This window comes from Magnolia sinica, chromosome 1 (assembly GCF_029962835.1).
Source record: "Magnolia sinica isolate HGM2019 chromosome 1, MsV1, whole genome shotgun sequence".
Classification (NCBI taxonomy): domain Eukaryota; kingdom Viridiplantae; phylum Streptophyta; class Magnoliopsida; order Magnoliales; family Magnoliaceae; genus Magnolia; species Magnolia sinica.
In genome coordinates, this window is record NC_080573.1 from 20,003,808 (window position 1) to 20,147,986 (window position 144,179).

The following is a 144,179-nucleotide window of genomic DNA, read 5'->3' on the forward strand; positions in this document are numbered from 1 at the left end:
CTCGATGCATCTGCTAAACGGGACCTGCATGCCTAGGATTGTTTATGTTTATAAAAAACCACTTTGGTCAGACGATGCTGGCCACTCAATGTATGAATTTTGAAATGTACGGTATTATATATATATATATATATATATGGGAAAAGGTACTATGCGCTCGACCTCACGATAAGCTCCCGTGAGGTTGAGCTGTGTGGGCCCCACCGTGATGCTTTTCGACCATCAACACCGTGCATTTGATGGGTCCCCTCTAAATTATGGGATATCCCAAAAATCAGCCTTATACAGAACTCAGGTGGGCCATACCATCTAAAATCATGTGAAGACACCGTGAAAACATATAAAAGCACTTGATGGGGCCCACCTGAGTTTTGAATGCTGCTGAAACTTGGTCTGAACCCTCATCCAAGTAGGACACACATAATGAATGGGCTGGATTTTCCTATCCATTCAAAAATCATAATGGATGGGCTGGACACACATAATGCTGGCTTTATAGAGAGAGAGAGAGAGAGAGAGAGAGAGAGAGAGTGAGTGAGTGTGTGTGTGAGAGTCATGCTCCCCTGCGCACCTACGCACGTGCGTACCTTTGCACACGTATCATGGGTGTCTGATCTGAACGGTCCATGTGATGCGAAATCCCATGAAACCTCATGTGACAAAATTTTCATCCTGATCTAAAATTCTGGTGGGCCATAGCAAAGAGAAATGAAAATCAAGGGAGTAAACTGTTTTCATTTTTCATGGGCCAACAAAGTTTTAGATCAAAGTAAAAGTTGGGCCCGAGAGGTTTCACGAGGTGCTGCTTCATATGAACGGTTCAGATTTTGGATCCACATCACGTAGGATGGGTTCTCAAAAACGTTCGTACGTAGTACGTACGAACTGGTTCGCAGGTGAGCGTTTCCTTGTGTGTGTGTGTGTGTATATATTTATATATAATCTAGCATTTAAAGGGGTAGGATCCCTCTCCTTGTAAGTAATGATAAAGCGGTAGAAAGAAGCATACCAGAATGAATGGAGAGCTTGTAAAAAGAAAGCGAAGGAAGATGACTTTGCAATTAGATGGAAAAAGAGGCACTTTGGTGAGATGATGCTAGCAATCAATCACCAGTCCCTTATTAGTCATCATAAAGCTGGCCAGAAAGAAGCATACCAAAATGAATGAAGAGATTGTGAAAAGAGGAAGAAGGAAGATAACTTCTGCAATCAGTGGGAGAAAGAGCTCGGAAATGGCCAGGCCAGCATATAAAGCACTTTTTACTTTAACAAAAGAGGACATCTAAAGCATCTTTTGAAAACGGATTGGCTAACCCCTGCCACTAGCGTGGTCGGTGCTCTGCGGGCCCCACTATAAAGTATGTCTTTTATCCATGCCGTTCATCCATTTTTACGTATCATTTAAGGATTAAAATAAAAAATTAGATAGATATAAATCTCACGTGACCCACACCACAGGAATAAAATAATGATTGGATATCCACCATTAAAATCTCGAAAGGCCCACTGTACTGTTTATTTGACATCCAATTTGTTTATTAGGTCATACAGACCTAGATGAAGGGAAAAAACAAATATCATCTTGATCTAAAACTTTTATATCCACCAAAAAGATTTAAATGGTTGAAGTTCAATCAACAAGGTTTCCTGTAATGTGATCCACTTGAGATTGGGATATTTCTCACTTTTGATTTCATATCATAAAATGATCTAAAAAAATATATGAACAGCATGGATGAAACACGTACATCATGGTGGGGCTCACATAGCACGGACCACTAGCCATTGGCTAGTGGGAGGTGGAGTAGAAAGGAAGAGAAGCTCAGCTGTAAATTTATCGGAGGTGAACGCGGGTAATCCACCCATCTGCCGCGTACCCGCAAGGAATCTATCAATTTCCTATAAAATAATAATAAATTTTCAACCGTTCATCAGGTCCAGCACACATTTCATGGGCTATCATGCAATCTTCACACAAATGCGACAACTATTAGCCATTTGATCCATTGCCTTTAAACAATCTGATCCATCTATTTGTTAGGCCCATCATGAATTGTGTGTGTTTCTAAAGAATCACATTGGTTAGAAAATCTTAAAAAGCCCATCCATGACAGATGGATATTGAAAATAAGACCAAGTAAAGATGGATTGGACCATCCCATCAGCGCAATTTTTACATGGTTTCCTTAGGTTTTCGCCTCTGTGGCTGTGGACGGCTAAAACAAGAGTAATGAATGAGACCAATGGATGGCAAAAACCAAATAAATGGATGGCTACACCAGCTTGGTTGTATCTGCTTTTTTAGGGGGCTTATGGAGCTGACGCGGATTACATCTAACGGGGAAGTTCTTGTGCTGAGAAGGGAAGTGGATTGCGTAGTAACTCACTACGACTCAGCGCACTGAGTAAACTCAGTGAGATTCACCATAATTTATGTATTTTATCTGCTCCATCCATCCATTTTACCAGTTAATTTTAGGCTTTAACCAAAAAATGAGGCATATACAATGTTCAAATGGACCACACCACATGAAATAGTTGAATTAAACATCTACAATTGAAAATTTCTTTGGGGCCACAGAAGTTTTGGATCAAGCTTATATTTGTGTTTTCCCTTCATCCATGTCCGTTTGATCTCATGAAAAGGTTGGATGACAAATAAACATCAGTGTGGGGCCCAAAAAGGTTTCAACGGTGTAAATCATTATCCCCACTATTTCCAGTGTTATGATCTTTGTATATGCTTCAATTTTGGGCTCAACCATTTAAATTAGATGTAAAAACGGATGGACAGCCTGCATAGATCACATACATTCAAGGTGGGGCCAACTGAGTTAACTCAGTACTTCGCTGAGAAGCTAGGTTAGCACACCTATTGTGGTGCCTCAATAGTAAACTCACAAGAATTTTAATACAAGGTCATGGTTCTAGCACTCTTTCTCTGGCGGGAGTGTGTGAGTGTGAGGATATGATTGCGTGTGAAAATGAAAACCAAAAAAATCACAAAGGATGGTAGGCCTACCGTACTAAAAGAAGGCTAAAGGTCAAGGTGATAAAGGAGGAGTGGAGCCCAAATGAAAAGGGTAATGAAAGGACAACGCATACATGCCCGCGCGCTTTTGGACTGGACCCAAAAAAGGCCAAAAAGACAAGGTGATAATGGAAGAGTGGAGCCCCAAAGAAAAGGGTAATGAAAGGGCCTCACATGGTTGTTGGACCACAGGAATTATGAAAGCTTGAAATTGGGGCCACAAAAAAAACCTTTAATTGCATCACCCATGTGGCCGATTACCACCTTTAGAGAATTTGTTTACCACAAAAACTGTCAAGAATAGAGGATTGCGGCAGACACTTAGAGCCTATGCTGACACCTACCTGTTATTGGTGTAGCTAAGGACCTATTAGGAATTTAGGATTACTATATTAATGCAAGGAAAAGTGCAATGATTATAAATTTCTCTTAAAAACATATGATTTAACAGAGGATTGGAGTGTTTTATTAATTTATCGACAATAAGATTATTATGATAATGTTTTTTTATTAGTTTAATGTCAAATTATCATTCCATACAATGATATACCTATTTAGATTTGAGATTTTCGTATTATTGTAGTTTAAAACTACAATTTTTTTAAATTCATTTACCTATCTCCTATAAGCATTTGTATTTGAGCGATGATTGTTGTGTTTAGTTTCAATATGGTAAATTTGTAGTGATGGCACTTCTTAATGTAGAGTGGGTTGCGGACAGTTTCATGGCCAAGATGGATCAGAAAAGGCCTAGTCGACGACAGAAGTAATCCAGACCGTCAGACCTTAAATCGGACATATCTTGCAATTCAGTATGAGTTATTCAACGTACCATATATGATTTTGGGTAGGACGAGATACTTTAGCCACTTGCACAAGATGAATTTGTGAAATACCATCAAATCAACAGTCGTTTCCCTGTTTTAATTCCATTTTTACCATAAATAGTAAGCATTAGTTTGATTATGACTCTTCATCCATTGGGCTTTAGGAGTTGCGCCCAACGTGAAAAGTTCTTAGAATAATTAGGAGAACAGCGTGGTGAAGCTAAATAGGATACTTACAATTTTTGGTCGAAAACCTTACACACTAGTAGACATCACGACCGTCTATAAATCGTAAGTTTATTATTTATAATAAGTTGCGAATTCTAAGAGTTTTAGTTGTAGTTTGATTATGAAATTTCTTCAATTGCTTAGTATCCCTATTTAAAGGGTTGTGAACTCGTTTATTTCATTGATCAATCCAATTACCAATTTTATAGAATTTATTTTCTATTTTTCTTATTTTTTCCTTGTGGATTCGAAAAGTCTCTGTGCGGAATCCAAAGAAGTACTCCATGGATTAGGAGTACTTATCCATGAGAAAGACGGTGATCAATCTCATCATATTCATCCCTATGTCACTTCTCCATTGCATTATCATGGTAATTCCCAGTCCTAACAGACCCTACATCATATGGGTGAGGATTTGGGTATTAACTTGAGCACGATCAATGATAGTCTAGTGCCTCCTAAACTGCTTCAAAACCTAATTATACCAATATCATATATTTACATAATAGTAATTTTCTTAATTCTAGAAATTATTTCATAAAAAAAAAAATAATAATAATAATAATAATAATAAATGGAGACCTGTTTACATACAATATCATAGTGTAAGCAACCTGGTGTTGCATGATGCATGTATGATCTATGTAATGTGTGTGCCATCCAACTTGTTGGGGTGTGCAATTTGTATGATATCGACCTATTTAACAAGGTTACCTACCGTGAATTTGGGTTGCCCCATCATGAAAAGATGTTGCTTATAAATAAATAAATAAATAAATCTAAAATAGCATTTTACTAAGCTTTTTTTAAAAAAATATTTTTTAAGAAAAAATCATTGGTTTTTAGGCCAAGTTTGATAGTAGTCTAAAAACCGAAAGTACATATATGGATGGTTATTATATATATTTAAAAAATAAAAATAAAAATAAATTCCAGCATCCAAAGGAGTAGGAATATCCCTCTCCTTATAAGTAATGATAAAGCAGTAGAAAGAAGCATACCAGAATGAATGGAGAGCTTATAAAAAGAGAGGGAAGGAAGAATATGCCTTCTGCAAATCAGTTCGAAAAACAAGCACTTTGGTGAGACGATGCTAGCACTCAATCATCAGCTTCTTATAAGTCATGATAAAGCTGGTTGAAAGAAGCATACCAAAACGAATAGAGAGGTTGTGAAAAGAAGAAGAAGGAAGATGACTTATGCAATCAGTAGGAGAAAGAGACTAGAAATGGCCAAGCCAGCCAAGCCAGCATATAAAGCACTTTTTACTTTTAAAAAAGAAGTCAGGTAAAGCACCTGTTTTTTTAAAAGGAGAGATGCTCGGCTGTAAATTTATCTATCTGAGGTGAACGCAGGTAATCTACCTAGCTAGATCTGCGATGTACCCACAAGGGATCTATCAATTTCCCATGAAAGAATAATAAATTCTCAACTGTTCATTAGGTCCAGCACACATTTCATTAGTTATCATGCAATCGTCACACCAATTTGACAACTATTAGCCATTTGATGCATGGCCATTAAACAATCTGATCCATCTATTTGCTAGGGATGGTGTGTGGTTCTAAAGAATCACATTGGTTAGAAAATCTTAAAAAGCCCATCCATGACAGATGGATATTGAAAATTAAGGCCATGTAAAGATGGATTGGATCATCCCATCAATGCAATTTTTGCATGATTTCCTTAGGTTGTCGTGTCCCGTTGCTGTGGTGTATGAAACAAACCGAGAGTTTAGGGCATGATACAAAGAGTGAAGCATATCCAAAGCTAAAGTGGACCCCACCACAGAAAACAGTGGGGGATTAAATGCATACCATTAAAAACTTCTTGGGAGCTACAGAAGTTTTCGATCAAGCTGATATTTGAGTTTTTCCTTCGTTTATGTCTGTGTTAACTTATGAATAGGTTTATACTCGAATAAACATCATGGTGAGCCTAAGAAAATTTCAACGGTGGGCATCATTGTCCTCACTGATTTCTGTGAAAGGGTCCACTTGAGCTTTGGATCTGCCTCGGTCTTTGGCACATGTCCTAAAATGATCTCTCTAAATGCATGGACGGTGTGGATACAACACATGCATCATGGTAGGGTCCACAAAACTTAGTGACCTCACTTTAGTAGCAAATTGGGTACTGAATGTGTCAGTAGCTAGTCTGCATCCACGCCGGTTTGGTTGTATTTGTTTTCTCAGTAGGGGCAGTGAAAATCATGATTCCCATTGTTTCCTGTGGTGTGGTCTACTTGAGCTTTGAATATGCTTTAATTTTGGGTTCAATCGGTAAAATGAGCTCAAAAACGGATGAAAGGTGGGGATAAATCACATGCATTCACACTGGGCCGACAGAGTTTACGCAGAACGATAGAAGCGTACTCACTACATAGTCCATTTTTTATTTCTGTGACGGGAAGTTCTTCCGGTGAGAAGTTAGGTTGGCCTAGTGGTGAACTCACATGAGTTTTCACCGTGAGGTCAGATGTTCGAGCACCCATTGTAGTGTGAGTGCGTGTGAAAAACTAAAAATAAAAACAAAGCTTGGTCGCCCCGCGAATAGAGAGCTCATAAAAAGAGAGTGAGGGTGAAGGTGCACGGAGAATTATGTGGCCTTACATTGTACAGGAACACAACACCTGCTCTCTTTGAAAAGTCAAGGTGACAAAGGAGGAGTGGAGCCCTCAAGAAAAGGATAATGAAAAGGTTTCACGTGCTAGCTGGCTCATAGAAATTACAAAATCTTGAAATTAGGGCCACAGAGAAAACCTAATTGCATCGCCCATGTGGCTGCTCTCTTTGAAAAGTCAAGGTGACAAAGGAGGAGTGGAGCTCACAAGAAAAGGGTAATGAAAGGGTTTCACGTGCTAGCTGGCCCACAGAAATTACAAAATCTTGAAATTAGGGCCACAGAGAAAACCTAATTGCATCGCCCATGTGGCTGCTCTCTTTGAAAAGTCAAGGTGACAAAGGAGGAGTGGAGCCCACAAGAAAAGGGTAATGAAAGGGTTTCACGTGCTAGCTGGCCCACAGAAATTACAAAATCTTGAAATTAGGGCCACAGAGAAAACCTAATTGCATCGCCCATGTGGCTGCTCTCTTTGAAAAGTCAAGGTGACAAAGGAGGAGTGGAGCCCACAAGAAACGGGTAATGAAAGGGTTTCACATGCTAGCTGGCCCACAGAAATTACAAAATCTTGAAATTAGGGCCACAGAAAAACCTAATTGCATCGCCCATGTGGCTGATTACCACCTTTAGAGAATTTGTTTACCACATAAAACTGTCAAGAATATAGGAATAATGACATGCAAACATACAAACGATGGCACTTGGCTGTGACAGGCACTCAGAGCCTGGGCCGACAGCCACCCTTGTATGGCTGTAGATAATAACCTGTTAGGTCTATGGATTACTATATTAACATAAGGGAAAGTGCAATGATTATAAATTTCTCTCTTAAAAATATATGATTTAAAAGGGGATGGGGGTGTTTCATTTATCAGCGCTAAAGTTATAATATGATGCTTTTTAATTAATTTAATGTCAAATCATCATTCTATGTAATGATATATCTATTTGGATTTGAAATTTTCCCAAGATTGTGGTTGAAAACTATAACTTTTACAAATTTGTTTATCTATCTCTTGAAAGCATATGCATTTCACCAATGATTATTGTGCTTAATTTCAATGTGGTAAATTTAGAGTGATGGCACTTCTGTATTGCATTATCATGGATAATACACCGTCCAAACAGACCCTAAACCATATAGGGGAGATTTTGGTATTAACTTGTGTTGAGATGTAGAGTCACATCTGGGGGTCGCACGACCGGTCATGGGGTCCGCTCGACCAGTCGTGAGCAGTCGTGCACTGGCTCGACTCAAAGTCCAGCGAGCATCAATTTTTAGGGTCCGAGGTGCTCGATCGGTCGTGGGCCATGCTCGACCGGTCGTGGGGTCCTCTCGACCGGTCGTGCTGCCCGTACGACCAGTCGAGGTTACGCAGATTCGTTTCCGGATTTGATGCAAACTATAGAAATTTGAATCGGTTTTCGCAAGGGTGCAAAAGGGAAGTTGCCTAAACTATAAATAGGTGTTCCTATGGCTTTTTTAGGGATGAAAAATAATTCTAAGGTGTGGGCAAAGGGTTTTCTATGTACTTCCAAGGGAGAGGTTAGTATTTTGCCTTATAATCTTCGTTTTTCTTCATAGTGAAAGTTTACATCCGTGGTTTTTTACCCTAGTTTAGGGTTTTTCCACATATATCTTGTCTTGTGGTTTGTTTGGATTGCTTTGATCTATTTCTAGTTTATATTTCTTCTTGTTTATCGTTTGTAGGTGAGACTGGAAATTGGATCTCGGTTCACTGCGTTGTTGGCATGCTGTACAATAACTGGTATCAGAGCTATTAGTTTAGTTCTATTGAGAGCGATGACAGAAGGAGGGAAGACTAGAATTGAGAAGTTTGATGGTTCAAACTTTGCCTTATGGAAGATGCAGATGGAGGATTATCTGTATCAGAAAGACCTCTATATTCCTCTAAGAGGAAAAGAGAAGAAACCAGAAAAGATGACAGATGATGAATGATTTTTATTGGATCGGAAGGCTTTAGGAACAATCCGACTCTCTTTGTCTAAGAGCGTCGCCTTCAATATATTTAAGATGAAAACCACAAAAGAATTAATGGAAGCCCTAGCCACCATGTATGAAAAACCATCAGCATCCAACAAGGTTCATCTTATGAAACAGTTATTCAACATGAAGATGTCAAATGGTGGGAGTGTGGCTGAACATCTAAACGAGTTCAATACAGTCACGAGTCAGTTGGAATCCGTTGGCATTGTTTTTGAGGATGAGGTCAGGGCGTTATTGATCATGTCCAGTTTGTCAGATAGCTGTGATGGTTTGGTGATTGCTGTGAGCAATTCCTTAGGGTTGACAAAGCTGAAAGTTGATAATGTGGCCGGTTTAATTCTCAGCAAAGAATCTAGAAGAAAGGCATCAGGAGTTTTAGGGGATTCAGGAAATGCTTTAAACGTTGAAGGAAGAGAAAGATCGCTGAACAAATGAGGCAATAAACACGGGCATTCTAAGTCGAAGAAGAAGTCCAAGGGACCGAAAGACAAAAACAGGTGTTGGCATTGCAGCAAGAATGGGCACATGAAATGTGATTGCAGGGTGCTCAAGAAACAAGAAGGAAACTCTCAAGGCGGGAAGGATTTAGTAAATCTATCTGAGGAGAGTAACACAGAGGCGTTGATCTTATCTCTTGATGCAAGGAATGAGTCTTGGGTTATAGACTCAGATGTTTCATTTCATGCCACTTCGTGTAAGGAAGTTCTGTGTGATTATGTGTCAGGTGACTTTGGAAGAGTCTACTTGTGTGATGATGAACCGTGCAGTATCGTTGGAAAGGGAGACGTTCACATAAGTCAGAAAGATGGAATGGCTTTAAAACTGAAGGATGTCAGACATGTACCGAGTTTAAGAAGGAATCTGATCTCAGTAGGGCAGTTGGCCGATACCGGTTATGTGATGACATTCACCAGTGATTCCTGGAAGATCACAAAAGGTGCCTTGGTGATATCTCGAGGCAAGAAGGAAGGTACTTTGTACGTAACTTCAGGATCATATAGTTCACTCGCAGTCGCATCAAGTAGAGTGAATGGGCAGTTATGGCATCAGAGGTTGGGACATATGAGTGAGAAAAGGATGAAAGTGTTATTGTCAAAAGGAAAGCTACCAGTGCTGAAGTTTATTGACTTGGAATTAAAAATCCATCATATAGAGTATTAAAAGTAGTAACATGTCTAAGTGGCACCCACGGTGATGTTTTTGATAAATCTATCCCTGTCATCAGTTTTTTTTAAGATTATGTTATGACATGGACCTAACAATGATATTGATCCAAACCTCGAGTGGGCCACACGATAGGAAAAGGTGAGGATTCAACTTCCACCATTGAAACATTCAAGCAGCCACAAAAGTTTTGGCTTATGCTAATGTTTTTATCATTTTAGTTCATCCCTATAAAAATAACCTCATGAACCATATGGATGGCATATATACATCATGGTGGACCAGGGAGTTTTCAACAACAGGAATTCCCCCACTTACTATTTGTAGCCATACAGCCCACATGAGTTTTAGATCTGCCTCATTTTTGGGCCTACATTATAAGATGATATGGAAAAAAGGATGGACGGAGTAGATTTCTCACAAACATCATAGTGTGCCCCACCTAGCTTGCCATTGAAGGAAGTTCATGCGATGGCTTTGGCCACAATCCGCATCCATTGGAAACGGAAGCCGGTTGGCTACTTAACTAGACCATAGGGAGTCTGGATACTGATGTGACATCACTACATTCTTTAGGCCCATCATGATGTATGTGTTGTATCCACACCATCCATCCATTTGGAGAGATCATTTTAGAGAGCGAGCCAAAGAATTAGGCTGATCTAAAGTTCAAGTGGACCCCACCAGGGAAAAAAGTGGGACAGTGACAGCCACCGTTGAAACCTTCCTGGGCCAACCATGATGTTTATTTGAGATCTAACTTTTTTATAAGTTAAAAAAGACATGGAATAAGGTAAAGCATAAATATTAGCTTGACCGAAAGCTTCTGTGGCCCAAAGAGGTTTTAATGGTAAGTGTTCAATCCCCATTGTTTTCTGCAGTGGGGTGCACTTGAAATTTGAATCTTTCTCACTCTTTGGATTATGCCTTAAAATGATCTTGCGAAATGGATGGGCGGTATGGATACAATACAAACATCATGGTGGCACCCACGGAAAGTGGTGACGTCACTTCAGCAGGGGGAGCCAATAAAAGAAAATGACTTGAAAATGGCGTTTACCCTTACGTGGTCGAGTGTGTGCAACGCTAGCCAAATGGAGAGAGACGTTTATTTCACCACGTCACTTCAGTAGCCAATGGGCTAATGAAGCGTTCAGTATCTAATGCGCTCCCGTTTTTATCCATTTCAAGCGCAATCACGGATTAGCTACTGACAGGTCGAGTAGCGAGACTCGCTACTAAAGTGATGTTACCACGTTCTATAGGCCCCACCATGATGTATATTTTGTATCCACACCTTCCATCCATTTGGAGAGATCATTTGAGGGCAATATCCAAAGAATGAGTTAAATCTAAAGCTCCAGTGGACCCTAGCAAAGAAAACAATAGGGACAATGATGCCCACCATTAAAAACTTCTAAAGGCCACGAAAGTTTTAGATCAAGCTGATATTTGTGTTTTCTCTTATTTCATGTCTTTTTTTACTTTAGAACAGGTCGGATATCAAATAAACATTATTGAGGGCCTTGGGATAGTTTCAACGGTGGGAATCACTCTCCCCAGTGTTTTCTGTAGTGGGATCCACTACAAATTTTTATCTTCCTCGTTCTTTCACTCATGCCCTAATTTATATCCCAAAATGGATGGACGGTGTGGATACAACACATACATCATAGTGGGGAACTTCGGTAGCCGACTTGCACTCAACCTGTAGTATCTAACCGCGTACACACACTTCCATACTGAAAGGAACACGGACTGCGTCCTATTTGTCTGGGCAGGACTTTGTGGGGCCCAACGTGATTTAAGTGTTTTATCTACTCTGTTCAATGATTTTCTCAGATCATTTTAATATATGAACCAAAAAATGAAGCAGGTCCAAGGCTTAAGTGGACCACAAGGTGGGGATTGACCGAATGGTCCATGTGATGCGGAATCCCATGAAACCCTAAGGTATAGATTTTTACCCTGATCTCAAATTCTAGTGGACCATAGAAAAGAGAAATGCAAATCAAGGGAGGAAACTTTAAGGTTGTCATGGGTCGGAAGTGGGCTATATGAGGTTTAACTCAGGACTGACCCAATAATAGAAGAACTATACTCAAGCTCGCTTGAGCGCAAATGGGCCAATTTTAAAGGCCAAATCTAACTTTTTGCCTTATCTGGACCTAACATGCCTTTTCTAATTTTCTTACTTTATAATATGTTGTAACTTGCAATTATAAATGTAATTAATAACATTCTCATTATAATGGACGCGGATTAGCTACTGACAGGTTGAGTAGCAAGATGGCTACTGAAGTGATGTCACCAAGTTACGTGGGTCCCACCATGATGAATGTGTTATATCCACACGGTCCATCCATTTGGAGAGATCATTTTCGAAAACGAGTCAAATAATGAGGCAGATAAAAATTTGTAATGGACCCCACCACAGAAAACAGTGGAGAAAGTGATATCCACCGTTGAAACCTTCCTAAGGTCCACCGTAATGTTTATTTGAGATCCAACCCATTAATAAGTTAAAAAGACATTATAAAAGGGAAAAAAAAAAAATATCAGCTTGATCGAAAACTTTTGTAGCCCTTAGAAGTTTTTAATGGTGGGCGTCACTCTCTATACTGCTTTCTGTGGTGGGGTCCATTGGAGCTTTGAATCTTAGTCATTCTTTGGCTCATGCCATAAAATGTTCTCTCCAAATGGATGGATGGTGTGGATACAAAGCATACATCATGATGGGGCCCATGGAACTTGGTGACGTCACTTCGAGTCTGGCTACTCAACCTGTCAGTAGCTAATCCGCGCCCCATTAGGACGGTCCATGGATGTCCAGTCTACGGCCTGACAAATAGGCCAGCGTCTAAGCTAGGCTATCTATGCCGATTAAAGGTCAGAGTTGGGTTGTTCATTAGGTGTACCCAATCTGTTAGAGTTGGTGCCTGAAAAACCATCCATGCCCTAATCCATTGGCCAAGTGGATGTGGGCGGATCTCAACCATTGATCTTATTGACTATAGGTCCTAGTTGGACGAATGATGTAAGCCTTGGGATAAATTTAGTGTTACACTCTTATTATATATTCATTGCGTCATATGAGGTGCACGCCGTACATCCTTTGGTTCTTGGAAACTCAAGATTAAACTCAATGGTCACATACTTGTGAGAGTTGTGTTCCATGGATCCTAGTACCCAAATGTACTATGTTCATCATAGATGCTCAGGATACATTTGTGAACATCTACCATTGAGATATATGGTTATCTTGTATCATTATAGACAATATCCACCATCAGAAACCAACTTCGAGTTCGTCATGCCTTTTTCCCTTAACCTACACAATAGTGTGAGTGTGTTATGGATACGTGTTCCTAGTTTGAGCCCTTGACTACTCACATTGGTGGATCGAGCTCAAGTTAATAATCAGGGAGCTCATTAACTTGGACTGTGATCGTAAGATCAATGACTCAAATTACATACATTAAATGATTAATTCTTGAACCTGAGGAAGTATGAAAGGTCATGAATCTTGCTTGGACGGCTTTGGCTCACCTTATGAGGTCAATGCAAGCTCATTGATAGTGGATGATGTTGGGTATATCTAAGTTTCATTGGTTCTTACATGGGTGAATAAGGGATCCACTGGTTGTATCATAGGATATTTTTGGAGGCTACATCCGATTAGATCAAGAATCATCAAGTAGTTTTTTCATTGGGTCCAACACTTGAAAGACTTTAATCAGCTTTTAAACAGTTTTCAATCGTTAAATATTTCTTTTAACTGTTAAAACTACTTTGATCGCAATTAATGATGTTTTGATAGGTTGAATCTGATGGTCCATTTAATTATTGGCAAGAGATATAGATCATAGGTGGATGTACTTAATAGTGAAGGATTAGGTTATGACTATGTGTATGATAGAGGTGGATTGATAAACTTTCTTCATAATAATGTACACATAAGTCTATAAGAAAGAGGAGCATTATATTGAGTTCTCCTTTTTAAATCCTAACCACTCCATATAAATATGATCCATTGCAGTAAGGATGGGAGAAACATATCTCAAGAGAACCCTTGGACGTCCCCTCCCCTTTGGGATGCTCAACTATAAAGAGAGTAGCGAGTGTGGGAAGGAAAGGAGAATGTGGACATCCATAGCCTCCACCACTATACTTGTGCATGCCTATGCATAAGGCCGACTATTTGTACGGCTTTGGTCATTCCTTGGCCCTTATTACGGAAATTAATTGGTTTCTTATTATCTTAAACTTAAATTAGATCGAGAAAGACTCTAATTTAAGAGAGCGACATCGACACTTTATCACAAATGTTGAATTCATGAGCAATCGGCTCAGGTACATTCTCCACTTCTCACATTTATTCTAATCTAAAATTTTGATGGTATTACAAATAAAGATTCTTGAAACCTACAATTAAACTGCATTATATTTCAATACCACCATCATTATCATGCATCATATATCACAAAAATACCTTTAAAATCCAAAATGACTTGTGGTGGGTAGAGATGTGAACAAGTCAAGTTAGCCCGGTTAGCTTGCTCAACTTGACTTGGAAAACTTGACTCACCTCAGCTAGAAATTGGATTCAGACTGAGTTGAGATGGTTTTTAGAGCTTGAAAAATTTTCGAGCCGAGTTTGAGCTTGCCCGAACTCAACTCGACTCGGATCGAACATCAACTCGAATCGACTCGGATCGAATCAGCTCGGTGACTCGTTTATTTTGATATTAATGCTACCCGTCGAATGTTTGATGAAATAACTCAACAAGTATGACTACCCTCATATCTTAATTTTGATGTTGCTCACCAAGTGTTTGATGAAATACATGTAAAGTATTGTTATTGTTTTGCATATGATTAGAAATTGAAGACGCGTTGCACGTGCTTGAGAAATTGTCACGTAGGCTCGAACTCGACTTGATTTGGCCCGAGTGCTGACCGAACCAAACCAAATGGCCAGATAGGCTCGAGGACCGAGCCGAGCTGAGTTTGAGCTGGGGTTAGCTACTAGCTGAGTTGAGCCGAGTTGTGCCAAGCTCAACTTGGTTCAATTCGTGTACAGCTCTGGGACATGATCGGGTAGTTCCAGTGGTCTCTCAGCCACAGCCCTGCCTGATTTAATATATATATATATATATATATATATATATATATATATATATATAAAACAACAACAACAACAACACGCAAAGGGCTTAAACTTTAGGCCAAGACCAGGCCCTTGGCCATAGTATTCGAGTCCAAGCCCGGCCCGGAGCAGTTGAGACCCAAAATGTACAGCAGCCCTTCCGGGCCTGGTCCAGTGGCAGCCCTACTTTCAAAGGTGATCCACATGAGATTTGTAATTGCTTCATTCTTCAGATGATCCCCTAAAATAAGGTGGCAAAAAGGGTGGACGGCGCATATATCGAGGTGGACGCAACAGTCAGGGTCGGACCCACGTGGCTGGATCCAGGGTCGCAGCTAATCGGCGCCCCCATCATTTCCCTCCAATAAATCCTACGCATTTTGAACTTTCAGTTTGTTTGGCAATATCTTCATTTCCCTCAGGAGATCTCTCTCATGGCAATATCCTCAATGGCCCCCTCCCTGTCTTCTCTCAGCCGTCCATCATCTCCTCATCCATCTCCATTGCCGTTCATCTCTCCCAAAATCCCCCCCTTCTTCGGAACCTCCTTCCCTCTTCTGTCTCAATCCCCCGCCAGAAAGAGTCCCACCACAAGAGCTCTCAGAGGCTGGCGAGAATACGAGGAAGCCGTCAAAGACAAGGACCTCGCCCGAGCCCTCCGCTTCTTGAAATCCATCGAATCCCTTCCTCTCCAATCCTCTCCCCACGGCGGCAGCAGTGGCGGTCTATTGCAGCTGCAGCGGCCGGAGAGGGACTGGGAAGTGCTCGATGCTTGCTTGAATGCCGATGACATGAAGCTTGTCGGCAGCACCTACAAGTTCCTCCACGACCGGGGCTTCCTCCCTAATTTTGGGAAGTGCAAGAACATCGGTAATTCTGCGAATATGTTCGTTTTGGGATCTTGAAATCTGTTGGAATTGTTTGATTCTGGCGATTTGTATGGTAATTTGATGATTTTGTAGGGATTATTATATGAGTTTTGAGATGGGTATTCTGGTTTATGTTCTGATCATGTTTTTTTGGTTGTGGATCGAATTGAGTGATTGAAAAGGAAAAACTGGTGCTATTTTTGGATTCTTTATGTGAATGCTGTGGTGGGTTTCTGGGACTACTTTCTTTTGCATGTTTGAGGGCCTGTAATTCGACTAATTTGAACGAGAACTTGTTTATGTGATTGTAGAAATGTTGAAATGCAAATGATTTGAATAGAAGCTTGACATTTTATTAGTATCTGGATGATGATTTAGTTGGGTTTGGGGAAAATTTAAGGGGTTGTTTGGCTCCCTGGAATCAAAAGGGCCTAAGCGGTCCTTTGCCAACCTTGAGTAAGAGATTCTGTTACTCATGTTTGGGTACTGGGAATGTAATTCTGTGGAATTCAGAAACTGTGTTTGGATAGTGGGAAAGAAGGGGTGCTGTCATATTTATTTATTTTTTTTTTTTTTAAAAAAAAAACACTAAAAAAGTGACTGTTGGGAGAGAATCCATGTCCCTGGAATTTGCAAACCAGCTTTTTAATAGGGCCTCAAATATTGGAATTTGCCCCTACTTAAGGGTCTGTTTGCATCAAAAGTTAAGCCTGTATAGCCCGGCTAGTTCGGTCTGTCTTGGTCTTGTCTGGCTAGGCCAATGCTGTTCTAACCAGGCCAGTTTGCTGTTTGTTGGAACCTATCTAGTATAGCAAAAAAAAGAAGAAGCCTGCTTGTTGTTTGTTGAAGTCTATCCAGGTCTTATTTTCTCCTTCAAAACACTAGGAGCTCTGTGGGACCTATCAGGCTGTCAGAGTGGAATTCACTTTTTACATCAAGCTTCTCCCCTCATATCCCCTCTACAATAAAAAATAAAAAAATCAACTCAATTTAAAACTTAGTTAGGCCCATGGTGTGCCATAAAGGCCATTATGTAAAGGTAACAGTGACAACCGTTGCACGTTACGGGGTCATAATGGCCATAAAAGCCGTTATAGAAAAAAATGACGTAATCGCCGTTAACAGCCCATTACACCCCTTGTAAAGGCCGTAACAGTCCTACAATGGTTTATTACGGGGCAGATATGGGTTTTTTTATTTTTATTTCAATGTTATAGGGCAAATACAGGTTTTTTGTGTTTTTTCTATCAATAAAAAAAGCAACCATAATGGCAGTTACGGGGGCCATAACAGCCGTTACAACTCGTATCGTAAAGGTAACGGTGGTGGCCATTATGGCCACTGTTACCATTGCGGATAAAGTGCTGGATGGAACGTGATCCTAGTTATTGACCATATTGATAAACTAAGAAGGGGCTTTCTATGGCAAGGAGGGGCTTCCAAAGGCAGATTCCATCTTCTTAGTTGGAAAGAAGTGTGCCGGCCTTTCAATTGGGGGGATCAGATGCCTAGATTTTGTTAATGTGGCTCTGCTGGGTAAATGGGTTGGCCGTTCGAGGTGGAGTCCTCGGGTTTTTGGAGGCAAATTGTCGTGGTTAAATATGGCACCAACCCCTATGGTTGGCGGACCAAGGACTCTTCCCTTTAATGGACCTCGTTTTTGTGGAAGGAGAAAGCTTGGATTGCTCGAAAGGTCTTTTTAGGTTTTAGTTATGTTCTTGGGGAGGGGTCTAGGATGAGGTTTTGGGATAATATTTGGTGAGGCGAGTCGAGCTCAGATATTCTTTCCCTGATTTGGTTAGTCTTTGCCCTGTGGCAGACATTGCAGTTGCTAGTTGTTTCTCTCAGGATGATTCGGGAGGTGTTTGGGCTCCCCCTTATAGGAGGGATCTTTATGATAATGAGTATGAGGATCTGTCGTGTCTCTTTCTTGCTTGCAGAGGATCTTGGCTTCTCCGAGTGTTGAAGGCTCGCTTGTTTGGTGCACTGAAAGCTCTAGTAGATTCTTTACCTGGTCCTTGCATTAACTTCCTTCTCATCCTATCCAAAGGGATGACTGGCATTGCACTTCGTAGTTTGGCCGCATGGGTCTCCTCCCAAAGTTTTAGCATTTGCCTAGCTCATAAGAAGAAACATAATCCTTACTACGAACAACCTTCAGAAGCATTTGATGATTCTCCCTAATGTATGTTTATTATGTTTGAGTACCAAGGAATCTGTCGATCATCTTTATATCCACTACTCCTCTAGAGTGGTTTGATCGGTGTTCTTCGATCGACGGGAGTTAGTTGGTTGATGCCTAGTTCTATTAATTGTCTTTTTAGATCTTGGCATGATGGAGGAGGATGTTTGCTTGGCCGTAGCAAATGGAGGTTGGCTCTGCTTGCACTGTTGTGGGCTGGCTGGAAAGAAGCAATCGTTGCTTCCATAACCGGGGGTGTTCTTTAGGTAGGGTGCTCAATCAGGATCTTTTGTGTATTTTAAAATGGGCGGGTTGAATCCTTATTTTTGGGTTCTTGTGCAAGGTTTTGGTTGATTTCCTATTTCTTTCCTTTTGCTTCTTCCTTTTTTCTTTGTTTTCTTTATTGTTGTTATGTTTTCTTTTTGGCTGTTTGGCTCTAATAATATTGCTTCATCCTTTTAAAAAAGGGCAAACCCTTAAAATCAAGTGTTGTGGCCCACCCAAGTTTTTAATCATCAAAATATTTGGTATGTCACTTCATCTTGGTGGGAGGAACCTAATCGTGAGTTGGGTTCATTTTAGGCAATCTTATGGTCCCCACGCACAATGTTTGGTGTGTCTCCATCCCCATCGTTGCCTGTCATGTGTCCCTCTCAAGCTGTGAATCTGACTGATATTTGATTCGAGGGCCTAAAATCATGATTTGAATGTGATTGATGAATGAGATCTCACCACACATGGGTAGATAGGGGGAGGGAGATAGAGAAAGGGAGAGAATGTTGTCTAGGTTTGCTAGGAACCTAAATCCTTGTAAAGACAAGGAGGTCCTGGCTAATTCTCAAAAAGAGATACAAGTCCCTGATTTTCTCGAGATTCTAGCCATGATAATGTCTTCAACTTTTCTTGTTAGTGTGCTTTTCCCCTAAACGTCTCTCTGAGATTCATCACTGAGGTCATGGGTTCAAGTGCCCATTGTGGTGTGTGTGGGCATGTGCATGTGTAAAAAAAAGTCAGGGTTCAACACCAAAGAATTTGTTTCTAGGAAACGAAATTCTTGAGAAAGAGTTTTGTTTCTCATGGTTGGGTATTGGGAATGTAATTTTGTGGAATCCAGAAATTGTGTTTAGGTGCTAGGAAAGAATTGATATGAATTCTACTAGGTAGTTAATATTTATAAAAATAAAAAATGAAAAATGTGACTATTAGGAAGGAATCCATTTCCTTGGAATTTGCCGGCCAACCTCTGACAAGGAGCAAAAGTAAAACACAAAAGATGGGATTGTTTTCTGACTGGAAATTGTTTCTAAGTTTTCACAGGTCCCAAAGCAGGAATTTACCCCTACTTATGGATGCCATTTCTAGTTACTTTTCCAGGTAGCCCAGCAACCCCTAAACGACTATTGGGATGGGTTTTTCGTTGGGTTCCAAGGTTCACATTCTCAAAACTTTGAAATTCATTAACTTGAACGAAAATTTGGATGCTTCCGTGAGTATTACAAAATTGAAATTCAAAAAAAAAAATAATAATAATAATAATAATAAAAAAAAAAATAAGCGGTTGGAAACTCAGCAATTTTATGATTATTTGTGCGATCGATGAGTTGCACTTTGTGATTATTTTTACATGAATTTAGGAATACGTGTTAGTAATTACATGATAGGGATCGCTCGCTTGCTCATCTCATTTTCCTCCATTGTTTTGTCCTCTTTTTGTTTGTTCTGCGACCCAAGAATACATACAAAAAGGCAGTAGATTGGGGAACTTAAATGGGAATTCATAAAATAAAGAGAAGAACACGTTTCATAGATCATGGGATAAGATTCAAATAAACTAATGGTGGATTTTTCATGGAAGGATTTGCCCTTTCCTATATAAACCCAACAAATGGGCTGATAGAAGGCATCATGCCCCTTAGCATAAAATCAAGAGGATTAAGCAATCTCAATACAGATATGAAATCATTTCGTCAGGATCATGCCCCTTAGCATAAAATCATGTAAACTAAAAAAATGGAGGACCTAGGGATATGAGGATATCCTAGATCAAGCATAAGCCAGTCTACAATCAAGTTTGGATCCGATTCTCTTGACTAGCTATCCCTCTTTTCCGTTCAAACCAAAAGGAAATATCTAGAGAGGAACGAAAGAGATGAAGAAGAGATGGGTTCGAGATGAAAGAAAGTACGAATTCTAAGGCATCAAAGAAAAGAAGACGGTTGCTTCTTACCTTTTCTTACACCTCGAAGATTTAGAAAGAAGGAAAACCTGAAACCGGAGTGGAATCCTCAACACCCAAGGGTCAATCCTGAAACCCTAATCTCTTTGGTAAAAGAGGAAGAAAGCATATGAATTCTCATTCATTCAATAATAAAATAGGGTTTTTCACATTGTATATATAAGCCACGAAAAAAACAAAAAGTGCACTAAAGCCCCTAAAAATAAGAAAAAGAACAAAAAGATGCCTAAAACTAAAACACCCGTGCGACAGGGTGTGAAATCCGCCCCATGGGCCTTCGGTTAGGGTGTGGTCATGCTGCTCCTGCACCCGTAGTGCGTCAGAAAATGGGTCTGATGGACCCGGCGTCCATCAGCATCAACTCCTCCGCTTCGGTACTCTGTCGGCGATGCCTCCTCCTTTGTTACACTCTTAAGGGTGCACCACTGATGTCCGCATCAATGTGCACTAATAAAAGTAATCCATGTCATTATATTGGCAATTGAGAACTTTTATAAGGTATGTATATTGTGCCAATGTTAAAGGATTTTGTCTTTCCTTTATGTTTTGTGTTCAAGAACTTTACCTCAAAAAACATAAAAGAGTCCTTTAATAATTTTACCTTTTGACTGTACAATCACATTAGAAAAACTAGAATTCAATTCTATTGACCAAAGAAAAAGACATTGTCATGTCTTTGTTTTGTGTTTCTGAATATCAAATCCCCCAGATCTCACCTTCTCAAAGGACAACAAAGATAATTTTTAATGGGGGAGGATCTCTCTCTCTCTCTCTCTCTCTCTCTCTCTCTCTCTCTCTCTCTCTCTCTCAAAAGACAATAAGGAGGATTTTTAAGGGAGGGCCTTTTACATGTTTTAAAACCAAAAGGGTAAAAAACAAGAAGAAAAAATGTATAAAATTTGGAATAAATTGATTTTTTATCTAAAATTGGGCCCCATTATGCAGTCCATATTTATCTTACGATTTGTACAATTCAATACGGCAATCGTGTGATTTGATATTTGGGATTTGCAATTTGAACGTATGATTCATATCATTGGTGTGCAATATGATATAAATCATAAGATTCACCTCGCAAATAGCTCAATTTTGAAAACAACGAATGTAACAATATGATCCAAAATGGCAGTAAGCTATCCTTTCTACTCTCTCAAGGAATAGACATAAGACCCAATCTAGCTGCCATATTGGGGCTAGCTATGCTAGACGCAATTTTCCTAGGTGGCAGCTGTCTTGCTCAGATCTCATGTTTATGGCCTCCATACAGGCGTCGGATTCTTGTTCATGAAGCGGGGCACCTTCTTACTGGTAATTTCTGTTTCGTATAGAAATAGTTCAATGTCCACAGGTATGTCTTTTGTATTCTACATTTATAGTGGAAAGCAGGATGTTGGAGTAGCCACATATTGCATTTAACTTGTGATTTTTCACAGATGCATAGATAGCTCACGGTAGTATTTCTTGCAAATTTTTTTTTTTTTTTTACATATTTAAAATTAATCTTAAATGTTGAGCTTCATTATGTGGATGCGCTGTGAATACTTTGGAACCTATCCCTGATTTGTCTTGTGAGTGTTACTCTCACCATTGCCCGATATGTACCAGCATCGTCCATGAATGATACTGCTGTATCGGCCCAATACAGCCCGATATAGGGGCAACACGGGGTGGTAGGGACCTGTGACGGCCATGAACTAATTCCATATGCAAAAACCGATTTGCAAACCATGGATGCGATTGAATCAAATATGTAGTTAAATAAAGCAGAAATGACCATCTTGTAAATAGCTTACCTATATCCATGTTGACAGTAGCCCTCAATTTGCACTTGCATCTCCCAAGTTCATGTTGAAAGTAATGCAATTGCAATTTGAAGTATGTGAATGATAAGGAAGGGAAATGCAATTTGTAGATTTTCACTTTAATGAACTAGCTATTGCAATTCTCAATAGCACATATGAATGCAGTCTTGTAACTAAATGCATCCTTATTTGAAATTCTTGATGATATGGCATCTCAATGGTTTTGATTGCCAGGAGGATTCTTTTTTTTTTCTTCTTTTTTTCTTTTTCTTTTCAGTTTTTTGATGTTCTTGCATATGATTTTCTGCCTTTTTTTTTATTTTCCAGCATACCTTATGGGTTGCCCAGTTCGTGGAGTAATTTTAGACCCGATTGTAGCTATGCAAATGGGAATTCAGGGGCAGGTAATTCTATGAGCTCTCATAGTCTTCCCATAATATGTCTCCACGGAACCTTCTCTTTTATAATGTGTAGTACCAAATAGATCCAACTTTATAATTTCACTTGTTCAAAAATGGGTACTTCTAACCATTCAGAAAAAAAGGTAATTCACGAGCTCATGACTGGGGCTATCAATTGGCAAGGCCTGGCCCAAGCCAACTCAAAATTTTGAACAGGGCCAGCCTGAGAGGCCTGACCTGACCAGTTCAAATCCAGACTGAAGATAACTCCATGCCCGACCTGTTGACACCAGTACTCATGACATGCCTCTGTGGAACCTTTTCTTTCGTAGTTTGTACCGAATAGATCCGAATGTCATTTTCACTTTTTTAACTAGGTCTTTGTTTTCTTTTCTTTCCTGTGTGAAACCATAAGTATTGGGTACCATAAGAGAGGTGCTTCTACCCTCCCTTCAATAATGCTTATGACCTACTTGAAGGAATGAAAATGGGCACCTGAGGGTCTTCTACAGTTTCTGATGTACTAGTAATTTTCATGGAATACTTGTAATGAATTGTGTATGCTTCACAAAATTCATCATCATCATAGCCTGTCCCATCTATTTGGGTCCCGTTTTATGAATCTTGTTTGGCTATCTTCGGCAAGTTAACAAGCCTTCACATCCCCATTGTTCCTTTTCTATAATGCAAAACCATCCCCATCGTATTCCAAATCTGTTCCTTTTCTTCTGACAAGAAATCATCGACATTTCACTAACTTCAAAAAGGTTGGGACTAGGACTTGATTTTAGTTCTTTGCATATAATCTTGTACTTGAGAGAGTTCGCAATCAAATCCTTGCCCTGATCTGTACTGGAAGTCTAGATTGCAAGTTATTGATTGGGTTTTGATCCTCAAGGCTGCTACTAGCATTCCTGTTGTATGTTTTGATTCTTTTCAGTTTTTATTTTTTATAATTCTTGGAATGTAGATTGCTCATCTTTGCCTTTTTTTCTCATTTTTCTAATGAAGTTATGCTGTCTTTCCAAAAGAAAAAAATTATAATTGTACTCCGAAGGTTCATTGGCTCCACACACCATCTGTTTGAAGAGGAATTTTGGTCATGATGCACTTAGACACGAAGTGTGATGATGCATGCATTCCATACAAAACGGCTTCCATGGTTTGGTGATAGATGTTGCTAACCAAATGGGGCTACTGTGGATGTCCGGTTGGTAACAATCTTCAGATTGGAAAATCCAAACCCATTGATCAATGGCACAAATTGGCAATTAAGAAAGAAGTTAGGGTTGAGAAAAAGGCCAAAGATTGAATGGCTAGGGATTTCCAACTTCACATCTTTGGTGCAACCCTTATCCAGGCTAGATACCATCATATCAATGGTATGGATCATTGAACCATGGCCCTACTCGTATAGAGTAGGCACACAAGGACGCTATTCATGTCCTAGTGTGCAGGTTGTCAATAATTCTTCTTTATCGAACCCTGGTTTAAGTTAGCAAAACAATTTGCTTTAGGGAATCTCTCGACAAACAATTTAAACTAATGTCTAACCTTTATAATTTTTCCTACTATAGTTGCATTCCAAATGCTTCGTCTTGATTTTGCTAATTTTTAAGCCGGTAGAATCTAAAGCTGTCCTCCAAACCTCCAGTTTAGCATTTTCCCCCTCTGGTCCAATTGGCCAACCCCATGTCATCTGCAAACAACACACATCAAAGGGACCTAATTTTGGAGACCACAATTTAATATTCATCTATAACAAGTGCAAAGAGGTAGGGGTTTCCTGCTGACCCTGTTGAACATTCCGAAACATTTGGAACTCATTAGTCTCACTACAAGCTGTTCTCACTCTTATAACAACACCCTCATGCATGTCTTCAATGATGTTGACATATCCTTCCAGGACCCATTTCTCCTCATCACCCATACATAGCCCCCCTTAAGTACTTTATCTTATGCCATCTCCAAATCTATAAAAGCCATGTGCAGATTCTTCCTCTTCTCTCCATATTTTTCCTTTGTTTGTCTTACTAGAAAAATAGCTTAGATTGTTGACTTACTTGGCATGAAGCCAAACTATATTTTTTACAGTCATTTTTTAGCTTTGTTCCACCGCTCAAGGATATGTATAGTATTCTTGAGTTTTCACATTGTACATGCGGAACCTATTGTTAAATGATCCAAGTTGTTGATCTAGACATTCCATAGGGGTACCGCCAGGCGTAATGGCCACTGCTGTTACTGTTATCATACATGCCTTAATAGCTGTTAGGGCATCTTTTTTTAAAAAATAAAAAATAAACAATATGTTTTGGCCCCATTATGGGCTGTTACAGGACCATTATGAGGCTGTTACGGGCTATTTTCCTGTAACGGCCGTTACAGTCGTTTTGGCGCTGTAATGCGTAACAATTACCACTGTTACTGTTGCATAATCATTTTGGCTTACCTTGCTGTTGATATGATGGCTCCACATTTCATAGATAATACCTGTTAAATCTCCCATATTGATACATCCCATTCGTCCAATCTTTAGCCTTTTCTTTAGTCAGAATGTGAACCCATTTTTCTTCCCTTTCCTAACCAACCATCTATTTTCAAGCCACCAATGGAGGGTATGGATTTTCCTGCTGAGGAGACCTGCGGAAAGGTCATCCTTGTTGAGCTTGTTGAGCCCTAGTAAGCCTATGGTCTACCTCATTGAAAAGTGGGCCCCACTTGTACAAATTGAAAACCCAAGGTTACTATGCATATCCTTGGACTTGAAAGTCTCCTAACTTCAACCTCCAACAATGTTTCTAACTCATTGGGTCATCTGAGAACTTGGTATAGATCCTTCGGTTTTCTGCATATTGGAGTTACAAATTGTATTCAATTTTTAAAGTAGTCAAAACCTCTCCAATTTAAAAATTCAATGACTTCATCAACTCTGCTCTTTCCTTCTTTCTTTCTTTCTTCTTCTTCTTTTTCTTCTTTTTTAGAGTAAATGCATAACCAACAAAGTGCGGGAATGGAAATCCACTTAGTTGCTCTAAGTTATTTTCTTCACTCACTTGATTGCTCATCCTAAATGGATCATGGATCTAATGTATGCATGCAACTTTGGATGTTTTGGCCAATGGCTCTTGCTGAAAATAATTGGTGACCCATAAGGCTTCCTCTGCGGTAGAAGTTTCTCTTACAAATTGGAAAGTGATGAAAAATTGCATGACACCAGGTACAACAACAATTAGAGGAGAAGTCCTAACAGAACATCCTTCCCACACTTCCTGCAGCATCTTGGATAATTCCTCCAACCATGGGTGGCAACTGGCAACAGGCTGGCTGGCCCATTGAGTATTGGGTCCCAGCCCATTAGGGTTTTGGCTCGAGCCTGTACAAGTGGCCGTTGGCATTTGGAAGCCTGATCAATAAAAGGGTCGGGCCTGGGCTTGGCCTAGAATTTGCAAACTTTTCTATTGAGGGGTGCAGGCTTGGGCTTGAAATCAAAGGCCCAATTACTAAACCGGGCAATGCTGGGCTGTACCTTTTGGCCCTATTATAACCATGTCAGGCTTGAGTTGAACCCGACCTGGCCAGTTGCCAACCCACCTCTAACCTCCCAATGACCCCCATTCCAACACCCCGATTCATGAAATTGAGTTTCCACACCACCTCTAGGAAGAAAGGCAATTATTGGACATGTCTCAACTCTCTTAATGTGTCCTCCACTTCTAACCAGTCTCTCATCAACACAATGTAGTGTGTGTGAGTGATCCAGGGTTCAATCGCTAGTAGTGACTAGTGAGTAGTGTTTACCTTTCACAAAAAAAAAAAAAAAAAAAAAAAAACGTCTGTCATCAAGTGATCTTGCGCAATTAAAGAACTCCCAGTAGACCAAGGTATTTCATAATGGTAATAGTAGCCGCAACAGCCACCACCATTACCTTTACGATACAGGTTGTAACGGCCGTAACGGCAAAGCCCAAGATTTGACCCCGTGACGAATACAATTGTTAAACTTCTGGATACCTTCTTCCTTATTCCAGAATGTTCTATTCTTGTATTCCTTCTAGATAAGATAAAAGAACGGTTACTTGGCAAAGATACCAAAGGATACAAAATCAGTTTTTAAAAACTCATTTTGCTGCTGCTTCTTGTCATTATTTTGACAAACACTTGTATTGTTTTTAGCTCTTTACTGGATGTTTTGGCTCATTACTTTAAGACAGACCTTTTAATTTCATTGTTTTCTTAATTTTTTAAATGAATTCTGCAGGCAGGAACTCAGTTTTGGGATGAGAAGTTGGAAAATGAGCTTGCGGAGGGCCGGCTTTCCAGCGCTTCTTTTGATAGGTAGGTTTAGCTGCTACTGATGACATAAATAAAGGGAATGATTGGGTTTTTTGAAACACCCATAGGTGGATTAGCTACAGCTTAGTTCAGTCACTGGGTGACCCTTTCCATCTCCTTCTGATCAAGATCGCATGGCAATAAGAGTCGCCAATACTAGATCTTGGTATGGGCGTCATGGATTGATGACTTGATCGAACCAGACTTGCTCAAACCGAATCCGGTTTGACACCATGAGTCACCTATGACATGGGTGAGTTGGGACGATTTACCACTGACTCGTTCGAGTAGCAACTTGACTCAGGAAGTGCTGAGTCAGGCCAAGCCACTTAGACTTAAATCCATGATGGGCATTTCACACCAGTTGATTTCCAAACAACTAATAGCACACACAATCTTTTAAAATTTCCTCATCTTGTGCATTTCATTTAAATTGGGAGCTTTGCCCAATGGATCATCCATCAGGTTGGTTGAACCATGGAGGGACCACTTTCTGCAATTGCTAGATTGACGATCCTGCCCATCTGATTGGATCTTTTTCCATTGATTGCTGACTGTTGCCAATATTCCTTTACTACCATCAATTTATTGTCACCAATTGGATGGTCAAGATCATCCCGTCAGTGAGATTCCCATACTGCTCCCAAGTACATGGTGGGACCCCTCCGATGAATGGTCCTGGAATCCAGACCATGGACTCTTCTGCGCCGGATCCAATTTCTGTTGAAGCTCACATTAAGGAATGCCTTTTTGTGGCACACCCAATTCATAGCCTCTACCAATACTAGCAATTCCCAATCACACCATTCGAGCAATTGATTGATGCCCAAGCGCAATTGCATGCCCAGGTACTGCATGGTTCTTTTTGCTGGAATTGCAGCTGAAGCTCTTGTATACGGAGAAGCGGAGGGAGGAGAAAATGACGAGAATCTGTTTAGGAGCATCTCCGTTCTTCTACAACCTCCTCTATCCATTGCACAGGTCTCTCTAATCTCGTCTGCTAATTGCCGGATTATGAGGAACTCTAAGCAGTAGCTGATAAACTCAGTCCATTTTTCTCATGCAACAGATGTCAAATCAGGCACGCTGGTCAGTTTTACAGTCATACAATCTCCTCAAGTGGCACAAACACGCCCACAGAGCTGCTGTTAGAGCTCTAGAGAGTGGCAACAGTCTGAGTGTTGTCATCAGGACGATTGAAGAAGCGATTCTGTCCAAAGGAGTTGAAGAGTAGGAATGTGTTGAGGCACTAATTCATCTTTCACAGACTGGGTAGACTCAATGTCCTAGACCACATTGATAGTTGACCACCATTTCTCGAAGGGGTGTGCTTGAGTGGTAGGGTACCACTGTGAGCTTATGGTGGCACAGGGCAGATTTGGGGCCCATGAGATGTTTGAAGGCCATCCAACCCATCCATCAGATGCGTCACCTAATATTAACCCCAGATGCCAAAAATCAGCCTGACCAAACGCTCAAATGGTCCACAACACAGGGAACAATGTGATGGGTTATGCCTGATCAAGGGTGGGCTTACAAACCACCTCCCCCCACCCACCCCACCAACTTGTTCCCTGTGGTATGATCCACCTGATCTACTGATTAGCCTGGTTGTAGGGCCTTGGGGGTAAATACGCTTATGCATATCGTGGACAGGTTGGATTGTGTGATTACATCTATGGGCCCTACATTTGCCCAGTACCAACGTAGCTTAGGGTGGTACTGGTACCATCTGGAGTGTCCCTTTTTCAATTAGTGGCATCGGATCCACTACAAACTTTGCATGCATGTCCGGCAATCCTGACCATCCAAATCATTCGCCCCAGTGTGGTGGTGCATAGACTGAACTCATACTGATTGAACAATTGTAACCATCTGATTTTGCTCAATGAATTTGGGCTGCTGAAAGTTTTACTTTACCCGTCCTTTCAACAGCTACCAAATGGACGGTCAGGATCCGTTCAAGTAGTGTAGCATTTTGGCCAGTCTCATCCATTGGGTGCTATGATTTATCAATATGCATGTATTTCATATGTATGGTGGACGATAAACCATGACTCAAAAATGGTGGTGAAATATTGTACCTTTTTACAACTGTAATGGTGGCGAAATGTTCTTCTTTTTCAGCGTATGAATATGATCCTCCACATGAGGATATGTATAGCATCTTCAGGTCATCAATTTGTACAAGAGAGGCCATTACTTCTTTTATCTAGACAGTTAATTGGATGGGCCACACTGCAAATGAGTAATGCCATCAAATCTCCCTGATAGGACAATCTTCCAATCCAAGAGATTTTGGGGGAGTGGTCCATCCATGGCATGGCCAATCAGATCAATGGACTCAATCACCAAACCATGGCTCTAGGTGGATCTGATTGTACTAACATACACCCTTGTGTTGATGATCACATAGAACCACCTTTTTCAATGGACACGGTCCATTGGTTTATATTAAGTTGATGACCGTCTCTTTTGGTTCCAAACTCTCTCAGGTAAATGGCAGCATGAAAATGTAAGCACAAAGTAACCAGTCTTTTTCTGCACATGCACTGTGAAAAATGGGTTTGTGGATACGTATGGAGGCGAAGGTGAGAAAATGACATAAATGGAATGCAAATCACAGAAGTTGGGAAGTATATGATCATGATCTTTTCACCCCGAATTTGAACATTTATCTTACTCACTACCGCGAAATGGAACCCGTCCATAGAAGGGAGGGAAGAATATGATGTAGGCTGCCATTCCTTCTTTTCTATATTAGTATACAAGGATGCAGTCAAAGCTTCTGAAAGGGAGGTCCACTTCTGTCATCTAAAAATGATGCTTGAGAGCATGTAAACTTGCCTTCCTGATTTGAACAGAGAGTGGTGAACTTGGGCAGCACTGCTCATGGCGTTTTTCAGGTGACGGATGGGGGTTGACTCACACATGAACTTTTTGCTCAATGATGCCTGAGGATGAAATCTTAGGCCTTGATCACTGGAGAGCATATTTCCTCATACAACCTCATGCAGAATGTATGGAGATGGAACTTTCAATCCTTGGTCATTATCAGACAGTGGGGCTGAAGTTGCAGAGAGCAGATTTTCTTACAATCTATATTCCTGGTGAGGTAAGTGTGTCTCATTGTTGTTTTATGAATATTGTATTTAATCCAGAGAACTTGATTTTAGTTCAGATCACATGTTGGGTTTTGGTGAATTTCATTCTTTCTGTTGGCAAAGTGATTGCGTCTGAAACAATCGCAATGGAACTCCACTGTTCCCAAATGTCATCATCCGTTCCCTCAAGACAGGTTCTTCTCTCTCGACTGAATTCTGGTTAAATGGCCCAGTGCAATCATTCCAATGCATGTAGTGGTTGATTAATCTGAATGGACTGACCATCTGATCTGTCCAATCTACCCTTCATCTGGGATCCTAGCCATCCATCTGATCAATGTCTACAATAATGGACTAGATGTATTATTCATGGTGAAAAGAGCTCCAATAAGTAGTTCTATAACTCAGTGGCTCGACTTGAAGCTCAACCGAGTCAACTCAATTCAGTGAGATTTCGAGCTGAATCTCTTGGAAACTCACGATATGCTTGATTCAGTCAGGACTTAACGAGGCTCATCCTAATTGACTCGGAACTTGGTTGATCTGACATGACTCGGCATGATTTGGTCAACTGTTCTGAGCTACGAAAACAAATGGTAGACGGGAGGACAGTAGAACAGGGAACCCGCCGCCAGCTAGGCTCAATCAAGTCTTCAAGACCTGGTTAGACATCGAGTCCAGTTTTTTGAGTTTTTGAACAATGGTTTGAACCATCCTTTAACACTGGATTGCCAATGGTTCTCAAAAACCATAACAAATCATAACTAAGACTAACTGCATCTAGTTAATCTTTTTTATTTTTTATAAAGTAGGCTTAAACTTTGGAACTTGGTGATGATTTGTCATTAATTAGGCTGTGGTTGGATTGGATTCGATTTTCAGATGATTTGCATGCGGCAGCTGCATTGCATATGCTAGAAAGAGTTCCAACCATTCACGGTTTTTATAGGTCGAACAGCTCATGAATTTGGCTGATCATGGGTGGCCAGTTGATGGATGGCCCGGATTGACAGTCATATATGCATTAATTAGGCAGCAAGTCACTTTAGACCTGCGTTCTGCTGCTGTGAGGATGGACTCGGTCCAGGCAGGGGCTCTGTGCAGCCCACTGTGATGTTTGTGTTTCTGTCGATTTCGTTAGATTATCTTAAGGTATGAGCTCAAAAATGAGGTAGATACAAGGCTCAAAGTGGACAATGCAGTGGGTATTGAATGCACACTATTAAAAACTTCTTGGGAGTTGCAGAATCCTTGGTCAAGCTTATATTTATGTTTTCCCTTCGTCAGGGTTTATGTGACCTTATGAACAGGTTGGGAGGCAAATAAACATCACGGTGGGGCCTAGAAAGGTTTCAACGGTGTATGTCATTATCACCATTGCTTACTGTGGCATGGTCTACTTGAACTTCGGATCAGCCTCACTTTTGGGCTCATGTCCTAAAATGCTCTAAAAATTGGATGGACGAGAGCCCCTGTCTGGACCAAGTCTGTCCTGCCCGCCAGGACGTAATCTACATCTGTTGATTTATGCCAAGACTCCTACACCCATTAATGGCCATATGTTGATCCACAGCATGTTCTTATCAACCGTGAAATTTGAGTGTATGGAACAGCCAAAAGCACAATTTCAACATGAGAAATGGATTCTAAAAAATATCATGGTGTAGCCCAGGATTGAGTCTTACTTGGGTCTCGCCTTCTGCTGTCTTCAGCATGGGTTTTGAATTGTTTGATGGCTTGGCTTAGGTGGCAATGGGTCAGATGGCCCACAGGTGAATTGATCTGATCATTTCTGAAACTGGTCTGGGCCTAGATAAATGGGTGGTGGATCGGGCCCGTGTTAGAAATATGGTTATTTGAGTTAATGGGTAAGGGATGTGTTGAGCCCTACCCAATTAGATATTAGGCCCACATAACTTATCAATGGTTGGCCTGATGACCAATCTGACCTGGCCTAAAACTCAAAACAAATTAATAGACAAATGACATATGTATGCTTTTATATGTAGTCGGTCATTCTCTGTCAGGTGGGTCAAGTCTCACCCGATTATAGTTAAATGTGCCAAGTTGGATCAGGTCAGGCTAGAATTCAATGAATTATAGTGAAATGAGCCGTGTTAAGTTGGTTGCGCTTGAGCTCAATAAATTTTAAGTGGGTCAAGTTGAGCCACAGGGTAATGGGTTAATGGGTTGTGAGTCTAGCTTAGGCTACAATTCTACCCCAACCCTAGTCCCATATATGATAGCCGCATGGTAAATATTTAACCATTAAATACAATTTTTAACCATATATCCATCGCTTGGATCTAACTATTGAAGAACAACTTAGGGCCATAAATTTCCGGTCGGCCCATACGATGGTCTAACCCAATCTCAAGAGGATCCAAGCAAGGACTGAACCCAACACGAATTCTAAACTGAGGTGTCTAACCCAAACCTGACCCAACCCAACTGAACGGACCCAAACACATGTGGTTATTCCCAACCTAATCTAACCTAACCTGAATTTGCTACCTGAACCCAACCCGAATTCATATCAAGTTGCCGTTTTCCAACCCAAATTTATATCAGGCTGGCATTTTCCAACCCAAACCCAACCCCAAGACCTTGGCCTCCTGACCTGACCGTGTTGAACTTGGATGGGGTCAGTCGGGTTTGCGTTAGGGCTGAAAGTCGGGCAGGTTTAACCCAACTGACCGTAACCAACCTGATATTGAGTTGGTCTCAAGCAAGATGTATCTGAGTTCAATATTGTGCTTGAGTTATACAAACACTAATTCGAAAAAACTTAGGTTGGGCTTGGGTTGAGGTCTTGGGTTACCTGACCAAATTCAACCTAAACCCGATCGATATATAAGTATCTTATGAATTATAAATGAGTGTAGATTGTCTATGTTGAAGGCACAAGAAATTTCAAGGTTGCTACGTCTCATTGGTCCACGTCATTTTTGATGACTCGAGCTAATAAGATATGCCTAATTTCTTTCTCCCAAATAGATTGTGTGCTACACAACACAGCTTCTAAAGGAGTAGTTGTCCTATATTTTTACTTGTTTGTTTAAAAAAAATAAATTTCTTTATTATAAATAACCATATATACAATTAATAAAATAATAGATATAAAAAATAAGATACATATTGAAATATATTAGACTAATGTAATAATGACATATTAGCATGTATCCATCTGACCAACCCGACCATACCCGTATGGGTTGGGCTTGGGTTGAGAATTCCCAACCCGAGGTTGAGTTGGTTTGGGTTAGCATTGTGGTACAGGAACCTTGGGTTGGGCTAGGATCCGGCCCCGCCCGACTTTTCGGCCCTAGTTTGGGTTGATCGCAACCCAAGTTACTGGCGTGGGCCCATGCAAGCTACACCCGCGAACGAGAGAGAGCGAGAGAGAGAGGGAGAGGGCGCTAACAATCTCATATTCTTCCCGGAAAAGAGAGAAATCGAGAAATGGGAAGAAGCGAGGAGAAATCAAGGAAGCGGCACTCTCCTTCTATCCCCTCCGAAGGTTCTTCTCCCTCAATCTCTTCTTCAAAAACCCCAACAGAAGTTCGAATGCAATCTCATACCTCCTTTTTTCGTTCTCCTTCTCTGTTTCTGCAGATGAAAACAGAAGCAAGAAGCACAGAACGAGAGATGACAGAGAGAGGAAGGGAGAGAAGAAGACGGAGAAGAAGAAGGACGAGAGGAAAGAAAAAGATAAGAGCAAGAAATCCCACAGAAGCTCCACAAAACGCGAAGAGAGAGGTGAGTTTTGTTTGAATTCCTAACTCCTTTTGTTGGGAAATCAGAAACCCTAAAAAAATCCCTTCTCTTTATTCCATCTTTCTCCCAAAAAATTCTCAACCCGTTGGAGTTGTACGTTTCATGCATCGGTTCAGCTTCCTGATCTCCTTACATCACACTGATTGCAATGAACAATGGATGAGTGGTTGTGATAAACAGGGATATTGCAGTTTGTAAAGGTGGGCCCACCTTCCGTCAATCCAGACAGTTCATCTGGATGGTCCTGGCAGCCATCGGCAATGGGCCACAATGCGCCTTTGGTTGAGAATTCCAGTGCGCCAATCAGTAAAGTACTCCTCATTGTATATGGACCACTGGTGGTACATTAATTTTAGCCATCCATTTCTAGGCCTACAATCGCGTTGGAGCAAGTTATCTATAGCATCGCCCATCCATGGTGGTGGCTGGCAGGATCATGGATCACTGAAAGGTGGGCCCCAGCTGTAAGGGCACTGACCCAGTTAAGATGCCGCCAGTTTGGTTGTAAATACAAGCTATTTTCTTGCTGAGATGTAGTAAATTGCGTGCTAAACCATCACTAACATGTTATGATTTGTAGTTAACTCGTGTCCAAGGTTTTAATACTCGGTCTGGAAGAACTACAACTCGTCCCGGTATCAGACCAAGTCTTGTCACCGATGCTAACACACCAGTCCTTATAAGTCGAACATGGCATGACTCTGTCGACATCAGCCTGACTTGTCCTGATTCAGAACAAGTTGGACAGATTCGTGATCGAGTCATCCTATTTTGACATTTAGGTGTTCTGACTCGGACAAGTTCCCACCAAAACCGGCAAGACTCGGGCAATACTGTTCATATCGAATGATATTTAAAACCATGCTTGTGAATTGTGATTAGTCGTCAATTCAGATCTCCCCTTTGAGAAGTGATCACCTAAAACTACTTGCATGATGCAACCTTTCCTTGTTGAGTTTTAGAATTTGTTCCCAAATTTTCCCTTGAAATTATCAGTTCTGATCTTTAATTAAATTTTTTTTTTCAGGAATGAAGTCTGATGATAAGCGCAACCGCAAACATAGTAAAAGCAATCGTTACACGGTAAGTCCTGTTTTTTCCAATTACAATTATTGTAGGAATTGGAATTCTTCAACTCAATCAATACAATCAGGACATCCTGAATCAAAATCCCCTAAGGTTCACATGTTTCACCAGAGGAAAGAAAAAGGTACAACAACCATGACATGGGATTCTGTCTTATACACCTGCTACCCCTTGTAGATGTTTAAATCCAACCCAAATATCTTCTAAATCATGGCCACTGATTTGGGAAAATGTCAGCCCTATAACTCTTCTAAACTAACCCTAAAAGCTAAACAAACATGAGCCCTTATATTAAGCTAATTTCAAACGTGCAGCTTAATTTGGACTCCTAGTAAAACTTAAAAGAAAAACCCTAATATGCTGCTAGCTAAAACATGTGGAATCCAAGCAACAGACCAATTAGATTGCTTTCAGGCATTCTAAAATGCCAAACGGCCCATTATCATATTTCATAGCTGCCACAAAATCTTTTTTTAGTGAAAGGATGCTGACATAAGTACCTTGCTGTTGTCACCATGATATCATCATGACTTCACCCTTCTTTTTAACAGTCAAAATGCATTTCCCATCTTGCTCTTGGTGCGTGCTGATTTTGAACAAAATCCAACAGTCATACTGTGACCTAGTTCACTGCTGCAAGGTTGTTTTCAGGCCACGTCAGTCATGTCGTTCTTGGTTCTTCGCCTGCCCTCCTTGTGTCCGTCTCCTAGTCTTACGTTTTACTTTCACACCATCTAGTGGGAAAGCCATCCCCGCACATGTGTGCACACTAGTATCGCCTAGACACATGACAGTGGGTGCCCAATGTCAACTTGTCATCAAGCATTTAGCACAGCGATGTGGGAAAAAAAAAAAAAAAAGCCACTAGGACAAGTTTTGTAAAAAGGATATTAATATGTATCTGTTTTGTTCCAATAAATATAGATTTGTGAAAGGCAATCCTAATAGATAACCATATAAGAATATGATAAACATCACTCAAAAAAATTTTAAAACATGGTAGCCTATATGATTATGAACATCATGTAATCAACAAAAAATTCATGCTGTCCAAATTAAAAAAAATATATATGCAAAATTAATAGCTCGAATTGCCACTGATATTCAAACTATTATAAACATTTTTTTTTTTTTCTTTTTGGATAGATAACAATAATTTATTAAGAATCGCCGAAGCGAAAAGAATACAAACCCAACTCCAAACAAACTCAAAAATTGATGGGGGTCGAAGCTTCCTTAACATACGCTACCCATTTGGACACAAGCCTTTTGACCCTATCAATCACGATGTTCTCCCCTTCTAATATCTTGCAAAAACACCATCCATTCCTAGATCCCCAAATGACCCACAATTGCCATGAGGAGTAGCCGTCACACTACTTTCCGCTCCTTCCCTCCACCCCCACCATGGCACCATGCCAGGCCTAGAAGAGCTCCACCGACTTAGGCATTGCCCACGCCGTACCCATGCATGAAAGGAAGAATTTCCAGATGCTAGTGGCAAAAGGACAATGGATAAAAAAATTATCAATCGATTCCTCATTTCCCATGCACATAAGGCAAATGTTTGTCAGCATGAGCGCTCTTCTTTGAAGATTGTCTACCAATCAAACAAAAGCTGCAACTCTAGGGGGAGCACCGTAGAACCAATGATGAAATGGGTGATCCGGCAACACGGAGATGAACCAATATAAAGCTTTAACCGAGAACTTGCCTGAATTGCTACCTGCCCACGTCATGCTATCTTCTTGGGAGGGGCCAAGAACAACCAAATTAAGAATCTTCAAAAGTGCTATAAACCATACAAACTTCTCCCCAACCCTAGAGTAGCAATCCAACCACTCGCACATACCTATCCACTCTAGCCTGGCCAACTCAGGGAACAAGCCCTGAAACACCTAAGAGCCACACCAGATATCCACCTAGAATTTGATTCCAGACCCTGAACCTACTTGTAAGACATGCCCCTTCTCACCATGTGTTGTGTTCCCATGATTGCTTTCCACCACCACAAATAGGCATGACGATAAAGGATCACCCCGGCGGAGACCTCTAAAACTTTTGAAGTGACCTTTAGAAGATCCATTTCCTGAAATGGAAAAAGAGGTCAATTGCACGTAAGCTTTGATCCAACCCTTCCATTTGCTACCACATCCCATCCTCCTGAGCATGTAAACCAAAAAATTCCAATCAACATAGTCATAAGCCTTCTCAATATCTAATTTACAGACCAGGTCACTTTTCTTCTCCCTGTAAGTAGAATCGACACATTCGTGCCCAATAAAAAAATGTGTCCAAAATATGTATGCCCGAGACAAAGGCCCCTTGAGTTTCCGATATCACTTTGTGGATGCCCTCCTTAAATATGGAGGTGAGAATTTTGGCCAGCATCTTGTACAAGCTCTCGATAAGACTTATTGGTCTAAAATCCTTCAGATCTTTGGCTCCCTCTTTCTGTGGAATTAAGGCAATAAAGGTTGGCCCAAGCTTTGACGCCATGCTCCGAGAACTCCACCACAAATTCCGATACATCCTTCCCCACTTTGTGCCAAATTTTCTGAAAGAATGCCAAGGAACTGGCATCCAACCCGAGGGATTTGTCCCCGCTCAAAGATCCCACGGCCAATTTCGCCTCCTATTCCGATATCCTTCTTCTCAGCATTTCCTCATCAACAATAGATAGCTGCATAAACTGCAAGCCATCTACAATCGGTCTCCCCCATTTGTCTTTAGACAACAAATTCCGATAATAAGACACAATAGCATTGCTAATTAGCTCCTTATTGGAAGTGAGTTTTCTGTCAACTACTTGGCTAGAAATCCTGTTGGTGCGAGCTTTGGCACTAGCAACGTTGTGGAAGAAGCAGGTGTTTTTATGACCTTCTTTGAGCCAAACAGCCCGCGATCTCCATTACCATCTAATTTCCTCTTCTTTTGCCTTGTCCACATATCTATTTGATAGCCCATCTCTCTTCTTTCTATCCTCTTCTGACAAACCTGTAACCTCTTTCGAATCCAACTCATAAATCTCATCAACTATCTTATCAAACTCCACATTTCTTTTAGCAAGGACTTCTGTCTTCCATATTTTTATCTTCTTTTTCATCATCTTCAACTTTCTAGCTAATATGAACCCTATGAAGCCTTCAACAGAGAAGACTAACCACCAATCTGCTAGTAGTTCCTAAAGTCCTTGAACTTCCATCCAAGCCAATTCAAAACCTAAATGGTTTAGGACCCCAATCTTCTTCATCAATATTCAGCACGATAGGACGATGATCGGAGATGGTTCTTGGTAGCCCTTTCTACGAAACGAGAGGATATCTATCTAATCTAATTCGGCGAGATGAGAAACTTGTCCAAAGTCTAGACGTGACAGCCCCAGGGTCTCTTGACCGTTAAATCAAGTAAACCCAACACCTCCCAAAGGCAGGTCCACCAACTCTTTTGGTCGAATTCCCCAGACTGTGCACATTCTAGGATAAGATTTAAATGGATCACCTCCTTTGCCCGATCTCGCCCTCTTCCCTCCAATAGTCCTAGCCGCAAAATCATAAATTTATAGAGCATTCTAGGCCGATAAGCTCCCTCCACCCTCTAGGGGTTTTCTTGGCTTTGAGCTGATTCACTTCTTGAAAGTATTGAGATGCCTTTTCTTGTGCAAATTGGAAGAAGGTTTGCACGTCTTCATCTGTCACCCCAAAATACATCCCCTGCCATCCCCCTTACCCTATCTAGCACGTCTTTAGCCCACTTCGTTGCTCTGTTGAAATACTTCTGATAAGCTCCTGCAAAACCCAAAGCACCTGTTCCATGATAGAGCTCTGCCCAGATTTCTCCACGCACTCACATCCAGAGCTTCCTCGAATCTCTCCACCTCGGCTAGGTCTCCTACTAAGGCCATGCTACCGGATTGAGAGCTATCAACTCCTTCAAGAAGAGCTTGACTTGTCAGGCCTTCCTTTATGCACTCTCAACTCTTAGTAGCCGATCTTAGAAGGAGAATGTTGTTACTTCCCTAGACCCATGTCGATCCCTACTTTCCTACAGTATCTTTCTATTGGCAACCCCCAACTTCGAATGTGTTGAAATTCCCATTCAAGCTCTCTGGAATAACCGACTTAAAATATCCTTCTCCTAAATGTCCCCCCACATGCCAAGCTCTAAAGCAAGTGAAGAGGGGATGGACATCTGCATGTGTTGGACTATAGTCTCATACAGGCCAAAGTCACGTGCCGCTTTTAATAATGTTCGCGAGTCACATGTCGCTGCAACTAATTCAAGAGAGTCACGTGCCACTTCAATTGAAATCACATTTGGGTAGAAGTCACGTGACTCCTCTGCTATCCAACGTGAGTCCCATGCCGCTTCAACTAACGTGCAAGCTGGAAGGGAAACTTCCTCAGTAGGTCTGCATCAAGGCATGGAGCCTTCTAGACACATGGCACACTCTGGGCTCCCCTCCTGTTCAAAAATGAGGATCGGATTAGGCTCCCCATCTGAGCCTATCTGATCTAGAGCGACCTGGTGCAAGCAAATATTGCCCTGAACTCCCGTAGGAATAGCTTCTCCACGTGTCTCGACCGCATTAACCCTACCTCCACCACCCTTCCTTACACGACTGGCATCCAGACACATGTCGATTCCCTGCTTCGGTGCTTCAGCGGGGCATCTGATCGGTATAACTTCTTCCGCAACTGCAGGTCCCCCTTGTCTAGCACCGGTCAATTTTGCCACCTTAAGCCTCTAGAGATCTCCCCACTTGGGAGAGACAACATCCTTCTCCTCCCTTTGGATTGGCAAGAATACTTTCCTTTCCCCGATGAATGCTAAGATGAAGCTTGGGAGAACGTCCCCCTTCCTCCGTCTTATCCGAACCCTTCTCACTCCCGTCTCCTCTCCAAGCTTGATCTAAGGGTCCAACTCCACAAATTCTCCCAAGCATGAAGCTACTACAATAAAGAAATCTTCTAGCCATAGTTCTAATGGCACTACCCAAATAAGGACCCAGATATCCTCCATCCCAAATAGATAAAACTCTTCCCACCTCTGAATCTGAAGGATTGGGTTGTTCCTGTGCAAAACTCCAGCCATCAAAACCAAATCTCTTCAAAACCAAATCTCTATTAACCCTCAGGCACAATCGGATCCAGAGTTCATTATAGTCTATGGGTTTGATGATGTACATCTACGGCTTCAGACGACAACACTCATCAAGCCATCTCCTAAGTAGAGATATGGGATCTCCGTCTTTAATCAATGCCATGATCAAGATCTGTAGAGACTCAAAAGCATAGTTAATCACTCCTTGACTTAAACGTACGACCTTCTTGTCACCCATCTTCTTCGTTATCACCCCTCTTCCCGAAGCATCCTCAACCACCTCCTTTCTTTCTGCGTCCCCTGTAGCCGATTCAGGAGTGTCCTTCTCGCCTGTTAACACTTCCTTGAATGATTGACTCCCCTTATCAGAAGAAACCTTGCCTCTTTTGCTGCTCATGAAACCTCAAGCCGATACTTTTCCAGCAATGGGTATGTTCTTCTCCCAATTAGAACTCTCTTCCCCCTGTTTTTAACTCCGGTCTGAACCTTGCTTGCTACACAAAAAGCTTTACCCCACCGAAGCTTTCCCCATGTAACATTTGCATTGCCTGTCCTAACTCCTTTGAACTCATCCGCACAAAGGCGAAGCCTCTGGATGCATCGTTGTGTCTGTTTCTAGGCAAGACGACATCCATGACAGCACTGGCTCTACCGAAAGCTCTTGAGAAGTTAATCAAGAGCCAACCCTCTGGAAAACCTTGCATAAACAGTGTGGGGTAACCCGAGATGAGTGGTCGGGTTCTTCCTTCCTTCGAATGGTCCATTTGCCTCCACATCACCCTCTACCACCCTTCTTCGTTCTCATCCTAAGATGTCACCCGCCTGCTATCGTTACCATCCTTCCCTTCATGTTCTCCCGTCATCTTTTTTAACCTTATAAACATCATTGTCGTAGTCTCATCTTAGCCTTATAAACATCTTAGCCTCATCTTAACCTTGTAAACCTTATAAACATCATGGTCGTATTCTCATCTTAGCCTTTTTAACTCGTTGATTTTAACCAACCTATGTAATTGACTCTTAGATAGCGCGTGTGGGAGTTTTGTGCCCTCATTGCTGGTTGTGAGCCTAGATAGAGGAGGGTTGCATCAATTTGGCAGTGAGCATGAAACTTTTGCCACAACTTTTATCATGAATCATGACAAACGTAACAGGATTTCGTGTAGCTGACCCCAACTGGTTGGGATGAGGCTTTGATGATGATCATCATCATTGTCATCTTAGCCTTCTCCCAAAAATTTGAATTTGGCTTCTAAATGGTACACTGGTGAAACTTTGACGATCAGCTGCCCCCTAGGCATCAACTGTCCTCTTTTACCCCAACTATTTGAGCTAGGCATGGTAGAATCTCACATGGAAACCACCCACATGTTGGCACAATGCCACCTAGCATTTTACCCCCAACCTAGCTATTACTTACATGCTCGAAATGTAAAGCAAGCAACATTGGGTCATGGAGGAGCAATTGCTAGGCAAACCACTAAGCATGAAAGCACACAAATGTACCACCATTACCAAAAGTGGATAAAGACACGCTAAAGTAGTTGGCTACATGGAATTGCATTGAGTCTGCTGATACCTGTTTGCCAATACTTATAATCAAGGCTCCAAGCCTACACACCACACCAATATCTTCTCAAATTTCCAAAATTTGAAATTTCTTGAATTTGGTTCATTAATTGAGCTGGTAGAGACTGTAGTGTGTGCAAGTGATCGAGAGTTCAACCCTTGGTGTTACCTTGTAAACCTTACTAACATACCATATCTATATATATATATATATATATATATATATATATATATATATATATATATATATATATATATATATATATATATATATATATATATATATATAAAATAAATCCATCGTCTCCTTACAAATACAACCCTAAACCATACTCTCATCTCCCTCTAGGTATTTCTATTCCTATATTTGTTTGGATCATTGTTTCAAATAGCGCCCGTAGCGTACGCTACATAGCGCTACGTAGCGTTCCAAATAATGTAAATCCCCTGTAGTGTATGCTACAAGGGTTGTAGCGTACACTACAGCTACGTAGCGTCTGTAGCGTAAGCTACAATGTATATTTTTTACTATTTTAGTTTTTTATTATTTTTTCAGGTTTTCTTTGTTTATAATGTTGAGAAATGTGACACTTGTATTGTACTTAATACTTTTAACCTATGAGATTTTTATTTCTTTTCATAATTGTGACTTGTGGTTTCAATTAGACATTATTAATTAAAGTGGTTTGCTTATAAGGTTGTTGATATGATAATTATTTGATTTGGCCTATATATGTGGATTGGCTTTTGATAAATGATAACTAATAACTTTTTTGAACATGCTTATAATTGATAAAATGAATCATCTTTTAGGCATTTTTATATATTTTTTTCTTTTTTTATTCACTATTTATTATTTTTGTCCTATTTTTAAATTAAAAAATAGAACTATCGTGTAGCTTACACTACACGCTACATATTTATGCTACACGCTATAGATGGCTGAGCGCTACACATCACGCTACCGCTATTTAAAACACTGGTTTGGATCAACTTCCTCCATGACATATCTTGTTCTTCACTGCATCTCCGTAACCATCTATCTCAAAAGACCTTTCATTCTCTTTTTAACTTTAATGACCCTTGTCTTGTCAGGCTTCGCAGAGAACAACCTCCCAAAATTCAGGCTGAATTGTGGTCTGTGGGGCAGGCATCCCTAGTTATGAATTTTAGTGTGGTGGATTAGACTTCTTGTTTGTGACTACTAGTCTTCTACTTCCCATGTGACAAATCATGTTGCATCCTCTCAAATTAACATCAACGCCCCCTAGAATCTCATATGAAATGGAACTTTTGACTAGGCCTGCATCCTATTTAAAAGTCATGTTGAACACTCCCAGTTTTTGTCAACCACCATGGAATCTTGGATAAGGGCAAATTATATATGGGAAGTTTCGAGTCTCTGTGTCACTCTGGATTTCCAGTCTCTAGATTTCTCCTCCAAGTGCCAACAATTACTCAAGTGAAATCCCACTCCCAATGAAAGACCCAAGGCAGGACAAAACTTCTAATGACTCAATATTGTCTGTGCTATCTGATGGTCTTTCCTAATGACAACATTCAGTGTTCTCTCATGTGAATCCTAAGGCCTGCAGTAGGGGTCACAATAGGCCACGCGAGGGCCAGGCTACGGTTAGGCCTTGTCCTGGACTGAGTTCCCTACTTAGATCCAAAAGTGCTTTTGAACTACACGTGTATGGGGAATGGGACCACTCACAAGTGTCTTCAAATTGTCTATTCTTTTGTATCAACATTGGCAGTGAGCATGAAACTTTTGCCACAACTTTTATCATGAATCATGACAAACGTAACAGGATTTCGTGTAGCTGACCCCAACTGGTTGGGATGAGGCTTTGATGATGATCATCATCATTGTCATCTTAGCCTTCTCCCAAAAATTTGAATTTGGCTTCTAAATGGTACACTGGTGAAACTTTGACGATCAGCTGCCCCCTAGGCATCAACTGTCCTCTTTTACCCCAACTATTTGAGCTAGGCATGGTAGAATCTCACATGGAAACCACCCACATGTTGGCACAATGCCACCTAGCATTTTACCCCCAACCTAGCTATTACTTACATGCTCGAAATGTAAAGCAAGCAACATTGGGTCATGGAGGAGCAATTGCTAGGCAAACCACTAAGCATGAAAGCACACAAATGTACCACCATTACCAAAAGTGGATAAAGACACGCTAAAGTAGTTGGCTACATGGAATTGCATTGAGTCTGCTGATACCTGTTTGCCAATACTTATAATCAAGGCTCCAAGCCTACACACCACACCAATATCTTCTCAAATTTCCAAAATTTGAAATTTCTTGAATTTGGTTCATTAATTGAGCTGGTAGAGACTGTAGTGTGTGCAAGTGATCGAGAGTTCAACCCTTGGTGTTACCTTGTAAACCTTACTAACATACCATATCTAAATATATATATATATATATATAGATATATATATATATATATATATATATATATATATATATATATATATAAAATAAATCCATCGTCTCCTTACTGTGCTATCTGATGGTCTTTCCTAATGACAACATTCAGTGTTCTCTCATGTGAATCCTAAGGCCTGCAGTAGGGGTCACAATAGGCCACGCGAGGGCCAGGCTACGGTTAGGCCTTGTCCTGGACTGAGTTCCCTACTTAGATCCAAAAGTGCTTTTGAACTACACGTGTATGGGGAATGGGACCACTCACAAGTGTCTTCAAATTGTCTATTCTTTTGTATCAACATTGACCCACTTGATGATTGGACAGCTATGGGCCATTCATCATTGGCCTTGGCTCGAACACTCGGCCTAGATTTCATGCTTGGGCTCAGACCTCAAGCCAGCCCAGGCCATGGCTCTGCAAGGCCAAGCCGCTTAGTCTGCAGTGCTTCAAAACATCTTAAAATACGCCTGATACTCCTTGTGCTTTTGAAAAAACAAAAAACCAACAACATCAACACAAAAGTTTCTCATCCACAAATTGGAGGCAATAGATACCAGATCGCAGATAAACATTTAAGGCCTATATGGTAGATGCATAAAAATGACTTCATCACATTTTAGTTAATGGTAAGTATGTATTGGAGATCAAGATCTCTAATGCCCAATTACTGTTAACATGAACTCATTATGTATTAGAGATCAAGATCTCCAATACAAAATTATTGTTAACTAAAATGAGATGAACACATTTTTAGGCGTCTACCAAACAGGGCCTTAATGAACTTGTGAATTAATTTTTTTATCATCTATAGCTAATATTAGGCTTAGCCTTTAATTTATGGGATTTTGACCAAAGTAGCCTTGTGTTATTGCCAAACGCCCCAAAAATCAGAAGCTTTAAACAAATGCCCTAGCTAGCCCCTTGACACCTATTTCAAAAAATTTGGGACAAAATTACCCTTGCTTGCCAAGCTACTTCCACTCTCGCTCCGACGACCATGAACACTGAGACGGAGAAACGAAGCGTGCCCTAATTTCGAAGTAATGTAAGGAAACAAGATCTCCAATATACTTTCTGGCAAGCTACTTCCACTCTCGCTCCGACGACCATGAACAACTCCAACCACCATGAACAACTCCGACGAATATGAGCTGCTCTTACGACGACTATGAACGAGGACAGTTTTAAGGAAACAGGATCTCCAATGGATCCTCACCAGACCCTCCTTGCTAGAGATGAGCGAGAGTGGAATGTGGTCCCCTCTTCTCGACGCAATCGTAAGTTGGTTGGTGACAACCGGAACAAATAGTCTTTCTACCCCACGTTATTCGTGAAAGGATATCCCCATGGCTAGTATCCCTTAAACTTAGAGAAGAGTTTTGGCCGAGCAGGAGCTATCATGGACGTCGTTATGCCTAAGGATAGAGAATCAGGGGCTTATTGCGGCTTTACTATGGTTCGTATGAGCAGTGAAGCGGAACTGGCTAGGGCGGTTGCCATGCTTCACGACGTTAGCTATGATGGGAAAAAAATGTTAGTTCAGAGGGCACGGTTCGACCCAGAAACCCTGTTGTTTTCTTCACGTCAGAAACGTTCCTCTATCATAACATCTAAACCACCGTCCCATCGGCCCGCTCTAAGCCTGCCTCAGAGACAGTGTTCCGTCGGACTGTCTTTTGAAGATGCCCTTAAGGGACCAACTGGATCTAACCCGCCTAACCCACCGCTGGTAGATCCCCTGGCCAATCCCCTGCAGAAGACTCTCCCGGCCTCTCCGAACGCCCCGCCAACTCAAGCAACACAGATGAGCGACTTGACTTTTCCGTTTCTATTGATCAAGCAATTTTCGAGAAAAATTGTGCAGTCCTCGCCAAGTCAGTCTTCATCCTAACAGAAGGAGCGTCAATACCGGCAGTTAGATCATGGATCAGAGATTGCACTGGTTTTCATTACGGTAATTCCGACATCAAACCTTTGGGTTACAACGCCCTGTGGGTGCGAGTCTGTCCAGGGTTAAACCCAGATATGCTAACCATGGTAGGGCAACTGCACGCCTCTGGCCCGGTTAAGAACATCATTCCATGGGAGGAATTCTCTGCCGTTGGCAAGGAGAATATTTGGGTTCTCATTTGGGATGTTCCAATGGAGTGCTGGTATGATAAATTTCTCATTAAAGCTGCGTCTACTCTAGGCTTCCTCCTTGAAATTGATTCTAAAACTCAGCTAGGAGTCGAAGTGGTTGTTAGCAGGGCAAGAGTCAGAAGAGAAAAAGGCTCTTTCCTCCCATCTCACATCTGTGTTCACGTCGCCAACAGGGTCATTTCTCTTCCTGTTCAGAAGGAAATTCCTGGAATGATTCATCCGAGATGGGGTGACGTTTGGAGCTCACGGGTTCCGGCGGAGATGGAGCCAGTGCTCATGCGGGAGAACCTTAGAGAAGGAGTACCGACCCCATCCTCTCGCGGACCACCGGTGCTGACGGACTCTATCTCGACTGCAGCAAACGTCCATCTGGGCGGCGTCAGGCCTAATCAAAGAACACGGGGCACCCCCTCATTGCATCCGGAGTCTCGTTTGACTGCTAAAACCCCAGGTGCTGGCGAAAATATTCTTCTTATCTCCGAGAACGCAACACGCATCCGAGATAATCAGCTTGACTTAATGGCGGACGATCTTTCTTCGATTCGCTCTGCCATCATCGAGACACGTGGCCGCCTGTATAACCCCAGCTCGAGTAATATTTATGACGTTTCTATCTCAGGTAGGAGATCGCGGCATGTGCCTCCTAATCGCCTCATCGACCGCAGTAGCTCTGGCCACGTGGAAGCGCATACATCGGCTCCTTCTCTTACCTTGCTTGTCGATATCGGGTCTGCCGAAGTGGGTCCGCTCGCGACCCGTATCTACTTCTCTCCACGTAAACGGGGAACCCTCATCTTACCCGATCCAGTCCCTTCTAAACCCAGGCCCGTCCTCCTTCTGCACCCGATTCTAACCGACATTCAGATCCCAGATGGCTACCCACAGCTTTCTTCCTTCAACCCTTCCCCCTCTATCCAGCATGATGACATCTCCAGAGGCGATTTATCAGATGACGTGTTGTCTGACTCCGTCGACGCCTCTCCCTTTCCTTCAACCCAAAATCATTCGCACTCCAACTGCAGAGACTGGGCGGACCTGGGACCCATCACCTTATTCCAGGATGACACACCCGGGGATGTGATAGTTGCGGAACCCCTCCAGATGTGTTCAGAGATCCCTTACCAGCATGAGGAAGACAACTCATCCGTACGGATGGCAGGAAAGAGTAAGGAGGAAATTTACGAAGAAATCCACGACAAAAAGTGGATCCGTGATGCAGTGGGTTGTGTGGGTCGAGCGTTGGGGCTCTCCTTGGGAACCGTCCAGAAGATTACACAGGCCTCTTTCAATTCATCAAGAATAGGGGCAGGCCGTTACCCCCTGTTAAGCATCCTGCTAAACAGTTCTGCCGATCCGTTAGTAACAGAGAACTTCTCCGCCTCCAATCCTCTCCAGTTTCGTCTGCCACGTCCTCAGTTCGTCGAGGGTGAAAGGGTACTCGGGGAAGGTCGGTTCCCCAATGATCATTCTCTCTTGGAATGTTAGAGGGGTTGGCTCCAAGCAGAAGCGAAGCCTTATCAAACGCTCTATCAGGAGAAAAAAGCTGGATGTCATTTGTCTTCAAGAAACCAAAGTTCCCTCCTTTTCTGCAGCGCTTCTGGCCACCCTATGGGGTCCTGCGGATGCTCAATTCGTCTCCTTAGACGCAAAGGGGTCTTCGGGAGGCATTCTCATAGCCTGGCAATCCTCTAAGTGGGACTTACAGGCCTCTCTCTCTGGTTCCTTCTTCAAAGCGGTTATTCTTCGAGATAAGTCCTCCCCATTCTGTTGTATCATTATTTCAGTTTATGGTCCTAATGATGATTCTTTAAGGTCCATCTTCTGGGATGAACTAACTGCCGTTAGATAGTCCTTTTCAGGCCCCTGCTGCTTCGTGGGTGACTTCAATGTCATTCGTTTTGCCGACGAACACTCTCGGAAGAGGCGTTCTACCCCGTCCATGCATGCCTTTTCTAATTGGATTCAAGATCAGGAGCTCGTTGATCTCCCTTTGGTTGGTGCCAGATTCACCTAGTCAAATGGCAGAAGTTCCCATATTCAGTCCAGACTTGACAGATTCCTCCTCTCCTCGAATTGGATAGAGGAATTCCCCTCTCTCAATCGGCCCTGCCCAGGTCGACTTCGGACCACTGCCCCATTCTCCTCTCGGTCGTCGATGCTGATTGGGGCCCCAAGCCCTTCAGATTCAATTCGGCTTGGATTAACATCGCCAGCTTCAAACAGTTGATCACGGAATGGTGGGACTCGTTCCACGTTCCTGGTTTTGCGGGTCACTGCCTACCGTCGTATCCCGCATCGACAAGCTGAGAAGAGATTTCTTATAGTGCGGCAAAGATAATCAGCATAAGATCCATCTGCTGAGTTACACCAGATTGATTCCAGGGTCGAAGGTGATATCCCATCTTCAGAAATATTAGCCAAACAAATCCAGATTATCAAATCCTTATCTTCCAGAGCCCTCGAGGATGAAGTAACTTGGAAGATCAAATCGCGGGAGAGGTGGCTATCTGAAGGAGACAAGAATACTAAATACTTCCACAGTTTAGCTAACATGAAAGCCCGGGCAAAGGCCATCCACAGCATCATGGTTGATGGCAGACAAATTGGGGACAGAGAAGAAATCTCTAAGCTTGCTGTGGATCATTTCTCCTCTCCTTTCTTCTGAAGGATGGACAAGACCCCTATTGGATGGGACCCTTTTCTCTCTCTCCTCGACTCGGACGCCCTTTCTCTGGAAATTCCGTTCTCAAAAGAAGAGGTTAAATCGGCCCTTGACGCCTTGGAAGGAGACAAATCCCCTGGGCCTGATGGGTTCCCCATGTCTTTCTTTCAACATGTTCGTGACGATATTCTCCTATTTGTCCACGAATTTCATAAGAGAGGCAGGCTATTGAAAGGTTTGGGGGCTTCCTTCATTGCCCTCATTCCTAAAAGTTCTGGGGCAACGTCGTTTTCTGATTACAGGCCCATCAGTTTGATTGGCTGTACTGAGAACCTCTCAAAACCACTCTTTACCATATCTTGATGCATAGACAAGTGATCTCCAAATTCAAAATGCCTTCATAAGGGGTAGACAGATCACGGACGGAGCCCTGATAGCCAATGAAGTTCTTCACACTTGTCACAGGTCGGAATGAAGAGTGTGTTTTGTAAGCTCGACATTGAGAAGGCATACGATCATGTCGACTGGGATTTCCTGCATTACATGTCTCCGTATGGGCTTTGGCGATAAATGGAGAATGTGGATCAAGGCCCGCGTCGATTCTGTTGTATCATTATTTCAGTTTATGGTCCTAATGATGATTCTTTAAGGTCCATCTTCTGGGATGAACTAACTGCCGTTAGATAGTCCTTTTCAGGCCCCTGCTGCTTCGTGGGTGACTTCAATGTCATTCGTTTTGCCGACGAACACTCTCGGAAGAGGCGTTCTACCCCGTCCATGCATGCCTTTTCTAATTGGATTCAAGATCAGGAGCTCGTTGATCTCCCTTTGGTTGGTGCCAGATTCACCTAGTCAAATGGCAGAAGTTCCCATATTCAGTCCAGACTTGACAGATTCCTCCTCTCCTCGAATTGGATAGAGGAATTCCCCTCTCTCAATCGGCCCTGCCCAGGTCGACTTCGGACCACTGCCCCATTCTCCTCTCGGTCGTCGATGCTGATTGGGGCCCCAAGCCCTTCAGATTCAATTCGGCTTGGATTAACATCGCCAGCTTCAAACAGTTGATCACGGAATGGTGGGACTCGTTCCACGTTCCTGGTTTTGCGGGTCACTGCCTACCGTCGTATCCCGCATCGACAAGCTGAGAAGAGATTTCTTATAGTGCGGCAAAGATAATCAGCATAAGATCCATCTGCTGGATTGGCAGGACGTATGTAGGCATTTCCAGGATGGAGGGGCAAGTGTTAAAAACTTGAAGGCTATGAACAAGGCTTTATTGGGTAAGTGGACCTGGAGACTGGGCTCTGAGCTGACTGCCTTATGGAATTTAATTATAAAAAGTAAATACGCCACGTCTCATGGTGGGTGGTGGACCAAGGACTCCACCTCTTATAGAGCCTCCTGCATCTGGAAGGGAATTTTGCGGTCTAAATCTTCGGTTGTTCAAAAATCTACCTTCCACTTGGGGAATGGAACGGCTATCCGATTCTAGGACGACCTTTGGCTGGGGGACAGTAAGCTGAAGGATCGCTTCCCCTCTATTCATTGCTTTGCCGTTGACAAGGACACCGCTATCGCCGACTTATATTATCAGTCCACATCCGGGATAGTGTGGGATATTAGATGTTTCAGAAGCTTTCACGACTAGGAGGTCACTGATTATGCTGCCTTACTTGATCTGTTATCCAGGGTCTCTCCGATCCAATCTGAGCCGGACAAACTTCTATGGATAAGAAATAAATCATCCCGTTTCTCGGTCAAATCTCTATATGAAGCTCTCGCGCCCCCTCCCCCCCGCACTTCCGTTGTCAGCCCTTTTATCTGGAAGTATCCCGTCCCTCCTAAGCTCCTTTGCTTCGGTTGGTTGGCAGCTAAAAACCGGATCCTCACTATAGACAATCTCAAGAAGATAGGGATGCAGCTAGTAAACATCTGTTTGTGCTGCATGGCTAGCGACGAATCAGTGGATCATCTCTTTGTCCACTATCCCTTTGCTACTCAGATTCGTCAGGATTTTTTTTCTCGTTTTCATATCAATGGGTGCATCCCCGCTTTTGCCTCTTCTCTTCTGGCGTATTGGCATGGGTTCAAGTTGGGCAAGGCTAAATCAAAGGTGTGGAAGATGGCTATTCTGGCCATTTGGTGGGCAATTTGGAAAGAAAGGAACGATGGATGTTTCAACAACTCTCAGTCCTCTCCTCTTGTCGTCGGTTCAAGGGCTAAAAGTTTGATTATTGAGTGGGCGGCCAACGTTTCTTCTCTTAAGGACTTTAATTTTCTTTTTCTTGGCTTGTAATGTAGGCTTCTGCTATCTCAGCAGCTGCCCTTTGTTTTGTACTTCCCTTTCATTTTAATATATTCTCTCGTTACCTAAAAAAAAAACCCTTGCTTGGAGGTTAGTGCCCATACAGACCTTCTTCTTCTTCCTTTGTTGTTTTCATAGGACTTTTCTTCTTCCTTTTCAAGCATGTCTTCCAAGGACCCACCACCACTCCCTTCGACTATATGTTCTAGCATACAGTCACTGCCATTAACTTTTACGGTGTATGGGCACCACCAACAACTTCTACGGCCCTAAAAGCAAATATTGTTTTTGCTTCGATGACCACGTTTCTTAGAGATGGAAGCCATTGATAGGTGGAAGACATTTTGAATGGATTTTTTATTCTATTTTATTGCATAATAGCTTTTTTTTTTTTTTAAGAGATGGAAGCCACTTTTGGTTGGGAATAGAGAGGAATGGTCATGGTTGTTATCGTGGGGAGAAGTGGTTGTCGAATGTAATTTGAGGTGATGGATGGTTGTAGTTGTTATGTGAAAGACAATGAAGGACATAGAATTTGGATTTTATAATATATTGCCTTGGAAGACAATGAACGTATATCATTTGTTAAGGATCGTGGTTGTCATGTATTAAGGGTTGAGGTTGTCAAGGTCTTGGTCGTGGTTGTCATGTGTTAAGGGTTGAGGTTGTCATGTGCTAAGGGTCAAGTCCACTCCGTCCATTGGATTTAGAATTTAATTTAACGTCGTGGACCAAAGAAAGAGTTACATCCAAAAATTCTATGGCCCCCAAGAAGTTTTCAATGGTAGGTTTTCAGTTTCACTACTTTCTATGGTATGGTCCACTTGAGCCTTTGATATGCCTCATTTTTGGGCTCATGCGCTACAATGATCTTCCCAAATGTATGGACGACATGGATAAAATACATACATCACAGTGGGCCCCACAGGACCACCCATCTCTAGCTAGGTCCTACTATCCAATCCGCGTCACATCCCATCATGTTGATGCAGATTTTGAGTAAAAGCCTTTTACTGGAAGTTCCTGCCACCGGAAGCTATGCTGGGCGCACCATGATGTTTGTGGGAAATCCACTCCATCCATCTGTTTTGGAAGATCATGTAAAGACGCGAGACCAAAAATTAGACAAATTTGAAACTCAAATTGGCCACATAACTAGAAACAGTGGAAAAGGGTTGCCTAATGTTCAAACCTTTCTAGAGTCCACTATGATGTTTATATGCAATCCAAACTGTTCATAAAATGGCCCAAATGCTCATAAAGTCCTTACCACAGGGATGAACTACAAGAATAAAAATATTAGCCTAATCCAATGCTTCTACAGCCCCATGAATGTTTCAAACGTGGGCGTACGATCTCCACTGTTTTCTGTTGTGTGGCCCACTTAAGTTTTTGATCTATCTCATTTTTGGGCTCATGTCATAAAATGATTTGGCAAAACATGTGAACGGTGTGGATTTCTCACAAACAACATTGTGGGCCCCACAGTGTTTACCCCATCCGAATCCCTCCCGCCATCATGTATTGGGCTCAATGCAATTTGTAATAGGTGTCAGGGGGTAGCTAGGGCATTTGTTTAAACCTTCCATTTTTGGGGAGTTTGGCAATACCACAAGGTTACTTTGGTCAAAATCCCTTAACTATCTTAATATCAGCCTTTAGATTAAGTTAGAACAGTCCTATTGGCCAGTAAAACTCCTAAACCTAGGATAGCTTGCTAACCTACATATCAAATTTACATTACAAAAGTTTAGATCACAGGCTTTACTTTAGAAGTTTCAAGATCGCTTGAAGCCTATTACTAGACCTACATGTCCAGCCCAGTAAGGGTTTCAGTGGGCTTCATGATGTTGTTGATGCCCAAGTACTGACACATCCCTGTTCCCTGTTAACTCATTCAGAAATTCCTAGATTGTTTTCTGAATAAATCAATCTTGGGCACACTGGGAAGTTAGTCAGCACTCGATGCAATGATATTTGATTTCTTGTTGCATTTCGTCATTGCTTGTACTCTCATTCAGTGAAGAAAATCAGCTCCCTCCCCTCCTCCCCTCTGAAATGATTGAAATCTTTTTAAGGGAAAAATGCATCTGCCCCATATTGGCCCAGTATCAGCCTGTTATGTGCCAATATCAGTTTGTTATAGCCCTTTATTGGCCCATTACAGGTCCATAACAGCCGTTGCAGGCCTTTTTTCTTTTTTCTTCTTTTTTTTTTTTTCCCCAAATAGGGCGTTGTGGGGCCGTAACTGCCGTAACGGGACTTTTTTTCCTTTTAATCAGTTTACAGGCCCTTTTTTTAATTGGTCATTACAGCCTCATATCACGTAATGTGCACCACCATTGCCATTGCATAACAGCCATTACAGCTACGAAGTAATCGTTTTTTAATACCATGCTTAGGATTCATTGTGTCCTGTAATATCAAATTACAACTTGCGAAATCACAAATGAAGAAATTGGTGGAAACAGCAGTACTTTGATGCCTCGGAGTGAGATTTGCTGATACTTCGGGTTCTCTGCCAAACAGGATTTCAAAGAGCTGTCCAATGATGACTACTTCGCCAAGAACAATGAGTTCTCAACCTGGTTGAAGGAAGAGAAAGGGTTGTTTTTCTCTGACCTCTCATCTGAGGATGCACGCAAGCTGTTCTCGGGCTTTGTCAAGGATTGGAACAGCCAAAAGCTGCAATCCCATTACTATGAAGGTATCACAACTGGGCCTCGGTCAGCCCATAACTGGAAATTTAAGTAGTGTATATGATATAGGTGCAATAGTTTCCTTCAAAGCTTGGAAATGATGTTCCTTTTGTTGTTCATTCTGTGCACTTCCTTATGTACTAAGCATACCCCAAATGCAGTTACAATACAGAAATCTCTTTCCTTACTATTCGGATTAGGGGTTAAGTAGGGGAAGGCAAGGAAAGCAAACTTGTAACATAAGCATATGGTAAACTGACATTTGTGCTAGGGAAGGGATTTGCACCTCTCTTTTTTTCCTAGAGATTTTCCCTTTGCATTTTCAATTGCTTGGTTTGCAATTTTTAAAGGAAATCTCTCCTCCCTCTCAATGTTGTCATACAAACCTTTTATTTTCTCTGATGTTTGTCAAAATTGTTATCACAATGCAAATTGCAATAAGGGTTGAATTGTATCATAAATCATAAGTTTATATATATATATATATATATATATAATTTTCTTAAAATTTGAAAAATACGAAAAATACAAATAAATCAGGAAAAAAAAAACTCATCAATCATCTTTTTGTCATCAATATGCACCAAGTAAAACTATGTCCGATAGCGTTGAAGGATTCGTATCTTTCCTTTTTTGTCTATGAAGAAATTTTCTTGAAAAACATTCAAGGATTTTTAGTAATTTATATTCTTGTTGCCTTCTTGTATGTAGAATCATGTTGGAAAAGCCGCATTTGATTACTATAGACTGACAAAAAAAAAAGATTTTTTTTTTATTTCTAAACATCATTCCACAATACATTTAAGTCAGCATGATCAAAACCATCCATAGACATATTCCAGATAATTCATACATCGGTTTGGTGTTTCAACCAGTTTTAAAGTAAGAAATTTTTATTTTTTTTAAGCTTCATAATTTAATTTAATGTTGAAAAGAATATATATAATTTAATCTCATATAAAGAATAAATAAAATAATTTACATTTCTTAAAGCCCTCACCGGTTTAAAAACATAAAATAAAGCCAAGAGAAGCTTTTAAAATAGAAGAGAACAAGTATAACTTGAATGGTAAATCATAGAATCATAAGATTCATATAAAAAAGGGATTCAAGGTGAGATTTAAATCATTTTGCTTAAGATTCAACTCAAAATTATATTTGTAAATCGTAAGATATTGACAACACTGGTTTCACCATTTTGACTTTTTCAATAATAATAAAAAGTTAACGAGTACTTTGATGAGGAAAGCAAATGGGTTTTCTTTTTAATGTAATCAAATCAAAGGAAGTATCAAATCAATGAAATTTGGTTGCCTTCCCTCTCTTAGCTTAGTTTACCCCAATCCAAGCAGGCTGCCTATGACATTTGTCAAATCAAAGGTGCAAACCCCTTGCACCTCCTTTTCCCCACCCAAGGAGCCTGACCCGGCTTTCGACGTGTTATATCCCACAAATGTGTCATTCTGATTAATTAGTGGCCCTTTTGATCAACATGTAGAATAGGAACGTTCAAGTTGGAAGTAGGGATTTTACCACTTTTCAAGCTGGACCACATCAGGCCGCCCACCCAACTATTTCAGCCCATGTCATGCTCAGGCCTTGTGAACCTTCTAGATCAACCTACCATCTATTTTGACATGGACATGTGGTCCACCTAAGGTGTAAAAGGACTTTGGGTCTAGTGTCTATGTCTAGTACTCGTCTAGAATTTATATATCCAATCAAAAGTTTGCATCCAGAATTTACATTCCAAATCAAGAGTTCTAACAAAATTGGGGAATTATTTGATACGTGAGTTGTGTGTGTTCGTTATTACGCAGGCATACAAAAATTGTACAGATTGCAAACAATATCTAAAATTAGAAATCATTGTCCTAACTAATAGTCCCCTAATCAAATTGGTTCAACAATCCTAACCACTTATTTGTAGAACTTGTTTGTTGGCATTGGATCATTGGATGTTTTTCATGTAAGTGTCCAAAAATGGTTCACCAATCCAATAAGCAGATAAAAACCAATCAACCAATTTCAGCTTGATAGTTTTAGATTTTAATCATGTGATGGATTGAATACAGCATGAAGGATTTTATTTAATTTTTTCTCCCTTTGTGTCTAAACAAAAAAACTGTATCTTTATTTTTACTATAAAATTTAATATTTTGAATTAGTTGTTTATAATAATCTTAAATCATAAATGAGTACTCGAGGGTTGTATGGATACGAGTGCCATTTTGCCTATTTTAGGCTCGACATTGGTGCATTGGTAGATATGGTGTATGAATACCCATATTCCCAGCCCAAACCATGCCTATCGACATGCCTAATTGCCCACTAGGTTGGGCCGGGCCTTATGTGTGGCTCTTCTATTTGCCGGAAAAAATAATAATTTACATGAACCTTATTCATCTGTTTCTTTCTCTCTCTCTTAAAACCAAAAAAAAATATCTTCGAGGCATTTTTTTTGTGTTTGTTGCTTATGTTGGTGGAACGTTTTCAGTATATGAGGATCTGATCGAATGTTTGATTGAGCGATTCACTGGGCGCACTGAATTGTACATGAGGCCCTCCACCATGGGGTGATCTAAATTGTCTATAGTGGTGGGGTAGACCCCCAACCGTTGCATGACTTTTCTGAATTAATGTCACCCACGGTGTATGAGAGACCCAAAATGGCTCCGCCATCAGAGGATCTAACTTTCCCTATAATTTCCCCCGTTTATTGTTGATGGCCGAGCAACTTATTGGATGGGGAAATATTTGGATACCGGACTTTAGCCCATCCTATCATGCAAGAGGGTTTTTGAATCTGGATTCATCGGGCATTTTTGAGTCGACCAGGTCAAACAATGACTTGAGTCAAGTACTTGGGTTTAGGAACTGTGACTTTAAAATTATCGACCAAGATTGTTTGTGCAATTCAATCAAACATAGGGTCACACATGTTAATGCGGGCTGGTATTTAGTTAACATGTGCAATTATGATAGTATAGGTGTGCCAGAGTCATACTTGACTCAAGTTTGATTGAACATTGATGCATCTTGTGCTAAGATAGGCCAATTAAGATTGGATCCGAGGGATCAACCACCCTTTCAACCACTTATGGTTACAACAATCAGCAGATTTTAGAAAGATAGGAGTTAGTCCTTTAGAATAGATTCTTTTTGCCTTAACATTCAGAAATTTTCTTTTACCAATAATTGTAGCCTTTGTATTTCTCAATGCGACGAAAATGGACAAATTTAAAACTAAAAGGGTAAAAAATGCTGACTTTATTGATATGTATGTGAGGCTTAATACAATCAGTATATAAATAAATGTAGAGAAACAATCAAAAGATAAATACATGTGATTGTCTATTGGACAAACAATCGAAGCGGATCAATCAAGAGGATGTGATCAAGATTTGATCTTCCAAGGATTCGGTCGACTGGGATTCAGTGATGGAAGGTCGTGAATATTTATACTACTTTTAAGCGTAAAGCTAACCTAATTATCAAACATTTTGTAGTATAGTTGGACATAAGTGGAAGAACTAAAACTAAGATTAAAGTAGCATTGCATTGTGTAGATAGATTATGTTTAGCATAGGCTTGGAGCTCTTCATCGTGTTCTCCTTTTATATATTGGGAAGGCGGTAAAACTCTCATTAGGTTTCTTTCTTAATCCAGGATTTTTTACAATCACAGTATTTAATTGTTCTCTTATCATTTATACCTGCCTTAAGAGATCTTCGGAGGTCAAATATCGTTTTTAGATCTCTTACTAGCATGATCGTGGAGATTCGTAAATCTTAAAGGATAACTCTCAATAGACCTACCTCAACCTTGAATTCATTGGTTTCCATTAACTTCAATAATGATTCGATCCTTGAATCTTCATAATCGTCGAAGAGCACTGATCTTCTTTGGGAAGGTCTTCCATTTCAGAGGGATTGTAAGAGATGGCGTTGCTGAGCATAACCAAACTTGTGATCGGATCCTTGTCTTGATAGGTCTTTTATAGCCTTGTTGAGCACGTTATCTCAGTCACACGTGCCAAACAAATTAGGGTTACATGTCATTCATTGCTTCGCCATATTTGTAGACGTGCATATGGTTCTGCACTTATAAACATCTCATTCCAGGCCCAGGTCGATAAGCTGATTGAGTTTGAACCAATGGATTGTCAACCAAAACTCCAATCCTAAACCCCTAACCCTATAGGCCTAAACCCTAGGAACTCTAATCCTAAACCCTAAACTCAACCCGATTGATCTAATCCTAAACCTTAGGACCTTGAAACCCTAAAACCTTGAGTCAACTTGACGAGTCAACTCACCCAGTCAACTCATCTGATCAGCCTACCCAGTCCAAACAACCTAGTCAATTCACCTAGTTAAGCCCAAAACCAGGCTCGAATCAAAGCCTAAAATTAAGCCCAATTAGAGTACAATGTGCAATAATAATACAATGTTCTTCACAGCAAAACCTCCACACAAGTGTGGGAGAGTGTCTACCAAAGCAAGGAGTCCAAGTGTAGACCGGTGGCAACCAACTTGCCACCAGCCATGTGGCACTCCTCTTTGGGTTGGTGTCCCTCAAGCATGTAGAGTCTCTCTTTTGTAGCCTCTAAGTGTGTATCTGTTGTGTATTTACTTTGATGCCCATCTCTTTTCTAAATTTACCTTTTTACCACCCCCTCCAACCCATGAGATGATGCAATGCGACAATCTCCAATCTTAGCCCTTCAACCACTTTTTGCCCTTGGACTTTACGGGAATTATAAGAAAAAATAAGTTTGGGGATATAAATAGCCCCCTCCCCTTCTTATTTCAAGTATCCACTATATCCAACCATCCATTCTCATCAAGAAGCCTCATCATCCCCAAAGGCCTTAGTCAACTAGCCATCTCTCCATCAAGGAGAGAGAGAGAGAGAGAGAGAGAGAGAGAGAGAGAGAGAGTCAAGCCCTGGTCTATCTTAGCCCCGGTCAGAATCTGAGTCTCATGAACTACCCAAGTTCTAATCTGAGCCACTCGATCATGCCTTTACGATATTATCATCAATCCAACCATTCAAGTTTCAATCAGCTACATATAAGTCGAAGCACTAACATTGTGCAATACTTATTCCCTTATCAACCCCCCTGCTATTCAAATACATCTTCACTACATTGCATTTTATCATTTTCTCATATCTAATTGGCAGGTATATGCTTTGTGGCTTACCGATATAATCAGAGCATGTCCACCAGAAACCTAACTAGTTAGTTGTCGTTTTGTTATAAGCATTAACATAGCATCGAGCATCTCACACATCACATTTCTACATACTTTGCACCATACACTCAGTCGGTTCAAACGTATGCTCTGCAACTTGCCGATATAATCAGAGCATGTCCATCAGAAACTCAACTAGTTAGTTGTCGTTTTGTTATAAGCATTAACATAGCATCTCCCATACATCATATTTCTACATACTTTACACCATGCACTCAATCAGTTCAAACGTATGCTCTGCAACTTGTCGATATAATTGGATCCTGTCCATCAGAAATTCGAATCGATTAGCCATCATCATCATTGCTCATTCTTTTGTGCGTGAGAATTAATCTTATTCCTCATAAGTGAATCATATCTTATGAAGTAAATATCATACGCTCTTTCGGACAAAGTGGGTAGGGGTGTACATCAAGTCAAACCGAGTCGAGATGGCCTCAGCTTGACTCGGCTTGGCCACTAGGTGACCTCAGCTCGAACTCGGCTCGACTCGGCTTGGTCCTCGAGCCTGACCGACCAGCTTGGCTCGGTTCGGTCAGTAGCTCGGGCCAATTCGAGACGAGTTCGAGCCAAGTTCGCCATTGTAACATTTTCACAAACACCTGGACTACACCTTCAAAATCATACTGAATTTGAGACAACAGCAATGGATTTATAGGTATTTTATCAAATACCTTTTAAGCAACATAAAAATCAAGAAAAATAAGGTGTTAGTTTCATATATATACCTTCTTTGCCATCGGCCACACTTCTTTGAGTCATTTTATCAAACACTTGGTGAGCAATATCAATATCAAAGTAATCGAGTCACTGAATTGGTTCGATCTGAGTTTGATTCAAGCTGGGTTCGATTCGAGTCGAGTCGAGTCGAGCTGGGGCTAGCTCGAACTCTTTTTGGAGCTAAAAAAATCAACTCAACTCGGCTCAAACTCAGCTTCGAACTGATTCGAATCGAGCTTTTTCGAGTCGAGTCGAGCGAGCTAACCTAGCTAGCTCGGTTCGTGTACACCTCTAAGAGTGGGTGCCTAACACCTTCCCTTTCTATAACTGTTGTCCCTTACTCAGAATCTCTGTAACGCAAACTCAAAAGTCATCCGAGGGCTAAGGATTTTGGGATTCTCAATTCTAAGCACTTCTAAAAGGTCTAACCAGCTGTAGATTCGAAGTAATTGGTTAGTGGTGACTCTGGTCAAACATAATACTCTCTTAATTCTTAAAGCCTTCGAGAGAGGTACCCCACGGAAAGCAAGACGATTCCCTCACACAGGATCCACCATCCTAAGGGCTACTTTACTTTTGACATGTGATGTGCCTCCAAACAAGGTGGGGCAAAACGTATCCTCTGGCGTAATTAAGATTTTATCATTATTAAGCGCGTAATACCGACACATGACAGTATCTTATCGGTCCACACAAGTGTGCCAAAAATGGATGTAAACGAGGATTCTTCTTTTGAGATTGTTTTTTTCGTATTTGAGCTGAGATTATCCCAGAGCATTGATGTTGAATCCATGGTTTTAGGACTAGGATGATTCCTTCATGACTCATCCGAGTTGACTCAAACTCGTGCGGACCAATCTTGTTCGACACAACTAGTCAACCAGATAATTCACCCCAAATCAGGCAAATAACGTCTCAATTTGAGACTGGATGAGTCTGAACCGATCCCTGAGTCTTTTAACAATGGTTGAATCGGATGTTGCCATTCGGCTATGGGCTCGTGATGTCGTGATCTCACAAATGAGAAAAACTTGTATGCTTTGCACGTAAATAATTCAAATTTAAACCGTCCATATCGTGGGACCGGATTTAGATGTATAACAAAACAAAATTTACATTGATCCAGATCTCTTATTCACGGATGGTAGAGAACTGTCGAATGGTTATAACCAACCGCCTGAATTCAACGAAAAAATATTTGTAATCGGAGAGTTTAGGGACACCGATTTTGAGGTGATGACCTATCTTGGTATATCCCACAATTTGGACGGCCAGATTACTCCCTATCACAAATTGAAGCGAATTGGGAGAGTTTGGGGGGAATAGCCCATTTAAGGTAGGATACAAGAGGACAGTCGTTTGGATTATCGAACCATGGGCCCCACTTTCATAATTGAAGCCTAGACCATGAAATACCTTGGATCAACCATGATATGATCACTCTTCTTGAAAGACCACACCTTGTATTGGACTTTTTGGGCTGTTAATTGGCCGGTCCTGGGCCAAATAAATACAAATTTATGAATAGGCCTGGCCCGATCAATCTGAAATCCTGGCCGAACACAACCTTCAGCCCGGCCTGTTGACAGCTTCATTGAAATTTCAGAACCCCATGCATAAGGATGTCAATGGACCAGGCCCGATCACTTCGAAATCCTGGCCGAAGATGATCCCGGGCCTGTCTGTTGTTAGTTCATTGAAAATTCGGAACCCCATGCATAGGAATGTCAATGGGCCATGTTTCACCCTAGCAAATGAAAGAGTTTGAAGGGGCCATATTTAAAATCTGGGCCTACAACAAGCGCTAGGCCCAACGCGCTGATAGACCTGTCCATTCATGACACAATCTGTTTGGATATCCAATCAAGTGGCAACCTTGCACACGTATGAGAGATTAAAGACGTCCATCAGGTGGGTCCCTTGTATTTAGCTGCCCTGTATTCTGACCCAAGGTTTGGCTGGCCCACTTATCGTTGGACCATATATTAGAGAAATGGACAGCTGAACAAAAATAGGACTATTCCTCCAATCACAAATTGGTTTATAGTTGACATCCACATTATTTCGGCTAGAGATATAAGAGGTGGGCCCCCCTATGAGTACACAAGATCTGGGATGTGTGGATTGTTCTCATACGAGGTGATGCGTAGGGAGGCTGCCTTACACATGCACGAGGGTTCATCATTTCGGAATTTTATTTCGTAGAGTTGTATACAAACTGAGTTGGCTCAGTTAACTCGCTTAAATTGACTGGGATAAGCGCGACTTGACTCGGATCGAAATTGTATAAGTTGAGTCAAATTTTTTATCTTGAAAAATTTTCGAGCCGAGTTTTTAGCTAGCTCAAGCTTAACTCGACTCAGATAAGTCCATAAGTCAAACGTAGCTCGGATTGGTTCAACTTGTCTCACTCATTCAATTAATATAAATATCAACTTAAAAACAAAAATAAAAAAATCTCTACCTCATATTCACTTCTCTTAGTCCAATGAATGCTTCAACCCAACAACCCCTGAACCGTCTCTCTCTCCCTTTGCCCGAGCCACTAGTCCTCTTGCCCAATTGTCTTAGCATCTAGTCCGACTTTAGTCGGTTTATCACTACCCTACCGTGTTAATAACATCCATTTAGGAATTTACATAAAGTATAGAGTAACGTATGACATATTTGGACAATTCATGTAAGCACAAGTAACTGCAGCAAACAACTAAGTCCGATTTAACAACAACAATCAACTCATAGGTTATTTCCTGCCTCCAATTCAAATCAAACACACTGGTCAGACTCCACATAGGACCAGACACTAGCTAACACAACTCTTGACTATAGGACACTTTTTTCAATACCCCACGGCAGAGAGTTAATCTCAGAACAATCCCGCATTCGGAATTCTCAACCAATTCTAAAACAGCTTCAAAGGCGCTCTTCTAATCAATTTTCAGTGCAGTTTCAAATAGATCACCTGATCAGTGGTTACCTTGAACATTTAAATCTATTATTTAAGCCACGAAAAGGTACGTGCATCGGAACAATCAGAATCAAGCCAAACCAATGAGATGTACCTTGCACCGCTATGTACGTTAACAAGCGGCGAGCGTACGCCGTAAGCAGATTAGCTGGTGTACCACACACTAGCTATATAGCTGCTGTAGGTGCGTGTCGTGCGAAGAGGAGCACTGATGCTCCTCGAGCTCCGAGTTGTAGGAATGGTTCAAAGGAGATCAAAATTTTATGGTCCCCACAGTGATGTATTTATTATGTCTACACCGTTCATTTATTTTTAGAGATTAGTTTAGGCATTAACCAAAACACGAATCATATCCAACGATCATCTAGACCACACCATAAATAGCTGTGGAGATAATGATTTTCACCGTTAAAAAATTTGTAGGGCCCACCATAACGTTTATTTTCCATCCAATCTGTTCATAAGGTCACAAAGACCTGAACGAAGAGGAAAAATAAATTTCATATTGATCCAAAACTTTTGTGACCCCAAAAAGGGTTTCAATGGTAGACGTTCAATCCCACTGCTTTATTCAGTGTGGTCCACTTGATCATTAGATCTGTCTTATTTTTCATCTCAAGCATTAAGACGAGCTCGCCAAATGGATGGACGGTTTGGATATAACACATACCTCCTCGTGATCAGACCTATGGAACTTGCTGACGTCATTACTGCAGCTAGATAGCTGGTGTGAGGTACATCAGCATCCGCTTCCGCGAACGCCCAAGTGTCCCGACAGGAAACGGATTGGCTACTCCCCCTGACATCAGATCCGGGGTTGATGGTCGGTGCTCTGTGGGCCCCATCATAATGTATGTGTTTCATCCATTCCGTTCATCCATTTTTACAGATCATTTTATTGCTTGATCCCAAAAATGAGAGGTATATAAATCTCAGGTGGACCACACCACATGAAAACAATAGTGATTGGATATCAACCATTAAAATCTTCCTAAGGCCCACTATACTGTTTATTTGACATCAAATCTATTAATTAGGTCATACAGGCCCAGATGAATAGAAAAAACAAACATCAGCTTGATCCAAAACTTTCATGGCCCCAAAATGTTTTTAATGGTCAACCCTCATTCAACACTGTTTCCTGTAATGTGGTCCACTTGAGATTTTGATATACCTAATTTTTTGTTTCGTGTAATAAAATGATCGGTAAAAATATATGGATGGCATGGATGAAACACATACATCATGGTGGGGCCCACATAGCACCGACCACCGGCCATTGGCTGTTGTCAGGGGGAGTAGCCAATCCGTTCCCGTCGCGACACGGCTGAGCGATAAAAAAGCAATCCGGTGTAGTCCCATTCAGGCGACAATCTTGGGAGGCGAGGGAAGAGCGAGAGTGAGCTAAAAATCTCAATTTCGTCCCCGAAAAGAGGGAAACCAAGAAATGGGAAGAAGCGAGAAGAAATCAAGGAAGCGGCGCACTCTTTCTATCATCTCCGATGGTTCTTCTCCCTCCCCATTCTCTTCTTGAAAAACGCCAACAGAAGTTCGAATGCAATCTCATACATCCCTTTTTTTTGTTCTCCTTCTCTGTTTCTGCAGATGAAAGCAGAAGGAAGAAGCACAGAACGAGAGACGACAGAGAGAGAAAGAGAGACGAGAAGAAGGAGAAGAAGGAAAAGAAAAATGACGGGAGCAAAGAAAAAGATAAGAGCAAGAAATCCCACAGAAGCTCCACAAAACCCCAAGATAGAGGTGGGTTTTGCTTTAATTCCTAACTCCTTTTGTTAGAAAATCATAAACCCTAAAAAATCTCTTCTTGTTATTCCATCTTTCTCCCAAAAATTTCTCCACCCATTGGAGTCGGAGTTTCCTGTTTCACATTTTATGCGTCGGTTTGGCATCCCAATTGATTTAGGTCACACTGATTGCAATGAACAATGGATGAGTGGTTGAGATAAACAGGGATATTGCAGTTTGTAAAGGTGGGCCCACCTTCTGTCAATCCAGACAGTTCATCTGGATGGTCCCGGCAGCCATCGGCAATGGGCCACAATGCGCCTTTGGTTGAGAATTCCAGTACGCCAATCAGTGAAGTACTCCTCGTTGTATATGGACCACTGGTGGTACATTAATTTTAGCCATCCATTTCTAGGCCTACAATCGCGTTGGAGCAAGTTACCTATAGCATCACCCATCCATGGTGGTGGCTGGCAGGATCATGGATCACTGAAAGGTGGACCCCATCTGTATGGGTACTGGCCCAGTTAAGATGCCGCTAGTTCGGCTGTATACTTCCTCTGATACAAGCTACTTGCATGTGTGCCAAATCAGCTATTTTCTTGCTGATTTGTAGTTAACTCATGTTGAAGGTTTTAATAATCGGTCTGGAACTGCAACTCGTCCTGGTATCAGACCAAGTCTTAACATCGATACTGATACACCGGTCCTTATTAGTTGAATGTGGTCCATTATGGCATGACTCTGTCAATATCAGCTTGAGTTATCCTGATTCAGAACAAGTTGGACAGATTCGTGACCGGGTCATCCTATTCTGACGTTTTGGTGTTCTGACTCAGAATGTTCCCACCTAAACCGGCAAGACTCGGGCAATACCGATATTAAAGCCATGCATGTGAATTGTGAATTGTGATTAGTCGTCAATTCAGATATCCCCTATGAGAAGTGATCGCCTAAAAGAATATCTTTTTTTTCCAGGAATGAAGTCTGATGGTAAGTGTGACCGCAAGCATAGTAAAAGCAGTCGTCACATGGTGAGTCATGTTTTTCCAATTACTCAATTATTGTAGGAATTGGAATTCTTCAACTCAATCAATACAATCAGGGCTTCCGGAAACGAAATCACCTAAAGTTCACATGTTTTACTACAGGAAAGAAAAAAGTACAACGACCATGCTATGAGATTCCATCTCATACACCTGCTACCTCTCGTAAATGTTTAAAACAACCCAAATCTCTCCTAAATCATGGCCACTGATTTGGGCAAATGTCAGCCCTATAACTTCTCTAAACTAATCCTAAAAACTAAACAAACATCCGTCCTTAGATTAAGCTATTTTCAACCATACAGCTTAATTTTGGACTTAGTAAAACTTGTATTACAATAAAATAGCCCTAATATGCTGCTAGCTAAAACTCATGGAAGCCAAGCAATGGACCAATTAGATTGCTTTCAGGCCTTCCAGAACACCAAACAGCCCATCTGCATGTTGCATAGCTGCTACAGAGTCTTTTTTTTTTTTAGTGAAAGGGTGCTGACATAAGCACCTTGCTGATGTCACCGTGATATCATCGTGACTTCACCTTTCTTTTAAAAGTCAAAATGCATTTCCCATCTTGTCGTTGTTGGTGTGTGTGATTTTTTTGAACAAAATCTATCAGTCATTTTGCATCCTAGATCACTGCTGCGAGTTTGTTTTCGAACATCATGTAATCAACAAAAAAGTCATCCTGTCCAAGTAAACAAAATGCAAAAATAATAGCTTGAATTGCCACCGATATTCAAACTATTATAAATATCATTGTCATAGTCATCATCGTAGCCTTTCTAATTCGTTGATTTTAATCAACCTATGTAATTGACTCTTAGATAATGCTTGTGGGAGTTTTGTTCCCTCATTGCTCGCAAGCCTAGAGAAAGGAGGGTTGCGTCGGGTTGGCAACGGACTTGAAACTTTTTCCACAATTTTTATCATGAATCATAACTAGCATAATAGCATTCATGTAGCTGACCCCAATTAGTTGGGATAAGGCTTTGATGATGATGATAGCCTTTCTCCCAAAAATTTGTGTTTGGCTTCTAAACGGTACACTGGTGAAACTTTTACAATCAGTTGTGCCCTCACATGCTGGCACAGTCCCACCTAGCATTTTACCCCAAGCCCAACTAGAGTTGTGCACAAGTCGAACCGAGTCGAGCTTAGCACAGCTTGACTCGGCTCAACCACTAGCTGACCCCAGCTCGAACTTGGCTTGGCTCGGTCCTCGAGCCTGACTATCCAACTCAGCTCGGTTCGGTCATCTGCTTGGGCCAGTTTGAGCCAAATGTAAAACAACAACATCAATTTACAGGTATTTCATCAAACACTCAGTAGGCAATATAAAAATCAAGATACAAGGGTATTTGTTTCATATCCATACCTTACTTGCTACCAGCCGACACTTTTTTTAGTCATTTCATCAAACACTTGCTGAGCAATATCAATATCAAAATAACCGAGTCACCGAACTGGTTCGATCCGAGTTTGATTCGAGTTGGGGTTTGATCTGAGTCGAGTCGAGTCGAGCTCGGGCAAGCTTTTGAGCTCGAAAAATCAGCTCGACTCGACTCGAACTCAGTTTCGAACCAAGTCGAATCGAGCTTTTTCGAGTTGAGTCAAGCGAGCTAACCGAGCTAACTTGTTTCGTGTACAGCTTTAAGCCCAACTATTACATGCGCACTCGAAATGTAAAGCAAGCAACATTGTGTCATGGAGGGGTAGTTGCTAGGCCAACCACTAAGCAAGGAAGCACACAAATTTACCACCATCAGCAAAAGTGGATAAAGACACGGTAAAGTAGTTGGCTACATGGAATTGCATGAGTCCACTAATACATGTTTGCCAAATGCGACTTGCATGCCAACACAGTCATGCCCAACATTGCACTTTAGATTCAAGAAAGGAAATCTACAGATTTTTGTTTTTGTTGGTGGAATTTATGTAAAGTGACAGTCTCTAGCATGTTAAATCGAACAAGCTAGCTATTATACTAAGCATACAAAGGAAGAAGAAAAAATTGAAACTAAATTATGGTGTACAAGGGAATCTCCCATGAATAGTTTCCTTGATGACACCAATGTTTGGATGCAGATTTGAATGCAATGAAGGAACAAAAAAATCCACGACTTAGTAATAAAAGATCATTGAATAGAATAGAAAAAGGAAAGGGAAAATGAAAAGAAAATAATATGCTACGATAGGCATCCGGACACCTCATCTGAAGTATTTGACACATGAGACTTTTGCGAAATTATCAGGACACTTTGGTCCGTCGGTGCCCTGGTGTCATTATCATGGAGTTTCCTAGTTCTCCTTATTGTCAGGACAATGGAAGGCCAAAAAGTATGAGTGCCACATCAACATTATAAATTTAAGTACCGCTTTCATGCATGTGTTACCACAAGGTGAAGAAGAATCTTCGGAGAGGCAGAATTGTCTAAGAGTGCAGGACTGGGAAACATTTGTTTCAAACTATCATCAAATGCTGCCTGGAAGGAGCTTGAGCTCGGGTGGAAGGTTCTTGCAACTAGGTGCCGAGGGAAGAAAAAAAAATTCCATTGACCATCCCATTTATGAATCCTCATACCACTCAAACCAATCAACCAATTTCACCAATTGCTTAATTTCATCCTTGTCAAATTTCTTTTATAATTTAGACTCCAAGCCTTACACCACACCAATGTCTTCTCAAATTTTCAAACTTTGAAATTTCTTGTTATTCTCTTTTCCTCTAAAATAAATAAATAAATAAAATTTCATCTGATTTCCATCTCAGTCTGTCTCTGGTTCGTTAATTGAGCTGGTAGAGACAGTCTAGTATGTGTGAGTGATCAAGGGTTTTGATTAGAGATAATGTACTGTGTGTGAGTGATTGAGGGTTCAACCCTTGGTGTTACCTTGTAAGTTGTAAACCTTACCAATGTACCAAAAAAAAAAAAAATCATCGTCACCTTACAAATATAACCCTAAACCATGCTCTCATCTCCCTTTAGGTATTTCTATTCCTATGTTTGTTTGGATTATCTTCCTCCATGACATATCTTGTTTCTCATTGCATCTCTATAACCATCTATCTCAAAAGAACTTTAATGACACATCTCGTCAGGCTTCATAGAGAACAACCTCCCAAAATTTATGGATTTTAGTCTGGTGGATTAGTTTCTTGCTTGTGACTGCTAGTCTTCTACTACCCATGACAAATCATGTTGCATCCTCTCAAATTAACGTCAACATCCCCTGGAATCTTATATGAAATGGAACTTCGACTAGGCCTGGCCTGCATCTTATTTAAAAGTCATGTTGAACACTCCTAGTTGTTGTCAACCGCCATGGAATCTTGGAGAAGGGCAAAGTATATATGAGAAGATTTGAGCCCATATGTCACTCCACATTTCCAGCCTCCTTTCAGATTTCTTCCCCAAGTGCCAACAATTACTTGAGTGTGGCCATAACTGCCATTACAGGCCTTTAAAAGAAATCAGTTTACAGGCCTTCTAAAAAAAAATAAAAAAATAAAAATCGGTCATTAATCATTATGGCCCCATATCACCTAATGTGCACCATCATTACCATTGCATAACGCCCATTATGGCCATAAAGTAATCGTTTTTTAATACCATGCTTAGGATTCATCCTGTCCTGTGATATCGAATTGCAACTTGCGAAATCACAAATGAGGAAATTGGTGGAAATGGCACTACACTGATGCCCTCCAATTGAGATTTGCTGATACTTGGGGTTGTCTCCGCCTAATAGGATTTTGAAGAGTTGTCCAATGATTGACTACTTTGCCAAGAACAATGAGTTCTCAACCTGGTTGAAGGAAGAGAAAGGTTTGTTTTTCGCCAATCCACTACAAGAAATAGGGGAATTACCTGCGCATTTTTACCGGCGACCAACATATACCACTGGTTTAGATATGAATTAGCCGCGCTTTCGTGTGGCTGCCCCTAATGTAGGAAACGACTGCCCCTACCAGGTTTTTACCCGTGGACTTTTACGATGACTTTTATCGGCAATCACAAAACCGCCAGTAAAAGGTCCCAAGAACACCCCCCCCCCCCCCCCCCCCCCCGCGAAAAAAAAAACAAAAATAAAATAAAATGTCCTTTATCCTTTCTCATTTCCTCCTCCCCCTAAAAAACCCTAACTGTTTCTCTCGTCTTCTCCTCCCCTAACGCGACGGTAAGCTCTCTCTCTCTCTCTCTCTCTCTCTCTCTCTCTCTCTCTCTCTCTCTCTCTCTCTCAATCATCTCATTTCACTCTTTGAATCGCAACAAAGAAATTTCAAAGCCCTAGCACTTTCTCTCTCTTGCTCTCTCACCGGACTTCAAAGGTGAGTGATTTCTCCTTGTCTTTTCTCCGGACGCCAATTTCCAGTCGAAAATCTCAACTTCCTTTGAAGAAATGAGATCTTTCTGACGTGATTTTGAAATTTCTCGCCTCATTTGCTGCATTTCTTGCCTTTTTCCTCTCGTTTCTGCATGTTAATTAGAGGTTTAGGGTTTTGTTTATGTTTTGCGAATCATCTTTGATTCTCAATCGAAGATCTCTATTCTCAGTGAAGAAATGGGATCATGCTCGCGATTTTGAAATTTCTCTCCTCATTTGCTGCATTTGCTGTGTTTTTGCTCTCGTTTCAGCCTTTAGGGTTTTGTTTATGTTCTTAGAATCTTCTTTGATCCTTGATCAAAGATCTCAACTTTTTGTACTGTATTTTCATTTTTCTAGTATGATTATAGAATCTCTCTCTCTCTCTCTCTCTCTCTCTCTCTCTCTCTCTCTCTCTCTCTCTCTCCCCTTCCCAATTTTCTGCCCTTAGATGATTGATTGAGGGTTTCTTTTGTATTGTTGCTTTATTTGTTTGTAATTGCTTGAAATTTCTGGAAATCTTTAGTTTCGTTTGTCTTTGTGTAGTCTATACACTTTTTTGTTTTCCTATTTGCATTGTGTGGTAGTTCTCCAAAAGTTTGGTGTTTGTGTATTTTTTAAAACAAAGTTATATTCTTTTTCTTGCAATTTGAGTTTTCTTACATCGGAGTGATTTGAGTTTTCTTACATCGGTTGATGCATTTCCTACATTTATTATTGTGTCTCTGCGTCCTGATGTGAGATTCGGGGTTTGGTTCTACTTTTCATCTTATTTCTATTTAATCGCTTGGAATCCTTGCAAATCTTTTGTTTTCTTTGGGTTTTTGTTAATCGGGTCTATTTCTATCGTTTGTTTGACTTTTTCAAAAATTTGATGCATTAGGGTTTTGAACCACTGAAATTTGATCTTTCTGTTGTGTTTTTATAATTTACGACTCATGTTGCTTCATTCCTTGCATTTCTTGTACATTTTATATTTGTGTTTGATTGATGATTCCTCTTTTTAGTTGGAACTCTGTTTCTTATTAGTATTGTTTTTTTTTTGGTTTCATATGATATAACTACAATTGGGATTGGATTTTTTTAAATACAATCTTTTTGTCATCACTTTCAACTTTCTTGTGTGTCATTTGCTGCCTCTCTCTCATTTCCTTTTGCTGATGATTTTTGCTTGAGTAGTTTTGTTTCATGTTACTTTATTTGTCTGCAATTGCTTATTTGAAATCTTTGGTTTGCTTATTTGAAATCTTTGGTTATCTTTTGTTTTCAAAATTGTTTTCCATTTTTTGGTCACCTTTTGTCCTTTTGGGGTAGATGAGATTCAAATATCCAAAATTTGATCATTTTGTTTTGTGTTTGGAATGTTTTGTCCTGCTTGGCCATTTGGAGTGAGGTACAATGATGAAACATGCACGCCAGACTAGTGCATGCATATGTAGCATCATGCTAACCAAGAGTGCATATGGTGATTTGTTTTTTTATCTTCCTTTTCTTGGAACTAGTATGGAGTGAATTTACCATATCCTCATCTCATTTGATGCACATGATTGGACACGTGGCAGAATGATCCATAATCTGGCCTCTATTTATGTGGTGGGTCCCACCTTGGTTGGACCACTATCTGTAAAAGTTATGGATTGGGTATCATAAGGCCTTTTCTTCGTTGACCAATAGAATTGTTCTTTCTAGAATCCATTTATAGGTGGCTCATTTGATGGTTTTCTAAAAGACTGCTCAACCGGTTGTTCCTACCAGGGTGGGACTCTTGCATGGTCCAACGAGTGTGACTCGGCACCATGATGCACCCATATTGGAGTACACCTGGTCTATGGGTTCCCATCATAGAGGGTTGTGTCCAAACTATCTCGGAAGAATAACGCAAGCAAGAGAAGAAAGGTAAATAAGCAACCAAAGAAATGAAATCTCACTATATATATATATATATATATATATATAGGGAAAAGGTACTACGCGCTCGACCTCACGATAAGCTCCCGTGAGGTCGAGCTGTGTGGGCCCCACCGTGATGCGTGTCGACCATCAATACCGTGCATTTGATGGGTCCCCTCTAAATTATGGGATATCCCAAAAATCAGCTGTATACGGAACTCAGGTGGGCCATACCATCTAAAATCATGTGAAGACACCGTTAAAACATATAAAAGCACTTGGTGGGGCCCACCTGAGTTTTGAATGTTGCTGAAACTTGGTCTGAACCCTCATCCAAGTGGGACACACAAAGGATGAGCTGGATTTGAAACCACGTCACGGTGGGTCCAAAAAATGATTATGAATGTTTTAATGGTGCACGGCCCCTCCCCACTTCTGTATGTGGTGTGGCCCACACAAGTCACAGATTGACTTGATTTTTGAGACCAAGGCCCACGATGGAATGGTGCATCTGACTGATGGGGTAGATGTTCGAAACGCATCACGGTGGGGCCCACACAACTCGACCTCATGGGACGGACTCGTGAGGTCGAGCGCATAGTGCGCATAGTACCTTTTCCCATATATATATTTGTTTGTTTGTTTATATATTTATTTATAGGCACATACACATGAGGAGGTCAGAGTCCAACCAGTTGGACTACAAAGTACGGTCCACCCAACAACTAAATTTCAACCTGTTAAGTGCATGTGAGATCCAAACTTTTTAATGAGTTAGCCCCACCCCAAGGATTGCCTAGTGCAGAAATCAGCCCTATCTACTCATTAGATGGGTCAGGCCATAAATGCAATGTGCCGCCATTAATATAGCAAAATAAAAAGTGTGGTCCTATCAATGAGTTGATATAGTTGATATGACAAAATTTTGCACGAGTCCTTATTAGGGGGTTAACCCATTGGATTGGTTCGATGTTGTGTGCACATGAATGGTTGGAAGTCATCTATTAGGCGGAGTGCATAGTACCTTTTCCACACACATGAACACATAATTTGGTGGCACTACAAGAAATAGGGAAATTACTAGCGCATTTTTACCGGTGGCCAACATACACTGCCGGTGTAGGTATTAATTACCCGTGCTTTTGTATGACCACCTCTAATGTACAAGATACCGCCCCTAAATGTCTTTACCGACGGACTTCTACTAGCGGTAGGTAATAACCGCCAGAGAAGAAAAAGTAAAACCGACGTTCCCAAACCCTCGTTCCCTTTTCCTCTCCTAAAACCGACGGTCTCTTTCTCTCTCTCTATACTCATTCCCAACAAGAAACCCCATCTACACCTCCATCAACCGATTCCTTCCCCCCTTGCAACCCACGCCCCCCAAATCTTCTCCATCTCTTCTTCAAGACTTTCAGCCACTGGCTCTCATTCTTTATTCTTCATTCTCTCTAAGACTCTTGATCCTTGGCTGGTTCACCATAAAATGGGTTGTAACATGTGCACATGCACACAAACAAGAGGAATGTTTGAAATCCAGTATGTGCTTGCTTGCCTTCTTTTTATGCTAACATTGCGACATGCTACGCTCGGACTTCTATCTCGGGGCAGCCCTACACTCTGCTTTCCGACTTTTTGTCTGTCCAGCTAAACCCCCCCCCCCCCCCCCCCAGTTGTATCCGGGCAGTGCCCCCCTATTCACATCCGATGGAGGTGGACCAAAGCAGTGATGATGAATCTGGTATTTCTTCCTCCTCGAGCCAGAGCCCATCTGAGGATGATGAGGGTTGCTCGGTGGTTGTTTAGGGCACACAACATGCTAACTACTCACCATTGTCTCTTTTTCGTAATCTTCTTCCTAGAAATTTGTCAAACTATAATTCCGTTGTATTTCCACTAACTTGTTGGAGAACTTGTTGGAGTGGCCGAGGAACACAATGATTGATAAAAGTTGGATTCATCTATTAAGGTACCTCAATTAGTAACTTTTTCTTTCCAATTGTTGTAACCCAATGTCTAAGATGCATTGTTTTAACATGTCCTCCAATTTCATTGGATGATGTAAGGTGAGCAACACATACTTGAATGGAGCTACGAAATTCCTTTATTTTGAAATTCCAAATGCAATTAATAGGGGGAGGATCCTATGCCCATGTAGGAACTGTAACAACTGCTTCCGTGTGTCTCGACAACAAGCATACAATCATATCGTAAGTGATGGATTTAATACAAATTACATCCATTGACATTTCCATGGGGAAGCTATGTATTCTTCTATGCATGCTACTACAAATATTGTAGATGATAATTTGGATCCACATGATGATATGCACGGATTGTTACACGATGTGTTCAGTTTTTGGGACTCGGCTGGTGAAGAGGGTGATGCAACATATAAACCTACACATGGGGCTTAATACTGAAGCACAACAAAATTTCAAATTGGTAGAAGATGCTGATAAAGAATTGTACCCAGGCTGCAAGAAGTTCACTAAGCTCTCTTTCATTGTTCGACTATATCACATAAAGTGCCTTGATGGATGGAGCGACAAATCATTCACTATGTTGCTTGAATTGCTGAAGGAGGCACACCCGAGAGTGAAATGTTACCAAAGTCTTTTTATGAAACCAATATGATCATTTGAGACTTGGGCCTCAAATATAATAAAATTCATGCCTGTCCCAACGATTGTATGTTGTATTGGAAGGAGGTTGCCTACGAGCAATCATGTGCTATATGTTGTGTTTTTAGATGGAAAACGGCTAAACATCAGTCAGATAATGATGCAACTTCTTCATCTAGAAGAGGTCGGAAAATTCCGAATAAGAAATTGCATCATTTTCCATTGAAACCAAGGCTTTAGAGGTTGTTCATGTCATAAAAAATTTCATTTATAAGATGGCATGATGCAGGGTGCACCAAGATGGAATGCTAAGGCATCTTGCTAACTCCCCAACCTGGAAAACTTTTGACTACGACTACCCGACCTTTGTTTGGACAGTCGCAATGTTAGACTTGGGTTAACAGTAGACGATTTCAATTTATTCAGGACAATGAGTATCACACACAGCACATGTCCTGTTGTTAGAGCTGTACATGAACCGAGTTAGCTCGGTTAACTTGCTCGACTTGACTTGACTCGAAAAAGCTTGATTCGACTCGGGTCGAAACTGAGTTCGAGCCAAGTCGAGCTGATTTTTGGAGCTCGAAAAAATTTCGAGCCGAGTTTGAGCTTGTCCTAGCTTGAATCGACTTAGATCGAACCAATTCGATTACTCGGTTATTTTGATATTGATGTTACTCACCAAGTGTTTGATGAAATGACTTAATGAAGTGTTGATCGGTGACGAGGAAGGTATGGATATGAAACAATTACCCTTGTATCTTGATTTTGATGTTACCTACTAAGTATTTGATGAAATACTTGTAAATCGCTGCTGCTGTTTTATATACTGTGAGAAATTGAATGCGCACTTCATGTGTTTGAGAAATTGCCGCACAGGCTCGATCTTGGCTAGAACTGGCCTCAGCTGCTGGCCGAACCGAGCTGAGCTGGCCAGTCAAGCTCAAGGACCGAGCCGAGCCAAGTTCGAGCTGGGGTCAGCTAGTGACTGAGCCGAGTTGAGCTGTGCCAAGCTTGACTCGGTTCGACTCGTGTGCAATTCTACCTGTTGTTCTGATACCATATAACTTGCCACCATGGATGTGCATGAAGCAACATTATCTCATGTTGTCATTACTTATTCTTGGCCCCCTGGACCCAGTAATGACATCGACGTGTATTTACAACTTTTGATGGATGAGTTAAAGGAATTGTGAGAGGTTAGCACAAACACTTATGATGCTTCAAGCAACAAGCAATGAGATATTTCGAATGCGTGTGTCATTGTTGTGGACTATCAATGACTTTCCTGCATATGCGAACTTGTCTAGATGGAGCATTAAAGGATGCCTCGCTTGTCCTTGCTGCAATAATGATACTAAAACATGATCGAAAGTTTTGTTATATGGACTGTTGTCGATTCTTGGAACCTGATCATATGTTTAGAATTGATAGTGGATCTTTTGATGGTACGAAAGAATTTGACGATGTGCCAACTTTGCTATCTGGGTTTGATGTGTTGGCTTAGTTGCAGGGAATTAATGTCACATTTGGGAAGAAGACTCGTGGCAATCTTGGGCACAAAAGAAGACGGGAGGACAATGCGGGAGAGTGATATAATTGGAAGAAGTAGAGTATCCTCTTTGATTTGCAATATTGAGAGCATAATCATTGCGTCACAATCTGGCTATGCATCATATTGAAAAGAATGTGTGTGACAATGTGCTTGGGACACTATTGAATATCGGAGGAAAAAAGGACAATATTAAGGTATGTCTTAACATGCAAGATATGGGTATAAGACAAACACTGCACCCATACCAACTTACATTGAATAAAACACATTTGCACCCTATAGGCTTCACTATGTCATCGAGGGAGAAAGATAATTTTTGTGAAGTCTTGAAGCAGGTGAAAGTTTCAGATGGTTATGCATCAAATATTTCGTGATATGTGCATCTCAAAAAGTGCAAAATTTTAGGGCTCAAGAGGCATGACTATCATGTTATGATGCAACAAATACCTCCGTTAACTATATGAACAACATTGCGTAAGTGTGTGAGCTTAGTTTTGCTTGAATTAAGTAGTTTCTTTTGTGAATTATGTTTCAAAGTTGGCAAAGTAAAAGACTTCGACCGACTGGAATATCGAATTGCGCTAACACTTTGTCATCTAGAAAAGATTTTTTCGCTAGCTATTTTTGATATTTTGGTGCATTTTTCCATTCATTTGGTGGGCAAGGGAAAAATAGCTAGATTAGTATAATACCGTTGGATGTACCCCATTGACAGGTGCATGTTTATATTTATAAATTAGTTTGTATTGTCATGTTATACCAATCACGTTAATTGACCATGTGTGTCTATACTTCTAAATATTGCTGACCATACGTATCTGCTTACATTAAAATCATATGTGCGTAATAAAAGTCGGCTCGATGATTCAATTGTAGAAGGGTACCTGGTGGAAGAATGCTTAACATTCTGCTTAAGGTACTTGCATGGTGCAGAGACAAGGTTCAATCGATCAATACATAATGACAATTATGGTAACACTGTTATAGAAGAACAATCCTTTATGTTCCTACGAATAGGTCACGCATTAGGGAAGTCCGAGGATTGTGTACTAGATAAAGTTACAGGGGTGTCTTACTGAAACCAATTCATATGCAAAGAACACATAAATGTTGTTAAGCAAAAGAATTGTACCGTACAACTAAGGAAAATAGAACGCATTCAAAATGATGCATTTCATAAATGGTTTAGTAATTGTGTATGTATTTGATACGATAAGTTGACCGACATGTGCATGTTCATTTTCATTGTTTAGACATGTGCTTTTGAATTAACATTTTTCGTATCCGAATAGGTTGAACAGTTGCGTCAGGCAAGGAATGAGTAGGTCTCAGAAGACCTTAAATGGCTAGCTTGGGGTCCTAATATGGCAAGATGATATAACGGGTTTATCATGAACGACTTCAGGTTTCACACCAAAGACCAAGAGAAGAAAAGAAAAACTCAACATAGTGGAGTTGTCTTATGACTATAAAGATATCAAGCTTTGCGAGTGCCAGTAATAGAAACCCTATTGCAGGAGATGTAACTTACTATGGTGTCTTGATAGACACATTGAAATGAAATATTGTGGTCATCGGAAGGTTGCATTGTTTAGGTGTGATTGGATTGATGTTTTTATCTTAGGGCATGTGTCAAGAAAGGATGAATTGGGGTTGATGCTCATGAATTTGAAATGGTTATGCCATACTGGTCAACAATTGTTTGATGAACTATTTGTGTTCGCATCTTAAGCCGAGCATGTGTTCTGTGTGCACGACCTCGTTGACAAGGATTGACATGTTGTGGTGAGGACAAAACCTAGGGACTTGTTTAATATGCGTGAGGAAGAGTCTACAAGCGATGTTGATACATACTCAGGGAGCTCGCCGTGTGATGATCAAAATTTGGAGGACATGATATTCACTGGTAATGACACTGTTAATTGGGAAAGGACAAATGTCGATGGAACAACAATTGTCACACCTTTACCACTCACCCAAATGATGGTAAAGGACTAAACAAATGACACGAAGTTTTCTGATCTTGACGGGGATGCCATTATGTCAAATAATTGATTTCTTATATACCATATTGTCCCGATGTATGAAAAAGAAAGCTTTTACTCAATATGTGAAAGAATAGCTATTGTAAGCTTTATCCATTGCACTTTGATTTGAAAAGTTCACCATATTGTCCTGATGTAGCTTTATGCATGAACTCTTATGGCGGATGTGAAGTCATTCATCATATTCTGGTTCAATCTCATTCAAGCCATAAATAGTTGAATCGGCAAAAGGTTGGAGACATGGATACAACACAATGCACTTTGATTTGAAAACTTCAGCACAAAAAATTCAGATACACATGTATATTTCAGTTTTTTCATTGCATGTGTGGCCTTTCATATGGTAGACTTGATGTTTGACCTTTCAAATTTGGACCACTCATTATTTTGTTTTAGCCATCCATTTGATAGGCAATATATGGATGTTTAAATTTTCTTGATATGATGATTTTGGAGATATGTTCCATTGATAATGGGATCCACAATTTGTACGACCTGCATATTTCAACAAACAATTGCCCACAAATCAAAGATTAAGTTTTCTTAAACAATATGATTTTAGGACTTTGACTAAAATACAATGAGTTCTACAATCTAATTAGTTTCATTGAGTTATTGTATGCCACTTGTACAATTTTTAAGTGTTCGAGTATCTAGCTTCATACTTTGTCAGATGATTAAATAACCCACCCTTTTATTTCTTAAAAAAACTTTGATACTCTAGCAGAGTGTGACGGATGGTACACATGTACTTAGAAGTTATTTGCAAATTGCATATGGGGCTCCAATTTGCTCAAATTAAATTGTTCATTTTATGGACCTCCATTTAGATATATTATGAACTAAAAATGAGGAATAATTGATTATCATATTGTCATATTGTTGGACATATATAGGCGTTAGACATGAGGAGCACTAGAAGCATGACTCGACGACTAAGAGGCACTATGACTGGCAGCACCAGCCAGCCTCAGCCTCAGGATCCGCCCCAGCCAGTTGGTTCCATAGAGGAGGCTCCTAGTGGTATGCTATGCAGCCTTTATAATAATATCTTTGAAAATTTCTTTTTATGTTAAGGAACTGTATGGGTTTGCATATTATTGCTGTGTTTTTTATTTTCAAACAGATTCACCGTCCACGAAAAAAAAGACTCGAGGCCCCACACGATGCTTTGTAGTTTGGAATATGCCTGAAGGACAACGCATTCCTATTGCCACCAACACTCTAGGGCAACCTGTTGGTGACAATGTCAGCAAGCTTACAAACTTCTTAGGGACCATAGCACGTAATGGGGAATTCGCACCCCTAACATTTTCTGATTGGAGGGAAGTACCGGTTGAGAGGAAAGATTTTATGTGGGGGCTTGTCATGGTAATGGTGACAATGTGTTTTTTTTTTTTTTGTTTTTTGTTTTTTGTTTTTTCATTATGTGATTGTTTACTTTCAACATGTGATGCAGTCCAAGTTTGACATGGACAGGAACATTAAGTCTTGGGTGCTGAGGTCGATTGGTACAAAGTGGAGGGACTGGAAGTGTGAGTTGAAGAAACGCCACTACTTGCCTCATGAGACTGATGACGAGAGGCTCGCAGACCTTGATGAGCGGGTCCAATCGGATCAATGGAAGGCCCTCATCGAGTTTTGGAACTCTGAAGAAGGGAAGGTGTGTGTGATGAGTAGTTATTGAATGCTTCATGTTTTAGAATTACACAACCATCTTTTGTTGATATTTTTTAATTTACTCTTTCGGTGTGCCACATTATAGGCCCGCAATAAGAAGAATATGGAGAATAGGAGAAAACAGAAAATCGGTCATGCCGCAGGCTCGAAGAGCTTCGCGCGGATACGCGAGGAAGAGGTAAATTTTATTAATCACTAGATCAACCATGTTAATCGATTTTTGATATATAAGTAGATAATGACATGTTACGATGCATTAAATTGTTCTTGTTTACATAATGATAGAGGGTGAAGAGGGCTGGTGGGGAGGATCCAACCCGGGAAGAGATGTTCATATTGACCCATACACGCAAGGATGGGACGCCTGTGGATGAAGCCTCATCGGTAGCAATGGTATGTTCATGTATTTACTTGTTATGTTTTATCCTTTTTTGAATTTTTCTCTCATATACAACTAGTTGTGATTAGCCTATTACTTTATCATTGTACAATCTAAACCCGTGTTATTTTTATTGCAGTTTTTATTGAAGTTACAACTCAATGAACGAATATCTCAGCAGCCTGAGGCCTCACATAGCAGCACTGCGAGGAATGATGTATTCTCCCAAGTCATGGGAGAAGATCGACATGGCCGCGTCCGCACTTATGGGTTAGGTCCCTCTCCTTCTAATTTGTGGGGCATAACACGCAACCCTAGCAAGTTCCGAAGGATGGCCTCCGCTGCTGAGATGAGAGACAAACAATATGAGGGATTGCAAGCTGAAATATTATCCCTAAAAGAAACCGTGTCTGAAATGTCATCCTTAAAAGATACTGTGACGACACTGTTGTCCGCCTTGACAAATCCAAACATTAACCTAGCCACGGTATTAGGTGTATTAGCTAATCCCACTAATCCCAACCTGAACCAACCGTCTCCATCATTAAGTCCCTTGGTTCCAACCCCCCAGGTAATTATATTATATACGTGTATATATTTACGTATGTACTATGTCCTAAAATTATTTATACTTTAGTTGGTATATGTTGATTAACATTGATTTATCCATTGCAGAGACCCTTGGCGAAGAAGGGGAAGAATACGACTTATACTAGTGCCGGGGTAAATACCCATACCAATTGAATAGTTCTTTTATTATATTTTGAGATTATTGCGTGCTTAATTATATGTGGTATATATTTTGTAAGCTGGAATCTAGCTATAGACGAGCGTTTATTTGATACAATGCATTCTATTAAATAGTGAATTTTATTTGTAGGATGTGACCGAAGTTCTCCTTATGAGTGTCGCGAGGTCCGGGGTTACTGTGGCTAAAGGAGCTGTTTTGAGTAAGGATCCACTCACAAAAGTAGGGAGGTTAGAACTTGGAATTGATTATTGGGAAGTATCTGTTCAGGTGGCAATGGTACCTCAAGAGGCTTTGATAAGACCCCATGGACAATATAAAACAATTGCGGATGCAGTTGGAATAAGTATTGCTTGGCCCGCTAGTTTATGTATGGTAGGATTTTTTTCCCCTTTTGCATATACAGTAAAACTTCTTGTATGAGATTTTGCACAACTAATTAATTTCTTTTTGTTGTCTTGTTTTGCAGGTTGTAGGTAGAGATGGATGAAGGCTAAATGTAGGGAACTTCTTTTTTTTTTTTTTCTTTCTTCAAGTATTTAAAACTATTTTCAACTTGTGTAATTCTCATCTACCAATCTTCATGTCTGTTGAATTTTGTTCTCTTGGTGCCAATTTGTTGCTTTTTAGATCTGGATTTAGTCAATTATTATGTTACGAGGTTTTGCTTTTGATTTTGTCTGCTTGAATAATCTGAAATGCCAAACGTGAACAGTTCCTTTTATTATGCTCGAAGATGAAGGTAAACATCTATTTCTACTTTATTTCTTCTTCATAGTTCAGATGGTAAATGAAAAAAATGTGGGATTGAAGATGAAGGTAAACATCTATTTCTACATTATTCCCACTTTTCTATTTCTGTGAAAAGTTCCTTGAGCAGTTTGTGTTTTGTTTGCTGGCACTATTACATTTTTGCCTATGTCGATGTTCCGGGTTACCAGATATTGAAGAACCTAAACATTATCAGCACTGGGGTGATTTTAAAGAATAAGTAAGGCCTTTCTCCCTTTTATGTGAAAAGCCTTTATGTTTTTGAAGCCTCAAGTTGTGTATCCTATAAGCCTCTCTCTCCCTCTCTCTCTCTCACACACACACAGATGTGCAGAAAGCTAGTTGATCGTTTATATCTTAATGTGCAAGAAACTTGTTATTTCTCTCTTAATGTTAACGAATCTTTGTCGGTTTCTTGAATAAATTTTGTCATTTAGGCCTTTTTTTTTTTTTTCATTTCGAGTACATGTCGCTGCCACCGATAACTTCTCGGATTCAAATAAACTTGGACAGGGTGGTTTTGGGCATGTTTACAAGGTAATCTTCCATAGCTGATAACCTCTCATTTGGTCTATGACTCACGGTGGTGCCAATGTGGCTAATGTATGATAGATTTCTCATCAGATGGGTCCCACTGGATTGCCCATCAATTGACATGCAAGGGATGGGTTAGTAAATTGACCAACAATACACATTAAAGTTTGCGATTTTCTAAAGTCGGTGCAAAAGTGCGGAGCTCCTATCTACACAAGGAGTTGTTTTATACGTTTCTAAACATACTCTAGGGTTTGCAAAGAGAAAGCTAGGAGGAGCGCCGACAACGCCTTCCTACTCTGATTTCTTCACCAGTTCTAGTAGTTTTCTATTTTACTTTTGTTTTTGAGATAGATGTCTTAGCTAATATCTTTGCTAAGGCTAAGGGGTGAAGCTTGTAGTTAATTTCAATGTTTTAGTTTGTTGATTCATATATTGGATTTTATGATGAATATTTAATTGAATTATATTTGAATTCTAGTTTACGAGCTTTTGAGTTGTTTATTTCTAGATGCATTGTGAACTCCAAGTACATTAGATGCTTTGAATTTGCAATTGCTTGGCTTGATTAGAGGAGTCGATCAGTTAAATTCAAAAACTTGTTCAAACAAGCCCAAGTGTAGGGTAGTGATGTGGTTTTATCAAAAGTTCATTAGATTTCTTCAATTCACATGAATACACAAAAATGAAACTTTTTTTTTTAATTAGCCCTTATTAGCCCAAAATATCAATAGTTCAACAAATTGAAGAAAAAATGAAGAAATTTTAAAAGGGAGACGGGTGATGATCTCCTTCTTTCGTAGACCTTGAATGGTGCTCAGATGTCCTCATTAGGTGGGCCTCATCATGTATCTTTCCTTCATTTTGCTGGAATATGTTATTATTATTTTTTTTTCTCTTTATTTCCTGAGTGGCTTTTGAAGAGTGGACCAGACATGATCGATGACTCATATTGATGGTGGATAGTCCAAAGGCACCTACTTGCACCCAAAGCTTAAGCTTTCTCAACGGAATCTAAGAACGGCTGTCCATCTATAAAATGAAAGCTTAAGCCTACCCAATGGTTTAATGAAATTATTAAGTTGTAGATTTGTGATAATTCTCTTCTTAGTCAACAAAGGCTGTTTGGATGTCCATGTTTTGCGATTCCAGGGTGTTTCATTTCAGCTCAATTGCAATCGTAGATTGAAAGTAATGGAAGGGGTTGTTTTGGATTTCCTTCCGATTGCGTTTTAAAACCCCACCCAAAATGCAAAGCAAGGCAGAAATTGATTTGTTCAGTACGGATAGGGTCTGGACATCTGAACAGACCTGAAACCAGCATACACAATACACAACATGGAAACAAAAAAATAAATAAATTCAAGTGAGGTTGTTAAATAATGAAATACGTGTGTTTGTGTTGTTAGCTTTTGTTCTACACAATCTAATATGAATCCTTAGTCTAATTTTTTGATATGGCCCATTAACGATATGGCCATAAACCCAAGTATTCTTACCGCCAAGCTATTGCATCTTGTTGGGGCTCAATCCAGGTACCGACCTTGGCCGATTTTGGGCTCAATAGTCTTAGCTCATGTGCCATCCCAATCTAATAATTGGGTTCATCCAAAACTCAGGACGGCCAAACCACAGTGAATGATTGGGATATAATTAATTTCTTTTTGTTATTTTATTTTACATGTTGTAGGCAAAGACAAAAAAAGGGCCCAATGGAGGGGATATATATATATTATTGGGAACTATTTTTAACTTATTGTTGTAAATATTATATATTTGTTATTGTAAAGTAATACAAATTTTGTCTTAGACAACTTTAACATTCATTTTAATTATGCTTAGTTATGCAACATTTTTTAGGTTTCAAATATGTAAAAGAGAAAAAGACCCAAATACAAATAATTCAAACAAAACTTGGTTACTTTCTCAATGAGCCACTTGTAAAGTACAAAGGCAAAGAATTTGATGATTTGAACCGGTGGGATTCGAAAGCTCGTGAATCACAGGCCCATGTGTTCTCGTTAATAGTACGAGACATATTGTCAATTCCAATTTTAATTGTGGCGTTAGAATCTGCTTTTAACACGGGGAGTAGGGTTGTGAATAAATATCGAGGCTCACTTTGATCAAAATTAATTGCAGCGTTCAATTGTACTCCGAGAAAAAGATAACTCTGTTGATGAGGAGTTTGAGGAAGAGGGGAGTGAGAAACAGAATAAAACAATGCTTACAACAATTGCATGAAGCAAGACAAAGTAATACCTTCTATTTCCATTGTATTTGTTTCCAAGAATTTAATAGTTATTATTTGTTGACTTGAATTGTAACGTTTGATGGGTGATTGAATATTTTTTATGCTTATTAGCTTATGTATTTTAATGTTTTTTTTATAAAAAAAATATTTCTCATCTTTTCATTTATGCTTTTAAATGACTTGATGTTACTTAAATCTCATATGGTTGGCTAGTCGTTTTAGTTTATCTTCATTCCTTAATTATTTATATTGCTTAGCCTAATCAAATGTTATTTCTTTCAAAATTTACACTTATAAATGTCATTGAAATATGATCCATCGACATATATTTGAGATTATGGAGCCCAAGTTTACTTATATGACAAAAAGATAAAGTTGCAATGTAAGTCGTGCAAACACTTATAGACAAAACAAATTAGTTAAAATTACAATTGGCTTGTCAAGGAATAGACGTTGCCCCACGTAGCAAAGCTACTAAAGAAGTCTGTGATTTATTTCGAACAATTCTTGACTCAAATACAAAGACTTCCAACCCTTTCTCTATAGTCAATACAACCAGACACATAAATATAGAAGCAAGCCTATTATAAACGAAGAAGGGTTTAGTAGAGGAAAATCTCCCATACTTAGTGGAAAAGAAAAAGACAAATTATTAAGGAAACAAGAAGAGCGAGTTTATAAAAAAAGTGATAACGCGAAGCCTAGAATTGACATCCAGAACTAGACAACATCAACCATCTTCAAGACAACATGATGTCAAAGAAGGCACATGTATGGGACATAAGCTAGGCGATAAATCATCCAAGTTTCTTAAAAGTCTTTTTATCTTTTATAGGTGGTTGAAAATTTCATACAAATCGGATCATAAAAAGACGTTGAAAAAACTCGTTAAATTTATGAATGGGAATGATGAAAAGGCATATGTACCATCCGACTTAGAAGATGTAACTAACTATTTTTTGACACTTCTATCTCAGACTCAATACAAAGTTCTCTCGCAGTTCAAGCTATAAAAAGAAAACTAAATGATGATTCTAGCGACGAAGGTGAAAGAGAGAAGTTACTATTATAGACAAGGTTACTAGGGTTACATGCCATAAATGTATTCATCATATAGAAGATATTGAATGAATGAATGGTTTGTATGTGCAACTTCATCTTAACATACTTTTGAGCTTTGACAATATTTATTTACTTTGTTCGTTTCCTTTTTTCTGTTAAAAATTACATTTGACAATGTTTATTCCGAACAACTTAAGTAAATTACTAAATCGGAATATAAATAGGAGAAAAAGTTCAACAGGGAAAAAAAGGCCAACTTGACCCAACTCGATCCCTCTGATCGGGTTGGACTTGGTCCGAGTTAGTCTAGGCTAGACTTAGACTTGAATCGAGTAGGCATGCTTGACTTGTTACCGAGTTGGGTCAAGTTTGGGTTAGGTCTGTTTTTTAGTCAATTCAGTTTAGTCCTAACTTGATCCGACTCGACTCCATGCCCAACTTTTGCATGGAGAAACCTATATACTTATAGTAGTAATTTTCTAGGTCTGTAGAGGCGGCCAACGGAACCATCAGCAAAGGTTGCTGTTTGCTGATAGAGACTTACATAGTGGCCAGCGTAACCATCGATCTGGGCGCCAGTAAGGGCTTTACCGACGCTTGTATTCTTGGACTTCGTCATGGATTGGAACGGCCAAACGCTACAATCCCGTTACTATGAAGGCATCACAACTGGGCCTCAAACAACTCATAACTGGAAATATAAGTAGTGTAAATGATATAGATGCAATGGTTTCCTTTTAAGCTTGGAAGCAAATCTCTTGCACCTTTTTTTTTTTGTTTTTTACTAGAGATTTTCCCTTTGCATTTTCAATAGCCAAGTTTGCAATTTTCAAAAGGAAATCTCTTCTCCCTCCTGATGTTGTCATACAAACCTTTTATTTTCACCCAATGTTTGTAAAAATCATTAATAACACAAATCGGGTTGAATCATATCAAATCAGAAATCGTTTTAGTAAATTGTAAGATTTTTTATATTTTTTTAATTTCTTGCAAATTTTTTAAAAAATGAAAATTATAAATAAATAAGAAAAAAAAAAAAAAACTAATCAATCATCTTTTTGCTTCCAATATGCACCTAAGTAATAATCTTTTTGCTATCAATATGCACCAAGTAATACTATGTTATAATAGTGTTAAAGGATTTTTATATTTTTGTCTTTTAATATTTTTTCCTTTAAAATAAACAAAAGATCCTTTAATCATGTAATGGATTGAATAAACAAGAAGTGTCAGGTTTTTTCCACTTATGTTTAAAATAAATTTTTTTAATTAAAAAAAAAACAACTGTAATTTTATTTTTACTATAAAATTTAATCTTTTGAGTTAGTAACGTATAAAATAAAAAATTGCATTTATCCAGCTCTCTAAGTCACGGATGGTAGAGAATTGTCGAATGGTTATAGCGAAAAGAATCGAAGGCCCGAATTCAACAATCGATGTCCCACAATTTAGACGGTCTACCTGACTGAGATTACTCCCTATCACAAATTGAAGCGGATTGGGAGAGTTTTGGGGGACTGGCCCAATTAAACAACTTTTAGCGATGACAATTTTCGTTGCTAAAAGTCAAATTTTCGTCTAAATTCGTCGCTATAAGACCGATGTCGAAATGTTTTATCATCGAAAATGAATTGTTGGTAAATGCAAGCTTTTTAGCGACGAAAATTTTTGTCGCTAAAAAAACTGTACAAGACTTTTAGCAACGAAAATTTTCGTTGCCAAAAATAAATTACAAAACTTTTAGCTACAAAAATTTTCGCTGCTAAAAATAAATTACAAAACTTTTAGCAACGAAAATTGTCGTCGCTAAAAATAAATTACAAAACTTTTAGCGACGAAAATTTTCGTCGCTAAAAAAACTGTACAAGACTTTTAGCAGCGAAAATTTTCGCTACTAAAAAAATCGTTCCATTTTTAGTGACGAAAATTTTCGTCGCGAAAAAACTATACAAAACTTTTAGCAGCGAAAATTTTCGCTCCTAAAAAATCGTTCCACTTTTATCGAAGAAAATTTTCGCCGCTAAAAAAACTGTACAAGACTTTTAGCAGCGAAAATTTTCGCTACTAAAAAAATTATTCTACTTTTAGCGACGAAAATTTTCGTCGCTAAAAAATTGTACAAGACTTTTAGCAGCGAGAATTTTCGCAGCTAAAAATAAATTACAAAACTTTTAGCTATAAAAATTTTCGTTGCTAAAAGTCTCTTTTTAAAAAATTATTCTAGCTCAAAATTCCGCACAAAATTCCTGATATACACCTGTTAACAATATATTTCATCATATTCATCCTGATATACACCTGTTATATAATATATTTCATCATATTCACATTCACATCCATCTAAACCCAAACAAGAAAATCCATCCAAACATAAAAGTACATTCATCCAAACACAAACAATCTTATCCGCATCACACTTATTCACGCATAAATACATATAAGTTTAACATAATAAACAAATATACAAAAAATCATCGTCTTCTTCCTATTTCGACAACTTCCTTACCACCTACTTTCTAGTCAAGTTCCATAGCCATGCACACTTGTTTCCTTGTCCTTGCTTCTTAACATCATCGCCATCTTTCTCTTTTATCTACACCACCCAACATTTGGAAGGATCATACATGTATTCACTGAAAAAGATATGCTCAAAGATTGCAGGGTCATCCAGAGATGGAAGATCATGCTTCTTTCTAGAAGCTTCACACTTCCCTGCACTGTAATACACCTGCCAATTGAACTAAAAATCATGTGACATCATTTCTACTAGTCACTGGAAACAGCCATATGATTTGTGACTCCATAACATGTCCATGGGTTCTTTATGAACTCTAATCACAGAGTGATACCCAAAAACCTGACACACTTGGTGGTCAAACTACAACTCAATGCCAACATGGACTGGCACATCAGCCACTTTTGTTGTAACAGGAATTGTTTGATAACTATGATGAAGAAGAATACTTTCCAACAAAGAGCTACCAGTTAACAGCCATGAAACTCACCTCCATCGTGACGTGGCAAGCCAAAAGTTGATAAGGCATGTACTTATAGCCACTGCAAAAAGAAAAAATGAAAAACTGAGTTGTGGCTTTTGGGTTTTCTCAATGACATCATATCTTTTATTCAAGTCACAATACAGAATAAAATTTAAATCTTTCAAGGCCTGATTGAGTTTCATCGACTTAATGCAAAGATAATCTACAAGCTCAAAACAGAGCTAATCACAGGTTCACCAGGCTAGAAATAATCCATTGATCTAAATGCATCTTTTACGCTGCATTTTGAAACACACCTGAGTTGGATTGCAATTGTTCAGTTCAATTAGGTGGCAATGATTGAACTGTATCGACGGTTAGTGTTATTCATAATGGAGTACAAATTGCAATTACATTCCTTTCTAATTGAACTTGGAGTAATGATCACACAATACAAATACTATGATAGTTTCAAATTGGTCATTTCAGCTTCACTGAAATGATTATTGCATTTCTAGATGATAGCTTCATTGAAAAATAGTCTTTGTGAAAGCTCAGGAGCATTGGACTATTAGATCTCCTTCAGCCTTCTGTGTCCAATGCACCTCACAACTTTCTATAACCAGCTGTGGTCCTTCATTATGGTATAGAGAACACACAAAATAGTCACTTAAATACATCCAGACAAATCACAGTAGCACTTCTCTAACATTCAAAATTTTCAAAACTGAATTGAAAAAAAGAGAATCAAAGTAAACTAAATCAGATTTGAAAGTTGGTCAAATCATAAATAGGCAGATTATGGACGGAGACATTGTTTTCATTAATAGGCCACCTAGTACTCATAAACATTCATTACAAGCATTTTCTGTCTATGTGCATGACGACCATACTGTTAAGATCAATCCCCTTATTTGTGCTCCCCTAGGTGCAGATTTTGATGGGGATTGTGTTCATATATTTTATCCAGTCTCTAGCAGCAAAGGCAGAAGTTTTGGAGCTGTTTAGTGTTGAAAAGCAAATTTGTAGTTCTCATAGTGGTAGTCTGAATTTACAACTAGTACATGATTCTTTATTGTCACTTAAACTCATGTTTAGGACTTTTTTCTTGAACAAAGCGACTGCGCAACAGTTGGCTGTGTGTTTCACCAGTTTTACCAGAACCTACCATACAGGTCCTCTGTGGACTGTTTTGCAAATGGTACAGAGTGCTTTACCTGCATTTTTTGACTGCTTTGGGGAGAGGCATTTGATCAGTAAAAGTGAAATGGTGAGGATTGATTTCAATAGAGATTTACTGCAGTCATCATTCACAGAGATTGTTACTTCTGTTCTTGACAAGAAGGGAACAGAAGAGGCTGTTAAGTTCTTTAATATGTTGCAGCCATTGCTGAAGGACATTCTCTTTTTAGAAGGATATAATGTTGGCCTGAATGATTTTGACATTCCCAAGGCTGTTACTGAAGATAAAAAGAAGAAGATTCAGGACATATCACCTTTGCTGCTTCACTTGAGATCAAATTACAATGAACTTGTAGAGTTGTTAGTGGAAAGCTACCTGAAAACTATAAAACTGCCAATCGTGACTCGTATTCTAAAGTTATCTGCTTTGGGTAATTTGATAGATTCTAAAAATGATTCCTGGGAATGGTAGAATTGGTATCAATGCAAATATCAATGCAAGAAGTGCCCCTTAGGGCCTGTTTGGTTGCCAGGGCATTCATTCCCTGATTTTTATGTTTCCTGGGAATGGTAGAATTGGTATTTCTCTCCACAAGTACCTTTACACACAGAGAAATTTATTTGCCTGAACAGCTGTTGGTAGGCTAAAATTTTCACTATCATATGTCATTTTGATTTCATAGTTGTGGAGAACCTCTTTCTCATAGTTCCAGACCTGGAAATGTATGCCAAACGATTCAAATAAAAAAACACATATCAAATCTTAGAGAATATGCACTCTAGAGGGTAAGCATACATATCAAATGCCCAAGGATTCAAATTCCATGATATGCTTAAATTATCGAGGCTGATACATATACAATAAAATCACATACATGCTACATTTTGACCAACTACATGCTGAATTTTTATTAGTACTAGGTAGCCTATTAGTGAAAACAATGTCTCCGTCCATAATACGTCTGTTTATGGTTTGACCAACTTTCAAATATGTTTGTCCTTTTAAACCTTCCCTAATTGCACAAGTGGCTGAACCATCTCTGTATGTTACACATAATTTGTCATCCACTAGTTTCTGTAAATGAAAATAAAAGGATTGATCTTAACAGTATGGTCATCATGCACAAAGACAGAAAATGCTTGCAATGAATGTTTATGAGTACTTGGTAATTTTAGAGTCCATGGTTAGGGTTTGGGCTGAAAGTACGAGTGTTGGAGCCGACGCTTTCAGAGTCCAAACTCATTCTTTTGAAAAATAGAAAAATGGGAATATTAGTAAATATGGATTTTCTTGTTAAGAAGAAAATGGAAGGTAAAGAAGAGACATAACTGAAACTTTGCACTGTGAAAAGTAATATTAACCATCAGCACTCTTACCCAAGAATGGTCCAATAAACCATTGGATACATGAAACAAAATCATACATTCTGCTGTTTTAAACTTACACACAAAATTCCTGTCATTTTTAAACATTTTTTTGGGGGCAAAAGTAAAATATAGGCCCATGTCGGCTGTATTAGAGTGCATACCCCTGGGAAACTGTTATTTAGAAACTTGGTATCAACAATAATTAAGAAAACCACTGACATTCATTGTCACAGGGTTTTGTTTAGGAAACCGTTATGGGAATGGTTTACCAAGATATCAATACAAATTGCAAAACGCGTATTGATAATCTCTGTCCCTTGACTAGTGTTTGTTTCTCCTCCTCTTAGAAGCAATTCGTCCTTCCAAAAAGATTTCAGGCTCTGAGAAATATGTTTTGTTTCTGACATTAACAATCTTGATGGGTCGGGAAGATTTTAATACAATGGCTAGGATATACATCTCTGCTGAATCGTCACATCCCCAAACCTTCTTCCTTGGGCGTGTAAGTTGTAACAAGCCCTTGACATCATGGCCCTTATATCAATCTCGCCATTGCCCTCCCTGCTACTGATGCTGTTATAATTGAAGCTGCTATAATGATAATCTTTCTACCTGGGTGATAGCAAGCGATTGGGACACTTGGAGGATACTGAATATAGAAAATGAAACCAAAATATTTTTGAACTCATTTAAACCCTCAGTTGCGATTATGCTGATTTCCTGCAATGTTGCCTTCACTGATCAGCATTACTTTCTGAGTTGATGGAAGATTCCTTTGGTGTGAGACCTGCTAGGTTGAAAGTTTGAAACTATCCATTTTCAGTTGTTTGTATGGATATTTTGTATGCAAGTCTTTTTGGGATGATTTACAACCTTCTTTTTTTTAAAAAAAAAAAGAAATTTCATTGTTCTTTTATTTTTGTGTGTATGCATTTCTAGGTTGGATATGAATTTGACTTTTTGCGAGAGGCTGATGCTATGGAAAGGATTCGGCATTTCTTGCATGCTAACAACAAAAAGTTCCTGTTTTGGTGCCACGTGTGATTCGTGACATGGTGACTAGGTAAGGTATGCAGGTAGCACAATTTATATAGTTGCAAGTTTTGTCAGACATTTTATATGTCATTGTATGCTAGTTTTACAAAGAATATGGTTTGGAGTTGAACAATAAGCTGTTTTAATGTTTAAACATTAAGCGGTCGACACTTCACCTTTCTGATTACTTTTAAGATGCCAATACCATATGGTTACATAAAAAATTGACTTTTGCCTGAAGAGCCACACGTATTTGGATTTATCAAATGCCTTTCTTATCATCTACACCAATGGATTACCCAGATATAGTAGATTAACAAGATTCTTTTAAGTTTTAAGATTTCTTTTGTTCCAACATTTCGTCCATGTTACCTAGACGCTTCACGATGGGCCCCAATTAACTCTTTCAATTGGAAACTACTATTTTAAGCGCAATGCTGTACTTTTGAAATGCTTGTCTGGGATACATATGCTAGGCATGCATGGGTACTGTAGTTTACAAATTATGGTTTGGAATTTTTTCTTGCACAATGCACTTCAGAATGAACTGTAGAGGCCATGGTAGTATAAGGAGGGTGGCCAACGAATGTAACTAGGGATCCAGGACTCAGACATGTTGTTATCTATTGTTACTTTGAGAAATAGCCAAAAATCATAAACAACTTTCTACTTTTCAATTGCAGCAACATTATCAGCATCTTAGCCTTTCCCCCAGCAGTTCACGGTTGGCTTTTAATTGATAGATAAGCAGAACTTTTATAATGGACTTCCTGCGAGACATCAATCTTCCTCTTTTAGCTGGGCTCTTGGAATCGGTGATGGCAGATTCTCAAATTAACATGGTTCAAATTCCGTCACTGTCCCACCCAGTATCAATTCCCAGCCAAAATTTTACGTGCAATACTGAGGTCTGATCCGGGATTTTTAGCTGCGAAACTTTTCGTAGCTAAAACCTTTAGTGACGAAAATCTTCGTTGCTAAAAGTCTCACCAGGATTTTTAGTTACGAAAATTTTCGTAGCTAAAAGTAATCCATTTCAAATATATGAAAATTTGTTTGCAGCCTTTAGCGACGACAATATTCATTGCTAAAAGTCTCATTCAGGATTTTTTAACTACGAAAATTTTCGTAGTTAAACGTAATCCGTTCCAATATTTTGTAAATTTGATTGCTGCCTTTGGCGACGAAAATATTCGTCGCTAAAAGTCTTATCTAGAATATTTAGCTACGAAAGATTTTGTAGAGAAATCGTTTGCAGTCTTTGGCGGCGAAAATATTCGTTGCTAAAAGTCTCATCAGTGATTTTTAGCTACAAACATTTTCGTAGCTAAAAATAATCCATTCCAATATTTGAAAAATTTGTCTGCTGCCTTTGGCGACGAAAATATTCGTCGCCAAAAGTCTGATCCAGGGTTTTTAGCTACGAAAATTTCCGTAGCTAAAAATAATCCATTTAAAAGAATTTGAAAATTGTTTATAGCCTGTAGCGACGAAAATTTTCGTCGCTAAAAGTCCCATCCATGATGTTTAGCTGCGAAAATATTCGTCGCTAAAAGTTTCACCCCTTTCTTGTAGTGATTCGTTTGGATTATCGAACCATGGGCCCCACTTTTCATAATTGAAGCCTAGACCATTAAATACCTTGGATCAACCATGATATGATCACTCTTCTTGAAATGACCACACCTTATATTGGACATTTTAGGCTGTTAATGGGCCGGACCTGGGCCGAATAAATACAAAGTTTTAAATAGGCCTGGCCCAATCAATCTGAAATCCTGGCCGAACACAACCTTCAGCCCGGCCTGTTGACAACTTCATTGAAATCTCAGAACCCCATGCATAAGGATGTCAATGGGCCAGGCCCGATCACTTCGACATCCTGGCCGAAGATTACACTAGGCTCGTCTATTGATAGTTCATCGAAAATTTGGAACCCCATGCATAGGAATGTCAATGGGCCATGTTTCACCCTGGCAAATGAAAGAATTTGAATGGGCCCATTTGGTAGACCAGCCCCAGCCGTTTAAAATCTGGGCCTACAACAAGCGCTAGGCCCAACCCGCTGATAGACCTGTCCATTCATGACACAATCTGTTTGGATATCCACTTAAGTGGCAACCTTGCACACGTATGAGAGATTAAAGACGTCCATCAGGTGGGTCCCTTGTATTTAGGTGCCCTGTATTCTGACCCAAGGTTTGGCTGGCCCACTTATCGTTGGACCATATATTAGAGAAATGGACAGCTGAACAAAAATAGGACTATTCCTTCAATCACAAATTGGTTTATAGTTGACATCCACATTATTTCGGCTAGAGATATAAGAGGTGGGCCCCCCTTGATGAGTACACAAGATCTGGGATGTGTGGATTGTTCTCATACGAGGTGATGTGTAGGGAGGTTGCCTTATACATGCACGTGGGTTCATCATTTCGGAATTTTATTTCGTAGAGTTGTATACAAACTGAGTTGGCCCAGTTAACTCGCTCAAATTGACTCGGATAAGCTCAACTCAACTCGGATCGAAATTGTGTGAGTCAATCGAACTTTTTATCTTGAAAAAATTTCGAGATGTGCCTTTAGCTAGTTCAAGGTTGACTCGATTCAAATAAGTCCATAAGTGGAACTCAACTCGAGTGGTTCAACTCGGCTCACTCGTTCAATTAATATAAATATCAACTGAATAATAATAATAATAATAATAATAAAAATCTCTGCCTCATTTTCACTTCTCTTAGTCCAATGAGTGCCTCAACCCAACAACCCCTAAACCCTCTCTCTCTCCCTTTGCCCGAGCTAGTAGTCTGCTTTTCCAGTTGTCTCAGCCTCTAGGCCAACTTTCAAGCTCGTCCATAGACCTGTGCAATCCTGACCCAATGTCACGCCCCAAACTCGGAAACCGGGCTCACAAAATTCCCGATCGCCGAATCTGGCGCCGACAGCCTCCGTAAAACCCCATTCTCGGCTCCCAGCGCCCATTCGCCAGGTTCCGATCCTGGGATGCTACAAGGAGGATTTTCAACATCAGTTCAATTAGTAATAAGCATAACCAAAGGCATAACCCACAAACAACAACCAAAAACTCCATCACATTTCCACTATAATCAAAAACTTTACAAGTACAATGAGCATAAGGGAAAATACAATGAAGATAGACCAAAAGCTCCAAAAGAAGATCAGCTACGCGCCCAAGCCTCAGCGCTGCTGCGAACCAACGTCACCTGCACGCAACGGTCGTGCATAAGCTTATAGAAAGCTTAGAGGGTGGTGAAAGTGTATGCTCAGGGTGATAATATAGTTATGCAGTATCAGAGTAATGCGGAACATGCTGATGAATGCTAAGAATCTCATTAGCCATACCAAGGCCATGCGGTGCAAAGAATGATGTCGGCCATACCAAGGCCATGCAATGCGAAATGCAAGTCAAGCATACAAATCCTCAACTAAGTCCACATGTCAATACGGCTCAAATCTGGAATATCACCGGGGTCTAGTACACTCCAAGCCAGATTGCCGCCCCATCGCGCGCAATAAGGTGAGTGGAAAAGACCTCACTATCCGCCTGCCAATATCGGGCTCGGCTCGTCAATAGCGGACCCATTCCTCGAGCTGGTCAGACTCAGCCTAGCATTGCCCCCTACTCTCGGGCGGGTAAGGCCGCACCCCCTTCCAACCGACCACGACACAGTGGAAAGCGCAACCGTCTGGTAATCGGCACCCAGCGCTCATGCACCCACTCGGTCTAGACGTTGGAGCAACCTCCTGGTACCATAAGGGTTTAGGGACTTTCACCCAGGGATATCTATCGCACCCCATGTAGAACAGTATTTTCGGTATCCAATCCTGCCAACCACGATACGTCTGTGGAGGCTACGGCCCTGATGTCGCTAGGGCATACAGTAACCATATTATACAATGCGAATGCATGAATCACACTATTCAGTCATGCAGCAATCCTGCGCGTATCGTGCGCTCATGTAGGGCAACACCCCTTATACGGGAGCCGCAGGTCAATCTGCCCGAAGGCATGTGCAATGATCAGTCATTTCTCATATCAAGCATACGTATGATGCATATGGTCATGAATCATGGAAATGAGCATGCTGTATAGAATGGATGATAATCATAACAAAGATGGGCCTAGACAGCCTACACATCAGACGTATGAGCCTAACAATGGGCCCTAGGGAAAGTCATAATGCGGACATTTAACCACACTATACTTGCAATGTGGACGTCAAACCACCATTGCTCCCAAGGCATAGCCCTGACGTAAACATCATCATGTTGGGATCGTACATTGCAATGGACCTTAGGCACGTCCCATTGGGCCTTAAATACGTCAAATGGGCCATATCATATGGGCCATGTATTCATCAAGTGGGTCACATCATTGGGCCGCACCAATGGGCCTTATGTGCATTGCAATGGACTATAAACTGTGGGCTTTAGAACGTATCAAATGGGCCTAATCTTATGGGCCTTACATGTGTCAAATGGGCCTCGACAGTTGGGCCCCATATATGCATCAAATAGGCCTACTCACATGGGCCTTATATGTATCAAATGGGCCTCGCCAGTTGGGCCCCATACGTGCATCAAATGGGCCTACTCACATGGGCCTTATATGTATCAAATGGGCCTCGCCAGTTGGGCCCCATACGTGCATCAAATGGGCCTCAACCCATTAGCCACATTACATCTTAATGGGCCTCGACCCATGGGCCCCTAATACATTAAATGGGCCTCGACCCATGGGCCCTATATATACATCAAAGTGGGCCTCGACCATGGGCCACAAGTACTGAGGTGGGCCTCCCACCATCAATAAATTATATATAATATAATATATATACATATATATATATATATATATAACATATAATATTATATGTAATATAATATTATATTTATACATATAACATATAATATTATATAATATAATATTATATATAAATATATACACACACACCAGCACACACACGCACCCACACACACACGCACACGGCACACACGCACACAGCACACATGCACATAGCACAGTGGGCTCCACCGTCCGGGCGGACGGTGGACGTTAAACACATACATCACTGTGGGCTCCATGTGGGGCCCACCATAATGTTTATAATCCATCCAGACCATTGATAAGGTCACATGGGCCCAAATGAAGGGTGAAAACAAATTTCACCTTGATCCCAAACTTCTGTGGGCCCAGGAAGGGTTTCAAAGGTAAATGCTCAATCCCACTATTTCACACGGTGTGGGCCACCTGAGTCTTGGATCAGGCTGATTTTTGGGGTGGGCCCATGTCAGGGGGTGGCCCACCCTATGAACGGTTTAGATGGTATATCAACATCAAGGCTGGCGCAGGCAGCGCCTGCTGCGCTTTCTGACACAGCAGCGGCAGCAGCTGCTGCTGTTATATTTTTTTTTTCTTTGATTTCCCTTGGATTTTGCAGGTGGGGTCCACCTCTTGCAGATCTGCTCCGTCCAATGGCTCTCCTTGCCTCACGACAGTCAAAACAAGCCCAATATTGGACCTGTTTCAGTGTATAGAAGTGATAGAGGATGTTTCAATGGTATACCTACTGTTCGCCGTGTCATGGCCCGCCTGGGAGTCTGATTGGTCTCATCTTCTGGCTCAACGCCTAAAACCATCTTGGGAAAAGAATGAACGGCATGGATTTAATACATACATCAAGGTGGGGCCTACATGAGTGGGCCACTCCAAGGTTTGGAAAGAAAAGAAAAAAAATGATATTTATATTTCCTTCCAGCAACGTCCAGCGTCCAGGGACGCTGGACTTTTCATGTACTTAGGAGGTGGGCCCTGCTTAGGTGGGCCACCAGGGGATGGATGGCAGGGTACTTACACATAGAAAGTGGGCCCCACTTTTAAATGATTTGGATAAAATGTCTACCTCATGGTGGGGTCCATTCAAGTGGGCCACATAATCTCATTATTACAAAAATAAAATAAATAAGATAAATAAGATAAAAGGGAGAGAGATGGAGAGTGAGACCGTGTGATGGAGGGACCCCGGCACTATGGGCCCTCCCTTGCACTAAATCATACATCAAGTGGGTCCCATTACACGTGGGCCCATTAAATTAAAATTCAACGGTAGAGATCCCTTCTCCACTAAATCAGACGGTCTAGATGACCCAAAATATGCAAGAAGGTAAACATCATGATGGGGTCCATGGAGAATGGCCCCATCATGGAATGATCATGATGATCCAAGTGGGCCTTTGGCCACATTATAGGGTCCAAAGTGAGATCCGAACCATTGATCGGTTGGCCTCACTTGGCCCATCTTAAAAACGTCAAAAACTATCCTATCCAAACACCCACCGCTTGATCTTCTTGCTCCCTTGGCTTCCTTAGCTCCTTGTGCTTCTCTTTGATGGAGAAAGATGAGAAATGGATGGTTGAGATGAGAGATGAAGGGGTAGGAAAGGTGGGCCTCACAAATGAAATTTTCTCACCATGGGAGGACCATACGTATGGGACTTGCTATGGGAGAGTATGGAATGAGAGAGAGACTTGTAAGGGAGAGAGAGAGAGGGAGTGAGATGGGTGATGGAGTGATGGGGGATGGTTTGGGTTGAAAATTGTAAAAGGAGGTATGGTTAATGTTGAAAATGGAAAAAAGAGGAGTGGTGAGGTGGAAAGAGGGTAGACTTTTGTAAAAGGTGGAGATGGGTTGTTGTACTTAAGGTATGGGATGCTTTAATGGTTGATTGATGGGACTAATTGTAGAGATTCCCTCGAAATCCGCAACGCGCGGTGTTTCTTCGGAATAAACGCTGATCGGCATCTTCTAGCCTGGGTATCGGTTCGGTGCGCAAGTCACGGCGTTGGAACCGCGGCGACGACGCGGTCGCTATGATATAACTTTCGGACCAAGCCGACGTCGGTGCGCAGGACCTGGCTTAGGATCGTGCGCAGACACCGAATACGGTGCGAAGGTTGCCGGAATTTGACCGGAAGGACCGCGGAAGCTAACGGAACAGTACGGATTAGGACACGGGTCTTACACCCAATTCAGTGGATCTGACTCGATTCGAACTAATTCGACGGCCTAGATCGGTGCGGATCGGTATGGCAGCATAGATCCGAAAACTTTTCGTGTCGGGTTCGGATTCATACCTATCCAGACCGATCCGATCTGATCGGGACCGAGTCTAGCTAGCTCGGGTTTAGGGGTTTTCATTTTCGAAAGGAAGCTCTGGCATTTTATGATGGGTCATGACATGGTCAAGTCATGCATGTGTGAGGGTAATGAATAATAATGATTTGATGTTAGTGCGAAGGTTGTATGGACGACTGACAGAGAGATAGATGTAAAATGTTCCATTTTTGAGTTAAAGACTTGCTACTTTATCCCAAATTTTTGATGATCTAGACCGTTGATGTACAAGGAAATAGATTTTACGTGTACAAAATGATGTGATCAAAACGGTTATCAGTAAATAACAGCTTCTAATTCCCTTTGTATGTGAGTTACCGACTGTGAGAGGATTATATATATATATATATATATTTTTTTATATGTGGAGTAGATGACTTAGGATGTTTAAATGAACGGTTTGGATTTTCTGATAGAGGGGTAGAAGGACCGAATAGGGTGGGCGAACTACTTCATGCTTTTTATCTCTTTTTTTTTTCCCCGCGTAAACTAGCGTACTTCTTTTCTCGGAAGGCGGGGTACTGAAATCGAAAGAAGTAGCAATTCAGTATTCTGCGAGAGTAACAAAATAATAAGCGTGCACATGATTCTGCAATCGTGACATAGGTAAAATAAAATCAAAACTGTCCTATATATATATCAAATTAATTATGAAGAATTATATAGAATAAATTAATATTTTTTCCTCATTCGAACAAATGAACGGGTTAATAAAAAATTCAATGATCTAAATATACCTGCTGATATAACTTATATTTCCCAACTCTTTCAATTCTTCGCATATGGTCCATATAAAGTGGGTCTCACGATTTGAACGATCTAGATTTTCCTAAAATTTGCCAAATGTATAGTATTTGTGTGCTGATGTATAGATATTCATACACTGCCAGCGGCGCACCTAATTAAAGTTTTCATGAACTCTTTCAAATCTCCCTCCCTCTGGAATCTCTCTCTCTCTCTCTCTCTCTCTCTCTCTCACTCAGCTCGATATGCTCTGGTTTCCCAAATTTTCTTTCATTTCACCTAACCTGCAAGTTTCTTAGTGAAATTAGGGTTTGAAGATGCTTTCTTGGAGAAATTCTAATTTTCTTACCAAGCAAATCCTATCCAAATACCAATAAAATAAAATAAAATAAAATAAATTTAGACCGATTCGAACCGTGCCCAATCCGATCTAACTCGACTTTTCTTACCGAGTCGGACTTGTATCAGATTTGGCAATGCACATTTTTGATTGGTCCGAGTCAGGTGACCTGGACTCGGTCCCTGATTGGATTGAGTTTGAGTCAAGCCATTGAGATTTCAAAACGGATCGAGCTGGATCCAATCCAATCTGATCCGGACTAATGCCCAGTTCTACCTATCTATCATGACCCTACTGTGCCAATAACATCCATTTGGGAATTTGTACAAGGCATAAAGGGTGTGTTTGGCCCGGCAGATTGGAAGGGATTAAATGGTATTAAGGTGGATGACATGGATTTCAAGGTAATGATGGTGTTGTCAGTGGATTGTCTTAAGATTCATGGGATTGCTATATCGAGTATGTTTCACACGCCCAGTCAATCCTAGGATTAAACCTTCCCATCCCTTCCAATCCCTTGAGCTAAACACATCCCAGGCAAATTTGAACGGATTAGGATGGATTGGATGTGATTTAAAGGTAATGATGGTATTGTCAGTGGATTGTCTTAAGAGCCTGTTTGTTTTTCAAAGAAATGGGAAATACGGAAGTAGTAATTATTAAAATTTTACTGTGTTTTAAAATTCTTGGGAAGTTGTGCTTGTGAAATTGGTTCAAAAGATGTAATTTTAATTTTTGAACTGCAAGGTAATGCGAATGATATATCCATTCTGTCAGTCTGTTTTATTACAATATTTTGAAGCATGAGGCAAAAAATGAAACGAATCCAACACTCAAGTGACCCACGCCAAAAGAAATAGTGGCCCTACAAAGTTTTTAACGGTAAGTATTCGATTCCCTTTTTTGTATGACGTGATCCAGTTGAGTATTGGATATGCCTCAATTTTTTACTCATGCTATGAATTCAACTGGAATAATGGATGAACGGTGTAGATAAGCGAAATGCATCACAATGGGACCCACATATATTTTGTAATATTCTTAGTTTTTGTGTGAAAAAGTAAGTAGCCAAATCAGATAAGTTGCAAATATAAGGGGAAGTAATTATTACTTTTTTTTTACCTGTATTTATCATTTCACCGGAAAATCAAACACGCCCTAAGATGCATGGGATTGCTATATCCCGGATCAGATCACCCAGTTTGTTTAGTAACGCTGGATATGTTCGGACTCATGTAAGCACAAGTGACGGCAGCAAACAACCATGCCAGTGCAATTTAACAACAATAACAATCAACTAACTCACAGGTTATTTCCCGCCTCCAATTCAAATCAAACACATGCAACAGAGTCCACGTAGGACCACTGACACCAGCCAACAAAACCCTCGACAGCAGGGAACTTTTTTCAATACCAATGAGATATACCATGCACCGGTATGTACGTAATAAGGGGCGAGCGTGCGAACGCCGGAAGCTGATTGGCTGGTGTACCACACACCAGCTATATAGCTGCTGTAGGTACGTATTGTGCGAAGACGAGCACTGATGCTCCTCGAGCTCGATTTGTAATCACAGGTGATCCAAGTTTTGTGGGCTCCACAGTGATGTACTTATTATATCTACACCATTCATCTATTTTTAGAGATCATTTTAGAGCATTAACCAAAAAACGAATATCCAAAGATCAACTGGACCACACCATAAATAATAGCAGAGATAATGATTTTCACCGTTAAAAAAATTGTAGGGCCCACCATAATGTTTATTTTCCATCCAATCTGTTCATAAGGTCTCAAAGACCTGTAGGACGAAGAGTAAAAACAAATTTCATATTGTTCCAAAACTTTTGTGATCCTAAAAAGAGTTCCAATGGTAATATTCAATCCCTCACTGCTTTATTTAGTGTGGTCAACTTGATAATTACATCAGTATTATTTTTCGTCTCAAGCCTTAGACGAGCTCGCCAAATGGATGGACGGTTTGGATATAACACATACCTCGTGATCAGACCTACAGAACTTGCTGACGTCAACACAGCAGCTACCTACCTCGCTGGTGTGAGTTACACCAGCCAATCCGCCTCCGCGAACGCCCATCCTCTCTAGTGTCGAGACACAGCGATAAAAAAGCAATCCGGTGTAGTCCCATTCAGGCGACAATCTTGGGAGGCGAGGGAAGAGCGAGAGTGAGCTAAAAATCTCAATTTCTTCCCCGAAAAGAGAGAAACCAAGAAATGGGAAGAAGCGAGAAGAAATCAAGGAAGCGGCGCACTCTTTCTATCATCTCCGATGGTTCTTCTCCCTCCCCATTCTCTTCTTGAAAAACACCAACAGAAGTTCGAATACAATCTCATACATCCTTTTTTTTTTTTTCTCCTTCTCTGTTTCTGCAGATGAAAGCAGAAGGAAGAAGCACAGAACGAGAGACGACAGAGAGAGAAAGAGAGACGAGAAGAAGGAGAAGAAGGAAAAGAAGAATACGAAGGAATTGAAGAATGACGGGAGCAAAGAAAAAGATAAGAGCAAGAAATCCCACAGAAGTTCCACAAAACCCCAAGATAGAGGTGGGTTTTGCTTTAATTCCTAACTCCTTTTGTTAGAAAATCATAAACCCTAAAAAATCTCTTCTTGTTATTCCATCTTTCTCCCAAAAATTTCTCTACCCATTGGAGTCGGAGTTTCCTGTTTCACATTTTATGCGTCGGTTCGGCATCCCGATCGATTTAGGTCACACTGATTGCAATGAACAATGGATGAGTGGTTGAGATAAACAGGGATATTGCAGTTTGTAAAGGTGAGCCCACCTTCCGTCAATCCAGACAGTTCATCTGGATGGTCCTGGCAGCCATCGGCAATGGGCCACAATGCGCCTTTGGTTGAGAATTCCTGTGTGCCAATCAGTGAAGTACTCCTCGTTGTATATGGACCACTGGTGGTACATTAATTTTAGCCATCCATTTCTAGGCCTACAATCGCGTTGGAGCAAGTTATCTATAGCATCGCCCATCCATGGTGGTGGCTGGCAGGATCATGGATCACTGAAAGGTGGGCCCAGCTGTATGGGTACTGGCCCAGTTAAGATGCCGCTAGTTCGGCTGTATACTTCCTCTGATACAAGCTACTTGTGTGTGTGCCAAATCAGCTATTTTCTTGCTGATTTGTAGTTAACTCGTGTCGAAGGTTTTAATAATCGGTCTGGAACTGCAACTCATCCTGGTATCAGACCAAGTCTTATCACCGATACTGATACACCGGTCCTTATTAGTTGAATGTGGTCCATTATGGCATGACTCTGTTGATATCAGCCTGAGTTATCCTGATTCAGAACAAGTTGGACAGATTTGTGACTGAGTCATCCTATTCTGACGTTTTGGTGTTCCGACTCAGAATGTTCCCACCTAAACCGGCAAGACTTGGGCAATACCGATCATATTGAACGATATTTAAAGCCATGCATGTGAATTGTGAATTGTGATTAGTAGTCAATTCAGATATCCCCTATTAGAAGTGATAGCCTAAAAGATTTTTTTTTTTCAGGAATGAAGTCTGATGGTAAGTGTGACCGCAAGCATAGTAAAAGCAGTCGTCACATGGTGAGTCCTGTTTTTTCAATTACTCAATTATTGTAGGAATTGGAATTCTTCAACTCAATCAATACAATCAGGGCTTCCTGAAACAAAATCACCTAAAGTTCACATGTTTTACTAAGGAAAGAAAAAAGTACAATGGCCATGCTATGAGATTCTATCTCATACACCTGCTACCTCTCGTAAATGTTTAAAACAACCCAAAGCTCTCCTAAATCATGGCCACTGATTTGGGCAAATGTCGGCCCTATAACTTTTCTAAACTAATCCTAAAAAATAAACAAGCATCAGCCCATTAGATTAAGCTATTTTCAACCATACAGCTTAATTTTGGACTTACTAAAACTTGTATTAAAATACAATAGCCCTAATATGCTGCTAGCTAAAACTCATGGAAGCCAAGCAATGGACCAGTTAGATTGCTTTCAGGCCTTCTGGAACACTAAACAGCCCATCTGCATGTTGCATAGCTGCTACAGAGTCTTTTTTTTTTTTTAGTGAAAGGGTGCTGACATAAGCACCTTGCTGATCTCACCATGATATCATCATGACTTCACCTTTCTTTTAAAAGTCAAAATGCATTTCCTATCTTGCTGTTGGTGTACGCTGATTTTGAACAAAATCTATCAGTCATATTGCATCCTAGATCACTGCTGCGAGGTTGTTTTTGAACAGCATGTAATCAACAAAAAAAATCATCCTGTCCAAGTAAAAAAAATGCAAAATTAATAGCTTGAATTGCCGCTGATATTCAAACTATTATAAATATCATTGTCATGGTCATCATCGTAGCCTTTCTAATTCGTTGATTTTAATCAACCTATGTAATTGACTCTTAGATAATGCTCGTGGGAGTTTTGTGCCCTCATTGCTCGCAAGCCTAGATAAAGGAGGGTTGCGTCGGGTTGGCAGCGGACTTGAAACTTTTTCCAGAATTTTTATCATGAATCATAACTAGCGTAATAGCATTCATGTAGCTGACCCCAATTGGTTGGGATAAGGCTTTGATGATGATGATAGCCTTTCTCCCAAAAATTTGTGTTTGGCTTCTAAACGGTACACTGGTGAAACTTTTACAATCAGTTGTGCCCTCACATGCTGGCATAGTCCCACCTAGCATTTTACCCCAAGCCCAACTAGAGCTGTACATGAGTTGAACTCGGCCACTAGCTGACCCCAGCTCGAACTCGGCTTGGCTCGGTCCTCGAGCCTGACTGGCCAACTCGGCTCGGTTCGGTCAGCAGCTTGGGCTAGTTCAAGCTGAACGTAAAACAACAGCATCAATTTATAGGTATTTCATCAAACACTCGGTAGGCAATATAAAAATCAAGATACAAGGGTATTTTTTCATATCCATACCTTACTTGCTACCATCCAACACTTTGTTGAGTCATTTCATCAAACACTTGCTGAGCAACATCAATATCAAAATAACCGAGTCACCGAATTGGTTCGATCCGAGTTTGATTCGAGTTGGGGTTTGATCCGAGTCGAGTCGAGCTCAGGCACAAGATTTCGAGCTCAAAAAATCAGCTCGACTCGACTCGAACTTAGTTTTGAACCGAGTCGAATCGAGCTTTTTCGAGTTGAGTCGAGCGAGCTAACCGAGCTAACTTGTTTCGTGTACAGCTCTAAGCCCAACTATTACATGCGCACTCGAAATGTAAAGCAAGCAACATTATGTCATGGAGGGGTAGTTGCTAGGCCAACCACTAAGCATGGAAGCACACAAATTTACCACCATCAGCAAAAGTGGATAAATACACGGTAAAGTAGTTGGCTACATGGAATTGCATGAGTCCACCGATACATGTTTGCCAAATGCGACTTGCATGCCAATACAGTGATGCCCAACATTGCACTTTACCCTAACTATTGTATATAATCAAGAAAGGAAATCTACAGATTTTTGTTTTTGTTGGTGGAATTTATGTAAAGTGACAGTGTCTAGCATGTTAAATCGAACAAGCTAGCTATTATAATAAGCATACAAAGGAAGAAGAAAAAACTGAAACTAAATTTTGGTGTACAAGGGAATCTCCCATGAATAGTTTCCTTGATGACACCATGTTTGGATGTAGATTTGAATGCAGTGAAGGCACAAAAAATCCACGACTTAGTAATAAAAGATCATTGAATAGAATAATAAAAGGAAAGGGAAAATGAAAAGAAAATAATATGCTACAATAGGCATCCGGACACCTCATTTGAAGTATTTGACACATGACACTTTTGCGAAATTATCAGGACACTCTGCTTCGTCGGTGCCCTGGTGTCATTGTCATGGAGTTTCCTAGTTCTCCTTATTGTTAGGACAGTGGAAGGCCAAAAAGTACGAGTGCCACATCAACATTATAAATTTAAGTAACGCTTTCATGCATGTGTTACCACAAGGTGAAGAAGAATCTTCGGAGAGGCAGAATTGTCTACGAGTGCAGGACTGGGAAACATTTGTTTCAAACTATCATCAAATGCTGCCTGGAAGGAGCTTGAGTTGGGGTGGAAGGTTCTTGCAACTAAGTGCTGAGGGAAGAAAAAAGATTCCATTGACCATCCCATTTATGAATCCTCATACCACTCAAACCAATCAACCAATTTCACCAATTGCTTAATTTCATCCTTGTCAAATTTCTTTTATAATTTAGACTCCAAGCCTTACACCACACCAATGTCTTCTCAAATTTTCAAACTTTGAAATTTCTTGTTATTCTCTTTTCCTCTAAAATAAATAAATAGATAAAATTTCATCTGATTTCCATCTCAGTCTATGTCTCTGGTTTGTTAATTGAGCTGGTAGAGACAGTCTAGTGTGTGTGAGTGATCAAGGGTTTTGATTAGAGATAATGTACCGTGTGTGAGTGATTGAAGGTTCAACCCTTGGTGTTGCCTTGTAAGTTGTAAACCTTACCAATGTACCAAAAAAATTTTTTTAAAAAAAAATCATCGTCACTTTACAAATATAACCCTAAACCATGCTCTCATCTCCCTTTAGGTATTTCTATTCCTATGTTTGTTTGGATTATCTTCCTTCGTGACATATCTTGTTTCTCACTGCATCTCTATAACCATCTATCTCAAAAGAACTTTAATGACACGTCTCCTCAGGCTTCATAGAGAACAACCTCCCAAAATTTATGGATTTTAGTCTGGTGGATTAGTTTCTTGCTTGTGACTGCTAGTCTTCTACTTCCCATGACAAATCATGTTGCATCCTCTCAAATTAACATCAACATCCCCTGGAATCTTATATGAAATGGAACTTTCGACTAGGCCTGGCCTGCATCTTATTTAAAAGTCATGTTGAACACTCCTAGTTGTTGTCAACCACCATGGAATCTTGGATAAGGGCAAAGTATATATGAGAAGATTTGAGCCCATATGTCACTCCACATTTCCAGCCTCCTTTCAGATTTCTTCCCCAAATGCCAACAATTACTTGAGTGGGGCCATAATTGCCATTACAGGCCTTTAAAAGAAATCAGTTTCAGGCCTTTTTTTAAAAATAAAAAATAAAAATCGGTCATTAATCATTATGGCCCCATATCACGTAATGTGCACCATCATTACCATTGCATAACGCTCATTATGGCCATTAAGTAATCGTTTTTTAATACCATGCTTAGGATTCATCTTGTCCTGTGATATCGAATTGCAACTTGCGAAATCACAAATGAGGAAATTGGTGGAAATGGCACTAATGCCCTCCGATTGAGATTTGCTGATACTTGGGGTTGTCTCCGCCTAATAGGATTTCGAAGAGTTGTCCAATGATTGACTACTTTGCCAAGAACAGTGAGTTCTCAACCTGGTTGAAGGAAGAGAAAGGTTTGTTTTTCGCCAATCCACTACAAGAAATTGGGGAATTACCTGCGCATTTTTACTGGCGACCAACATATACCACTGGTTTAGATATGGATTACCCGCGCTTTTGCGTGGCTGCACCTAATGTAGGAAACGACCGCGCCTACAGGTTTTTACCCATGGACTTTTACGATGACTTTTAACGGCAGTCACAAAACCGCCAGTAAAAGGTCCCAACAACCCAACCCCCCCCCCCGAAGAAAAATAAAATAAAATGTCCTTTATCCTTTCTCATTTCCTCCTCCCCCTAAAAAACTGTAACTGTTTCTGTCGTCTTCTCCTCCCCTAACGCGACGGTAAGCTCTCTCTCTCTCTCTCTCTCTCTCTCTCACACACACACACACACACACACACACACACTCAATCATCTCATTTCACTCTTTGAATCGCAACAGAGAAATTTCAAAGCCCTAGCACTTTCTCTCTCTCGCTCTCTCACCGGACTTCAAAGGTGAGCGATTTCTCCTTTTCTTTTCTCTGGACGCCAATTTCCAGTCGAAAATCTCGACTTCCTTTGAAGAAATGAGATCTTTCTGACGTGATTTTGAAATTTCTCGCCTCATTTGCTGCATTTCTTGCCTTTTTCCTCTCGTTTCTGCATGTTAATTAGATGTTTAGGGTTTTGTTTATGTTCTGCGAATCTTCTTCGATTCTCGATCAAAGATCTCGATTCTCAGTGAAGAAATGGGATCATTCTGTTGTGATTTTGAAATTTCTCGCCTCATTTGCTGTATTTGCTGTGTTTTTGCTCTCGTTTCAACGTTTAGGGTTTTGTTTATGTTCTTAGAATCTTCTCTAATCCTTGATCAAAGATTTCAACTTTTTGTATTGTATTTTCATTTTTCTAGTATGATTATAGAATCTTTCTCCTCGTTTGATGCATCTTTAGGTCTCTCTCTCTCTCTCTCTCTCTCTCTCTCTCTCTCTTCTTCCCAATTTTCTGCCCTCAGATGATTGATTGAGGGTTTCTTTTGTATTGTTGCTTTATTTGTTTGTAATTGCTTGAAATTTCTGGAAATCTTTAGTTTCATTTGTCTTCGTGTAGTTTGTACTCTTTTTTTTTTCCTATTTGCATCGTGTGGTAGTTCTCTAGAAGTTTGGTGTTTGTGTATTTTTTTAAGCAAAGTTCTATTCTTTTTCTTTGGATTTGAGTTTTCTTACATCGATTGATGCATTTCCTACGTTTATTTTTGTGTCTCTGTGTCCTGATGTGAGATTCAGGGTTTGGTTCTATTTTTCATCTTATTTCTATTAAATCGCTTGGAATCCCTGCAAATCTTTGGTTTTCTTTGGGTTTTTGTAAATCGGGTCTGTTTTTATCGTTTGTTTGACTTTTTCAAAAATTTGGTCCTTTTTTTCGAGGGATCTTTTGTCTTTCATTGATGCATTAGGGTTTTGAACCTTTGAAATTTGATCTTTTTGTTGTGTGTTTATAATTTACGACTCATGTTGCTTCCTTCCTTGCATTTCTCTTGCATTTTATATTTTTGTGTTTGATTGATGATTTTTTTTTTTTTTTTTCACTTCATTTCTAGGTATCTTGAAATCCTTGGATTTCCTCTTTTTAGTTGAACTCTGTTTCTTATAATTATTATTATTTTTTTTTTTGTAAGAATTTGATGTTTTGGTTTCATATGATATAACTACAATTTGGATTGGATGCTTTTGAAATACGATCTTTTTGTCATCACTTTCAACTTTCTTGTGTCATTTGCTGCCTCTCTCTCATTTCCTTCTGCTGATGATTTTTGCTCGAGTAGTTTTGTTTCATGTTACTTTATTTGTCTGCAATTGCTTATTTGAAATCTTTGGTTTGCTTATTTGAAATCTTGGGTTATCTTTTGTTTTCAAAATTATTTTCCATTTTTTGGTTACCTTTTGTCCTTTTGGGGCAGATGAGATTCAAATATCCAAAATTTGATCATTCTATTTTGAGTTTGGAATGTTTTGTCCTGCTTGGCCATTTGGAGTGAGGTACAATGATGAAACATGCATGCTAGACTAGTGCATGCATATGTAGCATCATGCTAACCAAGAGTGCATATCGTGATTTGTTTTTTTATCTTCCTTTTCTTGGAACTAGTATGGAGTGAATTTGATGCAGGATAATTAACCACTTGCTCCAAAAGCTCGAACTGTTAGAGTATGACGAATTAATCCCTTTATCTCATAGCCCAGGCCCCACATCTTATGGGTTAGGACCTCGGCCGAACCCCCTTCGTGGGCCCCAAATTACATGGGCCGCGCCACCTCGAGTGTGTCCCCGCATCCCACAGGCTACCCCACTCGAACCCGGTGTAAAATGCGCATTAATCACCCCTGGTAAGGAGTCTCGAACACGAGACCTCCCTCGTGAGCCCCAAATCGCACGGGTCACTCACCCCGAGTGTGCCCCTACATCCAACAGTCGACTGCACTCGAGCCCAGTGTGAAAATGCTCCTGCATTAATCACCCTCGGTGAGGAGTTTCGAACACGAGACCTCCCGCTCTGATACCAATTTGATGCAGAACAATTAACCACTTGCTCTAAAAGCTCGAACTGTTAGAGTATGGCGAATTAATTCCTTTATCTCATAGCCCAGGCCCTACATCTCATGGGTTAGGACCTCGGCCGAACCCCCTTCGTGGGCCCCAAATTACATGGGCCGCGCCACCCCGAGTATGTCCCCGCATCCCACAGGCTACCCCACTCGAGCCCGGTGTAAAATGCGCATTAATCACCCCTGGTAAGGAGTCTTGAACACGAGACCTCCCTCGTGAGCCCCAAATCACATGGGTCACCCACCCCGAGTGTGCCCCTACATCCAACAGGCGACTGCACTCGAGCCCAGTGTGAAAATGCCCCTGCATTAGAATTTACCATATCCTCATCTCATTCGATGCACTTGATTGGACACGTGGCAGAATGATACATAATCTGGCCTCTATTTATGTGGTGGGTCCTACCTTGGTTGGACCATTATCTGTAAAAGTTATGGATTGGGTATCATAAGGCCTTTTCTTCGTTGACCAATAGAATTGTTCTTTCTAAAATCCATTTATAGGTGGCTCATTTGATGGTTTTCTAAAAGACTGCTCAACTGGTTGTTCCTACCAAGGTGGGACTCTTGCATGATCCAACGAGTGTGACTCCGCACCATGATGCACCCATAGTGGAGTACACCTGGTCTATGGGTTCCCATCATAGAGGGTTGTGTCCAAACTATCTCGGAAGAATAATGCAAGCAAGAGAAGAAAGGTAAATAAGCAACCAAAGAAATGATATCTCACTCTTATATATATATATATATTTGTTTGTTTATATATTTATTTATAGGCACAAGGAGGTTTGAGTCCAACTAGTTGGACTACAAAGTATGGTCCACCCAGAAGCTAAATTTCAACCTGTTAAGTGCCTGTGAGATCCAACCTTTTTAATGAGTTAGCCCCACCCCGAGGATTGCTTAGTGCAGAAATCAGCCCTATCTACTCATTAGATGGGTCAGACCATAAATACATTGTGCCGCCATTAATATAGCAAAATAAAAAGTGTGGTCCTATCAATGAGTTGATATAGTTGATATGACAGAATTTTGCACAAGTCCTTATTAGGGGGTTAACCCATTGGATTGGTTCGATGTTGTGTGCACATGAATGGTTGGAAGTCATCCATTAGGCGGAGTCATAGTACCTTTTCTGCACACATGAACACATAATTTGGTGGCACTACAAGAAATAGGGAAATTACTAGTGCATTTTTACCGGCGGCAAACATACACTGCCGGTGTAGGTATTAATTACTGGTGCTTTTGTATGACCGCCTCTAATGTATAAGATACCGCCCCTAAATGTCTTTACTGACGGACTTCTACCAGTGGTAGGTAATAACCGCCGGAGAAGAAAAGTAAAACCAATGTTCCCAAACCCTCGTTCCCTTTTCCTCCCCTCCCAAAACCGACGCTCTCTCTCTCTCTCTATCTCTCTCTCTCTATATATATATATATATACACACACACACACACACACTCATTCCCAACAAGAAACCTCATCTGCACCTCCATCAACCGATTCCTTCCCCCCTTGCAACCCACGCCCCCCAAATCTTCTCCATCTCTTCCTGAAGACTTTCAGCCACTGGCTCTCGTACTCTATTCTTCATTCTCTCTAAGACTCTTGATCCTTGACTGGTTTACCATCAAATGGGTTGTAACATGTGCACATGCACACAAATAAGAGGAATGTTTGAATTCAGTATGTGCTTGCTTGCCTTCCTTTTATGCTAACCTTGCGACGTGCTATACTCGGACTTCTATCTCGGGGTAGCCCTACACTCCGCTTTCCAACTCTGTCTGTCCAGCTAAAGCCCCCCCCATCGTATTCGGGCAGTGCCCCCCCTATTCACATTCGATGGGGGTGGACCAAAGCAGTGATGATGAATCTGGTATTTCTTCCTCTTCAAGCCAGAGCCCATCTGAGGAGGATGAGGGTTGCTCGGTGGTTGTTTAGGGCACACAACATACTAACTACTCACCATTGTCTCTTTTTCGTAATCTTCTTGTCAAAAATTTGTCAAACTATAATTCCATTGTATTTCCACTAACTTGTTGGAGTTGCCGAGGAACACAGTGATTGATAAGAGTTGGATTCATCTGTTAAGGTACCTCAATTAGTAATTTCTTCTTTCTAGTTGTTGTAATGCTAAGGCATCCTACTAACTCCTCAGCCTGTAAAACTTTTGACCACGACTGCCCGACTTTTGTTTGGACAGTCGCAATGTTACACTTGGGTTAACAGTAGACGATTTCAATCTATTTAGGACAATGAGTATCACTCACAGCATATGTCCTGTTGTTAGAGTTGTACATGAACCGAGTTAGCTCGGTTAACTTGCTCGATTCTCGACTCGAAAAAGCTTGATTCGACTCGGGTCAAAACTGAGTTCGAGCCAAGTCGAGCTGATTTTTGGAGCTTGAAAAAATTTCGAGCCGAGTTTGAGCTTGTAATCGAACCCCGAGTTTGAGCTTGTCCTAGCTCGAATCGAACTCGGATCGAACCAATTCGATGACTCGGTTATGTTGATATTGATGTTGCTCACCAAGTGTTTGATGAAATGACTTAATGAAGTGTCAGTCGGTGGCAAGGAAGGTATGGATATGAACAATTACCCTTGTACTTGATTTTGACTCTGCCTACTAAGTATTTGATGAAATACTTGTAAACTGTTGCTGCTGTTTTATATACTGTGAGAAATTGAAGGCACACTTCATGTGTTTGAGAACATGCCGCATAGGCTCGATCTTGGCTGGAACTGGCCCAAGCAACTGATCGAACCGAGCTGAGCTGGCCAGTCAAGCTCGAGGACTAAGCCGAGCCAAGTTCGAGCTGGGGTCAGCTAGTGAGCGAGTCGAGTGGAGCTATGCATGCTTGACTCGGTTCGACTCGTGTACAACTCTACCTGATGTTCTGATACCATATAACTTGCCACCATGGATGTGCATGAAGCAACATTATCTCATGCTGTCATTACTTATTCCTGGCCCCTTGGACCCGGTAATGACATCGACGTGTAGTTACAACTTTTGATGGATGAGTTGAAAGAATTGTGAGAGGTTGGCACAAACACTTACGATGCTTCAAGCAACAAGCAATGAGATATTTCAAGTGTGTCATTGTTGTAAACTATCAATGACTTTCCTGCATATGCGAACTTTGTCTAGACGGAGCAACTAAGGATGCTTCGCTTGTCCTTGTTGCAATAATGATACTTCGTTTAAATATTTAAAACATGGTCGAAAGTTTTGTTATATGGACCGTCGTCGATTCTTGGAATCTGATCATAGGTTTAGAATTGATAGCGGATCTTTTGATGGTACGAAAGAATTTGACGATGTGCCAACTTTGCTATCTGGGTTTGATGTGTTGGCTTAGTTACAGGGAATTAATGTCACATTTGTGAAGAAGACTCGTGACAATCATGGGCACAAGAGAAGACGGGAGGACAATGCGGGAGAGTGATATAATTGGAAGAAGTAAAGTATCCTCTTTGATTTGAAGTATTGAGAGCATAATCATTGCGTCACAATCTGGCTGTGCATCATATTGAAAAGAATATGTGTGACAATGTGCTTGGGACACCGTTGAACATCGGAGGAAAAAAAAAAGAAGACAATGTTAAGGTATGTCTTGACATGCAAGATATGTGTATAAAACAAACACTGCACCCATAGCAACTTCCATTGAATAAAACATATTTTCCCCCTACAGGCTTCACTATGTCATCAAGTGAGAAAGATGATTTTTGTAAAGTCTTGAAGCGGGTGAAAGTTTCAGATGGTTATGCATCAAATATTTTGTGATATGTGCATGTCAAAGAGTGCAAAATTTTAGGGTTCGAGGCATGACTATCATGTTATGATGCAACATATACCTCCGTTAACTATACGAACAAAATTGCCTAAGTGTGTGAGCTTAGTTTTGCTTGAATTAAGTAGTTTCTTCTGGGAATTATGTTTCAAAGTTGGCAAAGTAAAAGACTTCGACCGACTGGAATATCGAATTGCGCTAACACTTTGTCATCTAGAAAAGATTTTTTCACTAGCTATTTTTGATATTATGGTGCATTTTCCCATTCATTTAGTGGGTAAGGGAAAAATAGCTAGACTAGTATAATGCTGTTGGATGTACCCCATCCAGCGGTGCATGTTTATGTTTATAAATTACTTTGTATTGTCATGTTATACCAGTCACGTTAATTGACCATATGTTTCTATACTTCTAAATATTGTTGACCATAAGTATTTGTTTACATTAAAATTGTATGTGCGTAATAAAAGTCGGCCCGATGATTCAATTGTAGAAGGGTACTTGGTGGAAGAATACTTAACATTTTGCTTAAGGTACTTGCATGGTGTAGGGACAAGGTTCAATCGATTAATACATAATGACAACTATGGTAACACCGTTATAGAAGAACAATCCTTTATGTTCCCACGAATAGGTCATGCATTAGGGAAGTCCGAGGATTGTGTACTAGATAAAGTTACAGAGGTGTCTTACAGAAACCAATTCATTTGCAGAGAACACATGAATGTTGTTAAGCAAAAGAATTGTACTGTACAACTAAGGAAAATAGAACGCATTCACAATGATACATTTCATAAATGGTTTAGTAATTATGTATGTATTTGATACGATAAGTTAACCGACATTTGCATATTCATTTTCATTGTTTAGACATGTGCTTTTGAATTAACATTTTTCGTATCCGAATAGGTCGAACAGTTGTGCCAGGCAAGGAATAAGTAGGTCTCAGAAGACCTTAAATGGCTAGCTTGGGGTCCTAATATGGTAAGAAGATATAACGGGTTTATCATAAACAGCTTCAGGTTTCACACCAAAGAATGAGAGAAGAAAAGAAAAACTCAACATAGTGGAGTTGTTTTGTGACTGTAAAGATATCAAGCTTTGCGAGTGCCAGTGACAGAAACCCTATTGCAGGAGATATAACTTACTATGGTGTCTTGATAGACATCATTGAACTGAAATATTGTGGTCATCGGAAGGTTGTATTGTTTAGGTGTGATTGGATTGATGTTTTATCTTAGGGCATGGGTGTCAAGAAGGATGAATTGGGGTTAATGCTCATGAAATTGAAATGGTTATGCCATACTGGTCAGCAATTGTTTGATGAACTGTTTGTGTTCGCATCTCAAGCTGAGCATGTGTTCTATGTGCACGACCTCGTTGACAAGGATTGACATGTTGTGGTGAGGACGAAACCTAAGGACTTGTTTGATATGCGTGATGAAGAGTCTACAAACGATGTCGATACATACTTGGGGAGCTCGTTGTGTGATGATCAAAATTCACTGGTAATGACACTGTTTGTTGGGAAAGGACAAATGTCGATGGAACAACAATTGTCACACCTTTACCACTCATCCAAATGGTGGTAAAGGACTAAACAGATGATACGAAGTTTTCTGATCTTGACGGAGATGCCATTATGTCAAATAATTGATTTCTTATATACCATATTGTCCTGATGTATGAAAAAGAAAGCTTTTACTCAATATGTGAAAGAATAGCCGTTGTAAGCTTTATCCATTGCACTTTGATTTGAAAAGTTCACCATGTTGTCCTGATGTAGCTTTATACATGAACTCTTGCGGCGGATGTGAAGTCATTCATCATATTCTGGTTCAATCTCATTCAAGCCATAAATAGTTGAATCGGCAAAAAGTAGGAGACATGGATACGACACAATGCACTTTGATTTGAAAACTTCAGCACAAAAAACTCAGATACACGTGTATATTTCATTTTTTTTCATTGCATGTGTGGCCTTTCATATGGTAGACTTGATCTTTGACCTTTCAAATTTGGACCCCTCATTATTTTGTTTTAGCCATCCATTTGATAGGCAATATATGGATATGTTTAAAATTTCTTGATATGATGATTTTGGAGATATGTTCCATTGATAATGGGATCCACAATTTGTATGACCTGCATATTTCAACAAACAATTGCCCACAAATCAAAGATTAAGTTTGCTTAAACAGTATGATTTTAGGACTTTGACTAAAATACAGTGAGTTCTACAATCTAATTAGTTTCATTGAGTTATTGTATGCCACTTGTACAATTTTTAAGTGTCCGAGTATCTAGCTTCATACTTTGTCAGATGATTAAATAACTCACCCTTTTATTTCTTAAAAAAACTTTGATACTCTAGCAGTGTGTGACGGATGATACACATGTACTTGGAAGTTATTTGCAAATTGCATATGGGGCTCCAATTTGCTCAAATTAAATTGTTCATTTTATGGACTAGATATATTATGAATTAAAAATGAGGAATAATTGATTATCATATTGTCATATTGTTGGACATATATAGGTGTTAGACATGAGGAGCACTAGGAGCATGACTCGACGACTAATAAGCACTATGACTGGCAGCACCAGCCAGCCTCAGCCTCAGTATCCGCCCCAGCCAATTGGTTCCATAGAGGAGGCTCCTAGTGGTATGCTATGCAGCCTTTATAATAATATCTTTGAAAATTTCATGTCTTTTTATGTTAAGGAACCATATGGGTTTGCATATTATTGCCATGTTTTTTTATTTTCAAACAGTTTCACCGTCCACGAAAAGAAAGACTCGAGGCCCCACACGATGCTTTGTAGTTTGGAATATGCGTGAAGGACAACGCATTCCTATTGCCACCAACACTCTAGGGCAACCTGTTGGTGACAATGTCAGCAAGCTTACAAACTTCTTAGGGACCATAGCACGTAATGGGGAATTCGCGCCCCTAACATTTTCTGATTGGAGGGAAGTACCGGTTGAGAGGAAAGATTATATGTGGGGGCTTGTCATGGTAATGGTGACAATGTTTTTTATTATTGTTTTTTTTTGTTTTTTCATTATGTGATTGTTTACTTTCAACATGTGATGCAGTCCAAGTTTGACATGGACACGAACATTAAGTCTTGGGTGCTGAGGTCGATTGGTAAAAAGTGGAGGGACTGGAAGTGTGAGTTGAAGAAACTCCACTACTTGCCTCATGAGACTGATGATGAGAGGCTCGCAGACCTTGATGAGCGGGTCCAATCGGATCAGTGGAAGGCCCTCATCGAGTTTTGGAACTCTGAAGAAGGGAAGGTGTGTGAGATGAGTAGTTATTGAATGCTTCATGTTTTAGAATTACACAACCATCTTTTGTTGATATTTTTTAATTTACTCTTTCGGTGTGCCACATTATAGGCCCGCAATAAGAAGAATATGGAGAATAGGAGAAAACAGAAAATCGGTCATGCCGCGGGCTCAAAGAGCTTCGCGCGGATACGCGAGGAAGAGGTAAATTTTATTAATTACTAGATCAACCATGTTAATCGATTTTTGATATATAACTAGATAATGACATGTTACAATGCATTAAATTGTTCTTGTTTACATAATGATAGAGGGTGAAGAGGGCTGGTGGGGAGGATCCGACCCGGGAAGAGATGTTCATATTGACCCATACACGCAAGGATGGGACGCCTGTGGATGAAGCCTCATCGGTAGCAATGGTATGTTCATGTATTTACTTGTTATGTTTTATCCTTTTTTGAATTTTTCTCTCATATACAACTAGTTGTGTTTAGCCTATTACTTTATCATTGTACAATCTAAACCCATGTTATTTTTATTGCAGTTTTTATTGCAGTTACAACTCAATGAACGAATATCTCAGCAGCCTGAGGCCTCACATAGCAGCACTGCGAGGAATGATGTATTCTCCCAAGTCATGGGAGAAGATCGACATGGCCGAGTCCGCACTTATGGGTTAGGTCCCTCTCCTTCTGATTTGTGGGGCATAACACCCAACCCTAGCAAGTTTCAAAGGATGGCCTCCGCTGCTCCGTTGAGAGACAAACAATATGAGGGATTGCAAGCTGAAATATTATCCCTAAAAGAAACCGTGTCTGAAATGTCATCCTTAAAAGATACTGTGACGACACTGTTGTCCGCCCTGACGAATCCAAACATTAACCTAGCCACGGTATTAGGTGTATTAGCTAATCCCGCTAATCCCAACCTGAACCAACCGTCTCCATCATTAAGTCACTTGGTTCCAACCCCCCAGGTAATTATATTATATACGTGTATATATTTACATATGTACTAAGTCCAAAAATTATTTATACTTTAGTTGGTATATGTTGATTAACATTTATTTTACCATTGCAGAGACCCTTAGCGAAGAAGGGGAAGAATACGACTAATACTAGTGCCGGGGTAAATACCCATACCAATTGAATAGTTCTTTTATTATATTTTGAGATTATTGCGTTCTTAATTATATGTGGTATATATTTTGTAAACTGGAGTCTAGCTATGGACAAGCGTTTATTTGATACAATGCATTCTATTAAATAGTGAATTTTATTTGTAGGATGTGACCGAAGTTCTCCTTATGAGTGTCGCGAGGTCCGGGGTTACTGTGGCTAAAGGAGCTGTTTTGAGTAAGGATCCACTCACAAAAGTAGGGAGGTTAGAACTTGGAATTGATTATTGGGAAGTATCTGTTCAGGTGGCAATGGTACCTCAAGAGGCTTTGATAAGACCCCATGGACGATATAAAACAATTGCGGATGTGGTTGGAACAAGTATTGCTTGGCCTGCTAGTTTATGTGTGGTAGGATTTTTTGCCCCCTTTTGCATATACAGTAAAACTTCTTGTACGAGATTTTGCAGAACTAATTAATTCTTTTTGTTGTCTTGTTTTGCAGGTTGTAGGCAGAGATGGATGAAGGCTAAATGTAGGGATCTTCTTTTTTTTACTTTTCCTTCAAGTATTTAAAACTATTTTCAACTTGTGTAATTCTCATCTACCAATCTTCATGTCTGTTGAATTTTGTTCTCTTGGTGCCAATTTGTTACTTTTTAGATCTGGATTTATTCAATTATTATGTTATGAGGTTTTGCTTTTGATTTTGTGTCTGCTTGAATAATCTGAAATGCAAAACGTGAACAGTTCCTTTTATTATGATTTAAGATGAAGGTAAACATCTATTTCTACTTTATTTCTTCTTCATAGTTCAGATGGTAAATGGAAAAAATGTGGGATTGAAGATGAAGGTAAACATCTATTTCTACATTATTCCCACTTTTCTATTTCTGTGAAAAGTTCCTTGAGCAGTTTGTGTTTTGTTTGCTGGCACTATTACATTTTTGCTTATGTCGATGTTCCGGGTTACCAGATATTGAAGAACCTAAATGTTATCAGCACTGGGGTGTTATAACGTATCATTTTAAAGAATAAGTAAGCTTTTCTTCCCTTTTATGTGAAAAGCCTTTACGCGTTTGAAGCCTCAAGTTGTGTATCCTATGAGTCTCTCTCTCTCTCTCTCTCTCTCTCTCTCACATACACACACACACACACAGATGTGCAGAAAGCTAGTTGATCGTTTATATCTTAATGTGCAAGAAACTTGTTATTTGTCTCTTAATGTTAATGAATCTTTGTTGGTTTCTTGAATAAATTTTCTGTCATTTAGGCCTTTTTTTTTTTTTTTTTTTTCATTTCAAGTACATGTCGCTGCCACCGATAACTTCTCAGATTCAAATAAACTTGGACAGGGTGGTTTTGGGCATGTTTACAAGGTAATCTTCCATAGCTGATAACCTCTCATTTGGTCTATGACTCACGGTGGTGCCAATGTGGCAAATGTATGATAGATTTCTCATCAGATGGGTCCCTGGATTGCTTGTCAATTGACATGCAAGGGATGGGTAAGTAAATTGACCAACAATACACATTAAAGTTTGCGATTTTCTAAAGTCGGTGCAAAGGTGCGGAGCTCCTATCTATACAAGGAGTTGTTTTAGACGTTTCTAAACATACTCTAGGGTTTGCAGAGAGAAAGCTAGGAGGAGCACCGACAAGGCCTTCCTACTCCGATTTCTTCACCGGTTCTAGTAGTTTTCCATTTTTCTTTTATTTTTGGGATAAATGTCTTAGCTAATCTCTTTGCTAAGGTTAAGGGGTGAAGCTTGTAGTTAATTTCAATGTTTTAGTTTGTTGATTCATATATTGGATTTCATGATGATTATGTAATTGAATTATATTTGAATTCTAGTTTATAAGCTTTTGAGTTGTTCATTTCTAGAGTCATTGTGAATTCCAAGCACATTGGATGCTTCGAATGTGCAATTGCTTGGCTTGATTAGAGGAGTCGATCTGTTAAATTCAAAAACTTGCCCAAGTGTAGGGTAGTGATGTAGTAATATCAAAAGTTCATCTCAGATTTCTTCAATTCACATGAATACACAAAAATCAAACTTTTTTTTATATATTTTTTTAAATTAGCCCTTATTAGCCCAAAATATCAAAAGTTCAACAAATTGAAGAAAAAATGAAGAAATTTTGAAAGGGAGACTGGTGATGATCTCCTCCTTTCGTTAGACCTTGAATGGTGGTCTGATGTCCTCATTAAGCAGGCCTCATCATGTTTCCTTCCTTCATTTTGTTGGAATATGTTTTTTTTTTCTCTTTTTTCCTCAGTGGCTTTTGAAGAGTGGACCAGACATGATAGACGACTCATATTAATGGTGGATAGTCCGAAGGCACCTACGTGCGCCCAAAGCTTAAGCTTTCCCAATGGAATCTAAGAACGGCTGTCCATCTATAAAATGAAAGCTCAAGCCTACCCAATGGTTTAATGAAATTATTAAGTTGTAGATTTGTGATAATTCTCTTCTTAGTTAACAAAGACTGTTTGGATGTCCATGTTTTGCGATGCCAGGGTGTTTCATTCAGGCTCAATCGCAATCGAAGATTGAAAGTAATGGAAGGGGTGGTTTTGGATTTCCTTTCGATTGCGTTTTAAAGCCCCACCCAAAATGCAAAGCAAGGCAGAAATTGATTTGTTCAGTACGGATAGAGTATGGGACATCTGAACAGACCTGAAACCAGCATACACAAAACACAACATAGAAACCAAAAAAAAAAATAAAAATCAAGTTAGGTTGTTAAATCATGAAATACGTGTTTGCGTTGTTAGCTTTTGTTATACTCAATCTAATATGAATCATGGATGAAAGGGTAGTCTAATTTTTTGACATGGCCCATTAACAATATGGCCATAAACCCAAGTATTCTCACTGCCAAGCTATTGCATCTTGTTGGGGCTAAATCCAGGCACTGATCTTGGCCGGTTTGGGGCTCAATAGTCTTAGCTCATGTGCCATCCCCATCTAATAATTGGGTTCATCCAAAACTCAGGATGGCCAAACCACAGTGAATGATTGGGATATAATTATTATTTTTTAGTTATTTTATTTTGCATGTTGTATGCAAAGATAAATAAGGGCTGGATAGAGGGATTTTTTTATTATATTATATATAGTGGGAACTGTTTTTAACTTATTGTTGTAAATATTATATATTTTTTGGAAGGATAAAAAAATATTACATATTTTTTATTGTAAAGTAATATAAATTTTGTTTTAGAGAACTTTAACATTCATTTTAATTATGCTTCATTATGCAACATTTTTTAGGTTTCAAATATGTAAAAGAAAAAAAGACCCAAACACGGATATTTCAAATAGAACTTGGCCACTTTCTCAAGGAGCCACTTGTAAAGTATAAAAGCAAATAATTTGATATTTTAGACAGGTGGGAGTCGAAAGATTGTGAATCACAGGACCATGTACTCTCATTAATAGTACGAGACATTGTCAATTTCAATTTTAATTGTGGCGTTAGATTCTGCTTTTAACACGGGGAGTAAGGTTGTGAACAAATATCGAGGCTCGCTTTGACCAAAATTAATTGCAGCATTCAATTATACTCAGGATTGGCTGCCTCCAATTCAATGAAAATGCAAATCTGTTGATGAGGAGTTTGAGGAAAATGAGAGTGAGAAGCAGAATAAAACAATACTTACAACAATTGCATGAAGCAAGATAAGGCAATACCTTATATTTCCATTGCATTTACTTATGACAATTTAACAGTTATTATTTGTTGACTTGAATTGTAACGTTTGATGGGTGAATGGATATTTTATATGTTTATTAGCTTATGTAATTTAATGTTTTTTTAAAAAATATTTCTCATCTTTTCGTTTATGCTTTTAAATGACTTGATGTTATTTAAATCTTATATGGTTTGTTGGTCGTTTTAGTTTATCTTCATTCCTTAATTATTTATGTTACTTAACCTACCAAAATGTTATTTCTTTCAAAATGAACACTTATAAATATGTCATTGAATATGATTCATCGACATATATTTGAGATTATGGAGCCCAAGTTTACTCTTAAGACAAAAAGATAAAGTTGCAATGTAAGTTGTGCAAGCACTTATAGACAAAACAAATTAGTTAAAATTACATTTGGCTTGTTGGGAAATATATGTTGCCCCATGTAGCAAAGTTGCTACAGAAGTCTGTGATTTATTTCGAGCAATTCTTGACTCAAATACAAAGGCTTCCACTCCTTCCTTTATAGCTAATACAACCAGGCACATAAAATATAGAAGTAAGCCTATTATAAATGAAGAAGGATTTAGTAAGGAAGATCCCCCACACTTAGTGGAGAAGAAGAAGACAAATTATTAACGAAACAAGAAAAGAGAGTTTATAAAAAAAGTTGTAAAGCAAAGCCTGAAATTGGCATCCAAGACTAGACAACATCAATCCGCTTCAAGACAATAAGATGCCAAAGCAGGCACATGTATGTGACATAAGCTGAGCGATAAATAATCAAAGTTTCTTAAAAGTCTTGTTGTATTTTATAGGCGATTGAGAATCTCATATAAATCGAATCATAAAAAGACGTTGAAAAAACTCGTTAAATTTATGAATAAGAACGATGGAAAGACATCCATCATTTGACTTAGAAGATGTAACTAACCATTTTTTGACACATCTATCTTAGACTCAATACAAAGTTTTCTCACAGTCTAAGCCGTAAAAAGAGAACTAAATGATGATTCTAGCAACGAAGGTGGAAGAGGGGGGTTACTATTATGGACAAGGTTACTTGGGTTACACGCCACAAAAATATTCATTATACAAAAGATAATGAATGAATGAATGGTTTGTATATGCAACTTCATCTTAATATACTTTTGAGTTTTGACAATATTTATTTACTTTGTTCATTTCTTTTTTTCTGTTAGAAATTATATTTGAAAATGTTTATTCTGAACAACTTAACTCAAGTAAACTACTATATCAGAATATAAATAGAAGAAAAAGGTTAACAGGGAATGCTAACTCGACCCAACTCGGTCCTTGTGATCGGGTTGGACTTGGTCCGAGTTAGTCGGGTCGAGTTCGGGTCAGGTCTATTTTAAAAAATGGGTCAAGTCGGGTTAGCCCTAACTTGGTCTGACTTGACTTGATGCCCAACTTTTGCTTTGACAAACCTATAATTATACTGGCAATTTTCTAGGACTGTAGAGGCGACCAACGAAACCATGGGCAAAAGTTGCTGGTTGCTGATAGAGACTTAACATAGTGGCCAGCGTAACCATCGGTCTGGGCGCCAGTAAGGGCTTTACCGACGGTTGTATTCTTGGACTTCGTCATGGATTGGAACGGCCAGAGGCTACAATCCCGTTACTATGAAGGCATCACAACTGGGCCTCAAACAACCCATAACTGGAAATATAAGAAGTGCAAATGATACAGATGCAATGGTTTCCTTTTAAGCTTGGAAGCAAATCTCTTGCACCTTTTTTATTTTTGTTTTTTACTAGAGATTTTCCCTTTGCATTTTCAATAGCCAAGTTTGCAATTTTCAAAAGGAAATCTCTCCTCCCTCCTCATGTTGTCATACAAACCTTTTATTTTCACCCAATGTTTGTAACAATCATTAATAACACAAATCACAATAAGGGTTGAATCATATCAAATCAGAAATCGTTTTAGTAAATTGTAAGATTTTATTTTTATTTTTATTTTTATTTAAATTTTCTTACAATTTAAAAAAAAAATGAAAATTATAAATAAATAAGAAAAAAGAAAAAGAAAAAGAAAACTCATCAATCATCTTTTTGCTTCCAATATGCACTTAAGTAATAATCTTTTTGCTATCAATATTCACCAATTAATACTATGTTATTATAGTGTTAAAGGATTTTTATATTTTCGTCTTTTAAAGCTTTTTCCTTTAAAACAAACAAAAGATCTTTTAATCATGTAATGGATTGAATAAACAAGAAGTGTCAGGTTTTTTCCACTTATGTTAAATTATTATTTATTTTAATTTAAAGAAAACTGTAATTTTATTTTTACTATAAAATTTAATCTTTTGAGTTAGTAATGTATTAAAGAAAAAATTGCATTGATCCAGATCTCTAAGTCACGGATGGTGGAGAACTGTCGAATGGTTATAGCGAAAAGAATCAACAGCCCGAATTCAACAATCAGAGTTTAGGGACACTGATTTTGAGGCGATGATGACCTATCATGGTATGTCCCACAATTTAGACGGCCTACCTTGCCTGAGATTACTCCCTATCACAAATTGAAGCGAATTGGGAGAGTTTTGGTGGAATCGCCCATCTAAGGTAGGATACAACAGGACATTCGTTTGGATTATCGAACCATGGGCCCCACTTTTCAAAATTGAAACACAAACCGTGGAAAGGGTCACCCATGATATATATGATAACACTTTTTGAAATGACCCACCTTATATTGGACATTTTGGGCCTAGGAAATTCAAATTTGTAAATAGGGTTGGCCCGATCTGTCTGAAATCGTGGCCGAACAAAAACCTAGGCCCGGCCTGTCGACGGCTTCATTGAAATTTCAGAACCCTTAAATAAGGATGTCAATGGGCCGGACATGATCACTTCGAAATCCTGGCCGAAGAAAGCACTGGGCCCAGCTGTTGATAGTTAATTGAAATTCAGTACCCCATGCATTGGAACGTCAATGGGCCACACTTCGTCTTAGCAAATGAAGGAATTTGAAGGGGCCCATTTGGCAGACCAGTCCCATCCGTTCAAAATCCAGGCCTACAACAAGCTTTGGGCCCAATATGTTGACAGTCCAATTCATGAATGATGCAATCCGTCTGCATATACAAGCAAGTGGTAAGATGGCATACGTGTGAGAGATTAAAGACGTCCATTAGGTGGGTCCCTTGTATTATAACCCAAAGTTAGTCTGGTCCACTAATCAGGTGGACCACAATGTTAGAGAAATGGATAGCTGAACAAAAATAGGCCAATGTTGCTTCAATCTCAAATTGGTTTATAGCTGACATCTTTATTTTTTGGGATAGGGATCTATGAGGTGGGGCCCACTTGATGGACACACATGAGCTGGGACATGTCACATGTGTGGATTGTTCTTATACAAGGTAGCGCGTAGAGAGGCTACCTTATACACGCGCGTGGGATCAAGATTTCGTTAATCTATTCCGCAACAGTCATTTTTCTTCCGAAAATGCCCTCCACCAACGTCAGCTATTTTAAAAGGGAAGTTATAAGGGTAGAGGATTAGGTGCAGTCCCTGGCTCACCCAACATGGTGCGTACGTGACCGTGGGGCCCACCTTAATGTGTGTGTAGAATATCCACGTCATCCATCCGTTGTTACAGATCATTTTAGATATGATCCCAAAAGTGAAGCAGGTAGAAATCTCAGGTGGATCACCCTACAGGAAACAGTGGTGAGTGAACACCCACCATTAAAAACTTCCTGGGGCCCAAAATAATGTTTATTTCTCCATCCAACTTGTTGATAATGTCGCAAAGACCATTTTGAAGGGAAAAAACAAATATCAGCTTGATCCAAAATTTTTATAGACCACAAGAAGTTTTTAATGGTCAATCACTACTGTTTCTTGTAATGTGGTCCACACGAGATTTATATGTGCTTCATTTTTGTTTTTATAATCTAAAATGATCTTTAAAAACGGATGAACGGTGTGGATATGCTATAAATACATCAAGGTGGGACCCGTGGTCAGGACCGCACGGTGTTGGGAATTGGGGGGGTGGGGCCGCACCCAATCCGTTCCCAGTTATAAGATACACGGGCAGCGTTGATTCTTGATACGCTGGCATTCAGCAACTGTATATGTAGCATACACTAATTCAAATTAAGCGGACCAAATGGTGGAACCCATGGTTTCCAAAACCAATACCATACTGTTTGAACAATCTTAAACTCTGATTCTTGGACTTATTTGTTGAAATAAGACCGTTGGATATTTTTCATTTTCAGCTGTCCAATAAATGTCCACCGATCCAATGGTCGGATATAAAAAAGAAGCATAATTTTGGTTCATGATGGTTCATGATACACTTAAAATAGAAAGTTTAATTTGACTTACTTATATTCCACGTATGCAATTCGAAAATGCCCGTATATTATTCATCTCTGCCAGAGTATCAAAGTTTCCCGATTTTAAAATACACCGCCCCCAATTCACGTGCATGCCAGTTCTACCGAACAGGTTAGTGGTTACCCACCAACGAGGGTGGAGCCCACTGCTCACATGACTGGCACATCTGAAATCGTCCAAGTGCCAACCTGGCAAACTTGCCCAAGATCTGGACCGTTCATCATGACGAGACCCCCTTGGGTCCACCGACGGCAATGGACGGAATCGTGTACAACACCTGCTGTATGCAGTGCGTACAACTCCGTCCGTTAGGTTTGTAGACGGTAATCCGTCCGGGCAGGGTTCTGTGGGCCCCACCGTGCTGTAAGTATTTTATCCACACCGTTAATCGTTTTTATATGATTATTTAAGGCATGATCTAAAAATTGAAGTAGTTTCAGTGCTGATGTGGACCACAAAGTGGGGATTGAACGTCCACCATTAAAAACTTCTTGGGAGCTGGAGAAGTGTCAGATCAAGCTGAAATTTTTGTTTTCACTTCATCCAAGTCTGCATGACCTTATTAATATGTTGGGTGGTAAAAAAACATCACGGTGGCCCATAGAAAGGTTTCAACGGTGGGTGTCATTATCACTGCAGCTTCCTTTGATATGGTCCACTGGAACTTTCTATCTACTTTATTTTTTGTAATACCTTAAAATGATCCGAGAAAAGCGATGAACGGTGTGGATAAAATACTTACATCACGGTGGGCCGCACAGAGCCCTGCCCGGATGAATTACCGTCCGGGCGGGGGTAGGACGCAATCCGCGTCCCTATTCGTATGCTCGTGTATTCTTATGTTCGTTAGAAAATATTAATCTGATTCAAAACTCAGATGAGCTACATAACTGGCAACAATTGTAACATTATACTTAAAAATCTCAAATTTTATGTTAGTCAGACCTGATTAATGGCTTGGATGAAATACACACACCACACCATGGGGTTTAGTAATTCCTGACAAAAACCTATGGTTGGTGTCCCATCCTAACTGTTCCCTGTGCTTGGGACTACCTGAGTTGTGATGAGGGCTGAATTTTGGAATTACAAACTATTAAGGAGGGAAGCACCTGATGGATGGAGTGGATGTCACGAATAAAATATGGTGGGCCCGTAGATATTTATGTTGTAAAGGACCCGGTCCGCACCAGATGGACGGAGTGGCTGTCCCAAATAAAACATGGCAGGCCCACAGATTTACCAGTTGTTGTAGAGGAACCCGGTCCGCATCTGATGGATGGAGTAGATGACTAGACGTCACGAATAAAGTATGATGGGCTCACAAAGATCTGTCAGGTGTTGTAGAGGATCCTGGTCCGCTCCTGATGGACGGACTGGCTGTCCCAAATAAAACATGGTGGGCCCACAAAGATTTACCAGTTATTGTAGAGGATCCCGGTCCGCACCTGATGGATGGAGTAGATGTCACAAATAAAACATGGTGGCCCACAAAGATCTTTAAGGCGATGTAGAGGATCCCGGTCCGCACCTGATGGACGGAGTAGATGTCACGAATAAAACATGATAGGCCACAATATTTTTATTTTGTAAGCGCTGCGTACAACGGGTGTTGCAGGGAATCCGGGTCCATACGCGAAAGCTGAGTGCACTCATCGACTGCAATTTGCGAGTACACCCGCTACACAAGTGGAAGAAAATCACACGTGAGATATCGTAGCCGCTATCCAGTCTACTCTTACTGTGTAAATGGCATATCTGGAAAGATAAGGCCGATCTGATCATCAAATGGGCCACACGTGCAAATCGTGTTTGAACCGTTGGCCAATCTCTCTTCTCCTTTCAAATTTTTGTCTATATGTGGCCCACCAGATAGATGATCCTATTCGCCTGATTTTGAGGCATCTCATCTACAAGTGGAGCCCAACAGACCAAAAGCTCCACTTCTCAGTTCCAACTTCCTATACGATAATTAATTATTTTTGATTTCCACCTATCATTTTAATAGACACAGATCATATGGATAAACCGTCCAGTAGGTGTGGTTTTTCATATGTAAACCTTCGATGCAAAGACGCTGCATATGAACGGACCCGATTTGCAGATCATCCTTCCACGTGTACTGTAGAAAGATAGCTGTACCAGATTCCGGTTCTCCAGGCTACACCGTATCAGCTCCCTCCCCATTGTGTTACATGCAGTGGGGCCCACTTAATGAACAGCTTGCGTGAAGGCACATCGTTCGCAAATCCAACCAACAGCTGGAAAGGATGGCCGTGCAAGCATGTGGTCTCTTGTACCGAGGCAAAAGAGACAAACGGTGATTTTCTACCGTCACATGCACCTCTTCCACACGCATCTCTTCACATGACCACACATCTCAACTTGGTCTGACGGCAGAGCCGTGCATCAAGTTGATCTAACGGTGTAGATATGACCTGTTTAAAAATTTTCGGCCAGCCCAGTCATCGGACAGGACAGATGCACATCATGGGTATAGACACATGCTCCCTTCTTCTGGACCGTCCAAAACTATTGCAGCTAGCCCACGGGAGCGTATTAGGTGCGACCCCGGATCCAGCCACGTGGGTGCGGCCTTGACCGTGGGGCCCTCTTGATGTATGTGTTGTATATCCACTCCATTCATCAGTTTTTTCAGCTCATTTAAAAGCATGGTCGCAAAAACGAAGCAGATACGTCTCAGCTGGACCACACACTAGGAGTGAATTTCCACCGTTAAAAACTTCTTGGGGGCCACGAATGTTTTGTTTCAAGCTGCTATTTGTGTTTTCCCTTCATCCAGGTTTGTGTGACCTTATCAACAGGATGGACGGCAAATAAACATTACGGTGGACACCGGGGAGTTTTTAATAGTAGGTGTTCAATGACCACGGTTTCCTGTGGTGTGATCCACCTTAGAGTTATATCTGCTTCATTTTTTGGGATGAATACTAAAATGATATGGAAAAACGGATGGACGGCGTGGATATACAACACATGCATCGAGGTGGGCCCCATGGTCAGGGTCGCACAGAAACCGTGTTCGCATCAGACCTGATGAATTGGCTAAGGCAGTGATCAGGGACGGTACAGTTCAGACATCGGATGCACGTGCGGCCGCGTGCAAAGGTGCGTCTTGAGGGGAAGATGCAGACAAACATTTAGGTGACAAAACTGCCCTTGATATCGCAAGAAATCACGATGAAAACCAAACTAGTTGACAGTCGACATATAGTGCAAGGAGACGAATAGCATCGACGGCTGGGATTGCACGGTAGGTTCATTTCTTCATCAAAAGAAAACATCCATCTATGTAGGGTCTACTATCTGAACGGTCCAGATTGACATATCAACCTATGACGTAACTCCACCACCTCTGCGCCTGAAAAGAATTTTTTACCAGATCCTTAGCTTGGTAATTATAAAGTACAGAGGTAGACTTGTAATTTTATAGAAAGTCAGAGGCAAATACGTTAAATGCCAAAAGCTTGTTGATGCCTTTTTACGTCAGTCGATATGTTTGAGGAAAGGAGAATCTTTGTGATGGAAGAAACACAGAATTAGAGGTAGGAGAAGTAATTTTTGTCCGCACGACATAGTCTCAAACCATTATAAAATGATGCTAGGGTATGTCACGTGGACCGCACGTGAAAAGAGGGGGAAGAGAGAAATCAGGTAAGGAAAAAAGCCTACTGTGGGGAGAGAGAATGTCAGCGGTTTTCTTTTTTTTCTTTCTTTCTTTCGTTCTTCTTCTTCTTATATAGTATGAAATGTTTAGTGGGAATTGCGGGGGAAATCCTAATTTTCTTTTGTTTGGAAAATTAGTTGCAGTTCGAAATTTTCAAAGTATCGATGATTTTATTTAAAATATCCTTTCGTATTCTTTAAAGGCAGAAAATTCTTTCACATTAGAAACTAACTCTAGTCGCATTATGTACTTGGTATAAATTAAAGGGTAAAGAAATGGTGAGAAGATCCATCTTTGGATCAGATCTGAGTCTAACTTAGCTCTATTTTAGGGACGCTGATTGCGTCCTATCCCGGCCGTTTGTAGCCACGAATGGTCAGTTTTGTGGGGCAGGCCCACTCTGATGTATCTATATATTTATGCCGTTCATCCCTTCTCTGATGTCATTTAAAGGTATGTGCACAAAAATGAGACAGATCCGACGTTCAAGTGGACCACAGTCATCTTTGGTGTGGTCCACTTGAGCGTTGGATCTGCCTTATTTTTGTGCACATACCTTAAAATGATATGAGAGAAAGGATGGACGACATAGATAAGCAAATACATCATGGTGGGCCTGCCCATAAAATTGCTTGTACATGGCTAGAGACGAGGGAACCGATGTCCCCAAATTCAACCCATTTAAAGCTAGATCAGTCAGTCAAATTAATTTGATTTTAAGAAGACTCAAACCAAACCCATAATTTATTCTTGTCTTACTTTTCGATCTAGGTCTAAATTTTGGACAAAACCCATGAATTACTAGGTCAGTTATAATTACCTATTGGGTTGATCTAACCCCTTTGCACCCATGTATCTTATGAAAATAAGATCTAAGATTTTTATTGCCTGCAACCTTTTGGCTAAATGGTAGACTTACAAGAGTTTTAACACGAGATCATAGGTTCAAGCACCCATTGTGGTGTGTGTGGGTATACGTGGGGTGTGTGAGTGTGTGATTTTGATCTGACATGGTGCAGTGGCCACAATACTTGCCCAATTGCTTCTTAGATGATTTGCAATATTCTCATTTATGCCATGTGGAAAGTATGATCTTATAATCATGCTTTAATCAGGATTCTAATCTATGGCTCTTAGATTTGAATATGTGCCATTAAAAATTTATATTTCAATACAAGTAATCATCCACAATCATCTGTTGCATGAATATTTAATGGGATTGCCCTTTTAGTGCTATTGGGCAAATTTATTAGCCAACTCAACCTTCTCTATTGTATTTTTCATTTTTTTTTTCTTCTTCTTGTATCTTTCTAAATAATTGTATTTCCTTTTTAGTCTCTCAATTAGAGTTTTGATTAAGAGATTTGTTTTTAACCCCTCTTTGATAAATGCATTGTCCTCTTATGCAAACAATATACAAGAAAAGGAGATTTAATAATATTCTCAAAATTCTTTTTTTTTTTTTTTCTTCTCTTTAATTTTTTTCATGAATTTGAGCATATGGTCCAGAGCCATTGATGGACCGATGTACTCGTTGCGTCTATCTCATCACAAAATCAGGCCAGTGTGATCCCTATGTCCGATTTCCATCTCAAATTTTAGAATAAAAGAGTGAAAAAAAATACGAAAAAGGCAATGGAGAATATTGAATTCATAATAAGCATAGAATCCAAAATGCAAACAACTCATATCATCATCAAGTTACAATCTAAGGGTGAAACCCCACTCTTTATGGTAGCTTTGGGATGGTGGGCACTGTATACTATCAAAACCCTTGTTGTAGTTACTCATGAATCTATACAAAATTACACAACACCACCCCTTTACTGTTTATGAGGCCTTAGGGCTGCAAATGCAGCCCAGCCCCCCTCAGAATCGAGGTGAATTAGGTGTTACCCATACCGTAGGGCCCACCTTGAAGATATGTTGTATATCAACGCTGTCCATCTGTTTTTCCAGCACATTTTAGCATGGGGTACCAAAAATTATGCAGATCTAAGTCTTAGGTGGACCACACCATAAGAAACAGTGGTGATTGAGTGCCTCATCATTAAAAAGATCCAAGGGCCCATCGCAAGGTTTTTGTAATGTTTATTTGCAATGTAACCCATTGATAATGTCAAGAAGATATGGATGAATGAAAAAAGAAATATTAGATTGATCCAAAACTTTTGTAGTCCATAAAAAGTTTTTAATGGTTATTCATCAGTGTTTCTATTGTTATGGTCTACCTGATTTGGTTCTTCTTATAATTTGGGATTGCATCCTAAAATAAGATAGAAAAACAAATGAATGACGTGGATATGCAAAGAATATATCAAGGGACCCACACGATTATGGTAACATCCACTAAGGGCCTAGTGTGTAGAATAAAATGGTATTGAATTGTTTTAGATGGGATTAACATCTTTATTGCATAATGATTGCATGTTTAGAAATACCATGGTATTTTAGCCATCCAATCCATGTTGGGATAAAATTCTTACCACGGGAAACACTAAATTAAACAAAATCCTATTTGGTAGGACATGGTATTGTAATCAGTGGACCAAATTGACAATGGGTGTCATTCACTTGTTTATATATATTACCAGAATGTCACGTGTAAATAGTGTATATGGATGGACGACATGGATAAACACATGCATCAATGTAGGGCCCACATGTGTAGTAGATTTCAAAATCACGGAAATCGGACGTGGGACCAAATGCAATTCTATCCCACCTAATCCCAAGCTTTTCCATCCTCCCCGAATGCTTGGATAGAATTTTCACAAGAACAAATGCAATTCTATCCCACCTAATCCCATCTAATACCCTGAGCCAAATGACCCCTAAGCTGTTATTTGGGTAACGGCTCATCTACTCTCCCAAGGGTGGAAACAGGCCAGTTCCCCCACACTCTGACATGGCCTAGCACAACATCCCGGAGCTCCAGCCCTAAAATTTTAATTGGGCTCAATCCGTACCCCACATCATCATCATCATCATCTGAGATTTTACCTTATGGTTGGTGGGTCCCAAAAATTAACAAATCCTTTTTACCCATTTATATGTTCCTAAAACGGTGTATTGACTTGCACACTGAAATGGTGTAAGATTCATGTGTTGCCTGATGGATGATTGGAATGGCACATTCCTAAAATAGAACACATGTACAGTTTTTTTTTTTTTTTCTTTTTGGGTTAGCTTGTTAGTACACACCCCCACACTCCTAAAATAGAACACATGTACAGTTGGCCTAGGATGAGGTCGACCAAAATAAGCTAACCCTAAACCCAGCTTGATAATTGATCTGAGCCGTACATGCCAGCTCATGGGTCAAGCTAATAGGTCCCTACCCTGTCTAAAGCTGGGTGAGTCGGGTAGGCTTAATTTCAAAATGTTCAGTACCGGACTGGTTTTGTAACATATGTTGGACCTAAACCGGGCCTTTGCCAGTAACTCGATTCGGTAGTGATGTCTCCACTACCGAGCTCGGTACTTGCTCATAATAAATGGTGAAAAGTATAATACCATATGGAGATGGATTGCGTACTGACACTGTCATTAGCAACTCACTACTGTTGAGTGTTATACACACCGTCCACCCACTTTAACAGATACTTTCAGGGCATGAGCCTAAAAATGAGGCTGATCCAAATCTCAGGTGGACCACACTGCAAAAGAAGTTTTAGATCAAGCTGATATTTGTGTTTTCTCAATGTGAGCTGATCTATAGATTGGATAGTAAATAGACATTACAGTCGGCCCTAGGAAGTTTTTAATGGTGGGCATTCAATCACCACCTGAGATTTAGATTTGCTTATTTTTTCGGCTCATGCCTTAAAATAGCGATCCAAAATACATCAATAGCGACATCGCTGCTGGCACCATCCATTAGCATTAGCAAAGTCGAGGCCTCTTACCATGTCAATATGCAGTCCGCAAGCACCACTTCAACGTGGGTGGGACCCTGTAGGGCCCACCTAAATGTATGCATTGTTTATCTACACCGTCCCTGTGTTTTGAAAGTTTATTTTAGGGTATGGTCCCAAAAATAAACCAGATGCAAATTTCAGGTGGCCCACACCACAGGAAACAGTGATCATTGAGCGCCCATCATTAAAAACTTCCAACTGTCCACCATAATGTTTATTTACCATCCAACCTGTTGATAAGGTGACAAAGATCTGGATGAAAGGAAAATACAAACGTCATCTTAATCCAAAAACTTTGTGGTCCACAAAAGTTTTTAATGGTCAATAAATATTGTTTCCTGTGGTGTGGTCCAACCAAAATTTGAATCTACTTTATTTTTTTTTAGAATATACACTAAAATAAGCTGGGAAAACAGATGACAGCACGGATATGCAATTCATACATTGAGGTCGGCTCTATGGTCAGGTTCCCACCCACATTGCAATCCACGTCCTTACCCGGATCCACCTATTTAAAACCTTGGACCCTTGGTTCCAATTTTAGAACCAGACCATTTATTAGACCGTTGGACAGGTCACCTGCCAGGTCAATCTCAACCATTCGCAACCATACACGTGGCTTATCCTTGCTGATCTTCACACAGTAGACCTTTAGTGGCTTGCCATGAGAAAACTTTCCTAAAGGGCTGATACTTTCGGTCCATAAATGAAGCTGTCATGTCAGATGGAAGCATTCGACTATTAGGTTTTGGTGGGGCCCACTAGATCATACGGTTATTCTGACTTTATCACTAGAAGCCATCAATTGTAAGGCCCACTCCTGAATGCCTTCCATTCCAATTGCTAAGTTGGGGTCTTATGTCCAACATTGACAGAAACTACCAACTAGGGTACTTAAAAGAGTTACATTCCTATTAATGAGAAAGGTAGGTCTTTCATCAAAAGGAATAGGGTGTCCTTTCACATCAGTTGCTTCCATGGCGTGTCTCTGAGGCAAATTGTTATTGGTGGGTGCAGATTGGGTAGATACATACGGTCATGTCAGGGGTTATGTGGGGTCACCATGAATTATGTGTTTTATCGGTGCCGTCCATTTATTTTGACGGATCATTTTAGGGCATAAACCCAAAAGAGATGGGAATCGAAGGATCAAGTGAGCCACACCACATGAAGTAGTGGGGATTGAATTCTTATTGTTGAAAACTTACTACGGTGTCCAGTGATATTTATTTACCATCTAACTTGTTCACAAGGTTAAATAGACCGGAGAGAACATAAATATAAAACTAATTCAAAACTTGTATACCCAAGAAGTTTTAAATAGCGGGTGATGGTAGCAAGGATGTGATGAGGTCAAGCATGGTCTTCTTCAATGATAAATATTTCGGTTCCACATAATTTCTCTGGACTCCTTGTAGAGATTCCTCAAATCCATGAGGGAAAGAAATAAATTCTAATAAAGATTGAAAATTAAAAAATAAATTTTAATAAAAATTAAAAATAACTTGATTATAGAAACAAAATTACAACCCTATAGTGATATCAAACATAAGAAGAAATTTCATAATCAAACTCTAACTCCAACTCAAACTCTATACAATCGTGACTTACTATATAAATAGTAAACTTACTATTTATAAACGGTTATGATTTTTACCAGACTTCATGGTCTTTGGCCAAAAATAAAAAGTGTCCAATTTAGCCTAACCATGTTATTCTCCAAAAATTTGGAAGCCCTTTTCATGTTGGGCACGACTCTTAAAACTCAATGGATCAAAAGTTATGATTGAACTAAAACTTATTATAAATAGTAAAAACAGAAATAAGATTGACTGTCGATCTGATGGAATCTAGCAAATTTGGCATGTGCAATTTGGTTAGCTAAAGTAGCTTCTCCTACCTCAAAATTATATACGGTATGTCAAATTAAGTCATTTCAGTTTGTGAGATATGCCAATTTTAAGGTTTTGACTGTTCTGATCATATTCGCCTTTGATCAGGCCTTCTCTGGTGCATCTTGGCCATGAAATTGTCCGCGACCCACTCTACATCAACGGGCTTTAAATCCCCACTACTTCATGTGGCGTGTCCCACTTGAGCTTTAAATCTGCCTCCTTTGTAGATTTATGCCCTAAAATGATATGTCAAAATAGATTAACGGCATGGATAAAACATACAGATTACTTGGTACTCATAAAGTCCCTAACATTACCATCATCTCTCAGTAGGTCCTGGGTAGTGCCCAATCCCTTTGGTTTTAGAAGAATACTTGCCAGAATCATCAGCACCAATGAAAAAGTGGCACGTGCGTATGTGCATGGTGATTTATGATACCCATGTTAAAAGAGGTAAAATCTTCGTTTCATACAACTCTGTATTTTTTACATGGGTTCCACGTATACGAGGAGCTTTTTCATTGCTGTTGGTTCGCGTGTCCAGTACCCAGCTGGACGCATCCACCTACCACTCATTTAAAACTTCATTGAATATCTCTGCCTTTTTAGAGTACGTACAATCTCTTTTTGAAATCTTGATTGTGTATGTATCTACCATTTTCGGATATGTACAACCTCTCTGTCTTTTAAATTTTCATTGAATATCTCCTGTAATTGTTTTAGAATATGTAAATACTAGAAGATGTGTTCTTTGCAACAATTCACTAGGATAGTCTAATCGATAATCTAATCCAACGGAACTGTCGATTAAGTTGAGAACTCATTTCATAGACTACCATGAAAAATTCACATTGATACTATGATCCAATGCATCTTTAATTTAGCCTTATTTTCTATGTTCTTGCTTGATTCTCATTTCATAAACTACCATGAAAAATTCACATTGATAATATGATCCAATGGTAAGTCTACCACCGGGTCCAGAATAAGGACTTTAGAACATCCTCTGGTGCAGAAGTAGTAAATGTTAGCCATTTGATTGATGACCTTCAATGCGACCGATTAAGTTTTTTTTATACAAAAAGTGAGTCAAGTCAACAATTTGATCTATCTATTTATTAGGGACCATCATGGGTCGCTTATGATTATGAAAAATCACTTTCACTTTCACTGTGCAATCCCAATGCATTGGATCATATTATCAATGTGAAATGTTGAAATGTATTGGATCATTGGATGAGCTGTATGATGAACTTAGTGAGCAGTCCTTACTCATGCCTCGATGGTAGACTCAGAAGAATTTCAACACTGGGTCAATGGTTTGAGTACCCATAGGTTAGTTGTGAAATCCCATTATGATGCATGAGTGTGTATGTGTGTATGAGAAATGGTACTATTGAGCTCGACCTCATGGGAAGTTCCCATGAGGGTGACCTCATAGTACCATTTCACCATATATATATATATATATATATATATATATATATATATATATATATATATACAGAGAGAGAGAGAGAGAGAGAGAGGCATGCTCGCCTGGGCACCTACACATGTGCACACCTTTTTTACACATGTCATGGGCATCTAATTCGAATGGTCCATGTGATGGGGCATCCCATGAAACCCCAAGGGACCAATTTTCACCCTAATCTAAAACTCTGGTGGGCCGTAGCAAAGAGAGATGCAAATCAAGGGAAGAAACTGTTTTCTTTTTTATGGCCCACCAAAGTTTTGGATCAAAGTAAAAGTTAGGCCACACGGGTTTCATTGGGTGCCGCATCACCTGGACCGTTCAGATTTTGGACTCACATTATGTATAATGAGTTCTCAAAAAGTTCGCACAAGTTCCAGAATACAAGCCATGTTTTAAGTGGGGCCTCAAATATGAGCACACTGTCTCATGAAAGTCAGGCCATGTACGAGTTGTGTGGGCCACACCACGTACAAAAGTGGGGAGGGGATGGAAAAGGTTCTACACGGTCGAGCTCATGAGAACTCCCCATGAGGTCGAGTTGTGTGGTCCACACCACGTACAAAAGTTGAGAGGGGTTACCCTCCATTAAAACATTCATAATCATTTTTTGGGCCCACCTAGATGTGGTTCACAAATCCAGCCCATCCATTATGTGTGTCCCACTTAGATGAGGGGTCAGAACAAGTTTTAGATGCATCCAAATTTCAGCTGGGCCCCACCAATTGCATTTTTTATGTTTTAGGCATGTCTTCACATGATTTTATATGGTATGGCCCATCGGAGTTTCGTATATGGCTGATTTTTGGGATATCCTATAATTTAATGGGGACCCATCAAATGCACGATGTTGATGTTTGACATACATCATGGTGGGGCCCACACAGCTCGACTCCCCAAGAGCTCGACCATATAGAACCTTTTTCACACACACACACACACACACACACACACACACATAGGCAACTAGAAGCACTATAACTTATGTCACGGGAGGAATTGAGCGTTTATCTAGGAATGTTTTATGTTTATTTTTATCTCATTTTCAGTTTTTAACATATATGTACCACAAACAAATCCACTATTAGTACTTTCAAATAAATCATTTTATTTTCATAGACACTCGGTAAAGCACCTTAGTTTCATTTTTGTTAAAGTAGATCATCAAACATATTTCTTAACTGTTAGTTTGATTGTCGATCACATGAAATGATACTTTTGTTATTGAGTAAGAATGACATAAATTCTTATTTTGGATTGAGATATATATAGACCATTTATTATGTCAAAGCAAACATGGCCACATGATCTAAACCATCTAATGGCCATTGACCTAAACCGTTCAAATGATAAATCTAAATCGTCCATATGCCTTGATAATCTTTTCAAGCTTGCATAAGGGTAAAATAAAATTCTCATTGATAATCTTTTCAAGCTTGCATAAGGGTAAAATAAAATTCTCATTTTTATGAAGTCAAAGACAAAAGCATCACTTAATATAATTAGATTTAATAGTCAACACTAACAAAAATTAGCCGTTGATATTTTACCATCATATATACAAAAGTGAAGAGATTATTTGCCTATTTCATAGAGAAAGGTCCACTTCTTTTTTCTTTTTTTCTTTTTTTTGTTAGTACACCCCACTGTCAGTTCACACTTCACTGTTAGCCACCCCAACTGGGATCGATGCTAAGACCTCAGTGTTGAAACAAGGTATCTTTCACTCAGTCAACCACTTGAGCTATGGATCAGGGTGAAAGAGAAAGGTCCACCTAACATAAGAAAAAAAGAAGAAGGTGTTGTTACATGTTAAAAACTCACCCTTCCGTGAACTTCCTTTGTATTTCTTTCTTAGGAGAAATGACCCAAGTATAGTGCTCCTACTTGCATGGAACACTTAGCCCAACAACAGATCAGATCCAAATTACAATTACAAGTAAGAATCACACTGATATTTATTTATTGTTATTATTATTATTTTTTTTTTGAGGTTAGCTTGTTAGTACACACCCATGTCAGTACACACACTCCATGTTAGCCATCCCCACTAGGGATCGATACCAAGACCTCAAGTGTTGAGACCAGGTATCTCCACTCAGTCTGCTAGTTAAGCCATGGATCTTGGTTTAGAATCACACTGATATGACAATTCAAACCATCCTATCAATGGCTTATAAAATGGATGGCCAAGATTATTTATGAAAATAGGCCTAGTCAACTATTGAGTTTTTTTTTTAGCTGGGACACATCATGGATGCTGATAGTTTAAAAGAATTACTTTCATTAAAAAAAAAAAAAAAATCCTTTAACTTCTCATCCATGGCTTGGAAAACGGATGGCTATAAGAAATACCCTAACTTATGGATAACCTATTAGACGGTCCAGATTGATCAATTGCACTATCCAATTGTCCAGATGCAAGTACTTGGAGGAGTACTACAGCTTATCGTTCTCCGAGAGCACTGGATCATTTCTGTATTTCTTTCAGCCACTTTCTTCACAGAAAAACTTTGATACTCTCGCAGTCCCATGGATGATACACAGCCACTTAGATAGTGCAAAAGTGGAATACAAGTAGTTGAAAAGAGCTGGCAAAACGGATTACTGGACATTTATTGAACTGCTAAAATTAGAATAGTCAATGGTCCTGTTTCAATAAACAACTGTGTACGAACCAGAGGATAGGATTGTTCAACCATTCTGGTTTTGGGACTGTGACTTAAATACAGTGGGTCCCACAAGTTGGTCGGTTAAAAATTAAGTTAATGCATTTCATGTGTACACTTTCTTAGTGCCTGTGTATCAAGCACCACACTCTGCTAGAATATTAATATAAAACAACACCCTTCGTCCGGTGTTTTTTTAAAATTTATTATTATTATTATTATTTTTACCACAATGGCTTCAAAGGTACGAGGAAAGTAAGGCTTTAGCCTCCACTCTCTAAAACCTAGTTTTATGGCCTTCATTGCACGTTTTGCTTTTTATTTTTTTGTTTTTCTTTTTCTCCGAGGTGTAAAAACGCCTCTTCTCCAATTGCTACCTGGTACGGGGGAGCTTGCATCAGAAGGTGAAAGAACTTTTCGAAAAAGGGAAAGTGGATCCCACTAAATCATGAATGAGCCCACTCATTTCCTAATATGATCTGTTCGTTTTAATTGGATAGCTGTAAATCACAAAATGATGTTTTCAGTTTTTAAAGGGAAGCTCTAATTACCCACAATGGCATAAATGTTCTTTGTTAATTTCAAGTTATTTCTTTTAAGTGTGGTCCATTTGTGATAAATTATGCCCCCCAAACTTTAGCCATGACATGAAATTAAAACTCCATATGGACAGATTGAATTTTCTTCACGACAAGCTAGTAGGCCCCACATAAGATCTTAAAAGGGTTCTTATGGTGGGCCTTACCGCAGGAAGGCAATTTGACATTTTCTTTCTTTTCTTCTTCGTTCTTTTTTTTCACGGGAGAAGACCACACCAAATTCTAACCTTCATGATGGTTGGTAGTTGTACAAGATCTAGTAAACTCTCCAGGGGACCATGACAATCTCCAATGAAGCTCCAGTGTAGCTCGATATACTCACCGTGCGAAAAATGAGAATTTTTATTTAAAATTTTTTTTTTTTTTAACCACACTCCGACATAAAAGTTTTTTATTTCTTAGATATGAATGATGGGAGTATGGGAAAATGAGGGTTTATGAATACTTGGATCGCCGATGTGAATGTTGGATCATTAATATTCATTATGGATTACCGAGATCGTTGATATTCACCGTGGATCGCCGGTGTACACCTTGGATCGCCAATGTACACCGTGGACCATCGATAACACTATAGATTGTCAATACTCACAGTGAATGACTGATACTCACGGTGGAACGTTGACACTCACTGTGGATCACTGATATTCACACGCAATAAATGCGTTGCAAAATGAAACCCCCAACTTCCGAACACATCTGTCGAAGAGCGAAACCATCGACATCGAGAAGCGAATTGCCATCATGTAGCCATCATTATGCTTATATATGCTTTATAACCTTTAAGCCTCCTTATTCTCATTCGCATCCTTTCAACTTTCTAATCTTAAAAATAATATGTCGCTATAGCTTTTGATGCTACTTGCAAGGCCATTTCTTTCATGATTTCTCTCTTTCAGTTAGATTTGTTGTCCCTGCATCTTGCGGGAATGGATGGAGAGATTACTTCACATCTCCAAAAACTTTAACCCTTTGAAGCTATATACTCTTTTGTGTGGAAAACAACTACAAATTTACTACTAATTCGAGTCATGCTTAAAGAATTTTGTAAGGCTCAATGCTTTGATGTTATGATGACACAATATCTTCATATTCATCAAGCTCGTCAAGAATATAATAGACAAATGCAAGAAGACAATAACACCCACCAAGCCACCATAATGCCTGATCCTCTATCTAACAACTCTTTAAGCTCGAAAACAGATTAAGACGTCAAATTAGAAGAAAGTGCTGCATTGCAGAACTAAAAAATTGTCTTCACGAACTCAGAATTGTACTTCAATCATTCCAACAAGAAGCTCTATAATTGTCGAAACTTTGAAAGACGACGAAATACTCTTAACTATAGTACAAGAGATCCATGTGACAATACTTGTCCTTTATGAATAAAAAGAGGTCAAAACAATTTCGTGGAGGAAGAATTTATCTAGGAAAATTGCAACCACGGGCGATTGTAAAGAATTTATCTTGGACTATTGCAACCATGGGCAACTGTACCTCTTGATATGAGTCGGTGTGAAATTGGCCAAACTAAAATATTAAGATGTCTTACACACACACACACACACACACACACATATTCCTTTTAATAAAGAAAGCTGATTTTGGTCTTTTTACCTTATCTAACACCACACTTTGTCTTTTGTGAACCTAATTAGCTTTGGTCAAACTTACTAATTTCACTTACTCAATTATAACTATTTCTCATGTTATTGAAATATATTTTTTGATATATCGAGTATTGATGACCGATGTACTTATATTTCCTTGAAGATCTTGTAAAATGCATGTCCAAACTTATAATACTTTATGCATGTGATGAATGGATGGATTTTTAAAATGAAAAAATGTTGAGATGGAAAAAAAAACATAATTGATGAAGGTTATGTGGTGGATTTGAATCGCCGATAAGGGGATCCACAATGAATATCAACGATCCACCATATAACATTCATCTATTACAATATTCTTCCATCACAATATTCATTTATTATAAAAACTCATCCATTACAGAAATTCACACATTACAACATTCCTCTATTATGGAAATTCATCTTATTTGGACACTATTTGATAACTTGAAAATGGGTCCAAAGTTTAAATGATTTTGGCAATTCACTTTTGGTGTTCATTTAAATGATTTTTGGTGATCTACTTTTGGACTATTAAATGGTATCCAAATGAGATTATTCTAAATACATTTGAAAGTTCATCAAATTATTTTTCCAACGAGCATATGATCACCCCAATTGGACATATAACGGGGGAATTATAAGCATTTTCGTGGGATCCATGATTTTTTGAGCTGAGTCGAACTGATTTTTTAAGCTCGAAAATGAGTTCGAGCCAAGTTCGAGTTGGCCCCAGCTCGACTCGACTTGGATTGAACTAATTCGGCGACTCGGTTACTTTGATATTGATGTTGCCCACCAAGTGTTTGATGAAATGACCCAACTAAGTGTGGCCGGTGGTAAGGAAGGTATGCATATGAAACCAATACCCCCTTTTTTTTTTCTTGTCTTTTATGCTGCTTAGAAAGTGTTTGATAAAATACCTATAAAATCATTGTTGTTGTCTTAAATACAGTGAGATTTTAAAGATACAATCTAGGTGTTTGTGAAAATACTGCTTGGTTTGAACTCGGCTCGAACTGGTCCAAGCTACTGACCGAACCGAGCCGAGCTGGCCAGTCAGGCTCGAGGACCAAGCTGAGCGGAGTTCGAGCTGAGGTCAGCTAGTGGCCAAGCCGAGTTGAGCTGAGGCCAGCTGGACTCAGTTCGACTCGATGTACACCCCTACTCTTTAGGCATTGGAGGGACCATGCCATCTCCGTATCATTGCTGTACACGTGGCATATGCATGATATTAGACCCGTTCATTCAATATTTAATGGGCCCTGGACCAAAATTCACACCATTTGAACAATCGTAATCCTTTAATCTGTGGGGTACGTTACACACTGAAGGATGAAATCAGCAACGGCTCAGATTCAGCTAGAACAAGTTCATTTATGAGATGATTAGTTGCCGAAAATAATAATAATAATAATAATATTATTATTATTCTTATTATTATTATTATGGTTATTGGCCTATCAGCGACAGATGCACAGGAAGGATGGAAAGGGACTGGCTACCCCCCCTGCCACTAGCCAATGGCTAGTGGTTGATGCTCTGTGGGCCCCACCATGATATACTTGTTTCATCCATGCCGTCCACCCATTCTTCCAGATCATCTTATGGTATGAGCCCCAAAAAGAGGTTGATCTAAATCTCAAGTGGACCGCTCAGTGTTGATTGAACGCCCACCAGTAAAAACTTCTTGGGGCCACGAAAGTTTTTGGATCAAGCTGAAATATATTTTTTCCCTTCATCCAAGTCTGTATGACCTAATCAACAGGTTAGATG

The 144,179-nt window shown here is 39.9% G+C and overlaps 3 protein-coding genes across 4 annotated transcripts; all 3 read left to right on the forward strand.

Moving 5' to 3' along the window:
• The first annotated feature begins 15,414 nt into the window (after nt 1-15,414).
• On the forward strand, nt 15,415-30,058 carry LOC131244663 (uncharacterized). The gene is made up of 9 exons (XM_058244158.1): nt 15,415-15,919; nt 17,329-17,434; nt 17,718-17,986; nt 21,399-21,624; nt 22,446-22,522; nt 26,781-26,857; nt 27,703-27,835; nt 27,924-28,100; nt 29,349-30,058. The coding sequence occupies exons 1-8, from the start codon at nt 15,464-15,466 to the stop codon at nt 28,086-28,088; spliced, it is 1,509 nt and encodes a 502-aa protein (XP_058100141.1). The 5' UTR covers nt 15,415-15,463; the 3' UTR covers nt 28,089-28,100; nt 29,349-30,058.
• A 3,259-nt stretch (nt 30,059-33,317) lies between these two features.
• Nucleotides 33,318-53,936, forward strand: LOC131242475 (style cell-cycle inhibitor 1-A). Its single transcript, XM_058241132.1, has 4 exons — nt 33,318-33,478; nt 33,574-33,717; nt 34,763-34,818; nt 53,580-53,936. Exons 1-4 carry the CDS (start codon nt 33,421-33,423, stop codon nt 53,802-53,804), a joined length of 483 nt encoding a protein of 160 aa, XP_058097115.1. The 5' UTR covers nt 33,318-33,420; the 3' UTR covers nt 53,805-53,936.
• Nucleotides 53,937-64,018: 10,082 nt separating this feature from the next.
• LOC131242477 (uncharacterized) lies at nt 64,019-119,237 on the forward strand. 2 transcript variants are annotated; one of them, XM_058241147.1, is made up of 16 exons: nt 64,019-64,200; nt 64,301-64,453; nt 65,417-65,472; nt 78,860-78,986; nt 79,090-79,334; nt 79,423-79,626; nt 79,729-79,821; nt 116,566-116,692; nt 116,802-117,046; nt 117,127-117,330; nt 117,433-117,525; nt 117,633-117,740; nt 117,866-118,297; nt 118,402-118,449; nt 118,607-118,849; nt 118,944-119,237. In XM_058241147.1, the coding sequence occupies exons 1-16, from the start codon at nt 64,143-64,145 to the stop codon at nt 118,962-118,964; spliced, it is 2,457 nt and encodes an 818-aa protein (XP_058097130.1). In that variant the 5' UTR covers nt 64,019-64,142; the 3' UTR covers nt 118,965-119,237. The 2 variants fall into 2 exon arrangements, with proteins under 2 accessions (XP_058097130.1, XP_058097140.1); XM_058241157.1 differs by lacking the exons at nt 64,019-64,200; nt 65,417-65,472 and having other exon boundaries at nt 64,325-64,453.
• Nucleotides 119,238-144,179: the final 24,942 nt, after the last annotated feature.

Coding starts and splice junctions, on each gene's coding strand:
- LOC131244663 (XM_058244158.1), top strand. CDS start 15,464: ATGGCAATATCCTCAATGGCCCCCTCCCTGTCTTCTCTCAGCCGTCCA. Junction 15,920..17,328: donor GTAATTCTGCGAATATGTTC/GTTTTGGGATCT, acceptor TTCTATGGCAAG/GAGGGGCTTCCAAAGGCAGA. Junction 21,625..22,445: donor AGCGGGGCACCTTCTTACTG/GTAATTTCTGTT, acceptor TTTATTTTCCAG/CATACCTTATGGGTTGCCCA.
- LOC131242475 (XM_058241132.1), top strand. CDS start 33,421: ATGGGAAGAAGCGAGGAGAAATCAAGGAAGCGGCACTCTCCTTCTATC. Junction 33,479..33,573: donor TCCTTCTATCCCCTCCGAAG/GTTCTTCTCCCT, acceptor CTGTTTCTGCAG/ATGAAAACAGAAGCAAGAAG. Junction 34,819..53,579: donor GTAAAAGCAATCGTTACACG/GTAAGTCCTGTT, acceptor TCTGCCAAACAG/GATTTCAAAGAGCTGTCCAA.
- LOC131242477 (XM_058241147.1), top strand. CDS start 64,143: ATGGGAAGAAGCGAGAAGAAATCAAGGAAGCGGCGCACTCTTTCTATC. Junction 79,335..79,422: donor TTATGTGGGGGCTTGTCATG/GTAATGGTGACA, acceptor CATGTGATGCAG/TCCAAGTTTGACATGGACAG. Junction 117,047..117,126: donor ATATGTGGGGGCTTGTCATG/GTAATGGTGACA, acceptor CATGTGATGCAG/TCCAAGTTTGACATGGACAC.